Below are 144,179 nucleotides of genomic sequence, written 5' to 3' on the forward strand. Positions count from 1 at the left end.
ATCATGACCCGAGCTGAAGGCAGACGCTTAACCGACTGAGCCACCCAGGCGCCCGATATTTAAAAATATATATGTACTTAACCTATTGTACCATGTTTTACAAGGTTTTGTTTTAAAAAGCTTTCTTTTTCTTTTTTTTTTAAGTAGGCTCCACATCCAGCATGGAGCTCAAAGCAGGGCTTGAACTCAGGACCTTGAGATCAAGAGCCAGACACTTAACTGACTGAGCCACCCAGATACCCCTTATGAGGTTTGGTTTTAGCTATGATTTTGAAATCTTTATTACATATTTCCTCATCTTCCCCATTCCGTGGTAAATTGAGAGTTGCTTGTATTTTTTGTCTAGTTCTTTTATTGGACTATAAAACCTCCTCTTGCATCCAACTATGATTTATTAAATATGTACGACAAACTCTCTTATTCTTCTTTTTGCTCCAATCCTAGCACAGCACTTTCCATAGAGTAAGCAATCAGTGAATATTGGTTGAATTGAACAAAATTGTTTATTGCATACCTGCTATGCATAAGGCTCTGTGCTGGAGTAAATGTGAGACAAAAATAAATATAAGACTTGATTTCTATTTACTTCATTTTTCTGCATGCCAAACATACTCCTACCCCACCCCAATTGACAAACATTATAATATTTGCAGTTCCACAAATGAGACTGCGTTACAGTCTTGGTACTCAGAGGTGGGTCTAGAACTAGTGAGGACCTAAGATGAATCTAAAACTTGACTTTATTACTAAGATAGTAGATTAATGAGGTTTCATTTTTTCTTTTTGCTTGGAATTCAGAAGTATTAGAATGTGGAGAATTACCTGCTTTATCCAACATCAAACTGTGTTTTCTTTTTGATTAGGTCATTTGAGACCACAGTTTACTTTGAATCTTTTATTGGGTAATTCCATTCACTGGAATAACTTTCTTCTCTTTCTCTTTCTTTCTTTTAAAAGATTCTTAATTAGATGCATTTATCAGAGCACTATTTTATTACGGTGAGTAGATGTGCTTTGTGAATTTTCTCCCAGGGTCAAACTGTTTTCTGCATCTTGATATTTATTCTCAACTGCCATTTCCTCTTAATGTCTTTAAATATTTTGGCATTGTATCACATAACTGGTCCTTGGATTTTTCTAGTTGCCTACATTTTTTTTTCTTTTTGTATTACGTTTTTCAAGCTTTCTTCCCTTATCAAGTTTTTTGACATCTATTTTGTTTATAGTTTCATCAACTATTTCTACTTTTACTATATAACTACTACTATTACTTGTACTCCTATATGTATAGTACCACATTTTAGTTGCTGGATTCTAGTAAAAACAAACAGCTTCATTAGTAAGACAAGTTCCAGATCATGGCTGAGTTCTAAGTGGTTCTATTTGCTTATAGGAGGATCTGTCTGCCCATCGGCCAGTCAGTAGTGTACATTCACAACAGAGGTTGGGTTTTTTTGTTTATTTTTTGTTGTTTTGGTAACTGCTTTTGTAGTGATCCAATGTTGGGAGAATTTTCATAGTACAAAGTATTTTTATTAATTGTAAGTCCAGTAGTAAATGGAGATGGTCCAATTTTAATGATTCTGCAGATGAGATGACCCAAAGGGATCCCCCTCAATTGGCTGAAAAAATATACGTTTATATTTTATTATTTACCCATTTGTGTAAATAAGGAAGGAAAATTCACATTTTAAAGAGTCTAAAGAGCTGTGTGACTTTGAGAAAATTATCTAACCTCCCTTGCCTTGTTAGGTTGTAATGAAATTCATTGAGCTAGAACAATATTTGGTACGTAGTAAGCGCTCAAAACTGTTAGCTATTTTTTAAAAAAAGGTGTTAGCTATTATTATTAACTAATGCAGCAAGTGTAAATCTCTGTTTTTGGGGATCTATGTTTGCTGCTGTTGATAGTCACTATAGTACAGGAAAGAGAATGTTCCTCATTCTTGTCAAATAAGTGCAATTATACTGTATTTCTCTGAATATCAGTAACATCTTGAGGGTTTGGAGGAGCACAGTTTATGATAGTTGCTAAAATAATGAAACTTTTTTTTCCTTTTAAATTGAAAACAGAGATTCAGAAAAGCTGAAGAATTTATTAAGACAGGACTTGGAGATTCCTTGGGAACTTTTGGTTGTCAGACATATTAGCAACTTCCTTTTTGCTCAGTTCAAAAGCAAAGAGAACAGCTCCAAGTCAGTGTCTCTCAAAGTGTAGTGTGTGAAACTCTGCCCTCAGACTCTTGGGGTGGATGCTTGTTAAAAAGGAAGCTTTCCAGAACTCTCTTGGGATCTACTGATTCCTTGAAGTGTTAACCGGTATCTCAAGTGCTTCTTATACAACCTTAATTTGGAAACTCCTGGCATATTGAGTAACGCAGGGAGAAAATATCCTCCCTGCACTTGAAATGTGAAAGAATCAAATTGGGCCAAACCCTGGGCACCTTTTAGGGTAGGCTGGTCTGCTATTTGAGTTGTCACATTTGATGCTTTGCCTGGCCATCAAGCATCTCCCAACAACTGGTTCCCTTAAGAGCCAAACCTTCCTCTGCCATTACAGTTGTGACGGGCAATCTTGAGTTCCTTAGCTGTTTTCATCAACAGTAGGAAAAGAAAAGGAATTCTGGCACGCTAGTGATTATGGAAATCAAATATGGGCCTGTTCCACCTTAAAGGGCCTAGGCTTGCCTAAGTGCTTGGGTCTTGCAGAGTTTGGGCACCACCATATTTGGAGCGTGCCTACTTTGGGGCGGGAACCTCCTTGAGAGTGATTAGGTCAGCGCTGGGGGAGGTGACCTTGTTTGGTTTCTGGCACCCGAGAACAGTGGTGCACTGTTTCTGCTGCCCCCGTTTGCCTAATTGGCCCAGGCGCTCCATCAGAGCAAAGCCGCCCAAGAGCTCCTCGCTGGCCGCCCCCGCGGCCCGCAGCTCGGTAGAGGCGGGAAAGCAGCGCGCCTGCGCCGTGGGAACCGGGGCCGGAGGCGAAAAGCGGGGAGCGGAGGGGGGCCGCTGGAGCCGAGTAGCGTACAGAGCGGCGTGTGACGCGGGGACGCCGCGCGCTCCCAACGTCGCCCCGGTTTGACGCACACGGCACCAAACTGTGAGTTTCAGGGGTTATTTGGTCGGATTCTCCGGGACTCGAGAGGGTTTCGGGCCTCTGGGCTGTGGCGGCGGCGGGACTGAGGGTGGCGGAAGAACTTGGGGGACCCGACCTTCGGAGCTCGGGCCCGGGGAGCTACGCCCTAGGCTGGGTCCCAACCATCCAAAAGGACGCGTTTTGCCGCACAGGCTAAGATGGCGGCGGCGGCCGAGGAGGCGGAGTTGGTGCTACACAAGGAGCCCGGGCCCCGGGTTCGGGGAGGCGGCGGCCGCGGCGGCCGCGGGGGGCGGCGGAGCCTGAGGTGAGCGGCGGCCGCCGCCGCGGGGCGGGACTCGGCGGAGAGTGGGGGGCGGGGGGGAACCTTTCCACGGCGGCGTCGGAGGATCCGGTAGCGGACACAAAGGGGCTGAGCTGGGCACTAGACTTGGGGGTTTTGTTTAGTCACATGCAGCGGAGCAGCCAGTGAGCAGTAGGGGGAAGGGGCCGAGATCAGGCGGCTTGGGGAGCCTGGCGGTCGCCATTGCAACGCACTGAGTAACGGGGCGGTCCGAGAGCAGTCACCAACCCCTCTCCGGAGCTGCTCGGTTTTGGCCAGAAGCGCCAGCTCTGGCATTAATTGTACACACCCCTCCCCTAACGGGGGACCAGGACCGCATAGCCGTCCCCTCCCCCTGTTCTGCAAGATCTTATGCCGCTAGGTGCCTGGGAAGTAACGGCAAGAGGTAAATGGCCCAAAGTGTTTGGGTTGCCAGGGGCTTGGTGGGTGTTCAGCTAAAGCTTTTTGCTTCTCCAGGTCTGATTCCCTGGCCTTTGTGTCCCTGGGAGCTTAATCTCTGCCAGAGGAAAGCAGGTGTGCTCCACTTCTCCCGTGAACCTGAAGATGAGTTGTCCCAGACCCTTCTCAGTGATTGGAAACTTAGGTGGTGGAGCTAAAGGTTTCTTGTTACGAGACTTCCACAGACGACTCTCGTGTTGGGATCCATCCATGGTTTAGCAACATTAGTGGAAAACTTTTCTTGAACTGTCTGAGTAATATTGACATAAATTTAGTTGTTATAAAACTTTTATGTTTAGACTTCAGATTTTGTGTGGTCATTAAGAAGTACTCAACAAGGGGATAAACACAATGAGGGCCTAAATGATGATCCTGTTTTGTATACAAGTCAATAATTACAACAGAAATACCAAAACACCATCATCTCTTCTGGCCAGTTCCTACTAATGCCAGTCTTGTTGCATCTAGATGATAGATTAGATTTGCCTTACTAGTATATTGCTTCTCTGCAGTACTTTAGTTACATTTCCTTTGTCCAAGAAGGAAAGCATTTCAAAAAATAGACAACTCAAGTTACGCAAAGGAAACCTGCCTCTTTGCCTTCAGTGTCGTGTGTAAGTATCCAGGGAACTTGATGGCAGTAATCCTGCCTTGGTAGCTTTGGTTAGAAAAAATTAGTTTTTATGAGGAAGTTATAATTTAGACATTTTAATGGGTGAAACATGAAGGCTTGACCACTGTTGGTGCAGTGATAAGTATATTGCTGTTAAAATCATGGCAGTGTAAATTTTAGAACTCTAACATAATGTTATACTGCACTTATGGCTACATCATACTTTGTATATTGTATTAACATTTGAAGTACAGAACTTGGAAACAACTAAGGTTTTGTTTTGGCCAGGTCGTACTAACAGAGTAAATAATGTGATTGAAGGGATAAACACATTTAGATTGTTAACTTTAGATCTCTGTTCAAATTAAAATTTGAGTTTTTTAATGTAACTTAAAACTTTCATTTTCCTTGCTTCTTTCAGATATATATTTTCCCCCTTTCAGCTTTTCTTCTAATAGAGAACAATCTTACTGTATTAATGAATAGAAGATACATTAACATTGGCAAAATGTATTACTGAGTCATGCAGTGTTAGAGTAGAAGGACTCTCAGGGAACAGCTAGTTAAACCCACCTTTTTATGACATACTTAGGGCTAGATATGATTATGTTAGTGCATAATGGAAAATTGTCTTTTCCACTTCTACCCCATTGCTCTTTTCAGTGGTCACATTGCTGGGATCAGAAGGTGACTGTCTGTAACTAATAATGGTTGAAAAATAAAAGGAGAGTATGTTCGAAAGTATCTCTTAGATACTGTTATTTTAATGAGAACTGTGACAATAAGTTAAAAACTGTTATTTAACATGATATGGCGATGTAGTTTTTAAAGTGACTTCCAGTGAAGTAATTCAGATACAAAATACAGACATTTCAAGTAATTTTGGAGCAATGTTTTTGAATTTGGAGTTTTTCAAAAAGCAGTCTTGACCCCCCAAAATTTAAAGAAACAAATAGCTTGATGAACTTCTTGGTAAGTTTGAAATAACTGCCATTACTACTAGTTATTACATAAGAAATGAGATGCCAAAAACAATGATACAGTGCCTTCATTTTGTAATAGTTTTTTTGGGGGGGTAAATGGACATGCCACTTAGATTGGTTCTTGTTAAAAACAACTTGTTAAGATTACTACGACCATTGAATAGTAGATCTGTAAGATCTGTTAGGAAATTCAGCAAGTAGCAAAATCATTTATGGTAGGACCCCACGGTTCTTTAACTTCTTTGGATATCAAATATAACAAAAACTTGTTAAATTGTATTGAGGTTTTAAAGCTTTTATGGGTCATTTAAAGTGCATTTAAATTATTGAATTTTTAAGAAAGTTGATAAACTATTTCTTAATTTTCAACCCTGTGTGAGTGGGTTTACTTACATTTTAGTCTTATGATAATTAGGATTACTCTCAGATGATTTGTAATTACAAAGTGAGTCTGTTACCTGCAAACCTTAAACATTTTGCAGTTTTAATTTGTTATTCAAGTTATAAGGGGGAGAGTTTTTGAAATGTGGTTGAGTTGAGACTGTATTGGGTAGCAGGAGGAGAAAAGAGAGTCAAGGACGGTTACTAGAAGTGGTGGGGATGCCTGCAGTTTAGAGAAATCGATAGAAAAGATAAGGTTTGTCGGAGATACACTGTTAGTGTCAGGGTTACTTATTTCGATTCTTCTCAGGGTGTGATTACAAAGGAAAAGAGTGGATCTTATTCTTATTGTAGGAATACTTTTCTCATGATTGCTTTTCAGACGGTCTTAAGGTAGGAGTTTGCTGTGAATTCAGAAATAGGTATGATGAATTATCCATTCCTAATTTTTAGCAGTCCTTTTAAAAAAGTGTTTTTAACTTTTTAATTGATAGCCTTATACAATAAAACATGAGAATGAAGGATAGCTACTATGATATTTTGGATAGGTATTCAAATGAGCTAACTTTTTACATTTATTATCATCAATCCCTATAGAGACTATTTTGTAGGTGGAATTTGTGAATATTTACAAAGTTATGAGATGTAGCAATGACTAAAGCAGTTCTAGAAGTACTGTCTTTTAATTTGGGTTTATTAGAGGGAAATTGTTGCTTTTAATATTACAAACCATTTACATCTGTGAATTTTCAGAAAATTGACAATAATCAATCTGATTCTAGCACTAGCTCACCCTGCTGGTTGGCTGAAGTATTTCTATTCTTCTCTTAAAAACAAACACAAAGATCACCGGAGACCTAGAAGGTAGAACAGCAAATTCAATTCATAGTTTTTCTTTAGGAAGATGGGGGTCTCTATGAAAAAGCTATTTTCTCATCTCTAGGGTCTTAGTTGCTCTATTGTTAAATTTTTTCTAAGAGCTGCCAAATCTGAATTGTGGAGTTAACTATTCTCTGAATATCCTAGGAACTCTTAACATAATTATGAGGAGTTACTATGTTTTTGTCCTTTTAAGTTCAAGATAGGACATCCTTTGACAATTGAGAGATGTTAGCAAGGAAAACAAAAAGTCCTGTGGATAACTTTCCAGGAGGAGAAAAGCAGAGGATTTCAGGGGGAAGAAAAGAAGCATGCCAGGACAGAAGCAGCAGTGCACACTTCTCCCGAATGGAGGAAAGTGAGGCTGGATTAAGATGAGTGTTTCTAAGATATTTCCTTTATACTCTCCCTCTACTAATCTTTGCTTTACCTCTTCTGTTTGCAAACTATAGCCTTCCCATTTCATTTGGGATTCTTGGAACTGTGATCTTGTAAGTAACTTTGTAAAAAGTATAGATGAATAATTTGTTCCTTGCAATTTAATTCTATTAGTCTAGATTGTGGTACAGTTGAAGTTGGTTAGAGTGATAAATATGATTTTTAGGTATGAAGGCTTTTAGTATGTGTATCATTCAATGAAGTTGAATATATAGCTTTTAAAAGTTTTTAAAAGACTTTTTGTACAAAGTCCAGAAATTTAAATATTTGGAAGCCAAATGGATAATTTAAAATAAAATCCTAATAAAGTGTTAGGATTAAAGTACTTTATAGTTTACAAAGCATAGATATCTGTATTATATCATTTATCTAACTTTTATAAAAGATTAACATTTTTATCCTTTCTTCCATGGTGTTTATCCTTTTACTGGAAAGCTTAATGCAAATCTTTTTCATCAGTTTCTTGAGGAAGATGTTAAATGTATCTATTATTTTCAAAACACCATTTATTGGGAAGGGAGTGGTTGCCAACTGTTGAATGGTTTGTGAAGGTGGGTAAAACCTTGCCAAAGTGGGAATTAATTGCCTGCTGCTTACTGTTGATTTACTGAATAATACACACACACACACACACACACACATAAATGTGTGTACATACACAAACACACACAGGAAATCATAGTTGCATTTGTAATTGTATATGAATAAAGAGGCAGGATGAGTTAAGGTTTAAAAGTGTAAGCCTTGAAGTAAAACTGATGGGGTTAAAATCTAGCTGTATGGGGGTGCCTGGCTGGCTCAGTCGCTGGAGCATGTGACTCTTGAGTCGGGGTTGTGAGTTCAGGCTCCACTCTCTACATTGGGCATGGAGAGTACTTAAAAAAAAATCTAGCTGTGTGAGCACTAAGCAAGAGGATTTAACAGTAATATCATCTTCATAGAAGCTTAAGATTTACATTGTACAATTCATGTAAAGTCCTTAGCTTTCTGGTGCACAATGGGTACACAAATGTTATCTTTTCTAGTAATAGTTATTACTGTTACTATTGTTTAATATTTTTTTATAGTAACTTGGAATTTTCACCTGCAAGTGATTTGGAATTGTATACTTTTGCTGTTGTTCCTTTTTTAGACCCATGTCTACAAAGGTAAGGTTGTTAGGAAGGAAATCAGAGGCAGGCACCAAAGTTTGGCTTCTCCAGTTCTAGCAGCAAAAGCTATTAACCAGGTTCAGTATTTCAGGAACACATTCCCTTTTGTTACTGGTCAGCTGATGAATAAATGCACTTGGGAATGAGTACATTTTAGTGAAGTTATTTCCCAACCAGTGTGTTGGTTTATCTTTGTTAAAACATCCTGAATTTCTTCACTCTCCTTTAAATTTTTGACGATGAGGATGGTGGTGATCATTAGGAGAGAGAAGAGGGTGAGTGGCTGTGTGTATTTGTACAGAATATACATATAAACCCCAGATAGGAAAGAAGAGTAGTTTCAGCAGCAGCTAGATTGAGGAGAGGCATGTTATCTTTTCACTGCTTAGTCTGAGTCAGGGGAATTTCCTCAAACAGCATTTCCTTTTGCTGTTTTCCTCTCTATACTTTGTTTTGTATTTGTCCGTGCTGATACAGTCTTAAACTTACTTCTCTCTTTAATTTTTCTTTTACCAGCTACTTCTCCCACCACCAACACAAACTTTAAGCTTTTTAAAAAAAGTTGTAAAAGGAAGCTAGTAAATACTTTTAAGTTCACATGCAGAGGGGTGTGAGTATGAAAAATGAGAAGTTTCATATATGCTTAAAAATAGTTTCAGCAGTTTGGAAAATGAATGGGGGAAAAGTCACCCATAATTTTATCACCATTATGTAGTCATTAGTATTAAAGGAAAAGGATATGAGACTGACATTAATTAAATATCTACTATGTATTCCTTATAATAATGCTTGATATATATATATTCCCATTTTTTATGCAAGGAAACAAACTCAGACTCTGGTCACCTAGATAGTAAATGGTACAGCAGCCAAGTTTGAACATAGGCATATCTTGATTCTATAGAAAAGTTCTTTCTATTCTGCCTTCCTCTCCTTTCTATCTATATTTTAACCTAATTATTACAATTTGTAAGTTTTATTTCCTACTTATAAAGCAACATTATAAAAGCATTTTTCTGCCTACCCTTATTTCAAGCGGTGTCTTATTGCCCACATTGTTTATTCATACCACCATATAAAGGCTCTTTGTCTTGGCTACTAGATATTGGTACAATGATATTGGTCAAAGTGGAAGCTGCCTTTTTCTTTACTGAGTGACCAAGAAGAAAAATATTGTAGGTTAATCAGAACTAATACTTTCTGGTATTAGAAAAGCTACAGGTTTAATAATACTATCTGATGAGACATTTAACTCAAAATTGGATATACATAAAACGTAGATGACATTTTCAATTTATAGCCATCAGAGAACAACTTTTTAAATAACTTTTTAAATATTTTTATACTTTGAAATGCCGTAAGCTTCCTTGTTAGAAATATTTTTAAATGATATTAAAATTAAATAGGCGCTTAATTCTCTTTAGTTACTATCTGTAATTCTTAATGTAATAATCACTATAAAAGGGAAAAATAATTCTTACACTATCATTGGGTGGATGACATGTATTAAAAAATAATTTGTGGGGCTTTTATAGATTGTATAGGGCAGCACTGCCCAATAGAATTATGTTGAGCCACAAATGTGATTTAAAATTTTCTATAGCTTTGTTAAAAAATAAAAAGAAATAGGTAAAATTAATTTTATTAATGTGTTTAACCCAATATATTCAAAACATTCTTTCAATATGTAAATACAATTGAGCTATTTTACATTCTTTTTTTGTCCCCCATGCCAGGTCTTCAAAATCAAAAGTGTATGTTCCACACTTAAAGCACATCTCAATTCAGATTAGCTAAACCTCAAGTACCTAGTAGTGACATGGCTTTCATATTGGACAGTGCAGCTATAAATAGTAAGTTCTATACAAGTATGGAGAAAGGATAGAGTAGAAATTGAACTGAGCCTTAAAGAATAGCTAAGAAAAGAGTATGCTGGAGAACAAATCTGTAAAGTGATGGGAATTAAAATAGGAGATGTAATTTGAAATCAGATAATAGAGTGGCTTGAATCTAGTTTAGGGAATGTTTTCTATGGGGGATGTGTATGTGAGAAATATATGTTAGAGGGTGCTTAATCCATGTCTTGTACATGAGCATTTGATAAATATTGAATTAATATGAGGCAGAACAAGAAAAATGCTGGAAGAATACTAACAAAGCCTCATAGGTCTCCTAAGGGGAAAGCACTCCTTGTGCTTAGGGTATGTTGGTGTTCTGTGATTAGCAATGTGATGGAGAATGATCAAAACGGATGAGATTTGAGAAAAGGTTTTTAGATTTGACCATTATTGGTAAGTTATATTTTTAAATTATTTATTTATTTATCTTAATAGATCTTATTTATTTATTTGATAGAAACACAGTCAGAGAGGGAACACAAGCAGGGGAGTAGGAGAGGGAGAAGCAGGCTTCCCGCAGAGCAGGGAGCCCGATGCAGGACTCGGTCCCAGGACTCTGGGATCATGACGTGAGCCGAAGGCAGATGCTTAACGACTGAGAGAGCAGGAGGGGAGGAGCAGAGGGAGAGGTTGAGAATCTCAAGCAGACTCCGTGCTGTGTGTGGAGCCCAACATGGGGCTCAATCTCATGACTACAAGATCATGATCTGGGCTGAAATCAAGAGTCAGATGCTTAACCAACTGAGCCACCCAGGTGCCCCTATATATTTTATTTAGATATAACTTAGATATATTGAAGTGCACAAATCTTATGAATACAGCTCAGTGAAATTTTACATATAGGTACACATAACTTCTACTCAGATCAAAATACGGAACGCGGTGCTTTGTGCCCCTTCCCATTAATTCCCCCTCCAGAAGTAACCACTATTTTGATCTCTATCACTATGAATAAGTTCGGCTCATTTTTGAACTTGTTTATGGCATGTTTGTCCTCCTTTCCAAGGGTAGTGAGAATTGATGGCTTGAATCTCTTTTCTATCCTTGCTTGGCATTAAGTGAATTTGGAGGTAATGAGATGGTAAGTAGTTGGTTCCATGGCTCTTTTTCTTTTTCCCTTGTGTGGTTTATGCCAAAATCAGAGAGGTGTTTCTTAGTTTTCACTAATATTGACCCTTTAGAAGTTTTAAGATGAGAAAACTTGTTTAGAATGCAGAGATTTGAATTGCTTCTAGAGATAACATAGTTATCTGGCTTGCTTTCATTACAGTATTTTCTAGGCATATAGCCAAGAAGTAGGTAGAGGAGGTCTTGGATTGCCTCCTTATATAGAGGCCTTTTGGAACCTCTTTAATAGTAGCATTTGAGCATTATGTGAGTTAGTTTTCAGCATTGCAGGTTACTTAATAAGGCGTTTGAGTATTTCTGATTGTGATTGTAGGGATAAGAATAAATTGGTATACTTCTGTTTACAGCTCAGTATCCATTCTCAACCTGAAAGATTTTGACATTTATGTGTAAAGAACTCAAATGTTACCTTGAGGACAGTTACACAAAAATTTGAATGGTTAAAATCCATGAGGTACACTTTACAAAATGAGAACTGAAATGGAGTTATTGATCATGACTTTTACTTCTAGCTCTTGAATCAGTTTTATTTTTTAAATGGAATTAATGGTCACAACATTGTGTTTCATAAATATTGAGCAGCGGAAGCCTTGTTTACTAGTGTAACAGTTGGTGCTTTTGGGAGAAGGATTTTTATTTCTGAAATATGTATTATAATAAAGTTGTAAAAAGTATATAACAATGAAAATATGTATTTTACATCCTAGTATGCCTAGTTTTGAGGAATAGATATGTTTTATAAATTGTGCAGAAGTGGACATTTAGCTCAGATGATTAAGCATCTGCCTTCAGCTCAGGTCATGAGCCCAGGGTCCTGGGATCAAGTTCCACATTGGGCTCCTTGCTCAGTGGGGAGCCTGCTTCTCTTTCTTTCTCTCTCTTTGGCAAATAAATAAAATCTTAAAAAAAAAAAAAGAAAATACCTTTCTCATTAACGTTTGGATTATGAATGTTTTTGAATTTATGAATGAAAATATTTAAAGTTTTGGTTTTTTAAAATGTATAATAACTTTGCTTAATACACTCTTGCTCTAAGAATTTTAATAGTTGTCTTGAAGAAATAAAAGCGCATCTATCAACTTACATAGGTTTTGTATTTGTGAAATATAGAAGGCTAAAGCAAAATTGGTTAGATTAGACCTTGAAAACATAATTATCTACAAAATATTAACTTTATATAATACCTTTTGGGTGAGATTTAGAAAACCACAAACAAAACAGTTCGAATGTTACTAATTAACAGCCTTAAGAGCTGACTTCTGTGGGTAGAAAAAACACATTTAAGGGTATGTTCTATGTTTTTGTGTTGTTTTGGCAAAAATGGCTTATTATATTTGAATTTAGTTTTGGGAGATTGGATTTTTTTGTATGCAGAAAAACTTTATTGTATGGTTGTTTTCTCCAACCTTTGCTTGTTTTCATTGGGTTAGTTATTATATAGAATTCACGTAGTCTCTCACTGGGGGTAAGAATGCTGAAATAATAGAGCGAAGTAGATATGGCTCCTCCTCTAAAGAGCTCATGAGCTAAGACACAACTTGAGGAGTACTTAATAATGAAATATTTGAATTACTGAGTTGACACAAAATAAAATGAGTAGTATCCAGTAAGATTGGACTAATTAATTAAGCTTCTTGGCAAAAATGTTTTTATAATCTAGGTTTTGAAGAAGTATGAATAGATTAGTGGAGAGGGAAGGGAGTATCAACTAGGGAGAAAGTTATGTTAAAAAGCGCAGAGATGAGAATTGTGGAATGCAAGCATTTTCCTTACTCAAAGTAGAATCTATTTTAAATGAATGTAATGAAAAATAAATTTGATAAGATTGTGGCCTGAGCTGGAGGAATCTAAAGAAATTTGGATTAGAAATTAGTCCACTGAACAGAAATAAATGAAGAAAAATAAAAAAGATTAGCAGCCAGATGTAACATGACTGAGAGAAAGATTGAAGTGAGGAAGTTAGAGGTTATTATCTTGGTGGGAGGGAGGGAGTAAGGATGGGTAGTTTTAAAATCAGGCAGGTGAAGTGTGTGGCTCCTAAGTTTGTCATGCAAAGTTAAAATTAGAGTGGAACAGTTTTGTTATCTCTAGCTATTGAAAATAAATTTACTTGGACACACAATTTGCAAATAAGTTATTAACACTAATTGGGATACATCTGCTTTGTTCTATAAAAAAACTGATGAGCTTTTAAGTTTGATTGGAAAACTAAGTAAAACTCAAGAAAGTTATGCCATAGGGGTATTTTCTGAAATGCTAGTACTTTGAACTAAAAAAAAATGCTTGAGATGAATAAGAAGAGCTTGTAATTGTAATGTTGTATTTTGAGTTATAATAGTACATTGTAGCCATGGTTTAAGAGACATTCTAATTGGTATAGGAGCTGGTGGGAAAAGATAATAAAAATTAGTTTGGACTTTTCATTGTTTAAATTTGTTTTAAAATAAATGCTTATTTTAAAATTTAGGATAGTTGAGAACACACTGCTTTTTATTGGGGGAAAAGATTCCTATAGTTCCCTTGGAACAGAAGTATTTTTTTGAAATTTGAGATGTAAGTTGTCTTTAGTGGAGTTTTTAAGAGTTCTTGAATGTGTACCATGTCTTCAAGTGAGTAAGATTATTCTTAAAACTGAATAAGTTTTTTGAAAGAGTTATTTATTAGAGAGAGAGAGAGAGAGCACTCGTTGTGGGGAGGGGCAGAGGAAGAACAGACTGCGATGAGCACAGAGCCTGATGCGGGGCTCGTTCCCACGACCCTGAGATCACGACCTGATCCAAAACCAAGAGTTGGATGCTTAACAGACTGCACCACCCAGGCGCCCCTTAAAACAGAAGAATTAAAAAACTATGAAAAAGTTATACAAGTAATACAATTAAAAATTGTTTTCTGCCCTTTTTAGTTAGTAAATAGAAAAGGATTTGGGAGTCAATAGAGTCTAGGAATTTAAGATAGTATGTTAGTCTTACTTTAACAAGTTTACATTTTAACCATTCTCACAGTTAATATAGGGTTAACTTCAGTTAGTAAAGAAGTTAGGTTTGTGGCAACATGATAAAATAGGGAGGTACATTTGACTGTGTCCAAGTTACCTGTTGAGATGTCAGTTAAAGCAAAAGAAAATAGGCTGTTCCCTACTGTCACTGGAAATAGAGATTTCATCCATCCTCTGAAGTTTGGCATTTTGGTATAAATACTATGGGTGAGAAGGGATGAGAGCGGAACGGTCTACTCTCTGATTATCATGATGAACTATTGGTATGGGAATAGGAAGCTTCCCTGAAAGCCCTCCCCTGGACCTCTTTTCTTCCCTGTTTGCCTATAAACTTCTTGGAAATAGATCCACCCCCACCTCTTTGTGCTCCTTGGGTCTATACAAGCTGAAAAACAACGAAAAATCACCATGTGCATGAGGAGAGGCCGCAGTTTGAGAGGGATGGGGACCAGGAAACAAAATTGACTATTCCATACACATTGCTCCTACCGAAAATTTCATACAGGAAAGAGGTGGAGGAGATGGAGATAATTTCCAGTTGCTGTGATGGAACCACAAATCTTATGCTAGTTCAGTGAATGCCTTAATGATGGCAGTTCCATTTAGAGTGATACAAATGGCATCCTACATAGGTGTCCTTTAGTGTGATATTCCTTCTTCTGGTTCATCTTATTTTCCAAAACTTATTCACCAACTTCCTTTCAAGTTTGGTTACCTTAAACCCTTCCAATAGCTTTTTCTTCATGTAACAGGAATTGGTCCTCCTCACTCCCTGCCTTTACATACTGAATTAAAAATTTTTGGTGTGTGGTTTTGAGTTTTATCTAAGACATAATAACAGAAATCTTAAAAATAAAGGAATGGCAAAAATAAGAAAACTTACAAGTTCATCAGTTCAAGCAAAGGAAAAAAACCTTTCTAGGGTAAAATGGATGAAAAAAGGCATTTTTTAATTAATAAAAAGTTAGAACTATGAAACACTATCAGGCTTGAACTTTTGAGTGATAAACAGCATTGAAATGAGAAGTGTAGAGTAAGTAGCCTTTTTTTAGAGAAATTAGTAATATCAACTTTATCTCTCAGAATTTAATAGATCAAATAAACAAAAATTAAGACTGTAAAGATTTGAGTAGCAGTATGTTTTACTTATTAGATGTATGTCAAACTTGGTACCAAGTAGAGAATAGACATTCTTTTCAAATTCCTGTGAATTTTTAAAAAATTGTGTTGTGGGCTTCAAAGAGAATTTGAAGTTTTAAATTAGAGAAATTGTATAGGCCAATGTTTTTTCACTAAAGTAATAAAACTAGATGTTAAAGCCAAATGATTATAACTACTTGGATGATGAAAACTCTGTGTATTCCTGGGATTTAAGCTTAAATTTAATACTGATTAGCGGTTAACAACGAGTACATGACACAAAAAACAAATGAGATTAATGAATATTAATTAAATGAATTAAATGAATATTTAAACATGATGAGTTAAAAAACTTTGCTATCAAATTCGTAATAGAATTATAATAGTGGTTTTCTTTTTTTTATAATTTTTAAAAATTATTTATTTATTTAATTGACAGAGACAGCGAGAGGGAACACAAGCAGGGGGAGGGTCAGAGGGAGAAGCAGGCTTCCCGCCGAGCAGGGAGCCCAATGCGGGGCTCGATCCCAGGACCCTGAGATCATGACCTGAGCTGAAGGCAGTCGCTTAACCAACTGAGCCACCCAGGCACCCCTATAATAGTGGTTTTCTTAAAAAGGCATTGGGTGTTAAGGACAAAGAAAACTGGAAAGGTGATCACAGAAGTAAAACTTTGGAAGCTTGAAAGCAGCAAGTGGTAACTAATTTTGTAGATCTGAGAAAACTGAATTTTCTGCTTAGTAGGGGAGGCCTAGAATTGGTATTGTAGACTCTGGGATGCTTCAGAAATTGGTGGCTTCATGTACTTTGAAAGAATTGCCCCAAAGTGTATAATAACAAGTAAGCAACACTTGTGGTACTAGGAAAGGGTTTCGTACCTTCAGGTTTCTTCTCTGATACTCAAATGGAGGATTTCTGTATTTGAGAACTCTACACACAGCTTGGGTTAAGGATATCATACTAAAAAACCAGAATTACACAGCAATCTGTATGTTGAACCAGGAATCATCCCCAGCCTCTTTTTCTCTGTTAGTTCTGAGAATACTGGGGGTCAGGCTCATAACCCCAGATGTGAGATTGGAAGATTAATCCTATTACAGCAAACTAATGATCAGGAAAAAAGACCAACAGATAATAACAGATGTGGATCCACCCAGGGAAATGGCCCCAGATTGATCATCTTGTAATGACACCTACCCATTAACACAGGATTTCCAGATAGCTTTTATATGTTTCATTTTAAGATATGACAATAAGGATCATTAAACATTTGAGATAACCCCAGTATGAAAGAGGAGATAGAAACAGCAGTCCCCCCCCCAAAAAAAAAACACAAAAAGTTAGTGAAATATGTTTGGAAGTAAGATAATTGTATCTTTGAAACAAGAAAGGATGCTTGCTATAAAAAGTAAAAAGGCAACCCTCAGAAAAAAGCTCTTAGACCTTTAGAATATGAAATAATAGGAGGATTGGAAATATAGAATATGAGATACTTTAATGGAAGAGTTAGAAATTAAGAATATTAAATTCTTGTAGAAGGTTGGCAAGTTGAGGAAATCTTCCAGAAAGCAGGACAAAAAGATGTAAAGTAGAAGATAAGGAAATTAGAAGATCATACTTGGTGAGTTTAACATATGAAAGGTAAGAATTACAGGATGGGAGAAAATGTGTGGAGGAAATTAATATAGTTGAACAAAAAACTTGGGTTTTCACATTGAAAGGACTTACAGAATGCTCAGCGTAGTGATTGAAAAACAACACATTAAAGTACATCATGATGAAATTTCAGACACCAGAAATAAAAGGAAGATCCCAGCAGCTTTCCCATATGAAACATATAAAAGAGATTAGGAATCAGTAACAATGGAAAGGAATTGTTAGTGGAATAATGCCTTCAAAACTCTTTAAGGTATTTCCATACTACTAATTCTGTACCTTCCCAAGCTATCAAGTGTGGGAATAGGCTAAAATTATGAAATATAAGAGGTTCTTAGAATATTTCCTTCAACTGCACTGTATCTCAGGAAGTCACTAGAAGACATGGACTTTATCAAAATGATGAGTTAAGTAAAAAGCAATTCTGCAGGAAATAGAATTTAGTATAGGAGAGAAGTAAAGAGAACACATACCTAAAATGGTGAGGGAAATCCAAGGAGGGTGGGCTGTGCAGCAGGTCTGAAGAATGATCAGTTCAGATTGGGACAGGAAGAAAAGAGGATCTAGATGGTATGTCTTTAGAAACACTTGTATGCGAGCACACATGAAATAGAGGGGATTTTTGTGATTTTATTCAAAAGGGACATTTATCTATAGTTTTCCTGTGATGTCTTGGTTTTGGTATGAAGGTAAAATAATGACTTCATAAAATGAATTAGGAAATGTTCCTTCCTGTTCTATTTTGGGGAAGGTTTGAGAAGCATTGGTGTCAATTCTTGAAACATTTGGTTTAAAGGTAGATTGCACCAGAGAATCCATCTAATCCTGTTTTATTTTTGGTAAGTTTTTTCATTACTTAATCTCTTTAATTTGGTATAGGTCTATTTAGATTTTCTGCCTCTTCTTTAGTTTCAGTAGTTTTTTCGTAGAAATTCGTCCATTTTGTCTAGTTTAATTTGTTGCTATACAGTTGTTCCTAGTGTTCCCATATAATCCTTTTTATTTCTTATTATAATGCCAGTAGTAAAATGATCCTTTTATTATTCTTGATTGTAATAATTTGTCATTTTTTCTTGGCCAGGCTTCTGAAGGTTTGTAAATTTCATTGATAATTTCAAGGAACCAACTTTTGATTTCATTGATTGTTCTGTATTTTCTGTTCTCAGTTTCATTCATTTAAGCTGTAATCTTTATTAGTTTTCTTCATCTGCCTGTTTTGGGTTTAGTTTTCTCTTTTTTTGTTTTTTTAAGGTCAAAGTTAGGTTTTTGAATTGAGATTTTTTTAATGTAGGAGTATATAGCTATAAATTTCCCTTTAAACATTGCTTTCACTTCATCATTTAAATTTTGGCATGTTGTGCTTTTGTTTTAACGTATTTTATAATTTTCCTGTGTGATTTCTTTGATCTATTGGTTATTTAGTTGTTTAATTTCCACATATTAATTTCCCGTATTTCTTCTGTAAAAAGTGCTTTCTAGTTTGATTCCCTTGTGTTTGGAGAACATATTTTGTATGATTTTATTTCCTTAAAATTTTTGAAACTTGTATTATAGCCTAGTATATGGTCCATATTGGAGAATGTTCCATGTACACTTGAGAAGAAAGTGTTCTGCTGTTTTGAGTGGAGTATTCTGTAGATGAATGTCAAGTCTAGTTAGTTTATAGTGTTAAAGTCTTCTGTTTCCTTGCGGTTTTTTGCCTGGTTCTATCCATTATTGAAAATGAGGTATATAAGTCTCCAACTATTTGTATTTGTTTTTATCTGTTTATTCTTCCTTTCAACTTTACATGTTTCTGTTTCATATATTTTGAGTCTTTATTGTTAGGAGTATATATATATATAGTTGATCTATAATTTTTGATGAATTGATCCTTTTATTATTATAAAATGTCCTTCTTTGTCTCCAGTAACACTTTTTTTCTTTAATATCTATTGTGTCTGATAAGAGTATAGCTACTCCAGCTCGCTTTTGGTTACAGATTGCTTGGGAGATCTTTTTCCATCCTTTTACTTTCAGCTTATTTGAATCTAAAGTGTCTTTGAACCTACATTGTATCTCTTTTAGATAACATCTAATTGGATTGTGTTTTTTTTGCCCATTCTGTCAGTCACTGGGTTTTGATTGGAATGACCAATTAATTTGCATTTAATGTAGTTACCGATAAGGGAGAATTTATGTCTGCTATTTTGTTTCCTGTGTCTTAAGATTTTTTTCTGTTGTTCCTTTATTCCTCAATTACTGCCTTCCTTTGTACTAGATTATTTTCTAGTACCGTTTAAATCCCTTGTTGCTTTTTTTCACTATTTTTTTCACTGTGGTTGTCCTGGGAATTGCAGTTAATAACTTACTTCAGTCTAGTTCAAATTAATATCAATTTCAAAAATATACAATAATTTTGCTATGTAGCTCCATTCCTTCTCCTTCCTTTGTGCTATTGTCATGTAAGTTATCTCTATATGTCTTTTAAATGATAGAAGAAAAAAGTTACAAAATTAAAAATTATACTGTCTTTTATATTTATCTATCTAGTTACCTTTTTTGTGCTCTTTATTCTTCAGGTGAATTCTTACTGTCTAGTGTCCTTTCATTTCAGCCTTTAGTATTTCTTGTATAGCAGGTCTTCTGGCAACCAGTTCTGTCAGTTTTTGGTTATCTGTGAATGTCTTAACTTTCATTTTTGGAAAGTAAAGAATTCTTGGTTGACAGTATTACTTTTCCAGTACTTTGAATATGTCTTCCTATTGCCTTTTGGCTTCCCCGATTTCTGATGAGAAATTAACTTAATTTTATGGAGGACCTTGATAACGTGACAAGTCACTTATCTATTCGCTTCTTTCAGGATTCTCTGTTTTTTGAGTTCCTTGAGCTTTTTGGGTGTTAGAGTAATATTTTTCATTAAATTTAGGGGAATTTTCAGTGATTATTTATTCAGATATTGTTTCTGCCCTTTTCCCTCCTCTCTTTCTGGGACTCCCATTATGTGTATGTTGGCATGTTTAATGGTGTCCCTCAGGTATCTTAGATTCCTCTTTTTTTTTTTTCCTTCATTTGTTTTTCTTTCTGTTTTTGGAGTAGATAATCTCCATCTTCAGATCCACTGATTTCTTCTGTCTGCTCATATCTGCTGCTGAAAACTTCTAGTGAATTTTTATTTTATTTAAATTTTTTTACTTTTCAACTCCATTTCTCTTTTATTCTTTTTCATGATTTCTTTCTCTATTTATGTTTTCTGTTTGTGGGACATCCATCTCATACTTTCCTTTAGTTCGTTTGACAAAGTTCCTTTAGTTCTTTGAACATGTTTAAAGTAAGTGACTTGTGAATATTGCCTAGTAAGTCTAATGTCTGTGTTTCCTTGGACAGTTTCTGTTGACTGCTTTTTGTTTGTTTTCCCATGTGTATGAGCCATTCTTTCTCATATACTTATAAGTTTTATCATTTTTTTTTTGTTGAAAACTACATTTTAAATAATGTGGCAGCTTTGATAATCAGATTCTCCCCTTCCCAGTGCTTGTTGTTACTATTTGTTGTTTATTGAACTAATAAAGAGTTTTTTTTAAACGAATTCTGTAAAATCTGTATTCTTTATCATGGGTGGCCACTGAAGTTTCTATTCAGTTAGCTTAGTGGTCTAATAATTCGACAGAGATGTCCTTAAATGCCTGAAGTCTCCCATTCTCAACATTCAGAAAGGAATTTTATAACTTTGCCTTACACTTCCTGCTTGTGCAGAGCCTCTGGTTAGCCAGAGGTGAGTGCTTAGGGTCTTCTCAGGCCTTTCCTGAGCATATGCACATCCCTGTGCTTACATGTGACCATCTAGATTCTCAGGAATATATTGCAGTTTTTCTTAACACCCAGTTTTTCTTTTTCAGCTCTTTTGGTTAGCCTATTGTTTGTCTTATCCACTGCCTTGGTCAGCTGCAATATAAAACAGTGGCCTCTGATAGTTTTTTGACAAACATCCTTGGGGAAAAGTTTTGCTTTGCTCTCTTTTTGCATTGGGTGAGCTCCGAGGTCAAATTAATATAACTTTGGGAGTGGGGTCTTCCAAGAAACCACCAAACATGTCAAATAATGACAGTCCTCTGGGAATGTAGTAGAGGTGATCTCATCATCTTCTGCCCCCCCCCCCGCCCCAATATAGCTGCTGGGCTATTAGTTTTTACCAGGTTTGTGGACTGTTGAGTTTCAAAGCTACTATAGAGCTGGAGTGGGAGGATGGGAATAGGGCAAAATAAAATGCCACAAAATTTGCTGGTCTTGATCAAGATTTAGCCATCTTTCTTGAATAAGTTCTACCCAGATTGCAGCAAGACTTTGGTTAATTTCTTGTTTGGAAAATGTTGACTTTTTTTTTTTTGCCATTGTTCTTGTTGATTTAATGGAGATGATGTTTTTCAGATGTCCTTATTTTGATATTTTTGCTATGTCTTACTGTTGAGTTTTGAGAGTTCTATTTTAGAGTCTTGTTACGTAGTTTGCAAACATTTTCTCCAACTCTGTCACTTGTTTTTTAATCCTCTTAACAGGATCTTTCACAGAGTAAATAAAAGATTTTTGTTTTGATGAAGTCCAGTTTATCAATTTCTTTATTTTATGGATCATGCTTTTGGTGTTAATTCAAAGAATCTTTTTCTAGGTCTAGATCCTGATGATTTTTTTTTTCTATCTTCTACAGGATTAATAGTTTTACATTTTAACATTTAAATCTGTAGTCTACTTAAAATTAATATTGGTATAACATGTGAGATTTAAGTTGGTATTCTTTTTTTTCTCTCTTTATATTCAGTTGTTCCAGCACCAGTTGTTGAAAAGACCTGTTTTTCTCCATTGAATTGCTTTAACACTTTAGTGAAAAAGTCAGCCATCCTTATGTAGGGCTTTGAGGAGGTTATAGAAAACATAGAACGAATACTAGAGTGTTAATTCATTTTTTTATGTAGGAGGCAATTAGATCCAAAATGAAAAACCAGTATAACCAAATTGTTTAGAAATTGGGTGGGGGAGGGATGGTTAGAGAAGAGATGGTGGGTAGTGCTGGTTTTCATAACAAGCTTTATTTCATTCTTAAAATACGCATTTGTATGATTTTAATTAAAATAACAAATACTATAGGGTGATGCCAGTGCTTAGGGGAAAATTTAAAACCTTAAATGTCTATATATATTTTTTTAATTTTATTTATTTATTCATGAGAGAGAGAGAGAGAGGCAGAGGGAGAAGCAGCCTCCCAAGGAGCAGGGAGCCCGATGCGGGACTCGATCCCAGGACTCTGGGATCATGACCTGAGCCGAAGGCAGACGCTCAACCATCTGAGCCACCCAGGCACCCTATATTTTTAATTTTGAAATGTTTTTAATGTGGAAAAAATAATACATGGTAAAAAAATGTACAACTTCAGAATTCAAAAGTGTGTACCTGCTTAACCAACCCCTAGTCAAGAATTAAAACATTGCCAGTTCCTCCATTCTTTTCCCTTCCAATCAAACCTTTCCCTCTGTCCTTGAGAGACTACCATCTAACCTTTTATGGTTTTTGTTTTGTATTTTTATATTTTTAATTTTTTTTTATATTTTTACCACTTTTTGAACTATGTATTTTTTCCTGTTAATGAAATTTATGTAAATGGATCTTGGCTTTTCCAGCATTGTTTGTGAGATTCATACCTATTTTTGCATCTAACAATAGTTCATTCAGTTTCATGGCTGTGCAGGCATACCTCATTTTATTGCACTTCACTTTGTTGAGCTTTGCAAATGGTGCTTTTTTGTTTTTTTTTACAGATTTAAGGTTTGTGGCAACCTTGTATCTAGCAAGTCTATTGGTGCCATTTTTCCAACAGCATTTGCTCATTTCATGTCTTTTTGTCACATTTTGGTAATTCTTGCAACATTTCAAACTTTTTAATTATATTTCTGATGGTGATCTGTGATCATTGATTGTTGATGCTATTATTATAATTGTTTTGGCAATTATAAGTTGGCAAACTTAATAAATGTTCTGTGTGTTCTGACTGCTCCCCAGACTGGCTGTTCCCCTGTCTCTCTCCTTTGACTCGGGCCTCCCTATTCCCTGAGACACAATATTGAAATTAGGCCAGTTAATAACCTTATAATGGCTTCTAAGTTTTTAAGTGAAAGGAAGAGTTGCATGTCTCTCACTTTAAATCGGAAGCTAGAAATGATTAAGCTTAGTAAGGAAGGCATGTCAAAGGCTGAGATAAGGCCAAAGGCTAGGCCTCTTGGACCAGTTAGTCAAAGTGTGAATGCAAAGGAAAAGTTCTTGAAGGAAATTAAGAGTGCTACACCAGTGAACACATGAATGACAAGAAAGTGAAACAGCCTAATTGCTGATGTGGAGAAAATATTAGTGGCCTGGATAGAAGATCAAACCAGCCACAGCATTCCCTTAAGCCAGAGCTTAATGCAGAGCAATAGGCCCTAAAGGCTAAGAGAGGTGAGAAGGCTGCAGAAGAACTGTTTGAAGCTAGCAGAGTGTGGTTCACCAGGTTTAAGGAAAGAAACCTTTAGAACATAAAAGGGTAAGATGAAGCAGCCAGTGATGATGTAGAAGCTGCAGCAGGTTCTTCAGAAGATATCTAGCTAAAATAATTAACAAAGGTGGCTACACTAAACAACAGTTTTCAATGTAGACAAAGCAGCCTTATATTGGAAGAAGATGCTGTCTAGGACTATCATAGGTAGAGAGGAAAAGCCAGTGCCTAGCTTCAAAGCTTCAAAGAGCAGGTGACGGTTGTTGGGGCTAATGCAGTTGATGACTTTAAGTTGAAGCCAGTGCACATTTACCATTATAAAAATCTTGGGGCCCTTAAGAATCATACTAAATCTACTCTGCCTGTGCTGTATGAATGGAATAACAAAGCCAGGTTGATAGCATATCTTTTTATAACATGTTTCACTGACTATTTTAAGCCTACTGTTCAGATCTACTGCTTGGATAAAAAGATTCCCTTGTAAATATTACTGCTCACTGACAATGCACTTGATCAAGAGCTCTGACAAAGATGTAGAGTGAGGTGAATGTTGTTTTCATGCCTGCTAACCCAACATCCATTCTGCAGCCCGTGGATCAAGGAGTAAATTCAACTTTCAAGTCTTATTTAAGAAGTACATTTTTTAAGACTGTAGCTGCCATAGGTAGTGACTCCTCTTATAGATCTGGACCAAGTAAATTGAAAACCTGGATTTACCATTCTAGATGCCATTAAGAACATTCATAATTCATGGGAAGCGGTCAAAATAAAAACACAAACAGGAATTTGGAATAAGTTGAATTCAACCCTCAGAAATGACTTGGAGAGGTTCAGGACTTCAGTGGAGGCAGTAACTGCAGATGTCATGGAAATAGCAAGAGAACTAGAACTAGAAGTGGAGCTTGAAGATGTGACTGAATGGCTGCAATCTCATGATAAAGCTTGAACGGATGAAGAGTTGCTTCATAGGGAAAAGTGAAGAAAGTGCTTTCTTCAGATGTTATCTATTCCTGGTGATGATGCTGTGAAGACTGTTGAAATGACTACAAAGGGTATACATATTACATACACACTTAGTTGATAAAGCAGCAGCAGGGTTTGAGAGGATTAGGCTCCACTTTTTTCCCAAAGTGTTTTGTATCAGTTTATAATCTCATCAACACTTTTGCACTTCATCTTCACCAATATTTTGTATTGTTAATCTTTAATTTTAGCAATTTTTGTGGATGTGTAGTGGTTTTATTTCCTATTTCCCTGACTGCAAATGTGATTGTACCTTTTTATATATTTATTGGCCATATTTTATAAATATTTTGTGTATTTTTGAAAAGAATTGTGTTCTGCAGGTTTTTGGGTATAGTATTTATATGTGTCAAGTCAGTTTGTTAAGCATGTTGTTTAAAACCTCTACATCCCCCCACAATTTAATTGCAACATGTTGGTTCAATTAGAGATGTGTTAAAATCTTCTACGGTTATTATGGATTTGTCTTTCTCGTGTTGCTGCCCATTTTTGCAAATTTAGAATTGTTTAATGTTTCTGATGAGTTGAACATTTTATCATCATTATTTCTCGTCGTCTTTGGTAATGCTCTTTGCTTTGCAGTCTAAACTAATAACAATATGGCTACACGGGCCTTATAGTTAGTGTTTGGGTGGTTCATTTTTCTCCCCCCAACCTTTATTTTAAGTTTTTCTGTGCCTTTTTGTTTCAGAATTGTTTCATGTATCCACCATATCATTGTTTTTATTTCAATCTGATCTAACACTTCATAATTTAATTGTAAAGTTTATTTAGATTTCATGTAATTATTGATGTCTTGGGGCTCAAATGTACAGTCTAATGTGCTTTTTATTCTGTTACGTTCTTTTTCTCACCTTTCTTGCTGTCTTTTTGGATTAAGTATTTTTATTCTCTCCTTCCCCCATCTTTTTATTCTGTTTTACAGTCTGCTAGACACAAATCTCATTTTTATCTGAAAATATCTTTTTTTGTTCACCTTCATTTTGAAGGATAGTCTCACTGGATATAGAAGGTATTGCTCTAGCACGTTCCATTTTTTCTGATGATGTCAACCATTACTTATATTGTCATTTCCTATATGTAGCCATTTTTCTGTGGCCACCCTCAAGGTTTTCTCTACAGCCTTTAACAGCCTGACTATGATATGTGTGTAGAAATGTTTCTTTATGTTTATCCTACTCGGGTTTATTGAGATTCTTGGATCTGTAAATGAATGTTTTCTATCATCTGAGATGTTTTTGGTTATTTCTTCAACAAACATTATTTTGAACCTTTTTTATTCTCTTCTGTTGCATCTTGTACATTAGGGTTGAATTGGGTGATATTTATGTTGGACTGCCTGATATTGTCCTACTGGTCTCTGAGACTTAATTTTTCTTCATTTTGCTTTCTGTTTTCTGGACAGTTTTATTGCCATATTTCAAGGTCACTAATTCTTTGCCACCTCTAATCACCCCCTTTAGTTGAATTTTTTATTTCAGTTATTTTACCTTTCAGCTTTCTTTTTCATGGTTTCTATCAATTCTTTGAATTTATTTTCTTTTAATATTTGTAATATAGTTAGAATAGCTGCTTTGAATTCTTTATATGCTAACCCTAACATTCAGGGTGCTCAGGATCAATATCTGTTGACTCTCCCTTTTTCCTTGAGTATGGATCACAGTTTACTGTTTCTTTGTGTATGGTATAATTTTGCTTGAAAACTGGACATTATGAATATGTTTTAGTGACTGGTTTCTATTCACGTTTTGGGAATTGTTGGATGAAATTTATATTCTGATTGTGACGTTTGTCCTCTGATTTTCTTGCTCCTAGGGATTCCAGTAATTTCCACGTGTTCTCCTGGGCTTGGGTTCTGTCCTCAGTCACTTCAGCCTTATAAGGCTTCAGCTTCCTATTGCCCAAACTGTGCACACTTGAGAAATGCACTCTGTTGAAAAAGCATCAATAGTACAGTTCTGTTTTTCAAGTGTAAAAATACTGACCTCTGCTAACTTTTTCCCCTTGACCCTTTCAGTTGTTTTCTGTGCATACATAGTTTATCAGTTATCCAGTGATTTGGGCAAAGTTTATACAGAGAATTTTTGTTTGACTGCTTCTCTGGTTCTCTTACTGCCATGTTCTTTCATTTAAATTTCCATTTAAATTTTCAACTGCCTTTCCAGGCTTAAATTCTGAGCCCTATGGTAGTATCTTTTTCCAGAGATGATTTTCATTTGCTTGTGTCACACCTGGGGTCTCCAGCAGTCTGGGATTACTTTAATTAAATTTTAGGGATTGAGGGTTTCTTTATTTGCTCAGCTAAATGTCTTTAGGTAGGACTGCAATACATGCAAGGACTTGTTTACTTCTGACTCACTGGAGTTTAGTGCTTTGGGGTCTCAGCTCAAATAGTGGGCAGCATTTATATGGTTCCCACGATTTCTGAACCTTGCATTCCCCTTTTGGTTCTGTTAACTCTAACAATGTTAGAAATAATGATCAGTTTCTCAGCTGCCTCATCTGGATTGGCAAAAAACCCCAAGGCAAATCATCCTTGGGTGCTGGGTTTTTTTCTGTTTTTCGTTTTTAAGATTTTATTTTTGATTTAAGTTTTTTAAGATTTATTTTTTTTAAGATAGATTTTTGGAGGATCCTGAAAAATTTCACTATATGGTTGAATCTAGTAAAGCTGTCTAGCAACAGAATTTCACAAAAAATACTAGTGACTGGTAACATTACTTATAAAAATGATTTTGCTCAGTTTATATGTCTCTTGAGATTGACAAACTGACAAGATGTTTTGTAGAGTCACTGCTAATAAAACAGTAAAATAGACCTCTATGTCTCTTTTTTCCCTTGCCTTCAAAATTAAGATCTAGACCAGTTGTTAATCTAAAATAACTCTTCTAGGAATAAGAATAATTTAATATGGTGTCTTTAGGGTAGGGTTGTATGAGTTAGCTATTACTGTGTAACAAACTACTCTAAAACTTAGTGGTTTAAAACACATTTATTATTAAAACAAGTCTGTGAGTCAGCTGGGCAGTATTTCTGGTCTTGGCTGGGCTCATTGATGAGTCTGCATTTAGCAGCAGTTCAGGAGGGTGGCTTTGCTTCTCTTGGCTGGGTTCTCTAGGATGGCCTGTCTTGTTTCCTCCAGCAGATTAGACTGGGTTTGTTCTTATGGTGGTGGCCCGATTCTAAGAGCAGAAGCATGCAAGGTCTCTTGAGGTCTAACTCAGAATTGGCAAACTGACAGGCATTGCATTCCATTGGTCTTCCTTATAAGGAAGCCTAGAGTTAAAGGGCAGGGGAAAACACTCTACCTCTTGATGGGTGAAACTACAAAGCCTCATTGCCAAACGCATGGATAATGGAGTAGTATAAAATTGGGGCTATTTTTGCAGACAGATTTTTTTTTTTAATTTTATTTATTTATTTGACAGAGACACAGCGAGAGAGGGAAACACAAGCAGGGAGAGTGGGAGAGGGAGAAGCAGGCTTCCCGCCGAGCAGGGAGCCCAATGTGGGGCTCGATCCCAGGACCCTGGGATCATGACCTGAGCCAAAAGACAGACACTTAACAACTGAGCCACCCAGGCGCCCCATTGCAGACAGATTTTTGATTCATGCTGTAAAATTAATTTCTGTGTTCTAGGTTGAGCACTATTATATTTCAGTAGGAATTGTGTTTGAGTACAGAAGTTCAGGCAAGTATAAATTGAATACATCAATCTGTTTGAAGGTCCAGATGACTCTAGTTATACTTGTTTTGTAGGATATATCCGATGACATTTTGGAAGCATTGCTCATGCAATGAATTACCAGTTGTAGAGTAATTGTAGTACCAGTGGTAGATGTTGAAAGATGATTCATTGTGCGTCTGTTTTTTTTGGTTATAAATGACAGTATTATTTTTGTGCTCATTATTATTACTGACTTCTTTAATTTGAGATTTCATTGTTTTCCCAAGTTTATTAATATTTGCTTATTGTGGTCTTAAGCAGATTTGTTGAAGTATAATTGACATATAATCTTATGTTTTGTGTATATAATTTGAATAGATTTGATATCTGTATATACCCATGAAACCATCACCACGAACAAGATAGTAAACATATCCTTTAACCTCAGAACTTTCCTTGTGTCTCTTTTTAATTCTTTCATACTTATTGCTCCTCCCCTTATGCAGTATATAATCTTTTTGTCTACATTTTTTTCACTCATCATAGTTATTTTCAGGTTCATCCACTTTGCATGTGTAATTAGTTCACTCTTATTCCATTATAAAGTTACCATGTAAGGGTTCACATGTTTGTGGATGTTTTTTCCTTCAGCTTTTGGCTATTACAAATAAAGGTGAACATTTATATATGTTTTTATATCAACATATGCTTTCATTTCTTTGGGTAAATACCTAGGAGGGTGGAATGACTGGATCATACATGTAGTGATGTATATTTGACACTTTAAGAAATGGTGAAATTTTTTACAAAGTAGTTGTGCCATTTATCTTCCTGTATGATTGTATGACAGTTTCAGTTCCTTCACACATTTACTAACATGCGGTATGGTTGGTCTTATTAATTTGAGCCATTCTTATAGTTGTGTAGTGATAACTCATTATGGCTTAAATTTGTACTTTTTTAATGACAAGTGATAGTGTATTTTCATGTACTTAACATTCATATATCTTTGGTGAAAGATTTCACCAAAAGATTTGTTGCTTCAAATCTTCTGCCCATTTTGTGATTGGGTTGTTTTGTTTTAATTGAGGTTTTAAAATGGATTTATTGAGTAATAATTGGCATGTAGTGAAGTACACATATTTAAAGTATACAGTATAAGTTTTGAGGTATGTATACACTTAGGAAGCTATCACCACACAAACAAAATACTGAATACATTTATTGCACTTGAAAGTTTCCTCATGCTACTTTGTGATTCTTCCATTCAGAGCCACATTCCCCTTTTGGGTCTTTCTTTCAAAAGCATTTAGTCTAGGGTTACTCTAGTCAGTGCTACCTGAATTAAGAGGTTTTCCACTCTGTCTGAAGGAAACAGGTTTTATTTTTGGCTTTGTTTGAGACTAGGGCAATAATCCTTGTCATCCTTTTGAGTGGCTCTTTCCTTGGCCTTGGGTTTGTTTTAATAATACTTATGGGTGTTCTCACTCTGTGCAGTTGTCTTCTCTCTAGTACTTTGCCCTGCAGTCCCTAGCTGTCTTAGCTTTGGACTTCCAATTCAGTCTCCTTAACTCAGGGAAACCACCAGATTCTGCCTGGGTATCCCGTCCCCAGGTGAGGGTCTGTAGTAAGTTGGGATTGTTGGAGGGTTTACCTCATCTGTTTCCCTTCTCTTAGGGTTCAGCCTCTGTATTTGCCTGTCTAATATCCAAAAACTGTCATTTCATATATAGTTCTGGTTTTTTAGGCTTTTCAGATGAGGGCAAACTCAATCCCTGTTAATCCATCTTGGCTCTTGTATGTGCTTTTTTTTCTTGGTACTTATTTATTTTTTAAATGTTGTTTAAAAAAACGTTAAATTTACCATCTTAACCATTTTTAGTGTACAGTTCAGTAGTGTTAAGGATATTCACATTGGGGGCGCCTGGGTGGCTCCGTCGTTAAGCGTCTGCCTTCGGCTCAGGTCACCATCCCAGGGTCCTGGGATCGAGCCCCGCATCGGGCTCCCATGCTCAGCGGGAACCCTGCTTCTCCCTCTGCCACTCCCCCTGCTTGTGTTCCCTCTCTTGCTGTCTCTCTCTGTCAAATAAATAAATAAAATCTTAAAAAAAAAAAGATATTTACATTGTTGTGCAGCAGATCTCTAAACTTTTTATTTTGCAAAACTGAAACTCTGTACCCATTAGACTCTAATTTTATCACGCCCTCACTTCCAACCCTTGGGTAACAACCTTTTTACTCTTTTTCTGTGATTTTGACTCCTCTAAATACTTCATGAGTGGAATCATACAGTGTTTGTCTTTTGTGATTGGCTTATTTTACTTAACATAATGTTCTCAAGGTTCATCCTTAATGTGGCTTGTGATCGGATTTCCTTATTTTTAAAGGCTGCACAGTATTCCATTCCAGTGTTCCATGTATATACCACATTTCCTTTATTCCTCTATCGATGAACTTTCAGCTTGCTTCTGCCACTTGGCTATTGTGAATAATGCTGTAAATCTGTCTTTGAGATCCTACTTTGAATTCTTTTGGATATATACCCAGAACTGGGGTTGCAGTATCATAGGGCAATTCTATTTTTAATTTTTTTAAAGATTTATTTATTCATTAGCGAGAGAGCGCATGTGCGCAAGCAGGGGCAGGGGCTGAGGGAGAAGGAGGGGAAGAGGGGAAGCGGACTCCCCGCTGAGTGCAGAGCCTCACATGGGGCTTGATCTCACCACCCTGAAATCGTGACCTAAGCTGAAACCAAGAATCAAGACTTAACCAACTGAGCCACCCAGACACCCCTGTAAGTGAGATTTTCATACTTTTGTTTTCCAGTTTGGTCATTGTTAGGATATAGAAATGCAGCTGATCTTCACATGCTCATATTCTGAAATTTTGCCAAAATCATTTATTAGAATTTTTTTTTTTTAAGAATCTTTAAGATTTTCTACCTAAAAGATCATGTTATCTGCAAACAGATAATTTTACTTCTTCCTTTCCAATTTGGAGATCATTTGTTTCTTTTTCCCTATCCTTTTGCCCTGACTAGTACTTAAGTACCATGTTAAATAGAAGTAGCAAGAGTAGATATTCTTGGGGTGCCTGGCTGGCATAGTTGGTGGAACATATGACTCTTGATCCTCGGGGTTGTGAGTTAGAGCCCCACACTGGGTGTAGAGATTACTTAAAAATAAAATATTTTTTTAAAAAAAAGAGTAGGCATTCTTACTTTCTTAATCTTAGAGGAAAAACTTTCCATCTTTCACTATTGAGTTTGATGCTAGCTGTGAGCCTTTCACATGTGACTTTTATTATGTTGGGGTAGTTTTCTTCTATTTCCAGTTTGTTGAGTGCTTCTATCATGAAAAGATGTTGGGTTTTGACAGATGCTTTTTCTGTACCGATTGAGATGATCATGTGGTTTCTGTCCCTCGTTCTGTTAATATGGTGTATCATATTGATTTTCATTTGTTGAACCATTCTTGCATTCCAGGAATAAATCCACCTTGGTCAATGTGTAAAATTCTTTTAATGTGTTAAGTTTGGTTTTTAATATTTTGTTGAGGATTTTTGCTCAATATTCATCAGGTATATTCTCATTACTCACCTAGACAATATCCTAATTATATTACATTTTTTAGGTATGGATTTAAAAAGTACTTCCTATCAAACTTCATTATAAATTCCCCTTTAAAAAATACAGTGTTTACAGTGACCTGGTTTGACTCTAGGGAACAAACGCAATTACAGGTTTTTTTTTCTCGGACTTTGAAATATAACTGAAAAGAGCAAAATAAAAAAGAACTGAAGTCAAAGTTAGTTACTGTCTTTGTGTGGTGTTTATGGATTGTGGTAAAGTATACATATAATTTAACATTTTAAGCATTTTAAAGTATAGGAAAGTGGCCTTAAGTGCATTCACATTGTTGTGCAAACATGTATATCCTTTGTATTAGTCTGCTAGGGCTGCAATAACAAAATATCACCACTTTGGTGGCCTGAGCAACAGAAATTTATTTTCTCACAGTTCTGGAGGCTAGAAGTCCAAGATTAGGGTGTTAGGTTTTTTTGAGGCTTCCCTCCTCAAGGTGGCTGTTGTCTTTCTGTGTCCTCACATGGCATTTCCTCTGTGTATGCATCCCTGGTCTTTTTCTTCTTATAAGGATGCCAGTCATATTGGATTAGGGCCCCATCCTTATGTCCTTATTTAACCTCAGTTAACCTTTTTGAAGGCTCTTTCTCCAAATGCAGTCACATTGGGAACTAGGGTTTCAACATATGAAGAATCTGTTCATAACACCTTTTATGTAGTGCTTCTGGTTTATGTAGTGCTTCTGGCTTCCTAGAGAACCTGCCATCATCAGTATATTCATTTCTTATTGTTGTTCTAACAAATTATCACAAACTAGGTGGTTTTAAATAACAAACTTACTGTCTGACATTTCTGAAAGCCAGAAGTCTGAAATCGGTATCACTGGACAGAAATCAGGGTGTCAGCAGGGTTATTCTCTCCAGAAATTCTAGGGGAGGATCCATCCCTTGCCTCTCTCAGTTCTGGTGGCTACAGACATTTCTGACTATGGCTGCAATCTTCAAGGTCAGTGTTTTCAAATCTCTCTCTATTCTGTCTTCAGTTCTCTGTGTATAGTCAAATTTCCCCATCTCCCTCTTTATAAGAATACATGTGATTGTACTTAGGGCCCACCCAGATAATCCAGGATAATCTCTCCATCTCAAAATTTTAACTTAATCACATCTGTAAAGACTTTTCTTTTGGGGGGAGGGGTTATAGGAGGTAATATTCACAGGTTCTGGGGATTAGGATATGGATTCTCTTGCAGGGCCATTTTTTTTCATCCCATCACACTCAGTAATTCATAGTAGACTTTTAGTGTTCTCACTTTGATTTATAGTTTAGCTTGTAATAGGTCACAGTATCCAGTCCTGGGTAGGTAAAGATTAGTGGCATTGGGTGGCTGAGAGGATATTTTCATCTCTTCTAGACATTATGCAGAAAACTCCAGGTCTGTGGTTCTTAGTGTGTGGTCCTGGAACTAGCATCACCTTAGGAACTTATTAGAAATGCAAATCATTGGGCTCCAACTTAGAATTACTAAATCAGGAACTCTGAGGGTGGGGGCTGGCAGTCTGTATAACAAGCCCTCCGGGTGATGCTCATGTGTGCTAAAGTTTGAGAAACACTTGGCTAGGTTGTTGACATTACTAGTATTAAGACCATATTCACCTTCTTCTCTAGCTCTTTTTTGCTTAAGTCTAATACTTCAACAAGTCTAGGATTTATAGTCCACAAACTGTTTTCTGTAGGGATGCAAACATTTAGTACCAAAATCTTGGTATTGATGATCAGTGAAATTGATTAATTCACTCAGTAAAAGTTTGCACCGGGCTGATTTTTATTGTTGTCTTTTTACTTAGATGTAGTTATTTCATAAAGTAATGTTACCGGATTCAGAAGTGATGTGAATTTTTTTTCTCTAGTCCTGGAAATGTGAATTAAACTCATTAGCCTGAATTTTACTTATTTATCGTCTGTATCCCTGTGTACATTTTGGGATACAACACAAAATTTCTAATCTTTGATTCAGCCTGCATTGTTGTACTTTTACTATGTGCCACCCAGTGAAAATGCTGAAATGAGATGAATGAATTCTTGTCCTTCATGTCCATACTGTAGTTCAGAAAACACATAAGTAAACAGTTGATAATAGAGCTATCAAACAGGTATGCAATTGAGAAACACCATAGCAGAAGAAGTTGAAGAAGGATCTCTCAGGGTGACTAAGCTAAATATTGCAAAACTAGTAAGAAAGGTGTTAGCCAAGTTAAAGAGAGATAAAAGGTAGGTATAGTTCACCACGTGAAGCATCGTGAAAGCTGAGAGGGCATGGGGGCTGTTCTGGGAGTTGAAGGGGTTTAGTATTAGAAGTCTGGAGTGAATGTGGGAGTAAAGATTGGGGATAATCGATAAGGATGAGATCATTGATGAGTACTGTTGAAGGACTTGAAGCATAGATGTGACATCCCCACTATAGCCATTGCCAAATGATAACTTACATGATTCTGGGAAGAATAAATTTGAGATGATAGTCTGGAAATAGAATAGTTACAGGAATCTAGGTGAGAATGGCAGTAGGTATTGTGCCATTTTTTGTGAATAAGAATTCAAAAGAATAAGCTAGTTTCAGGTTGGGGAAGGGGATGTGTAGGGTACAGGATAAGACATACTGAGTTTTTAGAATTTGTGGAATGCGATAAAATTAGGGGTACGTAATTTTTCAAGTCAATTTTCAGTGGAATGTTGGGGTAGCTGTTATACTAGATTGTGAATTAAATTGAGGAAGCAGGAAAGTATCAATGTGTACTATCCTCTAGAATAATGGTCCCTGGCATTTACTAAGTATTTAATCATTGTTAAGACATTATTATATTTACTGTTAGTATATACTTTCATGCCATCTCATATTGTATTTTTTTTCTTCAGCTTTTTGGTGTACTTTTTGGGGTGTGTGTGTGTGTGTATATATATATATATGTAGTAGTATTAGATAAACATCTAGATAGAGGTATGCATTTTATTAACAAACATACCCACATATATGTAGTAGTATTAGATAAACATCTAGATAGAGGTATGCATTTTATTAACAAATACTGATTTTAATTGCTATACTATTAAAATTAATGAAAAGTTATTGTAAATTTTTTGAAAGAGAACTAGAAAGTTTAAGTTTCATTTGAATAGATGATTGTTCGTAAAAAATGGTACTTAGCAAGTTTCCTAAAAGTTAAAAATGGTCATGTTTTAGTTGAACCACTTTTGGTTACATGTTATGTCAAAATAATTTGATTTGCAGTTTTTAATTTCAAAGAATAAGTGTATCATAGATGTACTTATTCATACTTGACACAAAAACTAAATGATGGTCTTTACATGTATTCTTTCAGGTTTGAGTTAATTTCGAATGAGATTGTTTTTGCAACGAGATGTTAATAAGACAAAATCTAGGTAAGTAGAAGACTACTTTGTTAAATGTTACATATCAAAGTAGGAATAACACAAAAAACTTATGTTTTAAAAATATGCCTTCAAGTTCAGAATTAATGAGTTTTTCAATAAAATTTTGAAATTCGAAGAATTCGCTTTGATGTACTTGCTCCAGTTGATTTGGTAGGAGTAACAAGAGTCATCGAACTGTGGAACTAAATTCTTAGTTTTCCTTCTTTTATGTTGAGTTTAACTTAAGTATGTGGTTTCCCGTGACTATTAAACATGTTAGAAAAATTGAGTTGGTGTTTGGTTTAGCTATTCAGAAACTAGTTCAGTAAGAGATTTGCTGGATGCTTCAGTGTTCTCTTAGTGGATTATAGTGCTTGAGTAGTTTTTGCCTTTGTGAATTTTACTTTCTTATTTCTATGAATGAAGCACTTCTATAAATTGATTAAATTTGCCAAATTATGACTTCTTTATGTTAATATAATATTTGGAATTATAAATGATTGTTTCACTTTTTTTCTTATGAGTATCTCTACTGAATGACTTTTCTAATTTAGCATTCTGGTTTGCTTTAATTTTTTTAAAGACTGTTGAGTTTCAGGAAATTGAATTGTGATCGTGTACTTTTTTGGTCTGATATGTGAAAGAGGGTTTTTTAATAATATTAACTGTTGAGATGTTAAAAAGATAAGACTTACTATCTTTTGGCAAGTGAACATGGTTTCAGGATATAAACAGATTAAAAAGAATACTTAAATTGTAGTTAACTTGGTCTTTCTCTAATCTCACCAGGTGTTTCAGCTGTCAGAAACTTGCTGATCTCAAAGTTAAAAAAAGAAAATAAAAAACCTAGAATGAGAAGTGCTGTAGCTGAGTAATATGTAGTTAAACAGTGTATTCTCAGTAAGTGGTTTAGGCATAATTTGAAGGAAAGTTTCCCTTTTATTGCTATTATATAATAATAATTGTAGTGGTAGTGTGAAGAGCACTTACTGTGCTCTGTATTGTGTTAACTGCTTCTCATGCATTGTTAATCTTTATAGTACTTTCTGGAAGGTAGGTACTGCTGTGTAGAAATTTTTTTTTTTGTTTATAGTGAGCTATTTCTTTTCTTTAGGATGAGTACATTATCTTCACAGCATTTATTATAAGGAACACTTGTCTATATATCTTCTTGTAGGGAAGAAGAAGCTAGACTTTTGTACTTAAGGTCTTATAGGGATTTTGTTTCCTAATTGAATATATATATAGTGTGTTAAAACCTTTATTCTGATTTTTTATAAGTCAGGTATTGCTTAAGGGATGACACTGGTTTAACTTATTCTGACCCTGTTCTATCACAATTATGCATTTTTTCCTTTTTTTAATAAGATATAACTTACATTTTTATATAAATTAAGTTGTAACTTATGTATGGTAAAATTTAAAGTATAGAGCTGAATGAGGCTTTTACATACATGTTCACATATGTAATTACCATACAGATCAAGATGTAGAACATTTTCATTGCCCAGAAAGTTCCTCATACTCTTCCCTTTCCAGTCCAATAGCCTTTTCCCCCTGAGGTAAGCTTCTTTCTGAATTTTATCAGCATTGCTTAGTTCTGCCAGTTCTTGAATTTTATGTATATAGAATTATATAATATGCACTCGTTTATATGTGGGTTTTTTCAACCAACATACATCTTATTGTGTGAGTATCAGTAGTTCATTATTTTTTACTGCTGAGTACTATTCCATTGTATGAACATGCTACAATTTTTTTTATGTATTCTCTCTGTAATTTTATTGGATTCTCCAAGTCTCTGACCTCTCTTTCCAGCATTCTACACTGCTTTCCTTCCTCTAGTTGTCCCCTTTATTGTTACCTGTCACCTGCACAATAAAATGTAAACTCCATAACATACCATACAACGGTTTCACTGCATCTATTCCAGAATGCCTAGAATTACCTGAATAAACTAAGTCTGATGTTTCATATATTTAGTTTTAGTCCTAATTATATGTTGTCACTCTTCCCCAGCCTCTCACCTCCCCAACTGTCATTGTCCTTCCTCCTGCTCATCAGCTTATCTCCTGAAATAGTCCATCTCAAGCATTATCTTATCCTTTGACCCAGACCTAGTCATACTGCAGTAGAGTGTTTTCTTTACTGGACTGTGAGCTCTTTGAACGTAGACACCATCAATGTCTTATCTTAGTAGCACAGTGCCAGAGTACTGTGTGTACTTAGTGAATGTTTGTAAAATATGGAACAATGAACAGAATTCTCTCTCAGTCAACTAGGGATTCAGAATGTTGGCTGGAATGGGATGAGGACATGGGCACTTCAGTTGCTATTGGGCTGTAGGAAGGAGCCAATGAGGACACTACAGCATTATACATATTTTGGAAGGCAATAAAATATTACCCAAGTCTTCTTTGAATCCAATTTTTAAAAAAATGACTAGTAATGTTCTTAGTTGAGACCTTAAGGAAAACTGTTGATTTTGATTACTCTTTTCAAATGAAGGCATTAATCCCTGTTATGGAAATTGGAGTGTTTGCTACTAATGGTATTCTTTCTGTGAGTTTGTAATAGTTATTTCTTTAAAGATTTTAAAGGATGTATTAGATTAGTACAAGTAGAAAATTAGGAAGACTGGTCACATCTATAAAGAAAACTTTTTCTCATTTTCCTGAGGGTAAAAAAATAGTGGAGTATAGAAGGAAATTGAATCATAGTCTGGAATTGTGGTAATATTTTTGATTTTTATAGTTTAGGAAGCTTGCTGTTTGATGAAAATTATTTTTAAAAATTTTGTTTTTATCATTGCAGGTCTGTAATATATAAATAATATGCTTAAGAAACTTGAAATATTGTAAAGTATTTTATACTAGTTTTTTTCTTCCATATTTGAAATTAGGCTGGTTGGGTTGGCCATTGTAGTCACCTGGGGGATTTTTATGCCTTCCAGCAAGTTCAAAGCAAGGAGAGGTTCTTCCCCACCGGGATCAATTTGTTGCTTTTCCTCTTTGCAGCTTCTGCCATAAAGGTTGAATACAGAGTTGGACATTGACCCCATCTCATGCTGTTTCTTCTGATCCCTACAAGGATTTTCTTAGACATAGATTCTTATCAAATGTCAGAACTTCAGTTATTTGTTTTATTTCATCATGGATATGAAGTATGTTTAGTTTTCTTGTTGATAAATTTGAGTATTCAGAGAAATAAAACCTTGAGGTTGTTTGACTTACGTCTATTTGAAAGATTTTAGGTTAGTTTCTCTTCTCAGAGGCTGATAGGTATACCTCAGTTTCAGACTCGTCTTCATTCTGTGCTTCAATATTTTATATGGTCAGCCATTGCTTTTTTCATTTTGCAGAGTTTCCGAATCCAAGGATTTGAAGTTCTTTATGAATACTTACCTTATATTAGCTAATTTCCTTAATTTTCAAATTAAGTTCTCTGTACTTCACTCTTTAGTAGCAATGTAGATGTGTGCTGCCCTTTGTTGTAATGTGAAAAAGAAAAGACTTTTAAATTAATAAAAATATTTGTTCTTCATTCTAGATGAGATTGCACAATGTACATTTGACCTTTTTCAGATATATTGCCAAGTAACATTTAGTATTTTTGAAATTTTATTTTTTTATGGAAGTCACATATTTATTTACGTATGAGCAAATAGTATGGAGATGTTTAGAGTAAGTAAAACTGTCCTCTCTCACGCAGTACTGTACTCCCCATAAATTATTGGAAATAGCTGATAAGTATTCTGCATCTTTCTCTTTCCATTTGCCAGTATATCTTGGACATTTTTCCATATATGGATTATATTTAATATAATTGTTTCCTTGTTGATAGAGATACTTCGGTAAATCTCAGGGTTTTTTGCTTATATATGCAGTGCTGCAATAAATATTCTTCACTACATTATTGGAATTGTGTGAGAATGTAGGATAATTTGTAGCAATGGATTGCTGGGTCAGTGTATATGTGCAGTTTAATTTCTGATATTGCAAAATTGCAATGAGATTATATCACTTAATGTTTTTGTTAGCAGTGTTTGAGAATATCTCTTTCCCCACACCCTGCTAAATATTAACTCCTGTCTTAATCCATGCCCATCAGTGAAAAGTGGATATTTATTGGTGCATTTTTTTTAATTCGAAGGACTTTAAATTTCCAAGTCTTTTGAGAAAGTAAAATTAATGCAATGCAAATCAGAACATCCAATTAATAAATTTAACAAGCCAAAGTAATTTTGTTAACAGAATTAACCCATTTATTATGCGCTAGCAATGTCTGGTGGCAGACTTCACTGTGACGGCAGGAGTGGTGTTGTAGTTGTAGGTCCAGGCACCATTGGCTACCGTTTTCATGTAGGAACCACAATGCCAGATCCTCACAGCTTGTCTTTTCCCTTTGGTTTTGCCACAGAAGGAGAAAATGTATTTGGCATGCTGATTTATTTCACTCTTCTTCGCCATTTTCCTGAGGGGGGGATCATAATGGGTTCTGTATTTACCGATGATTCCGACCTTCTTGGTGCATTTAACTCTACTGTGGCAAACTTGGTCTGAGCCTAGAGAGCTCTCACTGTGTTTTAAATTTACATTTCCCTAATGACTAATGATGCTCAACATCTTTTCAAGTGATTATGTGCATTTTTATCTTCTTTTAGGTGAAATGTCTGTTCATGTCTTTTGCTCATTGTCTAGTTGGATTGTTTATTTTTTTACAGTTGTCTTGAGAGTATGTATTGTAGCTACTGGTCCTTTGTTGGATAGGGTTTTTCTAAGTACTTTCTCCCATTCCAGTCTGTGACTTGTGTTGTCATCTTCTTAACAGGGTCTTTAAAGTTCTAAGTTTTCATGAGGTTCAGTTTATCATATATTTTGGTTTTTTTGGAGATGGTATTGTGAATTTAATTTCAGATTCTATATGTTCATTGTTAGTATATAGAAATACAATTGATTTTTTCTAAGGTAGAATTCACCTAAAATATATTATTAATTTTAAAGTATAAAATTCAGTGGCTTTTTAGATTTGCAATATTGTGCAATTATCGCCTGCAACTAGTTCCATTATATTTCATCACACCCAAGGAAACCCTGTATCCATTAAGCAGTTAGTCCTCATTCCTTCCTCTCCCCCAGTCCCTGGAAACCACTAATCTGCTTTTTATCTCTATGACCTTACCTGTCCTGGATATTTCATATAAAAGGGATTATATAGTATGTAACCTTTTTGTCTAGCTTCTTTCACTTAGCATAACATTGGTTTTTTTGGTGTTTTTTTAAAATATTTATTTATTAGAGAGCACATGAACAAGCACGGGTGGGCTAAGGGGCAGAGGGAGAGGGAGAAGATTATTCCCTGCTGAGTGGAGAGCCTGATGTGGGGTTCGATCCCAGGACCCTGAGATCGTGACCTGAGTGGAAGTTTTAGGTGCTTAACAAACTGAGCTACCCAGGCGCCCCAGTAATAAATTTTTTTTATTTTTATTTTTTCAGTAAGCTCTACTCCAACATAGGGCTTGAAGTCAAGACCCTGAGATCAAGAGCTGTATGCTCTATCTACTGAGCCACCCAGATGCAGCATAACATTTTTGAGGTTCATCCATGTTGTATGTGGGTTCTTTCTTTCTTTTTCCTTCTTTCTTTCTCTTTCTCTCTCTCTCTTTTTTAAGATTTATTTGTTTGAGAGAGAGTACGTTCGTGAGTGGTAGGGGGAGGGGCAGAGGGAGCGAATCTTCAAACACACTCCCTGCTGAGCTGGGAGCCCTACCCAGGGCTCCATCTCAGGACCCATGAGATCATGACCTGAGCCAAAACCAGGAGTCAGACACTTAACCGACTGAGCCACCCAAGCACCTTGGTACTTCATTTCTTTTTATGCCTGAATAATATTTTATTGTATGGCTATGCTGTAGATTCTCTACCTGTTCATCTGTGGAGGGACATTTGGGTTGCTTACACCTTTAGGCTATTTTGAATAGTGCTACTCTGTGCATCTTAATCATTTTTAAGTGTATGGTTCAGTAGTATTAAGTATATTCACATTGTTATAAAACATATCGAGAACTTTTTCATCTTGCAAATCTGAGACTCTGTACCCATTAAACAGCAAATTCCCTTTTTACCCCTCCTCTCAGCCTTTGGTGACCACATTCTACTTTCTGTTTTCATGAATTTGACTATTTTAGATGACTCCTATAGATGGAATCAATCATACAATATTGGTCTTTTTGTGACTGGCTTATTTCACTTAGTGTAATGTCCTTAAGGTTCATCCATTTGGTAGCATGCGACAGGATTTTTTTTTCCTGTTTAAGGCTGTATAATATTCCATTGTGTTCATATACCACATTTCCTTTATTGATTCATCCATCAGTAGATGTTTGGGTTGCTTCCATCTCTTCGCTATTGTGAATAGTGCTGTTATGAATGTGGGTGTGCAAATATTCTTCAAGTCTCTAAATTTTTTTGAATATATACCTCAAAGTGTTATTGCTGGATCATATGATAGTTCTATTTCTAAGTTTTCCAGGAATATCTATACTGTTTTTGCACCACTTTACAATCCTACCAACAATGCACACACCTTCACCAACATTTGTCATTTTCTGTTATTTTGAAAACACCACCATCCTAGTGGATGTGCAGTGATACCTCATGGTTTCGATTTGCATTTCTCTGGTGATGTTGGGCATTTTTTCATGTTTGTTGGCCATTTGTAGATCATATTTAGAGAAACATCTATTCAAGTCCATATTTTAATTGGGTTACTTGGGGGGTTGTTTTGTAAGAATTTTTAATATATTCTAGACATTAATTCCTTATCAGATCAACAGTTTGGTGATATTTTCTCCCATTCTGTAGATCACCTGCCTGTTGACTCTCTTAATTGTGTGCTTTGATACACAGAAGTTTTTAAGTTTGATATACTTCCATTTGTCTATTTTTGTTTTTGTTGTCTTTGCTTTTCATATCCAAGAAATTATTGTCAAGTTTGCTGATGTCACAAAGCTTTTTCCTCTATGTTTTCTCCTAGGAGTTTTATCGTTTTAGGTCTTATGTTTAGGTCTTTGATTCATTTTGAGTTAAGTTTTACTTATGGTGTAAAAGAAGGATCCAGCTTCATCCTTTTGTATGTGTTTATCCTGTTTTCCCAGCACCATTTGAAGAGACTATCCATTTTTCATTGAGTGGTTTTGGCATCCTTGGCAGAGATCATTTGACCATTTTGTGAGTGTATTTCCAGGGTCTGTCTTCTGACCTTTGGTCTGTTTGTCTTTATGCCATTATCAGAGTGTTTTGATTACTGTAGCATTGTAAATTTACTTTTAAATTCAGAAATATGAGACATGCAACTTTGTTCTTTTTCAAAATTGGTTTGACTTGAGATCTCTTGATATTTGAATTTTAGGGTGAATTTATCTACTGCAAAAAAAAATGCCACTGGGAATTTATTAGTGATTATGTTGACTCTGTTAATTGCTTTGTATCATATGGACATCTTAATATTAAGTCTCCCAATACTTGAAGACTGGATATTTTTCCGTTTGTGTTTTCTTTAACTTTTTTCAGCATTGTATTGTGGTCTTCAGTGCGCAAGTCTTTCATCTCCTTGGTTAAATTTATTCCTAAGTTTTTTATTCTTTTTGATGCTTTATTTTTTTTGAGGTTGTTTATTGTCAATATATAGACACAACGGATTTTTGTGTGTTAACTTTATGTCCTACATTGGTTGAATTTGTTTATTATAACAGTTTTTTTGGTGGTATTTTGGGGTTTTCTATATAAGGTCATGTTGTCTATGAAGAAAGATAATTTTATTTTTTTCCTTTCCAATTTGAATGCTTTTATTTTTTTTCTTGCCTGATTGCTCTGGCTAGGACTTCCAGTACTGTGTTTGATAGGAATAGCAAGAGCAGACGACCTTGTCTTATTCTTGGTGTTAGAAGAAAAGCTTTCAGTATTTCACCGAGTGTGATTTTAGCTATGTGTTTTTTTGTAAATGGACTTCGTTATGTTGAGGTAGATTTCTTCTATTCCTAGTTTATTCAGAGTTTTGTTTATCATGAAATGGTGTCGCATTTTCTTAAATGTTTTTTTCTGCATCAATTGAGATGATTTATGTTGTGTTTGTTCATTCTGTTAATGTGTGGTATATTACACTGATGGATTTTCATATGTTCAATCATCTTTGCATTCCAGTAATAAAGCCCTCTTACTATGGTGTAATAATCCTTTCAATGTGCTGTTGAAATCAGTTTGCTTTTAGTTCAGAATTTTTTGGTATCAATATTCATCAAAGATACTGGTCTATAGTTTTCTTGTGTCTTTGTCTAACTTTGGTACCAGGGTAATGCTGGCTTATTTAATGAGTTTGGAAATGTTTCCTCCTCTTCAATTTTTTGGGAAGAGTTTCACGAGAATTGGTGTTAATTCTTTAAATATTTGGTAGAACTCTCCAGCAAAGCCATTTAGTCTTGGACTTTCCTTTTTGGGGGAATGGGGTTTGATTACTGTTTCAGTCTTCTTACTAGTTAAAGGTCTGTTCACATTTTTTTATTGCCTCATGATTCAGTCTTTGTAGGGTGCATGTTCCTAGGAGTTTATCCATTTCTTTTTGGTTATCCAATTTTTTGGTGTACAGTTTTCATAGTATTTTTTTTATAATCCTCTTTATTTCTGTGACATTGTTTATAACATCCCCTTTTATTTCTGATTTAATTGAATCTTCTTTCTTTTTTCTTAATTAATCCCTAACTTGTCAATTTTGTTGATCTTTTCATAAAGCCAACTCTTTGTTTCATTGTTGTTTTGTTTTTCCTATTGTTTTTGTGTTCTCTATGCCATTTATCTCTGCTCTAATCTTTATTATTTGCTTCTTCTAGCTTTGGGTTAATGTTTTCCTTTTCTAATTTCTAGAGTTGTAAAGTTAGGTTGTTGATTTAAGATCTTTTTTCTTTTTCTAATCTAAGTATTTACAATTGTGCAGTTCCCCATTAGCATTGCTTTCATTGTATCCCTCAAGTTTTGGTTATGTTGTGTTTTCATTTTCATTTGTCTCAAGGTATTTTCTAATTTCCCTTTTTTTCTTTGTTTTGACCCTTTGGCTGTTTAAGAATGTTGTTAAATTTTCACAGATTTGTGGATTTCCAGTTTTCTTCGTGCTGTTGATTTCTAGTTTCATTCCATTGTGGTCAGAAAAGGTATTTGTATCATTTCAGTCTTGAATTTTTATGGCATGTTTCGTGGCCTAATATGTGGTCTATCCTAAAAAATGTTCCGTGTGTACTTTGAAAAGAAAGTATATTCTGCTGTTGTTGGGTAGATTATTCTTTATATGTTAGGTCCACTTGGTCTATAGGGTTATTCAGGTTCTCTATTTCCTTTTTCAAAATTTGTGATTGTTCTATCCAGTATTACTTTTTTGGGTGTGTTAATTGAGCTTTGTGTTGTGCATCATTTTGACTTCCTTATTTCCTTTTATGTGTATTTTTTAGTTTTTGTGTTTACCTTGGCAATTACAGTTAACATTTTACGATTATAATAATCTAGTTTGAATTAATACCAGCTTTGTATCAATAGTGTAAAGACTTATCTATACAGCTCCATCCCTCTTCTGTTTTGGTGTTACTGTCCCAAGTTACTTTATACAGTAGTACTGGCTTTTATGTTTACCCATGTAGTTGTCTTTATTGTTCTTTATTTCTTTTCATAGCTTTGAAATTGCCATATGGTGTGTTCTTTCATTGTAGCCTGAAGGACTTCCTTTAACGTTTCTTGTGGGCAGTTCTACTAGTGGTTAACTCTCTTCAGCTTCTGTTTTTCTGACACTATCTTAATTCCCCCTCTTTTTTGAAGGATAATTTTGCTGGGTATAGAATTTTTGGTTAAAAAGTTTTTTCTTTTAAGCGCTTTATTATGTCAATTCTTTGTAGCCTCTATGGTATGTGATGAGAAATAAGCTTTTTATCTTCTTAGGGCTCAATGTATGTGACTAATTGCTTCTCTCCTGCTGCTTTTATTATTCATTCTTTATATTTTGACCATTTTATATTAACGTGACAGTCTGGATCTGTTTGGAGTTTTCCTACTTGGAGTTTGTTGAGTTTGTTGGCTGTTTAGTTTCATGTCTTTTATCAAATTTTGGATATTTATCGTCATTATTTTTTGAAATATTCTTTCTACGTTTTTCTCTCCTTTGTCTCTCATTATAAATAGGTTGGTACACTTGATGGTGTCCACAGATCTCTTAGGCTCTGTGCATTTTCCTTCGTTCTTTTTTCTTTATACTTCTCAAACTGTAATTTCAGTTGACCTACTTTCATGTCTACTGATGATCTATTCTGCTTGCTCAAATCTTTTGAGATTCACTAGTGCATTTTTCATTTTAATTATTGTTCATCTCCAGAATTTGTTTGTTTCTGTTTTATAAATTTTTGTTTGATTCCTTTTTTATTTCTTTATTGATGTTCTTTATATTGAGTCATTATTCTTGTGGTTTTCAAGTGGCTCTTCTAACACAGTCATACCTGCCACAGGTGAGTAGGAACATTTAATCTGCAGGTTGGAAATTACTTTAAATGTAAATGGTATAAATATATCAATCAAAAGAAAGAAAATGACAGAGTGGATAAAAGACACACAACCATAACTATATGTAGCTTACAACAAATATACGTGGGCTGAAAAAGATATAAAAGACTATACCATACAAACATTAACCTAAAAAAGAAGCAAGAATGGTTACATTAAATTCTGGTAAAGTAGACTTCAGAACAAAGAAAATTACTAGGGACCAAGAGGAGACTAAATGATAAAAGCATCAGTCTACCAGGAAGATGTAATGAACCTAAATGTGTAGCAAAACAATAGAGCCATAATCTACACTAAAAAAACCACAAAAAACTGATAAAGCTGAAAAAGGAAAAGATGAATCCACAATTATAATTGAAGACTTTAATACTCTCCTCTTAACAACTGATACAACTATTAGGCATAAAATCAGCAAGAATATAAGAATCTGAACACAGTAAACCAACAGGATCTAAATGACCTAAATAGGGGCGCCTAGGTGGCTCAGATGGTTAAGCATCTCCCTTCAGCTCATGATCCCAGGGTCTTGGGATTGAGCCCCGTGTCGGGCTCCCTGCTCAGTGCAGAGCCTGCTTCTCCCTCTCCCTCTGCCATTCCCTCCACTTGTGCTCTTTGGCTCTGTCTATTTCTCTGTCAAATAAGTAAATAAATAAATCTTTAAAAAAACATAAGTGACCGATACAGAACATTCCCCCTAGCAACATGGAATACATATCTTATTCAAGTGCCCGTGAAATACTCATGAAAATAGATGACATCTTCAACAGTAGAACAAACCTGAACAAATTTAAAAGAATGGTTATTATACAGAGTATATTCTCTGACCATAATGGAATCAAATTAGAGATCAATAACAGGAAAATCTGTCGATTGAAAACTAACACGCTTCTAAATAATCCATGGCTAAAAATTCTCAAAATTAAAAAAAAAAAACTTAATGAAAATGAAAATATATCAAAATATGTGGAATACAGCTAAAGCAGTGCTGAGAAATTTACAGCATTAAATGTTACATTTGAAAAGAGAAAGTGTTCATATAATAGAAAATGAAAAGCAAAATAAACCCAAAGCAAGCAGAAAAAGAAAATAATAAATTTAAGAGTAGATATAAAGGAAATTAAAAAGAAAAAAAAAATCACTGAAACAAAAAGCTATTTATACGAAAAGTCAATAAAATTGATGAACTTCTAGCAGGACTGACAGAAAGTGGATAAAAATTACCAATTTAATAATGTAATGGGGTATCACTATAGACCCTTATGGACATTATAAGGGCAATAAGAGCTTACTGTGAACAACTTACAGACAAAATTTAACAATTTGGGTGAAGTGGCCCAGTATCTTAAAAAACACAACCAACCGCAACTCAGTATGAAATTTATATTTTATAGCCCAGTAACTGTTAAGGGCATTGAATTTAGAATTGTGAAACTCCCCAAAAAAACAAATCTCTAGGCCAAGATGGAAAGTTTCATGGGAAACTTTTCCAGGATTGAAGTTTCATTGGAAAATTTCAAGCTGGAGAATTATTTTAAACAATTTTAAGAAGAATTAACACCAATTCTATCTAATCCTTTCCAGAAAATGGAAGAGGGAACACTTTCCATTTCATTTTATGAAGCTAATACTACACTGATATCAAAACTAGATATAGTACAAAAACAAGAAAACTACAGACTACCGTCTCTAATGAACTTAGATGCAAAATATTCTCAATAAAATATTGGCAAATGGAACCAAACAATGTATAGAAACAATTATACACTATAAACAGGTGGGATTTATTCCAGATATGTGAAGTGGATTCAACATTTGAAAGTAAGAGTCCACTTTCATTCTTTTGCATGTTTATTCGGGTTTCTCAGCATCATTTGTTGAGAAGACGGTCTGTGTCTTTTGAATGTTCTTGGCATCCTTGTCAAGAATCGTTTGACCTTATATATGAGAGTATATTTTTGGGCTATCTATTATAGTCCATTCATCGGTATGTTTGTCTTTATTCACTACCACACTGTTTAATAGCTTTGTGGTAAGTTTTAAAATCAGGAAATGTGAGACCTGTAACTTTGTTTTTCATTTTCAAGATTGTTTTGGCTATTTAGGGTCCTTTGAAATTCCATGTAAGTTTTAGAATGAAATTTCCTATGTCTGCAAAAATGCTACTGGGATATTCATAAGGATTGCATTAAATCTACTTTGAGTACTATTAACATTTTAATGTTATTAAGTCTTCTAATCCATGAACACTGGATGTCTTTTCTTTTTTTTTTTTTAAGATTTCTTATTTATTTGACAGAGAAAGACATAGCGAGAGAGGGAACACAAGCAGGGGGAGTGGGAGAGGGAGAAGCAGGCTTCCCGCCAAGCAGGAGCCCAATGCGGGGCTCGATCCCAGGACCCCGGGATCATGACCCAAGCCGAAGGCAGACGCTTAACGACTAAGCCACCCAGGCGCCCCTCTTTTCATTTATTTTTGTCATCTTTAATTTCTTTTGGCAATGTTTTCAGTATACAAGTCTTTAGCCTCTTTGGTTAGTTTATTCCTAAATATTAACTTCAAAAATATTAATTAATTTTTAAATAGGCTCCCCTGCTTGGAGCCCAATGTGGGGCTCAGACTCATGACCCTGAGATTGAGACCTGAGCTGAAATCAAGAGTTGGACACTTAACTGACTGTGCCACTGAGGAGCCCCAGTATTGTATTCTTTTTGATGCTTTTGTAAATGGTATCATTTTCTTAACATTTTTTTCAGGATAGCCATTGTCTATTTATGGAAATGCCATTGACCTTTGCATGTTGATTTTTTTCCCTCTATTGTTATTTTAAATTTTTTTCCTAGTTTTATTGAGATATAATTTACATACATCACTATCTAAGTTTAAGGTGTACGGTGTAATAGTTTGACTTTCACATCCAATAGACCCTTAAATGATATGGGGGTTAGGGGTGTTGACCCCCTGCAGTAGAAAATCCATGTATAACTTTTGACTCCCCAGCAACTTAACTACTAATAGCCAACTGTTGATCAGAAGACTTACCAATAACATGAAGAGTTGATTAACACATACTTTGTGTGATACGTGTTAGATACTGTTCTTAAAACAAAATAGCTAGAGAAAAAATGTTATTAGGAAATTCATAAGGAAGAGAAAATACATTTACAGTACTGTACTGTGAAATAACTGCTTAAAACTGGACCCACACAGTTCAAACCTGTGTTGTTCAAGGATTGGCTGCATTGTGAAATGATTACTGCCATTAGTTTAGTTAGCATCCATCATCACATAGATTAAAATAGGAAAAGCAAAAACAGAAAAATTTTTTTTCCTTGTAATGAGAACTCTTAGGATTTACACTCTTAACTTTCCTGTATATCCCATAGCAGTGTTAACTGTAGTCATCATGTTGTACAGTACATCTCTAGTACTTAATTGTCTTGTAACTGGAAGTTGTACTTTTTGGCCACCTTTCTCCAGTTTCCCCCTCTCACTACCACCCCAACTCTGGTAATCATAAATCTAATCTCTTTGTGAATTTGTTGTTGTTGTTGTTGTTGTTTTCCTTTTAGATTCCACATGTAGTTGAGGTCATACATTATTTGTCTTTCTCTGACTTATTTCACTTCGCATAATGCCTTTAAGGTCCATCTAGGTTGTTGTAAGTGTCAAGGTTTCCTCATTTTTTATAGGTAAAGAATATTCTATTGTATATATTTACCACAACTTCTTTATTCATCCATTGATGGACACTTAGGTAGTTTCCATATCTTAGCTGTTTGTAAATAATCTGCTATGAACATAGGATGGCAGATATCTTTTCAAGCTAGTGGTTTTGCTTTCTTTGGATAAATACCCAGAAGTGGAATTGCTGGATCATAGGGTAGTTCTGTTTTTTGAGGAACCTCCATACTGTTTTTCATAGTGGCTAAACCAGGTCATTCCCACCAGCAGTACACAAGGGTTCCTTTTCTCTGTGTCTTTATCAGCATTTGTTATTTCATGTCTTTTTGATCATGGCCATTCTAACAGGCATAAGGTGATACCTTATTGTGATTTTGATTTGCATTTCCCTAATCACTAGTGATATTGAGTATCTTTTCATGTACCTGTTGGCCATTTATATATTTTCTTTGAAAAAATGTCTATTCAGATCCAGTGCCCATTTTTAATTGGGTTATTTGGTTTTTAGCCATGGAGTTGTGTGGGTTCTTTATATATTTGAGGTATTAACCCCTTATTAGATATATGGTCTGGAAATATTTTTCCCCATTCTGTAGGCTGTCTTTTCACTTTGTTGATTATTTCTTTTGCCTTGCAGAGTTTTTTTAGTTTGTTACAGTCCCACTTGTTTATTTTTTATTTTGTTGCTTGTTCTTAAGATATCTTATCCAAAAAGTCATTGCCAGGGCTCCTGGGTGGCTCAATTGTTAAGCTTCTGCCTTTGGCTCAGGTCAGGTTCCCAGGGTCCTGGGATTGAGCCCCAAGTCGGGCTCTCTGCTCAGCGGGGAGCCTGCTTCTCCCTCTCCCTCTGCCTGCCTCTCTCTCTCTCTTTCTGTCAAATAAATAAATAAAATCTTAAAAAAAAAAACACCAAAAAACCCAAAAAGTCATTGCCAATACCTATGTTAATAGCATGTTTTACTTCTAGGAGTTTCGTGGTTTCAGGTCTTACAGTTAAGTCTTTAATCCATTTTGAGTTAATTTTTGTAAATGGTGTAAGATAGGGTGTGTGTGGATTTTTGTATGCTGCAATTTTGATGAATTCATTTATTTCTGACTGTTTTTGTGGAATCTTCAGAATTTTCTACCTATAAGATCATGTCATCCACAAAGATAACTTTATCTCTTCCTTTCCAAATTTAATGCCTTTTATTTATGTGTCTTGCCTAGTTGCTCTGTATAGGAATTTCAGTACTATGTTAAATAGAAACAGTAAAAATGGGCATCCTTGTCTTGTTTCTGATCTTTGAGGAAAGGTTCTGTTTTTTGCCCTTGAGTGCAATGTAAACTGTGGGCTTTCCATATATTGCCTTTATTATGTTGAGGTGGTTTACTTCTATTCCTAGTTTGTTGAGTGTTTTTATCATGAAACAATGTTGATGTCAATTTTTTTCTGCATCAACTGAGATGCTCATGTTGTTTTTGTCCTTTCGTCCTTTATTTTGTTAATGTATGTTACATTGATTGATTGTCTTATGTTGAACTATCCTTGCATTTCAGTAATAACCCCCACTATGGTCATAGTGTATATACTTCTTAATGTACTGTTGAATTCTTTTTGCTGTATTTTGTTAATGTTTTTATTCCCTTTTCTACTTAGATAATTGAAGGCTCACAGATACCTTTCATAATGAAGCCATACTGTAGTATATAGTATTCTTTACTCTGTCTTTACTACTAAGGAAAATATGTTCACTGGAGTATGATAATGTATTTTTCAGTAATTATTCGTATACACCAATATTTGGTTGCACATACATCACATTAATCACAACATGTAATAGCCATATGATACCTGGATCCTGCACTATGGTTTTCAATCATGGCTGCACATTTAGCTCCCTAGGAGTTTCTTTTACTGGTGTGTGTGTGTGTGTGTGTGTGTGTGTGTGTGTGTTTGTGTGTGTGTGTGTATTCTTTTAATAATGAATCCTTTTAACTCTTTAAATATATTTAAAATTAACAATGCCAGAGCCACATTCCTAAATTCTTCAGAGGGGGACTGAGCATCAGTATTTTTTAAAAGGTCTCCAGTTGTAGACATGGTTGAGAAACCTGTTTTAGATGATTCTGACTACATATTAGAGTTGTCTGGGGTACTTAAAAAAAACTGTGGAAACTGTAAAACTATAGCATATTTGAATCAGAGACCCTAGGGAAGAAGTTCTGGCAATCTTTGTTTTTTTGAAAAGACTTAATTTTGCATAGTTAGGGTTTTGACCACTAGTTCACAGTTTTCTCAGCCACAGAAAAGAACAGTTAGCAAACTATTTTAATTGAGGTTATTTGCAAGGACCTTGAATGTGAAGTTTTTTATATTATGGGCTCAAAGGAGATCCACATGTTTAATATTTCAGGTATATAATAGCTAAGTTGTTCTCTTCTGACCATTAAGGAAATTGATGTCTAAAGCTATCCCAATAGAGATCCATCTCATTGCTGCATGGAGTGCAGTAATACAAGTAGGCAGGACCAAATTTTTTCTTAGGCAAATATGCTCATATGCCCAAACACATATTCTTTTTTAAGTCCCAACATTTAGCATAAAGCATGCTGGAGATGACTTTAGTTTGGTGTATTCATAGGGCAATAATTACTAGTCATTCACATATATTACAATAGACTAGAACCTTCCTATCAGTATGAGATGAGTGTATTAGGCTACTAGGGCTGCCATAAGAAAATACCATGGAGTGGGTTGGCTTGAACAACAGAAATTTATTTTCCTTACGGTTCTGAAAGCTGGAAGTCCAAGGCAGGTTTGGTTTCTCCTAAGGCCTCTCTCTTTGGCTCTAGATGGCCATTTTCTTGCTTTGTCCTTACATGGCCTTTTCTCTGTGTACGTGCATCCTTGGTGTCTCTTTGTATGTCATAATCCCTCCTTTTAAGAACACCAGTCAGATTGGGTTGGGGCTTACCCTAATGGCCTCAAGTTATTTACCTATTTAAAGACCTTGTCTCTAAATAGAGCCACAATCTTAGTATTGGTGGTTAGGGCTTCATTATATGTTTGGGGGGTGGGTGGGAGCACAATTCAGTCTGTAACACTGAGTTCAGAATGTTCTATATAACTGAATGAATTGAGTTGAATGAAATTATGTGGAATTGTTTTTTTGTAAGAAACATTTAACCATACCCTTAGAGTGCAATAACAAGATGTAATACATCAAGTCCAATATGTAACTTTAGGATTACGGTGGTATGTACTTTTGCCATCAGAAGGTATTTTAAAGTATTTAGAAAAAAATGTCATAGATCTGGGAGGGTATTATAGCCTTACTTTATATCATTTATGGTATGAATTTATTTTAAAAAATCATGACCCATTTTAATTTTTATGATATTGTCATAAAGAAACAGTAAAAGTTTGTTCTATTGCTATTTAAAGCAACCTGAAAGCTAATGATACAATGACAAATGTTGTAAAGATTTATATTACTCTTATATTCCAATTAGTAGAAATATTAAATAAGTTTTCTCTTTTGTGCACACACTGATGGCTAGGGAGAGGCAATTACCCAGAAACAGGCAACGTGTCTGGATAAAACAATTAAAGTTAATAAAAAAGAAAGGTTGATTTGTTGATTCCCATAATTGACTGATTGCAGGCTTTATGATTCACTTAGTTAGCCTGCTTTGTCTGTGTCCCTTCATTTAGGTATCCAGGCACCTTCTAGTTGCTCAAAACACAGTATATACAACAAAAACGTGTTTCCTATTCTGTTCGAACTTGGGTTCATTGGGAGAAATACATTAATCAAAAGTGATATAAATTAAATATTTTCAAGACATTAGAGCTCTGAAAGGAACAGTTCTTCAAAAGCCTATGACAAAGGAACTTGACATGGAGTGTTTGAGGAAGGCTTCCCAGAGTAAGTGACATTTAGAACTGTGATCTGAAGGAAGCTTAGGAGTTAAGGTTAACTAAATTAATGTGACGGAGGGCTGGGGAGAGGAGAGCGGAGGGTTCCAGATCAGAGGAACTACACGTGCAGAGGCCCTGTGATGAGAAGGGACACACTGGGCAACTTGAGAGAGGGCCAGAGTGGTTGAATCCCTGAGAACTGTGAGACCAGATGGAAAGGTAGGCAGGACCCAGCAAAGCCTTTTCAGCTGTGCTAAAGATTTGGGACTATGTCCTGTGAGAGAGAAAAATGTTGGGTTCCATAGAGGAGTGGTGAGCTTGAAAAGGTCACTGCCTCTAGACGTGAAAAACTGATTAGAAAGGAACCAATAGATCAAGTTAGAAAGCAGATGCATGAATTTTTAAAAATTCAGTCTGCTTGTGACACTATACACATATGGTAGTCACAGTAGGTACTGTTTTAGATGTCAGGGGTACATCAGTGAACAAAACAGTCTTTGCCCTCAAGCTTACTTTGTAGTGGGAGAGAGAAAATAGATAATCAAATAACTGTATAATCTGTTGGTTATCAGTAAGTACTGTGAAGAAAAATAAAACCAAAAGACGAATAAAGAGTGACTAAGGGTGCTGTTTTATTTAGGATTGCCTAAGAACTAAGATCATTGGATCTTAGGAACTGATCTCTGCATATACTTGGAGGAAGAACTCCAAGCAGAGAACATTAAATGCAAAGTACGTGGGGCCTGGTCAAGGAACAGCAAGGAGGCCAGCATGGCTGGGTTATAGTGGTAAGTGTTTGGAGATGAAGTCTAGGACTGAGTGCATTATAATTGGGTTGGACATGAACTATATGGCACTTACTACTTTGATATTTTATATATATAGCTTTATACTAAAATTTAGTCATTTATTTTGCTGATAATGTAGTTCATGAAAGTAAAATAGTGTTTTAGGTTCTAGACCAATTCCAGTGTATAGAGGGATAGTTTCCCCAGACCACCAAGCAGTTCTCACCATACCAACCTCCTGTCCTACAGTTCAGCTCAGTTCTGATACTGTTTCACAGATTAATGTTACAGTCCTTCAAGACTCCTCCTATCCTTGACTTCAGATGTTAATTATAAGCTCAGGTTGTCATCTGTGCTTCTGGACCAACTAGCTACCAATTATAGGTTCCCATAGCCCTGTCCTTAGACTTATGATGCCAGTTGCAAGTCCAGGTTGTTACCTTGTTACCTGTATTTCAGACCCACTGGCCATAAATCAGAGGTTCCCATGACTCCCTCCTTGGGTTTGATTAATTTGCTAGAGCAGCTCACAGAACTCAGGAAACCAGTATACTTACTAGATTTCCAGTTTATTATAAAAGGATATAACTCAGGAACAGACAGACAGAAGAGAGTCCTAGGGCAAGATATGTGGGAAGAAGTGTGGAGCTTCCATTGTCTTCTCTAGGCACACCACTCTCTTAGCACATCCCTATGTTTACCAGTCTGGAAACTCTCCAAACCCCATCCTTTTGGGGTTTTATGGCAGCTTCATTATATTTGCAGGATTGATTAAATCATTAGCCGATGTCAGTTGACCCAGGCTCTAGCCCATCTCCCCTCCAGAGGTCAGGTGGGTGGGACACATAGTTAGCATAGCACCCTCTAGCTAGCAGTCCCCAACCTTAGGTGATTTCCAAAAGTCATCTCACTAATATAACAAAAGACATCTTTATAACTCTACTCTTAGGAAATTCCTAAGGGTTTTATGAGCACTGTGCCAGAAACAGGGAGGAAGACCAAATCTGTTTCTTATAAATCACAGTATCACAAGTATTCATCATTTAATAATTTTTAAAAAATATTTATTTATTTTAGAGAGAGAGAGAAAGAGAAAGAAGCCGTGAGGGGTGTTAGGGGTGGAGGGAGAGGGAGAGAGTCTCAAGTGGACTCCATGCTGAGCTTGGAGCCTGATGTGGGGCTTGAGCCCACGACCCTGAGATCACCACCTGAGCTGAAACCCAAGAGTTGGATGTTCAACTGACTGTGTCACCCAGGTGCCCCTCATTTAATAATTTCCAAGAGCTGTTTTTTCTTCTTTTTATTTTTTAATTTTTAAAAGACTTTATTTATTTGAGAGAGCGAGAGGGAGAGAACACAAGTGGGGGCAGGGGTAGAGGGAAAGGCAGACTCCCCAACAGGACAGGGAGCCCGACGCGGGGTTCAATCCCAGGACCTTGAGATCATGACCTGAGCTAAAGGTGGATGCCCAGTGACTGAGCCACTCAGGCACTCCATATTTTTTTTTAAGATTTTATTTATTTATTTGATAGGGAGAGCGCGCACACAAGCAGGGGGAGTGGCAGGCAGAGGGAGAGGGAGAAGCAAGCTCCCCACTGAGCAGAGAGCCCGATAATGTGGGGCTCGATCCCTGGAATCAAGACCTGAGCCAAAGGCAGATGCTTAACTGATGGAGCCAGCCAGGCACCCCCTGAGGCGCCCCATATTTTGTCTTTTTAAATAAGAAAATACAGTCATCAAAAATACAAATGATTAGTGTTACTGCTTGAATTGTTGTGCCACCTCCCCCGACCTGGAATTCACCCCCACTGCCTCAGAGTAGGACCTGAAGTTAGGTACCTCAGAGTACCTTAGAGTAAACCTTATTTGGAGATAGGGTATTTACAGAAGTAATCAAGTTAAAGGTAGGTCATTAAGGAGGATGGGGCAAATCCACTTATAACTAACTGATGTCCTTATGAAAAAAGGGATATTTGGACACAGAGACATGCATATGGAGGGAAGACAGTTTGAAGAGACATAGGAAGATGATCAGTAAGCCAAGGAGAGGCCCGGAACAGATTCCTAACAACTCTTAATGTTTCCCTATACTTAATGAGGGTAATACTGTTATAAAACCTTCAGATTGAGGGGGTGTCTGGGTGGCTCAGTAGGGTAAGCCTTTGAGTCTTGGTTTCAGCTCAGGTCATGGTCTTGGGGTCGTGGGACTGAGTCCCAGGTCAGGGTCTGTGCTCAGTGGAGAGTGCTTGGAATTCTCTCTCCCTCTGCTTCCCCCCCAAAAAAATTAATAAAAATTTAAAAACCCCTTCAGATCTCTTACTGTGTGTATTTTACTAATTTCTAAAGCAATTTAAGTCTTTCAAGAAAATTTGGAATTAAAAGACAATAAAAATTAAACATTGCAGCATTATATTCATAGTTGTTTGCTTTCTAAGAAAAATTTAACTTTGAAACTAGAGGTTCTTCAGGGTAATACAAATGTTTTCCAAAAAGATTGACCTTTTTTTGTTTTGTTTTTAAACTTTTGTACCAAATATTTCACAAACTTATCTACTTAAAATTTATTATCAGATTGATTTTTTTTTAAATTCCATTCCGATATTATATTTCAGTGTAACTTTCTGTTGCTTCAGAGTGGTATGTTAAGAAGAAAATATGCCACCACTTGGTGGCACTACTTGGCTTAAAAATGAATCAGATTGTCTGCTTTTAACTGCTATTTTACATAAATGATTAAATTCAGAGGGGATCAATTTGATATTAAGCAACTTAATATAAATATTTGATTCTTATTTTGTAAACAAAATAATAATTGGTGTTGTAAACTTGAGTTGTATTTAAATGCCATATGGAATATAAAAATATAAACCAAGGCTTAGTTTGGTAGGGAGGGAAGCATTCCAATTTTTGATAGAAATATCTTTTTAGTTCAGGCATCATTTATATTCTGCCTTCATTTTCTTTGTCTCTAAGTGTCAGAAAAAATATTTTTAATATTAGAAACAAACATCTTCAACTTTTCTTTGTTATAATTTTCCAAGATGTGTATTTTATATAAAGCTAAGAAATTGGATTTTTCTCTTTAGGTGATCAAGGCAAATTAAACATATAGGAAAATAGAACATATAAATGTGTTTCATTATGTTTTTCTGCAGCATACTGAAAACTCAGGCAGTCCTTTTTAAGATATTCTATTTGTTTTATTTAAATAGAGAAAGGATCCAGAAATGTAAGATGTAGAAAATTACTATGCCCCAGACATGACTTTTACTCCTAAATAGTTGTTATATAATATCATAATAGCTAAAGCACTTGTAATTATTGTATTCTAGGTTGCATATACAACATATAAAAGATCGTGATCCATGTCTTATAATTCAAGTGTAATACGTACAGGAAAGTGCACAAAGTATAAGTATACAGCTCAGGGAATCACCACAAAGTAAACACCCCATGACCACCACAGATCAAGAAATAGAATACTATCAGCAACCCAGAAACCCCCTATGTTTCCTTTCCCAGTCATTCTCTCTTTCTTACTTCTTGGAGCAAGCACTGGCCTGACTTCAAAGAATATGTTTTTCAAGACCTGCTTTTTGTGCTTTTATATAAATAGAATTACATAGTAGTATTATTTTGTCTCTGCTTATTTTGTTTAACATTATGTTTGGGAGGTTCATGGATGTTTTCTGATGTAGTCATAGCTCACTTGTATTTTATCACTTTCTTTTTACTTGTGGACATTTGGATTGAATAATACAGTCATAACACTCTTGTACATGTTTCTCAGGGCACATGTACAATATTTATGTTGAGTATATACCAGGAGTAAAATAGCTGAGTCATTGGTGTATATGTGTTCAAATTTAGAAGATAATGCAAGAATTGTTTTCAATATGGTTGTGCCTATGCTCTCAATAGAATATGAGGGTTCATGTTACTCTGTATTTTCACCAGCACTTGATATTAATAGCCTCTTTAATTTTAGCCCTTCTGGAAGATGTATTTCCCTGATTCCAAATAAGATTGTACTTTTTCATAAATATTTTGGCTGTTTGTATATCCTGTTTTGTGAAGTTTCTTCTTTCCCCTCACCTTTTATTAATTATTATTACTTAATTTTCTATATTCCTAATTTATAGGAGTTACATACTTCATGGACATGAGCCCCATTTTTCCTATTGGTGTTTATGTCTTTTTGTTTTTAGGAGTTTTTATATGTGCTAGATACAAGACCTTTGTTGAGGTATATTAGTTAGAAAAATATATCCCACTTTGGCTTGATTTTTACACTACTTTACTATTTTTGATGAAAGGAAGGTCATAATTTTAATGTAGTTCAGCTTATTATTTTCCTTTATAGTCAGTGCTTCTTGTGTCCTGTTTAGAAGTCTTTCCCTGCTCCAAGGAGATGAATATATCTCCTATGTTATCTTCTAGAACAATGGTTCTTTTTTTTTTTTTAAGATTCTTTATTTATTTATTTGACAGAAGGAGACACAGCGAGAGAGGGAACACAAGCAGGGGGAGTGGGAGAGGGAGAAGCAGGCTTCCCACGGAGCACGAGCCCAATGGAGGGCTCGATCCCAGGACCCTGAGATCATGACTTGACCTGAGGGCAGATGCTTAATCACTGAGCCACCCAGGTGCCCTTAGAACAATGGTTCTTAACTAGAGGCAGTTCTCCCTTCCCCCACCCCCACACCTTCCACCCCTGTGCAGAAAATTTGGTAATGTTCAGAGACATTTTTAGTTCTCACAACTAGGTGAGTGGAGCACTCCTGGCATCAGGTGGGTTGGCTAGGGATACTTGCTAAACATCCTACAGTGCACAGAATGCTGAACATCCTGTAATGCACAAAACAGTTACCTAACCCACAGTGTCACTCGTGCTGAGGTTATAAGACACTGTCCTAGAGACTTTATTATTCTGCTTTCTACTTTCTGCCTAGAACTGATTATTGTATATTATTTTGCATATTGTTTATTCATTCAGATTTACTTTCTACCTAGAACTGATTGTGTATACACTTGACCTTTGAACAACATAGGGGTTAGTAACGGGCACTGACCCCTGCATAGATGAAAATCAATATATAACTTTTGACTCCCAGTAAACTTAGCTACTAATAGCCTACTGTTGATTGGAAGCCTTACTGATAACATAAACAGTGAATTAACACCTATTTATTCTTACAATAAAGTAAGCTAGAGAAAAAATGTTAAGATCATAAGAAAAATACATTTTTAGTACTGTACTGTTTTACTGAAAAAAATCTATGTATAAGTGGACCTGAGTAGTTCAAACCCATGTTGTTCAGGGGTCAGCTGTATTAATGTAAAGTGTAGAGGTCACTTTTTTTTCCTTAGGGATATGTATTGTATGAAGCACCATTTATTGAAAAGATTGTCTCCCCACTGCTCAACAGGATCACCTTTGCATAAATCAAGTGACCATATGTACATGGGTCTGCTTTTGGGCTCTTTTTTTTCCCCATTGGTTTACTTTATCTACCCTTACACCAAAACCATGCTGTTTTAATTTATATGGCATTATAGCAAGTCTTTATATTCAATAAGGCAAATCTTTCTACCTTGTTCTTCTTGATTCTTTGCACTTCCATATAAATGTTTATAGTCACATTGTCAGTTTTACAAAAATTGAATTTATCCATTAATTTGAGATAGAGTTGACATCTTTATAGTATTGTCTTCCAATCCATGAATGTCATATTATCCTTTCATTTATTTAGGTCAGGAATCTCAAATTCTGTGATCTCAAGACCCATTTAAATTCTTAAAAGGAACTTTGTTTATTTGGTTATATCAATGTTTCTCATCCTTGGCATAGTTGACATTTTGGATCAGATAACTTATTGTTTGTGGGAAGAGTTTCCCATTAAATGTTAATATAGATAACATAATTTTGTGAAGAATATACTTTCTAAAACAAAACTTAGTGGGAAGAGTAGCATTGTTATACATTTTTGCAAATCTCTTTAGTATCTAGCTTAGTAGAAAATAGCTGGATTCTTACACCTGCTTCTGCTTTAATCTGTTGGAATATCGTGACTCATGTAGGCTGTGAATAACTCCATTGTACAGTTTTGAGAGAATGGGAGTGAAAAAGGCAAATCAGGTCATTGTGTTATTATGAAAATAGTTGTGATTTTAAAGATCCCCTAATAGGGTCTCAGGGAACACCCCCCCCCCCCCACCGAGAGGTCTGCAGATGGCACTTTTCGGAACTGCTGCCCTAGAGATTACAACATGCATCTTTGACCTAGAAGAGTCTAATTAAGTTATTTTATATTTTCCAGACGATTAAAACACTTCAATTCCATTAATTCTCTCCCCTTTACCCCATTTATTTTCTGTAATACTCATGTATTTTTAACTCCGTGTGTATTTTGAGCCCCAGAAGACATCATCACTGTTTTATCTGATTCTTTTAGATATACCCACATAGTTACCTTTTTAAACAAAGATTTCTTTATTTTAGAGAGAGAGTATGAGTGTGGGGAGGGGCAGAGGGAGAGGGAGACAAGCAGACTCCCCACTGAGTGGGGAGCCCAACATGGCCCTTGATCCCAGGACCGTGAGATCATGACCTGAGCCAAAATCAAGAGTTGGACGCTTACTTGAGTGAGCCACCCAGGCGCCCCATATAGATACGATTTTTACGACTTTTTATTCTTTTCCTGCCACTTCAGTTCTCCATTTGTGATCACTTACTTTTTTTGAAGAGTACCTGTGCTGAGAAATTGTCCATATTTGTTGTCTCATCATGTTCTGTATTTCACCTTTATTTTTGAATGATAGTTTTTACTGGTTAGAATTCTGGGCAGGCAGTTGTTTTCTTCTATTATGATATTATCCCTTTATGTTCTGGCTTCTGTTATTTCTTTTTTTTTTTAAGGTTTTATTTATTTGAGAGAAAGACCAAGAGCATGAGCATTGGGGAGAGGGAGAAGTAGACTCCCTGCTGAGCAGGGAGCCGGATTTGGCACTTGATCCTGGACCCTGGGATCATGACCTGAGCTGAAGGCAGATGCTTAACAGACTGAGCTACCCAGGTGCCCCTAGCTTCTGTTATTTCTGTTGAGAGATTAGTTATTAGTCTTATCCATGCCTTCCAGCCGAAAAGACCAGCAAGAACACTTAATAGTTTTTTTTATACTTGTTGCAGTGAGGGATTCTGCATGTATTTATAGGGAACCTTTAGGTGTTTTTTTTAAGAGTGTATTAGAAAAAACCTATTACAAGATTTGGACTTTGGTTGAGTAATTTTAGAGACAATGTAAGGAAGTAGAAGTTTGCTGCAAATTGGATGTTGTCAGAACATGGGAACTTTTTAATACTGCCATCTTTTTAATTGAGGTGAAATTCATGTAGCATACAATTAATCATTTTAAATGTACAACTCCTTGTTATTTAGTATATTCATAATATTATGGAACCACCAGCTCCCTTGTTTCAAAACTGTTTTGACACCCTTACAGCTATGTAATTATTTCCTATTTCCTCCTTCCACTGTCACCTGATACCCTTTACTTTCTGTCTCTTTGGATTTGCCTATTCTGGATATTTCATATGAAGGGAATCATGTAATACGTGACCTTCATGTCTGACTTCTTTCATTTAACATAATGTTTTCAAGGTTCATCCAAGTTGTAGCATGTACTTTGTTTCTTTTTTTAGCTATTATGAATAATGATGTTATAAACATTCATGTATCAGTTTCTATGTGTACATAAGTTTTCATTTCTCCTCTATATATATCTAGGAATTGAGTAGCTGGGTCAAATGGTAATTATCTGTTACCTATTTTTAGGGAACACCAAACTGGTTTTCCACGGTGGATGCACCACCTTACATTCTCACCAGCAATGGACGAGGGTCTCTGTTTCTCCATATTCTCATCAACACTTGTTATTTTTCATGTTTTTCTTTTTTTTAATTAAAACTATCCTAATAGGTGTGAAGTGGTATCTCATTGTGGTTTTCATTTTCATTTTCTTTATTTAATTTTTTAGAAAAGGTTTTATTTATTTGTGATAGAAAAGAGTACTCCTTTCTGGCCTACAAAGTTCTTTTATGTAACTGTTTCCTTGATGTAACTGTTTTCGTTTCTCTTGCTGTTTCTTAAATTCTCTCTTTATCACTTTTTGCCGTTTTACTTACTATGTGCCTTAAGGTGAACCTCCTTGGGTTGATTTTATTGAGGGTTCTCTGTGCCTCCTGGATCTGAATTTCTGTTTCCTTCCCCAGATTCAGGGAAGTTTTGTTCTTCAGATACATTTTCTGCCCCCTTTTCTCTTTCTCCCTCTGGGATCCCTATAATGTGACTGTTACTACTTGGTGTTACTGAGTTCCTTTAATCTATTTTCATTTTTTATTATTTTTTCTCTCTCCTTTGCAGTGTGATTACTTTCCATTACTCTGTCCTTCAGATTGCTGATTCATTCTTCTGCTTCTTTTAGTCTACTATTTGTTCCCTATAGTGTGTTTTTAATTTCAGTTATTGAGTTCTTCATCTCTGATTGGTTTTATGTTTTCTATCTCTTTGTTGAGGGTCTCACTGAGGCCCTCCACTCATTTCTCAAGTCCAGCGAGTATCTTTATGACCATTATTTTAAATTCTGTATCACACATATTACTTATCTCCATTTCATTTAGCTCTCTTGCTGTGATTTTATCCTGTCTTTCATTTGGGACATAGCCCTCTTTCTCCTCATTTTGGCTAACTCTCTGTTTCTGTGTGTTAGAAAAATCATCTGTTTCTCGTGCTCTTAAAAGTAGTGGCCTTACGAAGAAGAGGTCCTGTGGTGCCCTGCAGTGCAATATCCCCAGGTCATCAGAACCTGGCATTTCAGGAGTGTCTTGTATGTGTGTTGCTTTCATCCTACTGTTGTGGCTGAACCACATTTGCCTTCTGTCCAGTCATCTGCAGTGGCTCTTTGCCTGTTGTGGGTGGGATTTTGTCCCTGTGGTGTTAGTGGGATAGTCTGGGCCTCCTTGGACTTGAGTTGAGTCAGACCAGGTGTTTGCTAGAGCTGTGGTAGCACTGATCTGCAGGACACTTTCTCTTTGTTGCCCCTGAGAAGCTTTTGTTGGTGGGCAAGAGTGCTCGCTTCGGCAGCACATATACTAAAATTGTTGGTGGGCAAGACCTGCAGTCAGACCAGATGTGTGCCCTGTCCCACTGCCAGGGCCACAGTTGGACTGGTGTGTGTGGTTATCTTTCCCTCTCCCTCAGGCATGAGTCATTTTGGAGTTGTACTTGTCCCTGGCAGGGCTGCTTATACACTGCCACCCTTTGGCACTGCTTTGGATGGACTCTTCTGGGTTTGCAGGAGAGCATGGGGACAGGGTACAGGGTGCCAGCAAGGTCTCTGCCAGTGTACTGCAAGAGGGGACCTGTAGCTGCCCAGGAAAACTTTTGTCCAGTCTGGGTTGGAGGGACTGAGTCTGCAGAAGAGCGTGGAGGGTGGGGAACCATGTTAGAAAGCAAGGTAGAGAGTGTTTATCCTGCATTGGTTCCCACAAGTATCCTTGTATCTAAGCTGGAGGGCACAGGAGGGAAGTGGCACCTGCTAGCTTTTTTGTTGTTGGAGCGGTCTTCCAAAGATTCTGACCCCTCCAGCACATGCTCTGAGATTAGTAAACCAGTCTCCCTCCTGTATATATCCCAGGCATTTTTCAGACTGCTGCTTTTATGTTGTATCTCATCAGGGCTGTTTGTAGTACTGTTTCTTGAAGGGCAGGGACTCAGTTTCCTCTCACCCTGCCTGCTGATTTTTAAAGTTCCAGTCCCTCTGGTTTTCAAAGCCAGATGTTATGGGGATTCATCTTCCCAGTGCATGTCCCCTGTGCCTGAGGTGCCTGGCTTGGGGTCTGTTCATCTCCCTTCTTTGTGCCTGCAGTATCCCTCCCCCTTGCAGACAGTCCCATTGGTCAGTTTGGCCCCCTACCATGTCTCCACCCTTCCTACCTTCTTCTTTACATTTAGCTGTGGACAGTCTGCTCTACCAGTCTTTGGGTCATTTTCTGGGTTATTTACACTGATGTGGGTGTTATCTGGTTGTATCCATGGGACGAGGGGAGCTGTGGGTCCTCCTTTGTCATCTTCCACATTTGTTCTCGGCTGAGCCTTTGTCCATTTTTTAAATTGGGTTGTCTTTTTGTTCATTTGTTAATATATTCTGTATACTAAACCCTTATCAAATACATCTCAGTAATGCTCTTTGATGAAGAAACTTTATTTTGATGAGTCCAAATTATCTATTTTTTCTTTTGTTCATCATGCTTTTGGTGTCAAATCTAAGAATTTATTGCCAAATACGACCTCGTGAAGATTCATCCCTATGCCTTCTTCAAAGAGCTTTACTGTTTCAGCTATTATATATGTATAGTGTTGATCCATTTTGATTTAGTTTCTGTATGTGATATGAGGCAGGGTCCAACTTCATTATTTTGCATGTGATTGTCCATTTTGCCTAGCATCATTTGTTGAAAAGACTATTCTTTCCCCCCATTGAATAGTCTTGGCACCTTTGTTAAAAATCGTTTGGCCACAGGTGTTTGGGTTTATTTCTGGATTCTCACATCTTTTCCAATGGTCTCTAGGTCTACAATTACGCCAGTACCACACCTGATAACTATAGCTTTCTAATAAGTTTTTAAATCAGAGTGAGGATTCCTACTTTATTTCTTTTCAACATGGCTTTTGTTCTTCAGAGCCTTTGCAGTTCCATATGAATTTGAGTATCAGCTTATCCATTTCTGCAGAGGCCCTTAGAATTTTCATAGGAATTACACTAAATCTATAGATTGCTTTGGGAAGTTTTGTCATCTTAACAATATTTCATCTTCAAATCCATGAACATGGGATGTCTTTCCATTTATTTATACCTTCTTTAATTTCTTTCATCAGTGTTTTGTCATTTTAAGTTTATAAGCCTTTTACCTCCTTGGTTACATTTATTCTTAGGTATTTTATTTTGGTTGCTTTTATAGATGGAATTGTTTCCTTAATTTTCTTTTGGATCATTCATTGCTGGCAATATGTATTCTTTTTTCTGTTGCAACTCTTAAGATTTTCTCATTGTTTTGCATTGTCATCACTTTTACTGTGATGTATCTAGGTATATTTTTCTTTTTATATATCCATCTTAGAGTTCCTGATGCTTCCAGAAACCATGGCTTGATGTCTTTGGTCAAGTTTTAGAAAGTTCTCAGCCATTATCTTCTCAAGGATTGAGTCTGTCCTATTTTCTCTCTCCTTTACTTCTGGGATTCCCATTAAATATATGCTAGATCTTTTTTACTGTATCATCTTTTGGCTCTGTTCCTTTCTCTGTTTTCTATCTTTTTGTGTCTCCTTTCTTCATTCTTAGATACTTTATTCTGACCTTTTTCTAGCTCACTAACTTTTTGTTTGTTTTGTTTTAGTAGATATTCTTTTCCCCCAGTTTTATTGAGATGTAATTGACATGTTAATTAACTCTTTAATTGTACTAATTTTTAGTTTTGTTCCTTGGTGGCCAGAGAATATGATCTACATGATTTCTATCTCTTGGAAATTTCTCTGTGGTTATTATAATATATAGTCAGATTTTATAAATGTTCTACTTATGTTTTGAAATAAGAAAACCTATTTATGTTTAAAATAAGAATGTCGGTTTCTGGTTGTACAGTGCTCTATGTTTGATCATGGTTTTTAGACTTTTTTCTTTGTGTATTTCCTATAGAATTTTGAAAAACTGGCATCTTTAAGTTGGCATTTGGATTTAACAAAGTCAGTCTTCCCAGCTAAATCAAAGTAACCCTTTATCAGTAAAAACGTGGCTTTACTTTTTAAATTCAAGTATCATAACTGTCACTGTTGACAACCTTTTCATTTCTGAATTTTAATTCTAAAACTGGGAAATGGAATGAGGGGGTGTATGAAAGAAGGGAAAGTAGGTATGGAGGGATAGAAGGCAAAGTGAAAGAGACAAGACACTGGAATCCTGCCTTGAGTTTTTCAGTGAACTAAGACTATGTAGACTTTCCATATTGCTTGCTTTGCTGCCATGGCAAGGAAATATGTATTTCCCAAACCTCCTTTTATTTGGTACCCAGAGGTTTTTATACATAAGGCATTATCAAAGCAATGCACAATACCAAGGTTCTGAATGGTGGCACTCTTCTAGACCCTAAGGATTCTGTTAACAAATACAAAGATCTTTGCCCTTGAAACATAGTTCTATAGGAGGGATATACAAACAATAACCATAATAAATATTACACAGTATATTAGAAAGTGATTAGCTTTTTGGGGTAAAAAAGGGTAAACCAGTGTAAGTTTATTTGAGAATGCCCACAGAGTAGAGAAGATAAGGGAATTTGGGATATAATTTTAATCAACGTGGTCCAGGTAGGCATTATTCAAAAGGAAATGGTTGATCAAAGGCTTGAATTAGATGAGGGAATTTGTCATGAGTACCTGGGAGTCGAGAGTGTTCTAGCTGGGGAATAATCAATAATACTAAGACCTTAATATGGAAGAGAATGTGTTCAAGGAATAGTAAAGCCAGTGTGACTTGAACTGAGTAAGTGATTTGGGGAGAGGAGAAAGAAGTGGGGCCAAAATGTTGCTGGAAAGGATCTTTGTAGGGCATTACAAGCTATTATAAAGATGTTGGGGTTTTTTCTCTAAAAGGATAAGACCAAGAGGTATTGAAGGATTTTGAGGAACATTATCTGTCTTAGGTTTTAAAACAATTCCTGTGGTTGTGCTGTTGAGAATAGACAGTAGATTGGTAAGGGTAGATGCACTAAGACGAATTTAGGAAGCTATTGAAATAATACAGGGGAGAGATAATAGTGGATCTGGATGTAGCAGTAGTGTGAAGTGATTGGATTCTGGATGTAATTTAAAGATAGTGGCAATAGGATTTCTTGATAGTTTTGATATGAAGTGTGAATAAATGAATAAAGACGATTGTTCCAAGGTTATTGAGCTGAACAGCTAATGGAGACGGGGAAGGTTGCAGATTTGTGTTTGGGAACTTTTTTAATGTAAGAGAAGGGTGATCTTGAAAGAGGAGATAGATAAAGAAAACTAGAATATTGTCCTTGATCTGTTGACTTTTGGGGAGAAATTTTAAAGTCTCCCTCTGTGACTGTCAGTTTCCCTTAACACTCGTAGATGTTTACAATTTATGTATTTTGTAGCCATTTTGTGTGCAAAGGGATTCACAAATACTATATCTTCTTGGTGAATTGTATACTTTATTATATATGATATTCATCTTTAGCAGGTGTAGTGCTTTTTGCCTTAAATTCCATTAGATTGTTCTGATAGTAATTATTAACATTTGCTTAATTTATCTTTGTATCATCTTATTTTAACCTCAACATTTCCTTTTCCTTTATAAACAACATATAGCATCTTTCAAAACAAAACAAGTATGAATGCCTTTTTCTTAATTTATAACCTTTTACTATTTGTTGAGAAGACTGATGCATTTGGACTTCTTTCTTTTTGTTTTCTCTTTGCTGTTTTCTGTTGTTACTTTTTATTTCAATTTAATCAATCAAATTTACTTTTTAATTCTATAGATTTGAAATTTATATATCTTATTTCACTATTTTATTTGGTCACCCTTAACGTTTTAATACATTTTTAAAAAGATTCTCTTTGAATCAGTGTCCACTAGTCTAACCTTCCATGCTGAAATCTTTTGGGCTTCTTAGTTTCCCTATTATTACATACCATATAACTCTCTTTTCATGGTAATCCTTTTGAACAATTATCAATAGTTACTACATTTAGTTTCCTTGTTTTCAGTGGTACTAAGGTATATTGATTTTTGTTTTTAAGATTTTATTTATTTGAGGGACGCCGGGGTGGCTCAGTCGGTTAAGTGCCTGCCTTCGGCCTAGGTCATGATCCCAGGGTCCTGGGATCAAGTCCCACATCGGGCTCCTTGCTCAGCAGGGAGCCTGCTTCTCCCTCTCTCTCCCTCTGCTTGTGTTCTCTTGGTCAAATAAAATCTTTAAAAAAAAAAAACTCTTAAAAAAAAAGATTTTATTTATTTGATAGAGAGCGCACAAGCAGGGGGAACAGCAGACAGAGGGAGAAGCAGGCTCCCTGCAGAGCAGGGAGCTGGGTGCCGGGCTCGATCCCAGGACCCTGGGATCATGACCTGAGCCAGAGGCAGACACTTAACTGACTGAGCCACCCAGGCGCCCGTTTATTTTATGTCTTTCTTTTTATATATTCTTGTCTCTGTGCTGGAGAATTACTCTGTGAGTGAATGATAAACTTTTGGAATCCTTGCTTGTCCAAAATGTCTGTATTTTGTTATGCTTGAGTGGTATACTTTAGTTACAGAATTCTGGGTTGAAAAGTATTTTCACATCTTTCACTATGATGCTGGCAAAAAATTGTAAGACTGTGGGAAAATGGTCATTCTTACACATTGGAGGTAGATATGCATATTGATAGAAATTTGGGGAATGATTTGGAAATGTGTATTAAAAATACACATGCAACTTTGAAAAATCTGTATCATTGAAATAAAAACACTACTATAAGACTATCTATACAAGGTTATTTATTGTAGCATGTATATTGTATAATCCCATTTCTATAAAGATAATTATAAAACATACATACATGTCATATGTTTGTATGAATAAGAAAAAGGAGTTGAAGGATACACCAGACTATTATTACATTGGTGACTGAAGTGGGAGAGAGTGGAAAACGTAGATGAGATAATTTATTCAGACAGATTTGTTTTTAAAATATCATTAAAAGTCTGATGACACAGGTGATGAACAATTGTGTATTATTGTTTTTTAGGTAGTCTAGTTTTTGTTTTTATCTTGTTTTCTGGAAAGGAGTAAAATCTACCTTTTATTCTTAGAATTCTGAAATTTCCCCAGGACTTGTCAAGAGGCATGTTTTTTTCTTCATCCACTGAGCACCGATTGGGCCCTATTAATCTAAAGACTTCTGTATTTTTTGAGCTCTGGGATTTTTTTCTGTTATGTCCTCTTCTTCCCCTGGGTTTTGTTTTGTTTTGTTTTGTTTTCCTCTAATTCCTACTTGCTATAATCTGTGGATCTAAATTTCATGGGTTTTTTTTTTAACTCCCTTTTTAAGAAGTCTTTGTTCTGTAAGAATACCTCATTTCATCAGCCATATTCACTCTGCTTTTCAGCTCACCTACTGAGAGTTGTTCTGTTGTTACTGTTGTTGCTGTGTAGTGATTTTTTATTTCAAAGTTCGTCACCCTCTTGCTCAGAGCATGCTATTCTTCTTTACTTAAAACACAATAGTTTATAGAATTTGAGGATCTTAAGCATGTTTACTTTTTATTCTTCTAGTGATTAACCTTATAATTTTGATAAACATTTAAATTTATATATTTCAATCACTTGTATGAAATAATAAAAATACACTTAACACAATAATTTTAGCCATTTTCAGGACACACCTCTCCCCCACATTCAACCTTTTGGAAAATCTTTTCTGAGATGGTGAACTTAGAGGCTCTGGTGAGTGGTGAACTTAGAGGCCCTGTGCCATTACACTTGAATATTATATAATCTGTCTCTGTATAGGATTCTATACTCAAAAGGATTTTAACGCCAAACTGTTGTTATTGCACCTTCGACTTAACACTTAACTCTTGACAGTGAAAAATCTGTTGCTTTTCTGATTCATATTTTTTGGCATAAAATCTATTTTTAATTTTTTTTTGTTTTATTTGGAATTGCCATCTCCCTTCTTTCCAGCAGTCCTCGTCTATCACTGTTCTAGTTTATGGTTTTGTCCACCTTGGTATATCTCTCTATTCTAGTTCATCTGCTTTCATTTCATTGACATTTTATCAGAGACAAATTAAATTCATGTTCTGATAGACCCTAAGGAACCAGAAACTCTTAAATCCCGAGTGGCCACTTCATGTCCTTTTTCCTTGGAGCACTCGGTCAAGCACTGTAATTCCCCTCTTTATTGCTTATTGAATATTGTTTTACTGAAGCCCTGCTTTATCCCTACAAGAGTGTTATTCTCATAGCCCCAGCAACTCCTAAGACATGTTTCTTCTGATAGTTTAGCTTCTGCCCATTTATCCTTAGGAGTGGTTTTAAGGTGCCAGGTATCTCCTCCCAGAATAAATTTCTGCTTGTAAGGGCCTCCTTCGTCAGTAGGAGCAGGGTACAAATTCAGTGTCATCATTCTGTAAATGAAACAAGTTTATGGCAAGGGTCAGAGGGAATTAACATTTAATGAGTAATTATTAAATGCCAGGCCCTATGCTGCATGTTTTATATTGTCTTATTTAATCCTCACAGGCCTCTTAGTAGGTTTCATACTTACTTTATTGATGAAGCAACTGAAATTTAAGAAAAGTTGGAGTAACTTTGCCCCAAGGTGGAAGTTGTGGAGCCATTCTTCAGACTCAGGCATGTCTGCCACCAAAGAATGATTCTCTGGCTCAGTACACTATAATATTTAGCTAAAACCCTCATTTCTCTGAGGCTTTTCTTATCCGTGGTATTTTATAGAACCTTCTACCTCCTCTGAACCATAGAAAGTGTAATCCATATTACTCACTGGGGACGTAATTTATTGCCTTTTACTGATAGTGGTTTTTTATACATATGTGTCCTATATATAGTTTTCCTTAGTTAGATAGCAATATGGTAAGAAAAAAAAACTGCCAGCAATACCATTTGATTAATCTTAAGAATAATTAAAATTTTCCCTCAAATAATCTCAATTTTAAATATGCTTTAGTCACCTTTTATAAAACAATAATATACTATTCATAACATTTTGGTGTTATGGATGTTGGATAAATTGGAAATCATGGGTTCTGTAAGTTTCTTATGGTTCAAAATTACTATTCTTGACCTTGCCATCTTTCTCTCTTTATATGAGCAAACTAGAAGGAAATTCTTTTAAATCCCACTTGTTTGAACAGAGCTATGTACATTTGATTATTGATAAGTACTTGCATTTCCTAAATATTAGATAGTGTTTTCTTTAACATTTTGGAGAAATTTTGTAATTATTTATATTCACAATAAATAAATGTCTTTGGTTTTATAAATGAAACTCCAGAATCGAACATGTAATAACGACAACTTACTAAATCAGAAAAAAGTCATGGCTGGCTTGTGATTTGCCATCACAAAAATATGTTCTTTTTTTTTTTTTTTTTAAGACATTGATGCAAGAGAAGTGCATCTTCCTGCATATTTTGTTTTGAGGAAAGCAGATTTCTTGTATTTGAATTTTTACCATCCTAAATGAAGATTATTGTAGAATAATGATCACTTTGGAATATTTTTCTTAGAAGATAATTGTATTTGGGGGGCTGATTTTAGAGAAATAAAAAAAGGTAAGTTGAATAAATGGTATCAGTAAGAGAGTTCACATTTAATGAAAATACTTTATAGAAAGCAAAACTTCTGGTTGTGTTTCATTTTTCTAGTTCTCAGTGAGCATGTCAGACTTTCCCATCTATATATAAGTTTTGAATTTACCTACTAGAGTTTAAATGTACATAATACAGGTAAAAGGCTAAGTACTCATTACAGATTATTACAGAATTACAGAATTTTTCTTTTTACTATCTTAGCCCCTGTTAATAAAATTAAATTACAATTCAGTGAAAGAATTTATTCTCTCAACCTCCTGATGTTCAGGTTTACTTCTCAGACCATAAACAGCTTTGTACTTTATAAATATGACTAATATGTGATTACTAAATGAATTAATGGAACTTTTATAATAAGAGTTTTACTTTATAAAATCTACAAAAGATTTTTTAAAAATGTACATACAGTTGAATATGTGAGGTTTCGAATTTGAAAGAGCAAAATTATTGACTATCAGAAGGAAACATTTGTTATGTTTCAGGCAGTCTTTTGAGGCCGGATTATCTCTTCTACTCTTATAAGGAATTTCTTCAAAGCCCAATTGTTTGCATTTGCAGTAATGTCACTAACTTTGATGTGCATAATCTAATGGAACTTGGTCCTGTGGAATCGTATGTGGTTGGGGCAGAAGTTTCATCTGCAACATTTGAACATTATTAGCTTTTGAGTTCCTGAACAAATTCCTAGCCTTTCCTGAAAACCGTTAGGCAAATAGACGTCTAACATTGATGCTAATTTTGTACTTAACTTCTTTTGTCATATTTCCTTATCTCTTGCTGATTACTGTCAGATATATAGGCACAGTAATTTCTTAATGGTGAAATCTCTTTGTTCTTCACAAGTATTTCAGCTTTCAAGCAGTTCGTTCCATATGCATATATAATATTTATATTACCACTTTCGGTGTTTTTATTGTCTCTGTTTTCACTTCTAATATAATTATGTTTGGTCTTCCTAGGACTTTCAACACACTTCTTTTGCATTTATTGGATACGATAGGTTAATGTTTATAAAATGTTTCAAAACTAAGCACAAAGAGCAAACTCATCATAGACTGAAGAACACTAGAAGACCTGAAGTAAAATAACAGTTAATGGCAGTTAATACTCTGTTGGTAGAGGGCAGAGTTGACACACTACCTCTGGAGTGTGAAACTGACACATTTATGATTCATGTTAATTATACAATTGTAGTCACAAGTTTGCTCTGTTTGAAAAATATATAAAGAGGTTATCACTCATTTTATTAAAAAAACCACATGAATCGTTCTTGTCGGAGTCATGTGCGTATATACGTTATTGACGCTATCAAAGCTGTGATGATCACTTACCTTTTTTTCTTTAAGATAAGAAAGAGAGGGAGAGAGCGCATGAGCAGGGGCGAGGGGGAGCACAGAGGGAGAAGCAGACCCTCTGCTGAGTTGGGGAGCCCAACTTGAGGCTCAATCCCAGGACCCTGAGATCCTGACCTGAGCTGAAGGCAGACGCTTAACCGACTGAGCCACCCAGGTGCCCTGATGATCACTTATCTTGTTCTGACTGTATGAAAGCAATAAGCAGGCATTCCATGCTGTATATGATTTAGCATTCTCCTTTGGTTGGAACCACAATTTATTGCCTTGCCTCTTAAAATTACAAAGCTCTTCATTAGGAAATTAGCCTTCGATAAGTGAATATCCATTTGTTTTTCAACTACTCTTGCTTCTCATTATTGTATAATTTTGTCAGGTTGTTAAAATTAGGCCTTTGTAGCTTCCCTACCACCTTTTGTTCTTCTTGTAGTTACCTGCTTCTTGAGATGTGTCAGATTATGTTAGTATTTAGTACACTCAGCATTAAGAATCATTTTGTGTTACTAGGTGTTTATGATCTAGTACCTTACTGTTTGTAACATTTTCCTATTAAATAATGAGGATAATGCATGGCATCAGGAACAAAACTATTTGGCAAGTTCAATGTAGTTTGATGGTAGATGGTAAAATTACATAAAGATCATTAGTTTGTAATGGCAGTGCTGCATGCTGCTGGGAAGAAAGTATTATGTGCCCAGTGTATTCTTGCTTTAGTTTTCTGTTCATTATTTATGTATTTTTCTTTTTATTTGAACTCATTAACCATTTTTTTGTATTACCAATAAAAAAAACCTTTCTGTGTAGTTTTCATGATTGCAGATAGTTCTGTGGCCTCAGTGTGTTAGTTATTTAGTGCCATATCATTGTTAAAGACTCAGCTTATCAACGTATTACAATTTAACTAAAGGATTATTTCAAGTAATTATGAATTTAGAGGATTTTTTAAAGTCCACTAGTATAATTTTAACTTCCATTTTTAGCTCATTATTTCAAATAATATTAAATGTTAATAATGTAATAACCAAAAATTTAACCTGTATAGTACATATCAGAGAGGATGTTAGAAATCATCTTATCCAGTCACCAGTGCCATATTACCTTCTACAGTGTTCCTGACAGTAGTCCAAGCTGCTGAGCCATTCAGTTCACTGTTGTGTAAAACAACCCTTTGCAATGTTGAGTGGTTCCTGTTTTTAGTTTACTTAATCTTGAGATGAAATCCATCTTTACGATTCAGACACATCGATCATATCTTCTTTTATATGCCACACCTTCAAACATTTGAAGATTGTTAATTGTACTGGCTAATGCTAGACTAAGCATACCAAGTTTTCTCTTTATTTCATCATGTGGCATGCTGGATACCCTTATGAATTTCTGTATTTTTTTTAGTATTTTTCTCTCAAAGATATATCCAGAGTAGGATACTGCCTGGATGATATGGTTATATAGTATACTCTGTCTTCACTTGCATTATATACTAGATGAGGCTTGGGTATATATATTTGTACATTGTGTACAGTATATATGGACTTAAATATCACAGTAATTGTAGCTGTAGTATTTCAGTTAATTAAGATTTGTTTTGTAATTGGAATGACAGTTGTGAATGTTTTTCTCTTCTTGACCCAATCTCATATATGACTAACTGAAGTTGTCATGTGTTCTCAAGGATAATTTAAATGAAATGGGGTTTGTGAAAATCTGACAGATCTTAACTGTAACTCAGCTAGTGGGCAACATTATAATTTATTTATAGCTGTGTAATACAGCTATTAATGAGCTAATGTGGAATGAGGGCAAATTATATTTTTGTATGAAATTATACTACACGACAAAGGTTGGTATTATGTAATAAGTGCCCACAAAATATTAACCTACTTGCAATAAATACAATTAATAATGTACATAAAAGAATGAAATTAAGCTAATTTTCTATAAAACATTATTCATGAACAGAAAGTGGACAGCATAGATTTGATGACAGGAAGGTTGTATCTAATCTGAATTACTGAGTGACCTAGGAAGCTTGCTCAGAGGGATTACAGAATAATTATGTTAATATGCAATTATCACCTCATTTCTTCTGTAGTAACCTCAAGATGTAGTGTAGTGAGGGTGTTATAGCAAGTGCTGATAGTTTGCAAAAATACTGATGTTTGAAATTTCTAAGACAATAAGTCTAGCTTGAGGCATAAAAGTGATGATCTGTCATCTTGAAGACAGATCTGACCTTTGTACTATTTTTTTTTAATGCTCACAGTATATAACTACAGGCAGTTACAGCTGTAGAACTCATTATGATTTTCAAGGAACTGAAATATGTTTTATGTAGATTTAAAGTTTCATTTGCAGCTTTTTATAAAGTGTGAGAAGTTTTTTAAAGAACATTTTAAAATTCATTTAAAAAGAAAAATTCTGTGGTTATATGATTACATGGAGGAGGACATAGTAATAGTATCTAAGCATTTTATTAAAATATCCTAATTAGTATAGCAAATTCACTGAAAGTTAAGGAGTCCAAGCAATATAACATTAGTTTGATTATTTTAATTTATTAGTTTCCCTTTTTTGAATTTAATGATTAATGTCAACCTTCAACTATGTCCCCTACTTGGTTATATTAACATAAACTGGTGTTGATGACTCTGTTACATATATTTGACTACATAAAGATAGTTGGAAAAACTATTTGAAACAGTGTGAAATTAGCTTATAGGTTAAATGCTTTCTTGCCTACATGCTACATAACCATCCGTGAATGTAGGGAAATAATTTGTGATGTCAAAGTTCTGGATCCATTATTCACTGCAACAGATTTTGATGGTTCAGTGTTCTGCATTGTATCTCACTGCAACAGCAATGAGTTTTGAATACTGTTAAGAAAAAAATGCATTTTTAACATTTTTTAGTTAAGATATACTCTGAAAATTAAACTAGGAAAAAGTTTTTATTGTTGCTAAGATACCAGCTTACAGAGCCATTTCTTATAGCATACCTTTTAACTGATGGAGTACATTTTTAATATTAATGTGCTAATAAATATTCTGAAAAAGAATAACCTCTATTTTTGAGCAAAGGTAATCATTAATTTGGGCGCAAGTAAGGTACATTTCTTTAGGTGTGAAGGAAAACTTTGTTAAAGACTTCATTTTGTATTTTAACAACATTTAATTTGATCTTTTGTTTTTCCTTCTGCTAGATGTGTTTTATAGATAGAAGATATGTCATATACATATATTCTATGTTTTTGAGCAAAACAGTTTGGTATCTTTAGAATGTGAACCTTTGGAAGGCTCATATAAAGCCATTCTGGTAATGAGAATGCAGTCTCCAAGCAGACATGATATTCTCATAGTTTGTCACCCTGCTGTTCAGGGGGTACCAATGAAGTTGCTTTAAATGGGAAGCGTCTGTTCCATCTCTGAACCTCTAACACCAGAACAGATGGGTGGAACATGGAACATAGAAGGTTTTACCTCTGAGGTGGTAACAGTGAAGCCACTCATTAACACTGAATTTACCACTTCGTTAGCAACATTGCTTCCTGTTGAGAAAAGCTAATATAGGCTTTCAAATTGACTGAGTATATATTTATCTACCTCTGTGATTATAATAAATAGGAACACAAAGTAAGTGTCTCTCAGGCTAGTTTTTTAAAAATTCTGTTGTCCATTTCAGATTTATGAGATTATTCCTTTTTGGATATTTTACTTTTTCTATGTAATTTAATGAGAAATGTCAGGAATGGGTAATAATATAGCATCAAGGTTTGCTTTTCTTTTCATTGACATTTGCACACTCTTCCCTAACACATGTTTATGTGCTGCCCATTTTTAACTTCTGTGTATGTGATGTAGAGACTCCTGCTGGGTGCTGCATTAGCACCATTTTGGGATGATATCATTGAATATGATCTTATTGGACGTCTATTTTTATTACTGTGGAAGTTTGCCAATCTCAAAACAGAATTCTGAGGCATAGAAGGGGCAGAAAAATTGTTGGTATAAATAATAACGCCAAAGACACATATTTATAGTATTTATTTGTAATATTTATTGTATTAAAGAACACATCTTATGGAAAGAGTAAGCTCATATTTATAAGCACTTATTCTAAATTGTGAAATAAGAAAGTAATTAGAAACAATTCTTTTATTCTTTAACTAGACTTAATGTTTTACGGAGCGTGTATTTGGTACCATAAAAGATATTAGAAATAATGAACTGTATTGAAAATGTTTTAATTTCTAAATATCAGATTCAGTTCTTCCTATCATAAAATAGTATTACTTGTTATACAAATTAAAAGTACTGTGAAGGAAAAATGGAAGACTCTGTTCTTCACCAGAGAGCAGGAACCTAGTCTGTCTTGTTTACTGCTGGTATTCCTAATAATAAAGCAGTGCCTGGCACATGGTAAGGGCTCAGTAAATATTTGGAGAGTGAATAAACTGTACTTGCTACCATTTACAAAAGGAAAAGAAATAGGGAATTTTATGCCAGCACTTCGGATAGTTCATACCTAGGGTTGCCAAATAGCAGATTCTTTTTAAATTGTCCTTGAGGATTATTGGATATTTTGAAGGCCTTGCTGTAATTGCTGAGTCGGGAAGTCAGAACCATGATGATATTTGCATTATTTGAATGGGGTGTCTGTGTTTCATAGGAAGAAAACGGTTTTTCCTCTTACATACTTTGGCTTTGATTTTGCAGTAGTGTTTTTATTCATTCAACAAGTTAATACTTTATTCACCAAATACTACCTAAACACCTATGCCATGCACTGTGCAAGGTTCTAGAGATACGAGAGTGACTAGGTACAGGACCTGCCCTCAAAGAGCTTACATTCTTCCAAGGAGACAGGCAATTCCCAGTATAATGTGGCCATTTCTAATGGTGCTGTCCCTAGACGATTTGTAGATATGCAATATGGGATTGTTGCCTAGCACAAAGAAAAAAATTAACCTTTAAGATACTTTTAAAGTCTTTCACATTTTTTAAAGTGCTTCTTCCTTCTTGGAAAATTATTAGGATCTTGATATAAACAGTGGAGTTACACTAATAAAAATGTGTGCTTTGAACTCTCCATACATTCTAATAGAATTTTTTCTTTCATGCAAATCTAAATTTTTTTTCTTCCATTTTCTAGACTAAATGTGTTAAATGGGCTTGCCAACAATATGGATGATTTGAAGATAAACACCGATATTACTGGTGCTAAAGAAGAACTCCTAGATAACAACGGTTTTATCTCAGACAAAGAGAGTGGAGTTCATAAACCAAAAGATTGTCAAACATCATTTCAGAAAAATAATACGCTCACTCTGCCTGAAGAACTATCAAAGGACAAATCTGAAAAAGCCTTAAGTGGAGGCCAGTCTACTCTATTTATACATGCTGGTGCTCCTCCTGTTTCTAGTGAAAACTTTATCATGCCTAAAGGAGCTGCTGTTAATGGACCAGTTTTACACTCCTCCTTAGCTAAGACTTCCAATATGAATAAAGGCAGTGTTTCATTAACCACTGGACAACCTGTGGATCAGCCAACAACAGAATCTTGTTCAACTTTAAAGATGGCACCTGATCTTCAACTATCTACACCGCAGAAAGCAAGTCAACACCAAGTTTTATTTTTGTTATCAGATGTAGCACATGCTAAAAATCCAACCCATTCCATTAAAAAACTACCTACCTCTGCTTCCGTTGGTTGTGACGTTCAGAATTCAGTAGGGAGTAGTATAAAGTCAGATAGCACTTTAATAAATCAAGTAGAGGTGGGTGAGGATAGTGATGATTTATTGGTAAAAGATAATTGTGTCGATACATTGACAGGAATTTCCTCAGGTACAGATGAATTTAGGTCAGAAAATGATACAAACTGGGATCCCCAAAAAGAGTTCATTCAGTTTCTTATGACTAATGAAGACACAGTGGATAAAGCTCCGGTTCACTCTAAAGTAGGTCTAGAGAAAAAGAGAAAGCGAAAAATGGATGTAAGCAAGATTACTCGTTATACTGAGGATTGCTTTAGTGATTCTAATTGTATACCCAATAAGTCAAAAATGCTAGAGGTAGACTTTCTGGAACAGAATGAAGAACTACAAGCAATAGACTCACAGAAATATGCATTATCAAAAGTGAAGCCTGAATCAACTGATGAAGACTTGGAATCTGTAGATGCTTTTCAGCATCTAATTTATAACCCAGATAAGTGTGGAGAAGACAGTTCACCCGTTCATACTAGCACTTTTCTTTCAAATACCTTAAAAAAGAAATGTGAAGAAAGTGATTCCGAGTCACCTGCTACTTTCAGCACCGAAGAGCCATCATTCTACCCCTGTACAAAGTGCAATGTGAATTTTAGGGAGAAAAAGCACCTCCACCGGCATATGATGTATCATTTAGATGGGAATAGCCACTTTCGCCATCTTAATGTCCCAAGGCCATATGCTTGTAGAGAATGTGGACGGACATTTCGAGATCGTAACTCACTTCTAAAGCATATGATCATTCACCAAGAAAGAAGACAGAAGTTGATGGAGGAAATTCGTGAATTGAAAGAACTTCAGGATGAAGGAAGAAGTGCACGACTACAGTGCCCTCAGTGTGTGTTTGGTACCAATTGCCCTAAAACATTTGTGCAACATGCTAAAACCCATGAAAAAGATAAAAGGTACTACTGTTGTGAAGAGTGTAACTTCATGGCAGTGACAGAAAATGAATTAGAATGCCATCGAGGCATTGCCCATGGAGCAGTGGTAAAATGCCCTATCGTCAGTTCTGATGTAGCCCAGAGGAAAACGCAAAAAAAGACTTTCATGAAAGATTCTGTTATAGGATCATCCAAAAAATCAGCCACCTACATATGTAAGATGTGTCCTTTTACTACTTCAGCCAGAAGTATTTTAAAAAAACACATAGAATACTTGCATTCATCATCATGCATTGATTCATTTGGTAGTCCTCTTGGACTTGATAAAAGAAAAAGTGACATTCTCGAAGAACCTATAGATATTGATAGCACTAAACCATTGATTAAACAGCAGTCAACCACATTTCCAAAGAACTCTGCTTTAAAACAAGATGTAAAACGAACATTTGGATCATCCTCACAATCAAGTAATTTTTCCAAATTCCATAAGCGGCCACACAGAATACAAAAAGCTCGGAAAAGCATTGCCCAGTCAGGTGTAAATGTGTGCAATCAAAACAATTCTCACAAGACTGTTATGATTAAAAGCAGCACTGACCAAAAACCTAAGTATTTCCATCAAGCAGCAAAAGAAAAATCTAATGCCAAGGCAAATAGCAACTATTTATATAGACACAAATATGAAAACTACAGGATGATCAAAAAATCAGGTGAATCATATCCTCTACATTTCAAAAAAGAAGAAGCCAGTTCATTAAATTCTTTACATCTGTTCTCGTCATCAAGTAATTCTCACAACAATAGTTTCATTTCAGACCCTCAAAACTCTGACACCAAAAGGCCAGAAAGCTTCAAAGAGCATAGGCGTGTAGCTGTAAAGAGAGTAGTGAAGGAATCTAAGAAGGAAAGTTCTGTTGGAGGAGAAGACTTGGATAGCTATCCAGATTTCTTACATAAAATGACTGTTGTTGTTTTGCAAAAACTTAATTCCGCTGAAAAGAAAGATAGCTATGAAACAGAAGATGAAAGTTCCTGGGATAATGTTGAGCTAGGTGACTACACTACACAGGCTATAGAAGATGAAACCTATAATGATATTAATCAAGAACATGTGAACTTATTCCCGCTGTTTAAAAGCAAGGTGGAAGGTCAAGAGCCCGGAGAAAATGCTACCCTTAGTTATGATCAAAACGATGGCTTTTATTTTGAATATTATGAAGATGCTGGAACTAATAACTTTTTGCATGACATACATGATCCTCAGCATTTAGAAAATGCAGAAACTTCATTGTCAAAGCATAGTTCTGTTTTTCACTGGACTGATTTGTCTCTTGAGAAGAAATCATGTCCTTACTGCCCAGCAACATTTGAAACAGGTGTTGGGTTGTCAAATCATGTCCGAGGACATCTTCACAGAGCTGGATTAAGCTATGAAGCCCGTCATGTTGTATCACCAGAACAAATAGCCACAAGTGACAAAATGCAACATTTCAAAAGAACTGGCACAGGGACACCTGTTAAGCGAGTTAGAAAAGGTAAGTTTCCATGTAGATAATTTGGGTTAATATGTCTGTACTCAAATTCAAAGGATTCAAAGATTATGCTCAAATTTGGTCTTTATTAGGATCACATAATTTTATATTTCAGAGTTAATTGGCTTTAAGATGATCACTTTATAAGAAATTCTGATGTTACTCTTAAAAAATTTTTTTTAGCTATAGAGAAGTCTGAAACCACTTCTGAACACACTTGTCAGCTCTGTGGTGGTTGGTTTGATACTAAAATTGGATTATCGAATCATGTTAGAGGCCATCTGAAAAGACTTGGAAAGACCAAATGGGATGCTCACAAATCTCCGATCTGTGTTTTGAATGAGATGATGCAAAATGAAGAAAAATATGAAAAAATCTTGAAAGCATTGAACAGTCGTCGTATTATTCCCAGACCATTTGTAGCTCAAAAACTTGCATCAAGTGATGACTTTCTATCTCAAAATGTTATACCTCTTGAAGCATACCGTAATGGCCTAAAGACTGAAGCTTTATCAGTGTCTGCATCAGAAGAAGAAGGGCTGAGTTTCTTAAATGAATATGATGAAACGAAACCAGAACTGCCCAGTGGAAAAAAGAATCAGTCTCTTACACTGATAGAACTGCTTAAAAATAAAAGGATGGGAGAAGAAAGGAATTCTGCTATTTCTCCTCAAAAAATTCATAATCAAACTGCAAGAAAGAGATTTGTTCAGAAGTGTGTTCTTCCATTAAGTGAAGACAGTCCATTGATGTATCAACCACAGAGGATGGATTTGACTATGCACTCAGGTAAGAGGATGTTTATGACTGTTGTATAGAGTTTAAACACAATTTAATTATGTTTACTTGTATGGAATATTTGTAGAAAATACTTTATTAGAATCATTTTACTTAAGCTGCTTTTTTTGCAGAGCAGAGATTGGTTATACTGTCATTTCTATATAAATCATCAGTTGATGCTCATCAGCACTGAATTCTCTGTGCCTCATTTCTTGGTCAGAATGTAAGGTGAGAACAAAAACAAACAAAAAGCTGATCTGTAAAAATAAAATTTGCTATGGCTGGGGGATGGTCCTGTGGATGGGAGGGTAATATTGTTCAAAAGCGTAGCATTACTGAAATGGCATACCTGTCCTATATTTGCCAGTGCTCCAAGGTGATAATGTTTTCAAGATATAGCTGTTGGTTTTCCTTCTGCTTAGGTCAAACGAATAAACAAACAAACAAACAAACAAAAAATAGAACTCTTTAAACCAAATGGATTGGTGTCTGTTGTGTGTTGTGATTAACCCAAAGAAATGTCTCCCTCTCCAATTCCTCATTATATTGTGGGGTAGTTTGGTTTTGGAGAACTGTTTTTAAGTATAAAACATTTGTTTGGGGTTTTAGATTTTACAGTGGTGGTCTAAAAGAACGGAACAGATGATCTAGGTTAGTGCTTGTGCACCAGTAGTTTTTCATTTCCAAAAGAATAGTTTGTGTGTGCTGGCAAATGATGTAGCAGATAAAAATAGCCAAACTCTATGTGTTCTTATAAGTCTGGCTTATACTTTTAGACTAGAAAAATTTTAAGTGTCTTTGTAGGTTTCTTTTGGAGGTTAAGAATGTTGAAGATGAACTTAGAGGGTCTCATAATTTAGCCCTGAGTTGAAAGTGTCTAAGGTAAAAGTAACTCGTCAGTGGATTAATAATGAATACAATTATGGTAATGTTGATTTGTTTACTTTGGCAGACATTGGGATAGCTCAGATATTTGTATGCAGTTTTGATTTAAGGAAAGATTACCTTGTGTTGTAAGTGGTCTGTAAAACTGTCTTGTCAAGGGTTTCTGGTTAATAGGGTTCTTTCTTTTGTATGAAGAGAATCTTTCAAAGTCAAATCTTCAACCTTTTTGAGAAGGGGAAAATGTAAGAAAGGTGTGTTAGTTGTGTTGACTAAGGTGTAGTACGCTTGAGAGATGGAAAGCGTATTTGTGGCTGATTATCATAGTTACTGTTGAAGAAACCAACTGAAAGGAGTTGGGGGAGTGAGGATTGTCTTTGAAGTTAGGAGTTTCTTATTGTTTCAACATGTTTTCTTTCCTGTGATGACTAAGATGTTAGCTTGTTGATCATTTATTTAGCACAAAGATTTTAGCAAAAAACTTCAAATCATTAACTTTCATTATTGATTGCGCATTCAGGGTAATGAACATAAAATGCTCTGAATAAAATGTTGTGTCTAACAGCTGCTCAATGGTGTGTTTTACCACCTTTCCTCCCAGCCTTCATCAGAAAGCCTAATTTAGTATTGAGCCTTTTACGGTTTTGTGGGTAAAACACTTTAATTACCACTTTGTCAACTAGACTTTTTAATTCTTTTTATTGGTAATGTTGTAAGCTTTGAAACTTCTCAACTGAACTGTGCTCTTCAAATCACAGGATTGTATTTTAGGTTTAGGAAATGATCTGCGTAACACAGAAATCTGCAAGAAAGTGATAATAGGTGTTAAATCCAGAGGAGCTCAGAGGTTCAAGGCACTCCTCTTCCACATTTCCAAAGAGCATGGGTTGGCTCTAAATACTAACAACAAACTAATAATAGTTAACTTAATTCCCCCTCTTTATTTTAAGTTAAGCTAATTCAATGAACGTTTTTTAAACCATCCTTATTGTGGTACTTTTCTTCACACTTTTAGCTAAGAAAATTTCACTTTTTGAAGTGAGAACTGGATTATAGTTTTCTTTTGAATGATAGGTATGCCTGTGAAGCTTAGAACATGTGTGCATTGCAATACGACGTTTACAAGTGCTGTTAGCCTGTCCAACCACTTACGCGCTTATGCACGAAAGAAGAGTGCTGGACTTTTGACTGGTACAGGTATGTTTGAACAGATAACACAGCAAGTCTGCTTGGTACAGTACACTTTTTTTCTCACCAGACTGGTGCTAGTTCAGATGATATTTATAGCTTTCTTTGGTAAGCACAGCTGAGACTGAATATACATTAAATTTCAGCAACTTGTAAACTGCTAGATATAATTTTAAGCAAGTTATTCTTTTTCATTTGGCTCTTATTGACTTGATTTGGGGGAAAAAAAACCCAATAGAGGTGTGGAACTTTTGAGTCTACATAATTCCCATTGATTTTTAAATTATACTATTTTTGATTTTTAAATTTATTTTTGTTAGTGGATTCCAGTAAGGCACCTCTCTTTGGTAAAAAAGATTGTAGTTCTAGCTTGAGGAAATGCTTTATTAGGAAAGGAAATTATTGTGAAATTTCAAACATGTAGCTTGATTAGAAAACTAAGGAATTTTCATTAGTTTATAGATCATATCTTTAAAGGGACAAGCCTTAATAATGGCCCATGTTGACAACTGAATAGATTTTTCTTTTAATGCTCCTAAACTATGTTTAGGATTAATAAATATAGCCAAGCACATAAATGTTAGCATGCACATTTCTGTGTTATTTTTGGTTGGTTAGCCCAGCCTTGCAGATACCTCTTCATATTGCTAGCCTGTGAAAAATTTTATTAGCTTACTCACATGTAATACTGCTTTTTACCCTACAAAATGCCTTGCTCTTTTCAGTTGTAGCCTTTCAAGCTACCCTGCTTTAGCAAATCCCATTTCTCTCACGTCTTAAAATAATACCTTCTTTTCTAAATATATCCACATAAATCCTTTTGTCTAAAATTCTCCTTCCAATCTTTTTATTTCTCTTGCTCTTTTAGATCACTGCCTTCTGCTTTCTTCTAGTTGTTGTTTTCCCAACTTTGTTTTCTTCCTCGTGTCTTCCTATGGCTTACATCCAGTATGTTCTTGCTACCAAAGAAACACTCGTATTCATACTAATGTCCTTCTTTCTTCTGCTTCTTTGCTTTATCCTTCGACTTGATATACAAATGACCAGAGATGACCGTTGACTGTATTAAAAGGAGAATAGAGTGAATTTTACTTTGGGATTAGTAACCTCTTACTGTGAGGTTTTAGTTTTTATGATATTACTCCTATCTTCATCAGGCTTGGAAGGTGATTGCTGACATTAGAAGCAGGGAGGCAGTGAAAATAAAAGACTATAGAAACACAAATTCATCGTTGTTACCATAATCACTAACTTTTATTGAACTCTTACTATGTGTCAGGCACTGTGCTGTGCAATTTGCATGCATAACATTTAACTTCACAACCACCATATGAGTTGTAGGTACAATAATTCTCTCAATTTTACAGGACACTGGGGCTTGGAGAACTTAAGCAAGTTACCCAAACTTACTTAGTTATTAATAGCAAAGTTGAAAAATCAAGGCTGTCTTATCCTAGACCTGTTTGTAATACTCTTGTCTGCCACATACAGAACACAAGCAATTGGAATTCCTAAAATGAAGTTCACTTTAAGGTAGGGAGCATTCTGGTAAAGACTGAATAAATAAGAGTCTTACAAAGAATGGGGACCCAAGAAACAGGCCTGGATTAGATTTTAGAGGACTTTAAAAAATGCTTCAGTCTGACAATTCAGGCAGATAATTGCAAATACTCAGGCACATCTCTCCAGTACAGATTTTGTAGGCCATTAAAAAATGGTTTTACATCATCTGACAATCTTTCAAAATGTAGGATTAATTATTTGTAAATAACTGATCATAACTCTCCACTGACCAAGGGTGCAATCTAATAAATACTTTATTATCAAAAAAATATCATTATTAAAGAAAAAAGTAATATAGGATGAATGGGGATACATTTCTTAGGGCATCAAGAAAAAAAAAGAGGATATTACTTTTTAAATACCTTCAATACTAACCAAAATGTCAGAAGTGTTAGAAAATATAAATTGTGTTTTTGGCAGTCCTAAGGCAAAGAGAAGGAAAATGAAAAGCTGAAGAAAGTCTAGTGTGGTATTTTCCACAGCCCACACCCACTTTTAAGAAAAATAAAAAATTCATGCACCCTTTTCTTAGAAATTCTGAAACTTTCCTCCTGATATTTGAAAGCTTCTTGACCAGTAGAGCTACACGGAATATGTCTTTACTGCTTACTTATGCCAACTAAAAAGTTTTTTTTAAATCAGCTTTATTAACATTTTTAATTTTCCAAATGGGAACGTTCTGTATTATAAACTCCACATGCCTATTTTCTTCCCCCATATTAGTTTTAGTGATGTCAGTCAGTGCTCCCAATCTGTAGTTTCTGGAGGGTTCCACTGGATTATTATAAGGGATTCATCAATTCATATGAGCAACAAGAATCATTTTTCAAGAATATGTAGATGTTGTTTTGATGAAAGAAATACAAAATCCTTTTTAAAAAACCTTACCTTAATCTAAGTAGATCACAAAGCTGGAACAATGTAAGGAAAAAATAGGTAGGACTAAATCTTCCATAAGAATGGCTGGTACCTAATTCAAGTAGTCTTCATTCATGTGGATTTTATTTATGTGGCCTCCTTTTGAAGAAAAAGCTTAGGTATCCCTAAGAGTAAATGCTAAAGGTCTGCATGGTTACCTAGGATAGAATAAACCCCCAAGCCTTCTTAGAAAACACCAGCGCCTAGCCTCTTCTGTAGGAACTAGCAGTCTTTTGAGGGAGGTAAATATTCTAGCTAGCCTGAAAGATCAAAAAGGATGCTCCTCTGTTTCCCCAAATAGCTGTTTACTTGATGACTCACGCAATTCTAATGTGATGGTGCTGAATCTTTTTTGGGTCATTGACCTCTGAGAATTTTGTGAAAGCTGTGGTCCCCATCCCAGAATCATGCACTTATTCATCCACAGATAAAAAGTTTTCTATATATAGGTTTTGTATCCCTTGAAGGTTATCATCTATAGACCCTTCTTCCTCTGGCGGAAAGCTGAGAAAGAGGAGATGACAAAAATGAAGTAGAAAGAACACAGAACTAGGAGTGTGTGTGTGTGTGTGTGTGTGTGTGTGTGTGGTAAGAGTTAGAAAATGCTTAGAATGCTGGAACTGTGTAACATCAAAACTAATTTATATGGTCACAAATATAAACTAAAATATAATACGCTTCATAATTTTAGTAAAAGGACATAAAGTAGGAAAGCTTGGAATTGAAGACGTGGAAGGGTAGCCATACTTGGGACAGAGTCAAACTGTCAAAAAAGAATAGACTTCATTTTGCCCAGAACTGACCAAATTTATAATCCACTGGGCAAGTTCAAATAATTATTTAATAATTTCCATGTGCTTGTGGATAATCATTTATGAAGCATTTTTTTTACCTTTTTAAAAATGAATTTTTGTCTCAAGAGGCTAGTGCCAAAGGGTTTACTTTATATCATATATTGTAAATTCAAGGCATACTTCTAAATAGAAATTTATTACAGTTAAGATAGACCACACTATTGGTGGACTTCTTTTTCAGGTTTTGTTCTCTTTAGATTAACTGCTCATACAAATTTTTTCCTGGTTAATTCTTTATACAATCTAATAAGAACATTACATAATTTTCATTAAAAATCAGAAATCTTATATAGTTCATATTAAATGCATTTGGACTTTTAATTTTACTATTGACTTTTTTGTGTTTAATATTTAAATGATACCCTTTTTATACTGGCAGTATTAAAAACACAGCATTACTAAGTTATTAGTAGAGTGACTGTACACACTGGGTTAGCCCTGTTGTCCCAAATGAGTAATAGAAGATTGCCTCCTTCATAAGTGTCCTGGATTGAACAATAAATTATATGGTCACTTTGGTTATTAAAGTTTCTAAAATATTTAAAATTATTTAAGGCAGAGTATATTCTATCAACTTAATCTGCAATAAGGAACCAAAAAAAAATATTTTGAGGTCAAAGTAAGAGTGAATTCCAACAGGTAAAGAAAAGGAAATAATTAAAGTCTGAATAGGTTGTTGTGAAAGGAAATATATCAGTAAGATGAATGAATGTTTGCACGATGCTTCCTTATGGTACAGAGCCATGTTATCTCTTAGAAAGGAGAAAGAGTAATAGTGGTGTTCAGCATTTTTATTGGAGCTCCATTTTACATCTTGACTGTGTATACAAACTCACTTTAATACACATACTTGTTCACTCATACTCACCTGGATTGAATGGGATGTACTCTAATATTTCTGTTTTATTCTTTTTCATTAAAAATAATGCTGGTCATGACCCAATAATTTGATTTACTACCTACTAAGAAGTTACTACCCACAGATTGAAAACACTCCCCTTAAGTGACTTTTTCTCTTAGGGAATAGTACTGACCAGAATCAACAATAGTAAGATTTTAGAAATCATAATACTTCTTCTATGGCAGCAAGTAAATTTTCTTTACTCATTGTATTCAAATGTTTATCTGTGGATCGTATTTTATTTATTTTTTATTTGTAGATCATATTTTTTAATAAAATGCTAACCTCCAATATTTAAATTGGAAATTTCTAGTTAAAATTAATGCAAGAAAAACTTTTTTTTTTTTTTTTTAAAGAAAGGGTGAGGCAGAGGGAAAGGGAGAGGGAGAAGCCCAAGCACGCAACCAGTGCACCCAGTACAGAGCCCGACACAGGGATTGATCTCACAGCCCTGAGATCATGACCTGAGCCAAAATTGAGTCGGATGCTTAACTGACTCAGCCACCCGGGTGCCTCTGAAAACATTTTTATATGCAGATATATTTGGGGGAAAGGCTTCATTTCATTACCTTCATGAACACTTCCATGACAACATTTTAGAAGTAAAGCAGGATTATTGCTGTTCTATACCAACAGACTCACCACTATCATAATTAATAAATAACTTCCAATGAGAAAAAGAACTTAAAAATTGGCACTAGAGAGTCTTTCAGTAAGTACCACCAGTGCAATATATCTACATTCTTTTTTTAGTAAAGTCAGTGTTTTATTTTTCATACCATCCACTTTTAAATGGAATAGTAGGTTGTGTGTTACTTAATAGGGTCTTTTGCCTGTTTTCAGCTTTAATGATATAATTGGCCATAGAGGCCTGCAACACCCAAGTGCTAATGAATGTGTAACACAGTGCCAGGTGCTGAGCGTGCAGATAAGCCACCAGAAAAGTAATTCTTGTATTGTGGAAAGTGCTCTAGGAACACTTTTCTCCTGTGGTGGAAAGAAAAAAATAGTATTGTGAAAGCTTCTCAAGATGCATTAAATTATTTGTCTTTTTGTGAGTGTCTCTGCAGTGTCTTTTAAGACATTATTATAAAATTACATCTTGAGGAAATTGCATGCTTTTATAGTGATTCATTCAGCCTGAAAGAGTAGTACAAACAGAACATTTTTATTTTCTTATTATGATTAAACTTTAAAGGAGCAAACTAGCTTTTAGTTAAAGCAGATACCTTGATAATTACTCTAGACTGGGCTATATAGAGGATACACGAGAAGTATGAAACATGTTCCTGTCATCAAAGAACTTAAGAGAGCATTATTGGCAACACATATAAAACTATCAAAATTAGAGAACTATGCAAGATAGTATACAAGTAAATGGAAGTAAAGTATGAGTGCTGTAGGATATAAAGGTGTTTATTTTATTCTAGGCTGGAAATTAAGTTGGGTTCTTTTTTCCTGCTGCTCTCACAATTTGACTCATTATTTAAATAGAACCTCAAAAAGAAGGAAAAAGGAAAAGTAAGAGTGGTTCATGCTGCTTTCTTGTCATTATGTTTAAAATGAGAGAGAAAAATAAAGCTGGTAGTCAAAGAAAATTTTCATTCATTCAACAAAATTTTTAGCTGTTGTATCATGTACCAGGACAGTGCTCTGAGGCCGTAAAGACCCTGCACTTCAGCTGCAAAAACATACACATGATCCTGTGGGATAAGTACTAATCTGGAAAAGTTTGTAAGGTTTCAGCTAGACCCTAAACTTGAAGGATGAGTAGTTTTAGGAAGAAGAGATGAAGTAGAACATTCTAGGTAGAGAGAAGGACATAGTTTAGGCACAAAGGGATGAAATTTTGAATTCAAAAGGTACTGGGAGATTGAATTACAGGTATTTGGGAAGATGGTAATGCCAGAAAGGTGGGGTTGATGCTTTGAATGCTTGCTAAAAAAATTTGGAAATCATGGAAGAATTTTTTAAAATAAGGGAATAATGTGGTCAGACTTGTATTTTTAAAAAGCTATCCCTGATAAAATGAAAGATGTGTTTCTGTATTTTCCTGGCTACAACTTATCTCTGTAGTATCTCCTTTAATGAAGTGAAGAACACTTCATTAAAAGTGCATATCTGTATATATTTATCTGCACAATAATGTGTCATTATTCATCATTAGCACAACAATAAATTGTTCAAGTTGAATAAATTTTCAAGGTAATCGAAGACTAGTGTCACACTTGATTTTATCCTAACCATTTTGATGATAATGTTTCTAAAATGTTCTTATTTCTGCCTTGGGAAACTGTAGACTGACTATAATTTAATCATTTGATAAATAGGAGTCACCCTTACGGATACTAAGTGTTTTATTATGCGAGCAAGAAGTGGGCTATTTGCCTACAATACTAAAAATTGATTGGCTGATTTATTCACTAATTCAACAAGCAATTTTCTTCAGTTCCTGCTTGGTTTATGCATGGTGCTAAGTACTGCAGAGATAAATTGGATCTTATCGTAGAAGCACATAATACATAACTGTAATACAAGACAAACTGTAAGTGCCATTGGAGAGTTACACCTCTCCTCATGAAATACTGTGGAAGTTCAGAGGAAGAGGAAGGTACTTTCAGCTGGACCAGGACCCAACAAGGCTTTTGGAAGTAACATTTGATTTGGATCCTGAGGATAGCTAATTGAAATGGAAATTGGGATCAGGGGTCGGCAAGAAGCATACCTATAGGAGGGAGCAACTTGGGACAGCGGGAAGGTTTATTGAAAATACAAGGAAGTAGGAGGTAAGAGGCAGACAAGTAAAGGATATGGAATGCTAATCTATGGTGATGGGATTAACTTTTTAGTGAGGAACAAGTGAAGTGTTTTTTGTTTGTTTGTTTGTTTGAAGAATTGGAGAAAAGTTAAAGGATTTGCTGGGGAGGTGGAGAAATTGTAGGTGAGGTCATTTTAGTAGTCCTGAACCAGGACAATGACAATATGAATGCAAAGGAAAGATAATAATTAAAAAGGTAATACTATGGAAGGAAAAATAAGCAGAGTTTGGCAGATTAGTTAGAGGTAGAAGAATAAGAGGACAGAGATAGAGATGACTCAGGTTTTAATGTTACCAGGAGGTCGGTTATACCAGTCAGTATAACCATCATATGAATCTGCTACCATGGTGTTTCTAAGTAAAAGATAGGCTTCATTACTTATCCAGCAACACGTGATCATCTAGCTATTCACTGTAACAAAGCAAATAACCACACTGATCGAATCAGTAAATTTGTGTGTAGGAGAGTGGAATTCTGAAGAGTTTTGTACCATTGTAGCACAAAATATTTACATTTTATGATGCCTGCTTTTGATATCATTAGTTATAAAATTTAGGAATTCTATTTGGTTGATAATCTTTTTTGACCAACCACTTGTTTTTCATAAAAATCTTAACTAGTCCCCTACCATTCTTGTTGGTTCTGTTACTAGTTTTCGGAGTTTTGCTTTTTATATCTTGTTTGATCTTTTTAACAATTGTATTAACCTAGATTTTTATATGTTTGGATTTTTTAACATGTCTAATATCTTTATATCCTTTGTTGTAATGTTTTGTGTTTGCTATGATTTCTATTCTAACATGATTTTTTTAATGCTCTTTATAATCTGGATTAAGATATAGTTAGACCTTATAAGTAACAAGGCATGTTCTGGCCAGAGCTAACTTGTAAGTAATCTGCATTAAATGACTTTATGGAAATAATAAAACAATACACAGACTTTCTCTTTTGGAGGTTAGGATGAGAGGATGAATGTGACTTGATGGAGACTCTTGGTCTCTCATGTATCAAGAAGTGGAAAAATAGTATTCACCGTTTCTTTGTTGTGTCTGGAATTTGAGGAATAAGGTTAATTTTTGCTGTGCAGTGTTTAGAACATTAATTGTGGCCTTAGCTGGAAGTTAACTCGACGCAGAAGGTGCCTGGTCAACACCATGTTTGATTATAGTTTGGATTTTGGCTGGAATGTGTAAAACCTTCAAAATTATAAAAAAAAAAAATCAGATCTATTGGGATTTGTGCATTTGTGACCTTCAGATACACCATTATAATTATTGTGCGCCCTGTGTAACTTGAACATGATTATATTAAAAGATAATTTATGGCAATACTAAAGTAAGGTTGTTTCCTTACCTAATTTTATAATCAGAAACATTTATTTAATTACTCCTACTAAATATGAAATGATATTTTGAAAATACTGAGGCTTTTAGGGGTCAGGAAGTGTGATTATATACAAATAATTCTAAACAAAAGTGTTTTATAGCAGATTAGTTAGGTATTTTAATGTTTATTCTAATTTTAGATGTGTCTTAGTTTTGGAAGAGTGGTTGATATTGGTAAGTGCATATTTTGCTTTAGAAAACAGCATGCAAGTCAAACCCATCTTAAGAAATTTTAAATGTTTTTTCCTAACCTGTTACCACAGAGAAATAATACATTTACTATCCTTATTAACTCTTAACTGACCAGTAAACAACTTGTAGCCAGGGTATTGTTAGCTTTTAGCTTTTGACAAGCTGGAAAAACTAGTCTGCTTCCAATTTCTTTGTTTATAAAAATCTGTGGTAAAGTATACTGACGTTTAGCTTTTCCCTTCACTCCTTAGGGGAATATTGCTCAGAATATTCTTTTACAAATATCCCCTCTACTTTGAAGTAGCAGAGACTTCTACAAATTGAATGTACCTATTTTTCTCCCAAGTAGACTTAAGTTTAAATAAAGACTACCTTCATTTGCTTGAACTCATTCTCTGAACCAAGGATAGAAGGCTATTCCTACCCTTAATATAATCCTTAATTTGTAGGGCAAACTCAAACTACCTGCTTCTTCTAGACTAATACTTTAAGCAATAAACCTCATACTTAAAGCAAAGGAAATCTGCTTTTCAGGTATTTTGCATTCCATCCTTTTCTAGGTAAAATGTTAAATCTTGCAGGATCTAATTAACTTTGCCATGATTGCTCTGTGATTCTGGGTTAGTTATTACTTTTAGTCACTGAGAATGGAAACTCTAAAAATTGATGTAAGTAACCTAGGATACTGAAAAAATATCCAATTTTGGAGTGAAAATATCAAGAGAAAATAACGGTGAAAATATACTTCTGAGTTGCTAATTATATATCTATATGCTTAATTCTGATTGGAAGGGGAACATTGCTTTTCATGACAGTAAACCCCTTAAACTGCTTTATAATGACTGGTTTGATTATGGTAGTATACCTAGAAACAAAAAATTGGTATTGGAAGTAGGGAAGTCCTTTCCATTTTCATAGGCTATGGAGAGTGGGATTTAACAATTTTTCTCTTAATAGCTGTTTTTTTGAGTCAAGAGATTAAGAGGTGGAGCTGAGGGCTGGCTTTCTCATTTAGAGTGGTAGGTACTCAGGACCCAGAACTGGCAACATATTTTGCAGGATCCAGTGCAAAATGAAGATGTAACGTCTTGTGTTAAAAAACTTAAGAATTTCAAGATTGCGTATGACAGCAGTGTTTAACCAAGTATGGGATCCTATGTGACTGCACAAGTCATATACCCATGAAGTCTGTCGTGTAGGCACTTTATGCAAAGAGAAGAGTGTACACTGAAGAAATAAGAATTTGGCTTCCTTTATCCCCCATCCCTATTTTATACAAGGTAACATGTTTCTCCTCCCATTCCTCCCGCCACCAAAAGCGATGTTCCCTTTTCAGCTGGGGCTGAGGGAAACAAAATGCTCTTTGCACAGTCTTTTATATGCTTGGGACTTAAGAACTTTGAAGGACTAATGACAGCAACTAGAATTGAGTTTATTTATCATCTCACATATGTGTACCCCTTGGGACATAGGCATTCTCCTCCCACCTTTCCACTGCCACTACTTACCTCCACCACCAGTGTGTTAATGGTGGTGGAATGATGACTTACCTCTTTCCATCTTCTTTATCCCTACTGTCTTCCTGAATGAGTTCATAGCTGTTGTTGCTGCCTACCCATCTTACACAGGCCAGCGAGATGGAGAAGAAATTTTCTTCCCTCTAGTAGAGCTATACTATACCTCTTATTTTGGATGTGTATAACCTGGCCATTGTATTAAGTTTCATTTTACTCCAGAGATGCCGAAAACCAGTTAGGAACAAAAAGATGAGATGGGACTTTGAATTAAATGGGTAGGGGAGGATGATTGCAAATAAAAATATTTTGGAGGTGAATGTTAATTTAGTTATGATGTCCTTTACCACACTGAAGCTTCAGATGTTTCTAAGAAATAAATACTCATTTTTGGAGGTCATTTGTGTAGTGAACTAAAAAGAAAATGAAATTCACTGAAATAGTTGTATGTAATGGGCAGAAAGGTAGAAGTGTCAAAAGGACTTATTAAATGTTGGAGCCCAAAGTAAATTATTTTTCTTCCAGGTATAAAACTAAATAAGGCTCAGAAAACAAACTCGAATTTGTATCTCTTGTGTTACTCATTGATTATTTGCTTTTAACTGATCTGGTTTAGTGCTTTAAACACATTTTGTTGTTGTTGCTGTTGCTGTTGTTGTATTTTGTAGCATAGCAGTGTGGTGTTCTTTTTGAGGGTTCATAAGTCTACTGTATTTCTCTTTCATTCCTATTTGATCAAACAGCTGTTTTACTGAAAGGAAAGGTATATTCTAAAACTTTGTATATAACCTTACAGCATAGTTTATCCTTATAAGTAAAATACTCCCAGTAGCAGATTAAATCCTTTATAAATCAGATAACTGCAAAGATGTTTTTAACAGTCTTCTGCTTAAAATTGATCATTTAAACATTTCTGCCTCCCTGAATAGGTGCGTGCCTTAGGAAGGTTTGAATGGCTGAGTTGGTTCCTTTCTAAAATGCAATTATCCTCAAGGAGAAGAAAATTAAGATTCTAAAACCAATCTAGTATTTTGTGTAAATTTTAAGTATAGAAACAGTGTTAGATTTAAAATACTTTGGAAGAGATAAAAAGTGTGTGTGTTTTTATTTTTTGACACTAACAAATAAGTGCAAATAAATCCTTTTACAAAGAAATGCTTTGTATAAAGATATATTTGGCAGATTATTAATGTAAACAACTTTGTTAAAGCTTTGGCTATTTATCACAAATATTGATATGCCCCATTATATTAAAACTGAACGTGTTAGTGTTCTGCTTTTAATGTTCTAATGACTCCTGGTACACTCCAGAATAAAACTGCTTTTCCCTTTACATATAATAAAAACTGTTGAATGAGAACATTTGTGTAATAGATATGTTTGTACATCATCTTTTTCATTTAGTGGAACATTTTGTGTAAATCATCTTTTTCATGTAAAGAATACCATATGGATGTCCCCTTTGTGTGCATATTAATAATATATTAAATACTCATTTTTTTGCAGATTTTTCTAAAATGTTTGAGCAATAATGCAGGGGTGAAGTTTGGATGTTGGTATTAGAAAAAAACTATTCTTGTAAAATGTATTCATGTTTTACCATCTAAAATAAATACGTGACATTTCAGGGGATAAGAAATTTAAAAGCGATCATGGAGATATTAAGACACCAAGGTACTTAAGTATAATTACCAGAGGTCCCAAGTTTTTAATATCCTTACTTTATGGACAAACTTCCAAGGATGCCCAGTGCATGTGGTTCTCTAAACTTACTTGGAATCCTGGGTAATGGAGAATCTCAGTGATATGCTGGCAGAGTTGTCCTATTTTCCAAAGTCATGATACCTTCAAATATTAATTACTACAAAAACTTATGGCATTGTCATTTAAAATTTAGATCTGATCATTCGTAAAACAGCCTAAACCTCAGTTTCTAGAGTCTGTACAACATCAAAAGTCAGAAAAATTCTTTTTCCTGTATTAAAGTCAAAAACATTTCTATATCTCAAAGTAAACATGTCCAGTTCCATTTTTAAAGAATTATGGCGTCTAAATATAACTGATAAAAACATTCTATTGCATACTTGCCCATCACCCTCTGCCCTTCTCCCTAAATTTGCTTTACACACTTAACATTAGCATTCTGTGAACAAATTTTTGAAGTATTGTTATAATGCATTCTGTTTGTATCCTACAGTAATTTATTTACATTTTAAAAGGAATTTGAATACAGTGTGGCAATTTTGACAACCAGCAAGCTCATCAAAGTAAGATTCTCCCTATAATCTCATGATAAACCAAAAATGCTTACTCTGTTCCACATAACAAAGACAGGGATTGTGTGTGGTTTACCTTTTAGATAGGGAAAGAATAGCTGACATCTATTAGCACATAGCACTTAGCCCTTTGAGTTCCCTAAACTCTTCTAGTGTATGAATTGCTTTATGCTTTAAAATCCACTTAAATTCAGATTGCTCACCAGTGCAACTAGGAAAAAGAAGGTGCTAATTACAAAGCACTTGGTACCTCACTCTTCCTAATGGTTGTGAAGAACTTAGTTTCTACATCTAAGCTAGACTGATCAATGAAGAATTTCAGTGTGACTGTTAGCAACATATTCATTTAAACAAATGACGCACAGGTGTTCTACAGGAATGCTACCTATATTGCATAGTGGTAGAACAAATTTCCATTCATACGCTGCCTAAGTGTCAAAGGTTAAATTATTGGGTTTTCCTTTGTTTTTTCACCAGAAGTATTTGTTGAGTTTCTACTATGTGCCAGGCTCTTGACTGAGATAACTAATAATTTATAAGATTTTTCTATTCCAGATTTTGTTTATTTAGCTTTGAATTAGCCATTCTTAACTTGATTTCCTGCAGTTCTTTATTAGATTCTTCTTCTGAGCATAAGCAAAGGAATACTCTGGACCCAAGCAGGATTTTACTTTTAAAGAGGCAGGTTACACAAGAAGCAGAAACCAGTGGCTTGAATGAGATTTATCTAGGCTTCTCATGGTTTTTAATTTTCTATATGACATTTCTGTTAGCATTGCCAGTTGACTACTGTAAGGAACTGTGTTCACTGGTTTTGTAATAGTGGCATCTATTCTTTTGGAATCTGGACTTTGAACAACTCATTTCACAGAATCCTTGAAAATCAGTTCCTATTCTCTCTTACCTAGAATTTTTCAAGGGATTTCACATGACAGGTTAACAGAAGAAAAGCCATTTGTGTAACTCTTCTGTTACATTTGTTTCCCTCCCCCTTGGATCCCTAGAGATAAACTCTTACCTTCTCTTCCTGCTAACTGACCAGCAGCACCCTGGCATATTGTCATCCCTTTGTCCAAAGGAATGGTGTAGTTGTATTCAAAAACCAATAAAATGTTATGTCCTGTCATTCCTACCTACAAAAAATACCTTTTTTCCCTTTATTAAATTATATTTTTTAGAATAAGTGATTGAAGGAGAAGTCAAGTAATTGAAGTAATTTCAAGAACAGCACTAAAATTTTGACCCACTTATAATATAAAAATCTTTTTCCCTTTTTAATCACAGTTTAAAAATAAGTTATAGGAGAAAATGTAAAATTAAAAAAAATGTGAAGTATAGTTAGCATTACGTTTCTGGTCCATTTGTAAATTTATGTGAGATATTCTGGATTTACATTTATTTCTTAAGTAAAATAAAAATTATTGTACGTGCAATACAGGTTGAGTTAAAAAAATGAGAATTGAGCTTTTTTTGCCCTTCCAAATGTAGGACCAGCATATAATTTTAAGAGCTATTTATTATGTATTTGCTGTAAAATTGATTTCTCATTGACTTTTTATTATGTTGTTGATTCTTTACTAAGTTTTCAAAGCATGTGAGAATAATGGAATAGTCATCAGATGGTAACTTAATTTAACGATCTTAAATAAAAGGTTATAATTTTCCTGGAAATAAGGAAGATTAATTAGATATGAAAATAATGTACTTAATGATTGTAAGAGGAAAGACTACCATTGTAATAATTGGCCAATTTAGTAATTTCAAGTTTAGTTACATTCTCTCAGTTCTAGTTTGGTATATGATAAAGCATTATTTGAAAAGTAGTACAGGAAGAATGTTACTGTTGTTACAGACCCAGCTACAAGTTAGTGCATGCTTCAGGGAATACAAATGAATGTAGACTTTTTCTAACTTGGTTTAGATGGCCTGACCTCTCTAGAAGTATGTATTTATATTTTAGAATATATATAAAATGTTAAGTCTTTCTCTTCCCTTTTTTAGCCTTAGATTGTAAGCAAAAGAAATCAAGGTCAAGATCTGGAAGCAAGAAGAAAATGCTAACATTACCTCATGGTGCTGACGAGGTTTACATTCTCCGATGCAGGTATATGCTTATATTGCCATATCTGCTCAGTTTCTTCAGATTTTGCTTTGAGACATATTAGGGATTTTTAATTTGTGGCAGAAGGTGCATTCTCAGCTATCAAGTTATAAATGAATTTTTGGAGACAGGCTTAAAATCTTTCTTAGCTCATAATACACTGTATTTCATAACTGATGAATAAATTTTTTATATCATCTCAGAACTGCAGTGATACTGTGATTTATGAAAGTAGCTTTTTTTGTTGTTGTGTCTTATTTAGTTGCTTTGTTTGGTTTACTTTGGTTTGAATTTTTTTTTATTTGTCTTGAGTGTCTGCTTCTTGGGACTACATTTCTCTCCACTCATACTTTAAGTATAGCTATGCAAACTTATTCCCACCTCCTTGTATACTCATCCTCATGAGGTTTAAGGAATTCTGAGTTGGGGAAGGGTCTTTTGAAAAGAATGGTACATTTTGGAATTATGTTGTTTTAAGTGTATTGAGATGGATAGGTATTAAGACCTTTTAATTAATTTTAATTTAATAGTATTTCCACCTCTACAAATATTACTACAGGTAATATAGCTGTTAAGCATGTGAATTGGCAGTTTTATATTATATTAAATCATTTTGACTTTATATGTATTTAAAAACTGTTGTCAAGTACTCCAGTATATGATAGTATCTCCAAGATATAGTAAAGTCTACTTCTTATGTTTATGGATTTTATGTGAATTGGTTTTAAATAAAGGGAATTGGTCATGTTAAGAGAACTGTTATCAACTTCTTCTACAGGTTTTGTGGCCTAGTCTTTCGTGGACCATTGTCTGTTCAGGAAGACTGGATTAAGCACTTACAACGACACATTGTAAACGCTAATCTTCCACGGACTGGAGCTGGCATGGTGGAAGTCACGTCACTACTTAAAAAGCCTGCCTCCATTACAGAAACTTCATTTTCTCTACTAATGGCAGAAGCAGCTTCATAGAACAAGGAAACCTTTTAAATAGCAAATTTAAATTGGATGTAAATTTGAAATTCTTTGTCTTTTTTTTTTAAAGCCACGTTAAATTATCCGTTTATAAATACTAAAGCAGGAAAATGGGGAAAAGTGAATTACAGTGACATCAGAGCAAACTGAGTACTTCAAACAGTAAGTAGTCTATATATTTTATATAGGATGGAAGATGTGTTTTTAAGGTTTACTAAGTTTTGTCAGTTAACTGTTCACTCAACGAAAGATGTACACGTAAGCAGTCATTAATAAACTGTTGCACATGGATAACTTAAAGACAGACTTATTGGAAAATTACATTTTCTGCAGTGTTACCGGAATCAAGGTTCTGTTTATTCCCCACAAGACTTGCATTGAAAAATAAGATATTATATTTTGTTTGTATGTATTTAGTGTTTTGTATAATATCAGGAACCGCTAAACTAAATTTACTCAACTTAGGGCATTAAATATCATGTACTTCATAGTTTGAGACTGTTCACTCAAATAGGGCAGAGTACTATTCTATCTAGATGTGTAAGTGTTTTTTTAAAATCACATGGAACGGTTTTTTTTATACTAAAAAGTGGAGGGAGATTTGTTTAAACAAGTATTTCTAAAAGAAATATGTACATAGTCCTGGAAATTATTTGTGGTAAGGAAATATTCTTTACTCCAGTTGCATTTCTCAGACAATAAAGTGGTGCATCCATGCTACCTCCTACTTTGTCAACAAAGATGCTATTTACCCTTTACATTTTTGTATCATAATAGATTTAAAAAATCTAATGTTCTTTATTGCAAGACATCCTTTTGTTAACAGATTTGTTTCTTTTTAATGTTTTACCTAAATTTTGACATGCTTACAGGACAGGTTTGCCTCTTACTTTATTTAACATTGTAGAAATGTAATTAATAAACAATGCTCACTACACAACTTAGAATAGGCTTTCTCATTTATATTCCAAATTTGATCAGTTAGCAAAACTTAATACACCAATTGAAATATTTCTACATATGATGAGAATGTTTACAATTTAAATTTTAGAACTTGTTTTGGATGTGATTATATGTACGAAAATCGTGTAACACTATGCTCATGCTAAGAACCGACATAACGGAATTACTGAAATAAATGTGCTGTGAGGAATGGAAAATATGGTGCAGATGTCTTGGTCATGATAAATTGTGATTCTTTTAAACTCTTTCCAAAAACAAATTATTCCTTTTAACCTGCAATCAGATTCCTTTACAAATAACAGTTTTGTATGCAAGCACCATTTCATTTTATTTCATGTAGTATGGCTAATACTATAATTGAAACAAGGATATGCATTGATAATTTTCTTCGTATGTAAATAAAGTTAAAAACAGTTAAATAAGGAGTATTTTGGTAGAGTATATACATACCTCACTGCCAGTGAAATTGCTTTCCTATGGTATATCTCCTTACCAGAAAAATCTCTAAATAAAAAAAGACTTAAAGAAAATTATAATGTCTATATTGTGAAACATTTCTTATTTTTATCACTGGTGGAAATAGTCCACTTGAGGTTGTGTTTTATTTTATTTAAATTGTGTGTACTTAGCAGGTTACTTTATTCATATACTTTATATATGAAATTAGGAAGTTGGATTAGATGGATCATTCTCAACCAAGGGTCTCCTGATCTCTGGGGTACTAGATAAGGGAAAAGTACTTCTAAGTTATTTTTATTTTTTGAAATGCCTAATAGAAACTGTATTTCTCTATAAAGATGAGACTAACTAAAATTTCACATTTCTTTACTTCCGACTGAAATTATACCAAGTCTGTATATACTAGTTGTCTCTTATTGAGCATGTTTCATTGATAGTTATAAATGAATATACTTTTTAAATTGGAAGAGTTACTTACATAGCAAGTAGAGTTCAGAAATTTAAAAAAGTTACAGTTTTGGGGGGACAAAACTAGCAATCACTACAGCCCCTTTCAGCTCTAATTTTTATAATTCTGTGATTTTATTAAGCAAACTATCAAGGTGTAAGAATACAAGTAGACTAGGTAGTTTGACCACAGATTTTATAAGCAAATCTAGATTAAATTTTTTATGTTAAGCTATTTAAAACAAGAATTTCTTTTTCTACATGTGAGAAGAATTAGAGTAATTCAAATTAAAAACAGTAAACTAAAGGGATTCCTGGAAAGTAAATTAAACAAAAAACATTTTTCATGGTAAAGATATTTGGGTTTCAGAATTTTAAAAATTCTTTTGGAAGCAAAGTTTATCTTTTATTTGACAGCTAGAGAGTTAAGACTTATTCTCATTTGGCTTCCACTAGAAAAGAAATTATATTGTCTCAAGTTACATGGTATCAAAATATGGCATGATTCAGTATTAAGTATTGCCTAATTTTCTTTTAATTCTTTTTTTTATCATTACCTAAAATATTTGAGCTTCTTTAGTATTAGAGCTTTTTTCTTTTTTAAAAAATCTGGTTAAAAGTGTTTATTTAGTAGCATCAAGACAAAAAAGTTAACTTCTCTAAAACTAATATTTTCTACTATGCTTCTTTAGAATATATTAGAACCTTGGTGTAGCTAATATCTCTGTTTTGGAGTTCACATTTAATTATGGGTTAAGGAGATGATAGTTTTTCAGTAGTAATTTAATAGACTTTTTTATAACCTCTCAACTGTGTTGTTAAAACCTATTAGTCTAAAAGATAGCTTTGATTTTTTTTTCCAAAGAAAGCTTAATATATGCTCATTTTAGAAATATTATGATAATGAAAAAGTAAAAAATGGGGTACATTACCTTGGTATAATCACTCAAAGACATTTACTTGTAACCGCTTATTATATTTCTCTTGTCTTACTGTTTCGATGTACTTGTGATTGTATGTATTATAATGTATACTCTTTTCCCAGTTTTAAATTTGAGTGGTGCGTTGTCTAGGCTAACCTTTGAATATTAGATCTGGAGCATTTTCCGATACCAACAACAAATTCTCTGATTCTCCAGGTACCAACTAGGTATCCAAGAATGGGATTCAATTCTGACATTAACTACCTAGAGTTAGCAGCAGACTCATTGGGCTAAAGAGCTCAGTCCCCACACTTCAGATGCCAGTCACAAGTACCAGGTCACTTGTACTTCTGACCAACTGCTATAAGTTGGGGGTTCCCACAACACCCTCTTCAAACTCAATAATTTGTTAGAAGAGCCTGCAGAACTCAGGAAACACTTGACTTTGCTAATTCGTTATAAAGGACATAACTCAGGGGGTGCCTGGATGGCTCAGTCAGTTGAGCGTCCAACTCTTGATTTTGGCTCAGGTCATAATATCAGGGTCGTGTGATCGAGCCCCATGCCAGGCTCTGTGCTAAGTGCAGAGTTTGTTTGTCCCTCTCTCCCTCTGCTCCTCCCTTCCTCCCTGCCCCGCACTCTCTCTCAAATGGATAAATAAATAAAATCTTTAAAATAAATAAAGGACATAACTCAGGAATAGACAAATGGAAAGAGATGCAAGGTATGCAGGGAAGAGGGTGACATGGAGCTTCCCTGCTCTCTCTGAGTACACCATCCTCCCAGCCTCATGATGCTTTTATCAACCTGGAAGCTCTTTGAACCCCATTGCTTAGAAGTTATTATGGAAGTTTTGTTACATAGGCCTGATTGATTAAATCAACTAAATTGATTAAATCATTGGACATTGGTGGTTAACTCAATCTCAAGCTCTCTTCCCTCTCCCCAGGGGTCTTGGCAGGGCCAGGGTATATGGGTAGTGGGGAGGGGTGCTAAAAGTTGCAATCCTCTAATCATGCCTTGGTTTTTCTGGTGACCAGCTCCCATCTTGAAGCTATTTAAGGGCCCCCAGCCACCAGTCATCCTAGTATTCTTGCAAGTTCAGCTGTTACTCATTTTTAAATAAGCTGTTCTATATTTCCTGATTACTTTTAATATATTTACTTAATTTTATCTCTCGTTTTCTAAAGTTTTACTATATGGATGGGAATTTCTTTTTTATTATTGTCAAGTTTGGGATCTCTACTGCGTGTTGGAAATTTCCTTGCTATTGTCTCCCAGCTATTTCTTCTGCCTCATTCTCTCTTTCTTTTGGAACTAAATGTATGTTAAATCCTTCTCACTGTGTCCTCTAGGTTTTTTTTACCATTTCTTCTCAGTTTTTTCCCTGTTGGTGCTACATTTCAGAAAGTTTCTTTTGACCCATCTTCCAGTTTACTCATTTTCTCAGCTACTACTAAACCGCATTTACTGAAGTCTTAATTTTGGTTGTAATATTTTTCAGATCTAGAATTTCTCTTGGTTCTTTTTCAGATATGCTTTTTATTGTTTCTAGTAGCCTGTGTGGCTGTTACTTCCTTAAATATAGTCTGCATAGTTATTTATATATTCTCCTATTGATAATTCCAAATAATTGTGGGTCTGGGCTTATTCATAGCTGCTTTTCCTGCTTTTTGTTCATGGTATCTTGTTTTCTTATGTGCCTAGATGCTTAACAATACATTATTTTTAGACATTATGTTTGGAAACTATTCTAGAACTGTTTTGAAGACTAGGATAATATCTCTTCCCATAGGATTTTCATTTACTTTTTAAAAAAATTTTATTTTATTATGTTAATCACCATACATTACATCATTAGTTTTTGATGTAGTGTTCCATGATTCATTGTTTGTATATAACACCCAGTGCTCCACGCAGAACGTGCCCTCCTTAATACCCATCACCAGGCTAACCCATCCCCCCACCCCCCTCCCCTCTAGAACCCTCAGTTTGTTTCTCAGAGTTCATAGTCTCTCATGGTTCATCTCCCCTTCCGATTTCCCCCCCTTCATTTCATTTACTTCTGCCAGATGAGTAGGGGTTCTACCAGTGTAGAACACCTTAAACCCAAATTCAAGATTTGTATTTTCCTAGTCTACCAGATGACCCAAAGTTAATCTATAAGAGCTAGATCATGGGAAAGTTCATATACCTCTGGTTCACCTTTTACCCTGTGAACACCGTTTGTTCTACTAGCTCCATGCAGCCATCGAAATCGCAACTTAATTTCATACCTATTTCTTCCAGATAGGATATGCCCTCTGGGCAAAAATAAAAGGCTTTATTACTGGGTGGTCCAGAGGGTTTCTTGTCTTCTCTTAGAGTGTGACTTGGATAATTCTTTACTCTCATGTTATTTCTTTGTTGCTTATATGATATTTTTGTTTTTATTAATCCAACCTTTTTAGTTGACCTCAGTGAGAGAAATTATTGAGATTATGTAGTCTACCATTATCAGAATCAGAAGTCCTTATATAAATTTCTGGGAGAGGGGATTTTGTGTTTTTTTTTTTTCAATTCTGTTTTCCTGTAAGAGTTCTAGGGGCACCTGGGTGGTTCAGTGGGTTTAAGTGTCCAAATTGGTTTCAGCTCAGGTCATGCTCTTAGGATTGTGGGATCAAGCCCCACGTTGGGCTCTACGCTCAGCATGGAGTCTTGATTGTCCCTCTCCCTCTGCTCCTCCCCCTGCTCGCGAGCACTCTTTCTCTCTCAAATAAATAAATAAAATTTTTTTAAAAAAGAATTCCAGTATATAGTGTACATCCAGTCAATATTCACTGAATGATTAAATGAAGAAGCTATTATTTTAAAGCACATGTAAATACTTTATGGGATACATTCCCCTTGTTTTTCTTCTTAAAAATAAATTTGGGTTATTTAAGTTTTTATTTAAATTCCAGTTAGTTAACATACAGTGTTATATTAGTTACAGGTGTACAAGATAATGATTAAACACTTTCATACAACATTCGGTACTCTTCACAAGTGCCCTCCTTAATCCCCATCACCTCTGTATTCCATCTGCCCACTCCCCTCCCGCCTGGTAACCGTCAGTTTGTTCTTTATAGTTATGAGTCTGTTTCTTGGTTTACTTTTCTCTTTTTTTTTTCCCTTTCCTCATTTGTTTTGCTTCTTAAATTTGACATATGAGTGAAATCATATAGTATTAAGTGTTTTGCTCTTCCAGATGTATTTTAGAATTAGTTTGTCAAAAAAAGAATTAGTTTGTCAAATTCCACTTGAACTCTGAGATCTTGCTTAGAACTGTACTGAATTTATGAAGTAATTTGTGGAAAAATGGGAAGATGTGGGTCCTTTTTAGGAATTTGGTATTTTTAGGAATATGGTATATTTTTCCATTTATCTTCATGTCTTACAGGAAAGTCTTACAGTTTTCTTTATAAAGAATTGCACATTTAAAATTTGTTTCTGTATATTTTAGTTTTTGTACCAATGTGAATGGATTTTTCTCAAAATTTTTAGTTGAATATTGCTGATATAAAGGGAAAGTACTGATTCTCTGTGTGGCAGTCATGTATATCCCCTCACATTGCTGAACTCTTTTATTCTAGTATTTTTTCATCTTTTTGACATTTCTGTAGCCAGTCGTATCATCTGCAAATTGTGATATTTTCTCTTTCTTTTCAGTATTTATCCTTAGTCTTTTTCTTGTGTTCTTACATTATCAAGGATCTCCAGTACAATATTGAATATTAGTGGTGATAGTTTGCATTCCTGTCTTGCTTCTGCTTGTAATGGAGATACTTTTGTTTCATCATTAAATATAATTTGCTGGGAGTTACTTGTAAACACAGTTTATTGAGTTAAAAAGAGTTTATTTCTTATTGGATAAGAGCTTTTTATTTCTTTTAAATAAAAAATGGACTCTCAATGTTAACACGTTTCTTCAGCCTCTGTTGAGATTTGCATAGGATTTTTCTTGTTTAATCTGTTGATGTTAGTAAAAAAACATTAATAGACTTTTAAACATTGAACCATCCTTAAATGTCTCCTTAGTCTTGATGCTTTGCTTCATACTGTGAACTTAATTTGCTTCTATTTCATTAAAGAATTTTTTGATGTCTATTAGTGATATTGGACTTTAGTTTTCTTCTGTATTTGTCTGGATTTGGTACTCAAGTTATGTTAACCTCATAAAATGAGTTGGGAAGTTTAAATTTGCCTATGCTCTGAAAGAATTTTCTTAACAGAGACAATTTTGCTTTCTTAAAGATTTAATAGTACTCATCCATAAACTCATGAGCCTGTTAGCTTTGAGAGAGATATCTTTTGATTACTTTTACTATTTCTTTTATAATCATAGGTTAGTTTTTTTCCCTCTCTGAGGCAAGTTTAGTTATATTTTCCTAGAAGAATACCTATTCTAGATTTTCTAAAATTTTAGAATAATTTATACATAGTATTCTACAAGTTGTTTAATCTCCATATCTGTCATTGTTTCCTCACATTACTAATGTTTACTTCAAGCTTAGCTTTTTTCCTTAATTAAACTTACTGAAGGTTTTATCTGTTTTTTTAGTCTTTTCAAGAACGTTTACTGGGTATTTTTTTTCATCACCTATTTTTCTACCTTCCGCAACTTAAGGCTTATTTTCATTCAGGCTTTTGGTTTCTAATAACCATATGAAAAGCTGTATGTTTTCACATGCACATCAAATTTGATCATGTCCCATGGATTTAGATATATAGAGCTATCATCGTTATTTATGACTTTATGTTTCAATTTCAATTTCCTTTTAGCCAGTTTCTACGTTTGAGGAATTTGTTGAAATTTTCTGTGTGGCCTAAGATATATAGTTACTTGTTGGCAATATCTTGTGTGAAAAAACAATGTATAAACTGTGAGTTTGGGGTACAGAATTATATAAATATATAGATATATTTGTGATACAAATCATATATTAAAAACATACTATGTACATAAATGTTATGTGTGTCTATATATGTACCCAGGGTGTATATATTTGTATATTCAGGATTTAAATGATGCCGTTTAAGTTATATTGTACTGATATGTACTTCACCTGCTAGATTCTGTGAAAGGTATGTTAGGATTCCAGTATGATTGCTACTATGCCTGTTTCTCTTCATCCTCAGTTTTTGCTTTCTATATTTCCTGTCACTGTTCTTGAATATATAAAGGCTCATGATGACTATTGAATTTACTTGGGTGCAATAGAATCACCCAAAAAAAACCCCTATTTTTAATTTTGGTTAATTACCTTATATGCTTTTTTCCCCTCCTTTCTAATGTCATTTTATTTTAGGTTTGCCTTTTGTCAATGACATATGGCTCGATTTTCTTATTATTTTACCCAGTTTGAGATGAATAGATGAGTATAACCATTCATATTTTTATGCTTATGTATATGTTTATACTTATTCTGCCCGTATTATCTTATACTTTCTATGTATTGTATTTTCTTAATGTTTCTTTTCCTTTCCTATCTTTTATTGAATTTGAGTATTTGTTAATTATATATATATACTACATATGATATTTTATATATATATATTGGTATTGAGGTCATATAGGACAAAGAAAAATATCTCTTTCGTTTAATACAGTTTCTAGATTTTCTTGGAATTTTTTCATTTTTCAAATTAAGCCTTTGCTATGGTCTCTATTTTGCTTCCCCCACCCCCCCACCGCCAAATTCTTACGTTGAAATCCTAACCACCAAAGGTGATGGTATGAGTAGGTGGGGCCTTTGGGGCTGATTAGGTCATTAGTAGAGCCCTCATGAACAAGATTAGTACTTTCATAAAAAGATTTCTAGCCCCTTCCACCACATGAGGTATCTGTGACTTGTAAGAGGGCCCTCACTACAGTCTCACCATGCTGGCATCCTGGTCTTGGACTTCAAGCCTCCAGACCTATGAGCAATAAATGTTTCTTGTTTGTTTATAAGCTACCCAGTCTGTGGTATTTTTTTATAGCAACCGGAATGGACTAAGACTTTAATTTAAACTAAGTCTTTAATCCATTTGAAATTTATTTTTGCTTATAGTGTAGTGTAGGAGTCTGTTTCTTCTTCCAAAATGGATAGATAGCTATACCAACACCAATTTTTTACACTGTTCTTTGTCCAACAGAATTGAACTGCTACTTTTGTCACATATCAAATCTCAGGTAACCTGAGATCTGCATCCGGAATCTCTGTTCTGTTCAACTGGTTTTTATTTTGTTTTGTTTTTGTCTTTTTTCTAAGTCTATACTAAACAAATACCATATTTATTTGATTACAGCAGTTTTTTTAGGCTATATTCTGATAACTGGCAAAGCAAAATTCCCTGTCCCTCTTTAGAATATACTTACCTTCTTTACTCTTCTCTCACAGTGAGATCTTTAGAGTGATTTTACTGCCTTTCTCTTCTGCTTCAGAAGTTTTAATTCCTATTTTCATAACACTGAAAAGTCTGACCTTATCCATTTATGTTTAATTTAACATGGCTAGCCAGTGTTTCCATTACTCTTATTCCATCTTGAGGTCTCTTTTTAGTTTCTTTTTTACTTTTGCTCTGAAAGGTGAATAATAAATATACTGAGTAAAGGCTCCTCAGAGGCAGTCCTCTTCTCTCCCGATGGATAGATGCTATTTGTCTCAGGATGCATAGATGAGCTATTTTGTTGCCAGTCTGAGTTTTTTTTCTGTTAGGTAACTTGCTCTACCTGGATGTTTATAAGATTGTGTTTTATCCTTAGAGTTCTAGAACTTTGCCAAGTATGCCTAAATGTGTGCTTTTCTCATCAGTGCAACCTGGAACTTAGCAGAATCCAAGCTTTCTCTAACTCAGGTAAAATTTTCTACTATTATTTGTTGAATAGTTTTATTTTTTCCATTTGTTTTTTTTCTCCTTCCAGAATTCCTATTATCTGCATTTTGTATTTCCTTGACCTATTTTTCAGATCTTCACCCTCATGATTTCCATTTATGTATGTTTTGTCTTGTACTTTGAAATAATTCTTGCACTTACAGTGAATGACCTCCCCTTAAATTCATTTAAAATTTTGTTTCAAAATAAAGTAAAATTTTGTTTCAAAAATAATGTTACTAAGCTTTTAGACATGTGTGTGCACTACACTTGAATCTCCTTAAATGCTGTGGTTTATTTTCATTTATGTTTTCATCTTCTCTAGTATTTCTCTTTTACTGAGTACATGTTTTGATTACTTCGCTGATTTCCTCTCTGGTTGCTGGACTCCTTAAATGGGTTGTTTTGTTTGTGTTTTTTTTCCTTAGGTCAGTGGGATCAGATCTGTTTGTTGGGATATGGGGATATTCTTTATATTAATAGTCCTCCAAGTAGTGAAAAGTGAAGTGACAATCCCTTGCTGATTGAGGTACCTGAAGGATATCCGTGATGTCTCTCAGTTCTCTGTAAATCTCTCCATCTCCAGAGCAGGGAGGATTCATTCTACCCATTCAGTTCCCTTTGGGCTTGAAAAAGATATAATATGCTTATATAGGGGCCAGATATGTCTGATTATCAAGCTGTTCCTAGGATCCACTGATATAGAAGAAAGTTCTATATCAGTTCCCTTTTCTTTCAGATAGGACCCCAAGCGAGCCTCATGTCTCACATTTACACCAGTTACCTCTAAGTCTCAGCAGTCATCTGGCTTAGAAAAAACTAAAAGTTTAATAGTGTTGAGAGTGGCAGCAAAGGAAATTCTGTTAAAATCACACCTATTCTCATAATTTCCTCACCCTTAAAATTTTTAACAATTATTAATTTTTAATTGACAAGGTGCCTGGGTGGCTCAGTTGGTTAAGCGACTGCCTTCGGCTCAGGTCATGATCCTGGAGTCCCGGGATCGAGTCCCGCATCGGGCTCCCTGCTCAGCGGGGAGTCTGCTTCTCCTTCTGACCCTCCCCCCTCTCATGTGCGCGCTCTCTCTCTCTCTCTCTCTCTCTCTCTCTCTCACTTTCTCTCAAATAAATAAAATCTTTAAAAAAATTTTTAATTGGCAGTTACTAATTTAATTAGCATCTACTAATAATCCATATCTCTGTCTTCCTCCACAGGCACAAGAACCTTAGCATGCTTTACTTCCCTCCTATTCAGCAATCTATATTTTTTCGATCCTCTGAAGTTTGGCTTCCATGTTTATTAAATTTTATTAATTATATTAAATCTCTATCCCTTTTTTTAAAAAAAGATTTTATTTGGAGAGTGTGCAAGCAGTGGGGGAGGGGAAGAGGGAGAGAGAATTTCAAGCAGACTTCATGCTGAGCACAGAGCCCGACGCAGGGCTTGATCGCACAACCTTGAGATCATGACCTGAGCCAAAAACAAGAATCAGATGCTCAACTGACTGAGCCACTCAGGTGCCCCAAATCTCTCTCCTTTAGTACACATCTTTTTATAGTCTGTGTTATAGGAATACATAAAGCACTGTGTATTGAAGTACAGTGGTTGGGTTAAAATTTACTCTTTCAGGCAGATTCCATTTATCATCTGTTTTTTGCAGGGATTACTCATAGTGTCTGATTAATCAAAATACACTCTCTTCTTTCCCAGCACTGTTAAAGACATTTTTTTCTTTGTGTCAGTTTTTTAGGGATCTTGATCCAAACTTCAGAAACTAATCCATAAATTATTGTGAATGTATAACCTTCCTAATTCACCCAAATCACTTCTCCAGTGATTTCTTAGTCACTGGTAAACTTCAGTATGTTGCACAGTCTATCCCTTTTTTGAATAGGAGAAAAGTTCATATAATTGGAGTGGTATATTATTTTCTTAAACCATTATGAAATCATGTTATGGCACATGGTAGTTATGTTCAAAACAGTGTTCTTTTTAGCTGCCTCAAATCTTTTTTTTTCTGCATATAACTTTATAAGTCAGTCCTTTCAGAATATCAGAACAGTGCTTCCTACTCACTGCAGTCACTAGATACATATTTTATAAAGATGCATAGAAAAAGATAAGAAATGAAAGTATTTTATTTTTTTAGAAGTTAGTTTAAAACACAGGGTTTTTTTTTAAGATTTTATTTTATTTTTTTTAAAGATTTTATTTATTTGAGAGAGAGAATGAGATAGAGCACGAAATGGGGGAGGGTCAGAGGGAGAAGCAGACTCCCCGCTGAGCAAGGAGCCCAATGCAGGACTCGATCCTGGGACTCCAGGATCATGACCTGAGCCGAAGGCAGTCGCTTAACCAACTGAGCCACCCAGGCGCCCAAGATTTTATTTTTTTAAGTAACCTCTGTACCCAGCCTGTGGCACAAACCCACAACCCCCCTGAGATCAAAAGTCATATGTTCTACCAACTAAACCAGCCAGGTGCCCCAACAGATGATTAAAATGAATAAATTACGTACCGTGTGATTTAAATATTACATTCTGCTTTTTAATTTTTTGTTTTTAGAAGGTGACATTTATTGTGCTCATTTTTCTTTCCTCAAAGTGACCAAGCTACTAATTTGAAATTTATATTTTGGTGCAGTTTCAGAACGAAAACATTTACCAAAGGTGAAAAATATTACGTGAATGTGGTTTCCCAAGACCCCTGCTATCATTTTACATAGTGTATTTGGACCCTTTGAGGTCCAAATATTATAGATCATAGCTTATGAGACCTCTTCTCACCCAGAAGGCCAATACAGTAAGGACTTAAGGCCATTCACTGAGAAGATGGAAAAACTTACGTTCTTTCATAAATAATTTTAAAGGTCCATTTTCTGTATTAGATATCTGCTACTGCTATATTTCCTGTTTTGACACAGGAGGCAAATGTCCTTAAGTCTAAAGCTAACATGGCTGTTTGAATTGATTGGGAGCGCTAGTAGAGTAGAGTGGTTTTGGACCCATGCAGTTTAAAAGGAAGTTAATTCCTCACATAATTACTGCTAAAATCACAGGGTTCTAAATAGTAATACTGGCACAACAGTAAATTTTATTTTCATGACCCATTTTCTGGATGATCCTCTGAATTGCCTAAAAACATATGCAAGATGTAGTATGTGCAGTTAGCAGTAAATAGATTCAGTTAGGGCTAATTTTATGTAAGATCTACCAGTATCTTTAATAAATTCCATATTTTATTTAACTTTTCAAAGGAAAGAAAAGTCTGATCCTATTTGTTCTTCATTGCTTCTTCTAGACTCCTCCCTCTGTCCTCCCTAAAATCCTCAGCTTTGAAGCTTGTACTATCAGACCGCTCACCCTCATGCTCATTGCAGCCATCTAACAGTTCCCCGGATGCCACAGCCTTGAAGATTTTTATCTCCTGGTCTGTGTCTGCAACACTACACATGTTCTAAATCTTGAAGATTTCAGTGTCCCTGAGAAAGTGACATTAGAGAAAATTGCCAAAGAAGGTGAGGGAGCTAGTTATGTAATTATCTTGGGGAAGAGTATAATGGGCTGAGGGAAAAAGTGCAAATACTGAAGCAGAGCATGCTTGGTGTGCTGAAGGAACAGCATGACGGCCATTATGGCTGGAGAAAAGCCAGGGACAAAGGAGGAGATAAAGTCAGAGAAGGAATGGAGCTGGGTCATATAGGGCCTCTATGCCATTGTAAGGCGTACAAGATAAGATTTTTCTGGCAAATTTATCCTTCACTCTATTTCAGTTCTCAGATACTCATGTCCTAAACCTTGTGTGTATCCATAATTACAGCCCCATCTTTTTTCTCAGTTCTAGTATTCCTACTCTGTGTTACCATTTCTGGTATTCCAATTTTACTAACTCTTTTATACCCTGATTTCAGTAATTCTTCAACCCCACCAGGGCCTACAATCCAGTGACCTTATATCATTTTTTATTGACTCAGCCTCCCCAAGCCTCCTTGTTCTCCCTTGCTCCCTTATGGAAATTATATCCATCAGTCCTTCGTCAAGATCACACTGTTGTAATCACTCATCCCTCTTCCCTGTCTCACTTTGTGTACTCTCTTGACAAAATCTCAACCCCAGCTAAACCAGCTCTCCACGCTTATGCTTTTTTTCTGCCATATTAAAAAAGTTGTTTTTAGTAAAAACTTCTGGCCTCCACTATCCTCTCCACCCATTGCTATTTTTCCTTTTTAAAGCAAAACTCCTGTCAAAGCTATATATAATGATCATGATAACAGTAAATAACATTTATTAAGCACTTGCTGTGTGCTAGGCACTGTTCCAAATATTTTACATATATTAATCTTATTTTGTTCTCATAGCAATCCAACGAAGTAAAAAATACCAATGTTTACATTGAGAAAAAGGCATGAAGAACTTATTTTCCCAACTACTCACTGGCAAATAGTGAAGCTGGAATTAAAATCCAGTCAGTCTGTCATCAGAGCCTGTACTAGCCCAAAGCAAAATGTTCTAAATCTCAGGTCTCAGACACAATAGCAGCACACTCCCAGTTTCCAAGAGTGAGTATACCCTTATGCCAAGCCTCATTCCTCATAAGCAGTAGTGTAATTGTTTGTTTGCAAAGCCATGGTATTGTTAGGAGGAGTTTTTCACGTAACCAGAAGTTTAAAAGTGATTTCTTCTGGAGCACCCAGGTGGCTCAGTTGGTTAAGTGTCTGTCTTCGGCTCAGGTCATGATCTCAGGACCCTTGGGATTGAGCCCCCACATCGGACTCTCTGCTCAGCAGGGAGTTTGCTTCTCCCTCTCCCTCTGTCTGCCGCTCTGCCTAACTGTGGTCTCTCTCTCTCTGTGTCAAACAAATAAATAAAAATCTTTAAAAGTGATTTCTTCTAAGTGAAGGACTCTTTCTCTCATGTAACCTTTTGACTTTAGTCCTTTTGGTTTCCTTGTGCTTCGCATTTCCCTTTTACTTTTGCTGTGAATTCATTGGTAAGGGGCTCAAGGCTGCCTCTCTCTTTGGTAGAAGCTCATGTTCATAGTGTGCCAAACAGGAACCAGATTGGGGTCCAGGGAAAAGGAGTCATAGGAAAGACTTTTCTGATCCTGATCTCTAGTTAAGAAAAAAAAAAATCCCTGAGCTGAATCAGATTAGTAATAAACACAGTTTCTTTGTCTGAATTGCCCCTTCTGCAGTTGCTACTTCGGAATCTGTGGTGTCAATAGATGGCAAATTTAAAAAAATTAAAAAAAATAAAATCAGGTAATCTTTGCACTATTTATCAAAGAGGAGAAAAAAACCTAATGACATGATTTTAAACTCATCAATTGGAGTTGTTTTCTTTTTAAGCCCTAATCTAACATTCCTAGAGAACTTCTTACTCAAAGAATTAATCCATTATTAATTTGTCACTTCTTTCTTATATCATCTTTAAGAAGAGAGGAATTCACTTAAACATTTAGTATATTTTTAAAGTAACTACTGATTTAGAAAATTTCAAATAGTGAATCCTCAAAATCAGTTTTTAAGTTTTAAGAACACGGAAGCATCAGCTGACTAACTGCCTAAAGTCATTCTAGCTGACTAACCTCATTCTCATTGGCAGGGGTCATGTGCCCTTTCCTAAACAATTGCTGGCAAAGAGAAGAGATTTCTATGATTGGCTTTTCTGTCTTCTGGTTGAAAGAGGTTGTAGAGTCAACCACCATCCCGAAGGGGAGTGATGTTTCTTATTTGATTTTTCTTTGGTTGGATTTTTTGGTTCCTTTTTGGAAGTTATCCTCTTGTCAGAAATAGTTTAAGTCTCTCAGTGTAAAGAACAGGCAGGCTTTTTCCAGCTATGTTGTTGCCCTCATACCAACCCCCTTTACCCCATTGTAGTGTATATAATATATAGTTCTGCCTTCCTGTAGCCACATGTTTTGGTTATATTCAGCTTGCAAAAATGTTAAAATTTTATTCACACTGAATGGTCTAATATGTTCAAAGGAACTGATACTAATATGAAATCACTAAAAAAGAACAAAAAAGAATTGACCTATAAACAACCATGGCAAAATGAAGTTCTAAACATTTCCCACGTGATTATTTTTCACTGTGGAAGTTTTATTTCTCAGAAAATATAAAGCTGAATGATTTTGCCAAACTGGCCTAAACTTGATGAACAAACTCCATTGGCCCCTTAAGACTAATATCTGAACCAGTTATCTCTTCAGTTCTAAAAAAATGTATATAACTTGTTAGAGATTTGGCTTAAGAGTCTTAAATCCCATATGCTTTTGGGTGAGTTGATCCCTTTTACTAGACATCTCTCTGCCTCAGGGGTTTAGTCTAATTACTTTTAGTAAATAAACTATCTTCATATAAATGGTTTAAAGAAAAGCAATATTATCAAGGATTGTGAAGATAAGGAATATAATTTAACAATCTAAAAACCCAAGGTTTTACTGTGATGTATCCAATTGTACCTGTGTTGGATGTTGCCACATCCTACTGCTGGAAAAGGCCTTTTATGTGTGTTCACTGTAAACACTAATCCTTATAGCAAGTCCTTTCAGGTTAATGCCAATAGTGTACATGAGGACAAAATCATATTTATAATATGTAATACTCCAGAAGGATTATGTACTGAGTAGGAGCTGTAGAGGACATGAGAGGTTTGACAAGGCTGAGCAGGTTAAAGAGTCTAATTTCTGAAAGTAGAGATCAGAGAGTTGAACTAGCACTAGAGAGTATTAGGAAGCAGATTTCAGTTTAGAGCAGTTTCAGACTCAACGCAGTGGGGATGCTTAAAGAGCCAAACAGGAGAAGAACAAAAAACGAAAATCTTTGCTTCTTTATATGGACTTAAGGAGGTGTTCCAGGAAAAAAATGTGTTAAAACTCATACAGGAAGGAAGAAGACTTCTGATCCTATGTTTTCTCTGTCTTTGCCACCGATTTTCACACAACTACTTTCTCTGGTACTGTCAGAAATACCCAAATGACAAATACAACTTCAGTTGACTTTTTTTTTATTGAATAAATACAACTTTCTCCCCTGACTAAAAGAAGAAAATTCTGCAGATAGAAGACCTTTTCCCATGGTTTTCGAAAAAAGAAAATGGGTAGTATTTCTCACTATGGTCAGTTAATGATGATGAAATGAGGAGGAGGAGGAGGTGGACAAAGACAGGGACGATGATGATAAAAGAATTTTGAAGTTTAGTGGCTATTAGGGGAAGGAAGTTGGGAGTAGTGGAAAGAATACTAAAGCAAATATTGTAATTTGATTTTTAGGTCTGGGTGGTTCCCTACTTTAGCCAAACATAAGCCTGAATTCATATTAGTTTTCTTATCAGTAGGAAGTGGACTATATGATCGCTTGTCCTGCCTCTAAAATTCTGTAATTACAACAGCAAGTGTCTGTGCTAATGCTAATAAAATAGACTGAACAGTATCAAGAATATGAAAAACATTATATAGAATAAGGTATCCTTTTATAATTAAGTTAATGTTTAATTAGAGTAGGTTTATGTAACAAAATTTTTTTTCCAGAACCTCTGTACCTCAGAGAGGGTTGCACAGTTCATTTTGGCGAAGAAAAGGCAGAACTGATAGCACATCATATTGCCACATGGAGGCTAACAATTAGACATAAAGCCAGACAAAATCACAAGGAGAGCCATAAATAAAAGAGAGTCTTAATGTGATTTAAATACCGTGACTGAGTTGCATTCAGTGTCAGCCTGGTCACCAAGTCCAATGCGACATCATCCTCCATAGAGATGTATTCTAGCAAAAGACTTCTGCATCCGCCATCTGGCCCCTGACTCAGGGAGTACATCTCATTGAATGACACATAACCCAGTGGGATGCACCAAATTTGCTTAAACATGAGCACATCCTCTTCTCATAACAAAGGCTGAATATGACTCTAATTTTATATTCTGTAGACTATTGTGGAAATTATTAAAACAGCAGTCTTCTGGGGAGGCCTATAAACATTCAATGGTCTTGTTTTCATTGTCACAGCCATAATTTCAAGAAATATTGTAAATTTCAGCTTAAATTGAGAAGCAAATTAGATGTGCTTTAAATTTAAAAATTCATTATATGGTAAAAAGATCCACATAAATAGGTAGAAAAGAACTAAACTGTTTGTGACTAGACAGTCTGACCTTCCAAACAGAAGAGTTTGAGCAGAGTTCCTAGAGTTTCTCTTCTCTGTCACAGCCTTCAGGGAAGTGTGCCAGATGAGCTATACTCAAGAGAAATTTCTCTGAGGTTCTGGTTTTTTTAGTTTATACCTTGAACTGTGATTTCAGACGTGTTCCAGAGTAAAAGCAATCATATCCAGTATTTCCTGTCTCTAAGATAGAGTGTGCTGGGCTTCTTTTACTCTGTATTACTTTAGAATTATTTTACACTTTAGAAGGAACATTATGATTTGCCTAAATGGAAAGCATTTTTCCTTTTAGTGCATCTTTGGCATTCCTCAGAATGTTAAATATTTTATTAGCTTTTGGGAAGGAAGGATACTATTTTATAGCCTCTTCTCTATTATTTGAAAAGCACCCCAAATCTACAGATCCCAAGTTAATCCTGAAGACTTTTTCATGGTCTGGGGTACCCTGGCCGATAAATATAAATGCTAAAGAGGGGGCAGTTTGTGGAAATAGGGATAAAATTTGAAATACCCATTTTTCTTCAAGTTATATAAAACTATAATCCTTTGTTGGAAAACCTTATGCAAGAACTGAGCCACAATTAATAAAAGTAAAAGGAAACACAAATACCAGTCTTTAGACACAGCAAACTCAAAGAGGAAGGAAAAACAGTCTCTTTAAAGGTGAGAAGAAAAAGTATAGAAGTGTTGAATCCCTATATTGTACACCTGAAACTAATATTACACTATAGAAATTAACTAGAATTTATTGTTTTTGAAGATTTTATTTATTTGAGAGATAGCAAGAGAGAGCAGGAACAGGGGGAAGGGCAGAGGGAGAAGCAGGCTCCCCGCTGAGCAGGGACCCCCCCCCCTTATGTGGGGGCTCAATCCCAGGACCCTGGGATCATGACCCAAGCCAAAGGCAGACGCTTAACCAACTGAACCGCCCAGTCACCCCAATTAACTGGAATTTAAATAAAAACTTTTTTAAAAGTTTAAAATGATATGAGATGGAAGAAATATTCATTAAGTGCTAATGCTAAATTTCATGTAAACTGTTAATTAGAAAGTAGAGTAAAGGGTGCCTGGGTGGTAGTCAGTTTTCAGCTCAGGTCGTGATCTCAGGGTCATGGGTTCAAGCCCACCTCGAGCTCCAGGCTCAGCGTGTAGTCTGCTTAGGATTCCCTCTTCCTCTCTCCCTGCCCCCCTAAAATAAATAAATATTTAAAAAAAGAAAGCAGAGTAAAAATGGAGCATGTCACTAACTAATAAGGTAAATAATATGAAATTCTGGGGAAAGCTAGTTAACCTGGACTTCTTTAGGGCTACAGGATTGATAACATTTTCTCAAGTTTAAAGAATTGGCCTGAGTTATTATGGAGCCAAATGATAGTGGAGTCACTATCATGAAGGGTAGTGAAGTGAATGAAGACAAGAGAGCATCATAATGCTGAGATTGTCAGATGTCCAGTAAGTGGACAACCTGTAAAACTGTTGAAATTAGTATAGGGGGAAGAAATCTTAATTTATAAATGTATTCAAAAATAAAAGCTGGACCACCTGGGTGGCTCAGTCAATTAAGCATCTGCCTTCAGCTCAGGTCATGATCATGGAGTCCTGGGATCAAGCCTCATGTCGGGCTCCCTGCTCAGCTGGGAGCCTGCCTCTCCTTCTCCCTTTGCCCCTTCTCCTGCTCCTTCTCTCTCTCTCGCGCTTACTCCCTCTCTCTCTCAAATAAATAAATAAAATCTTAAAAAAAATAAAAATAAAACAGTAGGCTAGATAATAGCAGTTTTAACGTTTTTTGAGAATAGAGCCTATTCAGCCAGTCTAATACCAGGCCCTAAGCTTCTGTCTTGAATGTGTGCTCCACCTGAATATTAAGGGCCATTATATGGAAGATGTGGACCAGCTGTTCTCTTTCTCCCCTGAGTTCCAAAAAATAAGAAATGGGCATACTCTTTAGTGTAAAGGATTTGGGTAAAGAATGAGAAAGAATATTGTGAATTGAAGTGCATTGCTGAGTGAATTTTATTCTATGGAAGTCTTTTAAAAAGTTTTACTATCTCTCAAAACACTTTGGTCTCTCTGTGACATACATAGATAGGTAGTCCTGCAATAAGAGATGTAAATGATTACACAGAATTAGAAAGTCTTTGGGGCGCCTGGGTGGCTCAGTTGTCAAGCATCTGCCTTCAGCTCAGGTCATCCCGGGGTTCTGGGATCGAGCCACGCATTGGGCTCCCTGCTCCACGGGAAGCCAGCTTCTCCCTCTCCCACTCCCCCTGCTTGTGTTCCCTCTCTCGTTGTGTGTGTCTCTCTCTCTGTCAAATAAATAAATAATCTTAAAAAAAAAAAAAGAATTAGAAAATCTTTGAGTTGGGGAGTAATTAGCCCAAACACCCAATAACACAAGAGAGAAGCATGGAAATACATAACCACAAAAAAGAGAGAGGGTGATGCCTGGGTGGCTCAGTTGATTAAGCAGCTGCCTTCAGCTCAGGTGATGATCCCGGGTCCTGGGATCAAGTCCCACGTCAGGCTCTCTGCTCGGCAGGAAGCCTGCTTCTCCCTCTCTCTGCTGCTCCCCCTGCTTGTGAGCACGCTCTCTCTGCCAAATAAAGAAAATCTTTTTAAATTTTTTTTTAAAAATTAAAAAAAATGAGAGAGATATGTACAGATCAACATAATGACAACATTTAGCTAATTAAACTCCCTGGAAATGTTCTGCTTTTGGAAAGCAAAGAAGTCTTCGTTTTTAGCATTGTCAGTTGACAGTTTTGAATTGAGTCTGATTCTCATTGGCATCTATGATCTGTGTATACAGTTTCTGGAACAGCCGTTTCCTGGAGAAAATTTTCAAACAAACATTTGGCATCAATGGAATATTTTTTATCACACTGTCAGTGTTTTTCATAGTATAGTGTTTGACTTCCAGAAGATTCAGGCTGTCTTAGAGACTCTGAGAACCCTAGGGTATTAGGTGAATGCCACATCTATTACACTGAGGGCTTGGATCCTGGGGAACTAGAGTTCTGAGCACTGGGATAACTGACCGAGAATGAACTGTTTATGCTGGTATAGATACAGGAAGATACCGCTAGCATTTTAGCATTCAATTTTTCAACTTCATCCAAACGGCCTGTTAAAAGCCACATTCTCTTGTATCTGTAAAATCATAGATTTCAGTGTAAGAATAATATGTTCAAGAAGATTTAGTTCTATGCAGTGGTGTGCTGGTTCATGTTTTAATACCTGGTCTTCCAGGCAAGGAATGTGTGTTGTTGAGGGTGGAGGAGTGGAAGTGGGGGTGGTAAGCAGGTGTCTGATTTGTAGCATTTGCCAATTGCTGTGATGTAAATACCCCCACCATGGCCAGTTGCAAGCTACCAAAATGACATCCCTGAAGCAGGGTTGGGAAGAGGTGCACAGTTGCCTCTTGCACGTGAGGGGTCCTATGTCAGGTATACAATAAAACACCAAAGTTCAGAAACCTCACTCTGTGTTATTCAATGACAGCCACCATTCTCATTATGAAGTGGAACTTCTTACTCTCACCTTGTGGCAAATGGTCTAAAAGCATGCCTAACAAACACGTGGCTTCTTTGAGAGCTGTGATTTTTAAATCCTACTGAAGACTTTATTATATAACAGAAGATTCCCCCATGATACTGGTCTTTGTAGTAGTATCACCCAGTACTATAAACAGCAAATGAAATGCTTATAGGTCAACTGAACTGGTTCTTAGAAGCAGTAAGCACAACCTTCAGAATGGGAAAATCGTTTGGAGGCATGTTTATGGTATTTTTGGTGGATTTTAGTATTTTTGGTGTTAAAAAGACTGTTAACGCACTGAGAAATAGGGTTTACCATTCAGTTAAAGCCTGGCTGGAAACACGTTTTATAGCAGTTCAGAATTTCTTTATTTGCTTATTTTTGGAAACAGTAGAACTATTACATTAACATATCAGTTTATGGCCACTACCTCCGTTCTTCATTCCCAGACCTGCACATATTTTTGTAACCCCAGGATACATTTTATCTCATATCTTCAGTCTCTCTGTAAAAGACTTTTTGTAAAATAAAATGACATTAACTTCCCCACTGCCAGAATTCCCAAATGCCTCGGGCTCCTGACCATAAAACAAATCTTGGGTAGGGACTGGAAAATCTAGTTGCTTTAACATTTACTTAAGAATTCCTGCTCTTTGTATGTATGTATGTATGTATTTATTTATTTATTTAAAGATTTTATTTATTTATTTGAGAGAAAGAGAGCACATGAGAGGGGGGAGGGTCAGAGGGAGAAGCAGGCTCCCCGCCGAGCAGGGAGCCCAATGCGGGACTCGATCCCAGGACTCCAGGATCATGACCCGAGCCGAAGGCAGTCGCTCTTTGTGTTTAAAAGACAAAACCATTTGGCAAAAACCCTCCTAAACCTTCAGAGAGAAAGTAAATGGATTCTTAGAACACAGTCATTCCAATCATGGTATGGTTAATATTCATTCTAAACTGATAATGTTCAGGAAAACACTTATATTGCTATTTACAGTGAACTTTCACATGGATGTCCTCCCCACTACACAACAGTGAGTAACATTGGTAACATGAAGTGTCACTGTCCAGTTTCAGAGCCCCTGCCAATAATTAATATGTATTTATTCAACAAGTAGGTGATAGGTGCTTTCTGTGGTGAGCCATTGTGGAGTCTGTCAAAATGAATTAAGACCAGTCCATTAGTATTTGACTTAAGCTGGGCAGGGTGTAGAAATGCTCACACATATTTAAACTAATGAAATTTTTATTTTCTCATCACTGGGAAAGAATTTAAATTCAAATGGGTCATCACCATGGTCCTAATAAAATTTTTGTTAGATTGTTTTGTTTCTTTTTTTGGCTAATTATTTAATGTAAATAATAATCATAGTGGATGAATACATCAGTAAGTCAGTGAATTTTATATACCACACATCTAAGGTCATTCTCAAGATTTACTTCTTCACTGAATTTTTTTCCTGACAGTAACGGTTAATGACAGTGTGACCCCAATCTTAATTACTGTGAGTTAGCACAGCTCTTCTGCATTGCTGTTGGCTAAGGCATCAGATTCATTGGCTGGTTCTTCCAGGGCGGACATAACACGTCACTGACAGTGACAGAGTAGAAGACAGGACGAAGGACGCAGAGGAAAGCAAACTTCAGTCAATACACTAAGACACACTAACACAACGTCACAATTTGTGCCCAAGGAAGAAATGGAAAAACATACAGAGGTCTTCCTGATCATGAGGGAGATCTTAATAAATTAAATACTAAGTTGGGGTGGGCCAGGGGAAAGCATCAGAAGGTAAGTAGAAATACAGAAGTAAATTGGGTGTTTCCACCATGTACCAATCCATTTATTTAATTCTTATTCACAGTATAATTCGGTGGAACCATGTGAAATTGCTGATATTCAGCCATTTTTGACCTACAAAAGTGGTCGTGGGTGTAGTTCAACTTAATAAAACTACAAATTATCGGAAACAAGGTAAATTTGTAAAATACATAGAAAAGCACACTAAATTATCCCATTGCTTCTAGTAGTAGGGAACTAGAAAAACAATAATCCAGAAAAAGTTTTTTTTTTTTTTAAATGCTGTAGTCAACTCCTTAACTTCAAATACTTACGGACTTTTAATCCAAAATACTCTACATATACTTGGGGAAGATTTGAGAAAACTACACGTTTGCAAGGTTGTTTTGGAAAGAAAGTAAGCTAGTTAAGCAGACGTTTTCTATCAGCTTCAAAGGAATGTAACACCAAGCAGTGTTTTTCAATTTTTAAGAATCTGGGGGGAGAATGGCAACTTTAGAAACGATCAACAACAGTCACCTGCTGGTGAGTATTAGCCAGTCTTTCTGCAGTGACCATGCAAAACTTCCTCAGCTTTGGAGTCTCCCACCCATAATGTAACTTTGACCTGTGTTGCTATTCACAGGTCCTCCACCACCCTATAGCAGGAGAGTCAATGGGGGTCTTCAAGCAAGCATTTGGGCCTGGTTGTGCCAGCCTTGCCCTGACCCACCCCCTGGGCACAAGTGGGATATGGACTCTGAAGAGAACCACTGGGTGTGTTGTTCCTGTCACTTCTCATCCATTGTTTCTGGGTCATTTGAGACCAGCTTTTTGTGTTTGCTAACAGATCTTAATATATATATATATGTTAATATATACATTTTTATATGTATATAAAGTACTTTATATATATATGTATATATAATGGAATATCATCTAACCTTAAAAAGGAGATCCTGCCATTCGCCCCTAGACAGATGAACCTGGAGGGCATTATGCCAAGCGAAATAAGCCAGACACAGAAAGAAAAATACTGCATGATCTTATTACATGCGGAGCCTAAAAAAGGTTGAATACATAGAAGTAGAAAGTAGATTGGTGGTTACCAAGTGGGGAAAATGGGGAGATGTTGGTTAAAGGGTGCAAAATTGCAGCACTATAGGATCAGTAAGTCTGGAAAGCTAATGTACAACGTGATGACTATAGCTAGTAATATAATACTGTACTGAATACTGGAAATTTGCTCAGAAAATAGATTTCAGCTGCTCTGACCACAAAAAAAAAAGGTAACTATATATAGACATGGATATGTTAATTCGCTTGACTAGTATCATGTCACTATGTATATGTATGTCAAAACACCAAGTTGTACACCTTAAATACATACAATTTTTATTAAATGATAAAACAGTAACCTTGTTTTTAGCCTTGAAACTACAATTTGAGCAGGGCTCAGTAGGGGAATACTCAGCCCTCTACTACTTACTGTTAACTGGGGCTGCTCAATAGCAAATCTGCTGAAAACTCATTCACTCATATGTCTGATGGTTAATACTAGCTGTCAGCTTGGACTTTAGCTGGGCTGTTGTCTTGAACATCATCATGTGGCCCCTCCATATGTTCGGGCATTCTTCCAAAATGGTGATCATCACCATTTATCACTCATTCCAAAAATAAGTGTCTCAAAAAAAGCTGGATGGAAACAGCATCTCCTTTTCTTACTCTGCAGCTTAGCAGTAGCCTGAAAATAACAGCCCACATTCTAGGTACCTTTGGGAGCAGAGTGGACTCTATTCACAAAGAATTGTCATTATTTGAACTGTCTGGTGGCTTTGTGTAAAAACAAGCTTTACCTATATTATCTGGCTCAAAACTCATCCAGTGCTACAGCTGCTATACAGATGGTATTTGTTGAGGTATATACAGGGAGACATTTTAGTTGCTGCTGCAAAGGGTAATAAGTTGGGGCGAACAATATCTTCATGAAAAAGCTTGGGAGAAAAGACTAGGGAATGCAGTGTCCATAAGGGCTTAGAAAAGCTCTTGACATGGAGATCTAGAAGGCCACACACATGCACAGCGTTGTGTGCATGCTCAAGAAGACCCAAGAAGCTCCCTAAGCTATCACTTCTGGCTGACCTTGAGGCTCTGCACAAGCAGAAAGAAAGCTAACACAGAGTTGTAAACTGCCTGATTGTGTGCTGTAAGTATGCCTCAACACACATTCAAAGCCCCTTGGCAAAAGCCAATATTCTATGGGTTCCAGGCATTTAAGGAAGTCTCTATACAATTATTAGCTGACCACTAAGCCAACCACGAAGAAACTGCAGTGGCCACACATAGGAAAGGATATAGTTTTATGGGGTTAGTTCAGAAAAGTCACTAAACAAGAGACCCTAAGGGGAGAGAGAAACTAATTTCCAGACTTGCCACATTGTGATAGTCAATATATCCAGTTTTCTAAAAACAATGAGGCGTACTATGAAACAAAGTATGACTCCTCAAAAAAAAAATTTTTTTAACTAATAGAAAGTGTCTAGAAAAAGCCCAGGTATTAGACTTTGTAGACAAAAGCCTCAAATCAACTACTTTAAATATGTTTAAAGGAGGGGCGCTGGGTGACTCAAAGTTAAGTGTCTGCCTTCAGCTCAGGTCATGATCACAGGGTCCTGGGATCAAGTCTTGCATTGGGCTTCCTGCTCAGTGGAGAGTCTGCTTCTCGTCTCCCTCTGCTGCTCTCTCTCTCAAATAAAATCTTTTTAAAAAATAATAAAATAAATGTGTTCAAAGAAAATCCCATTTAGATAACTAAAGAAAATATCAGAATGATCTCACAAATAGAGACTATTAATACATAGAAATGATAAGTAAACAAATGGAAATTTTGAAGTTGGAGAGTATAATAACTGAAATTAAAAATGCACTTGGATGGCTCAACAGATTTGAGCTAGAATGAATCAAAGATTCAATAGAAATCAGTAATAGAAGGAAAATTGGGAAATTCACAAATGCAGAAATAAACACATTTCTAAATAACCAATGGGTCAAACAAAATTGTAAGGGAAATAAAATAATTTGAGATAAACAAATGAAATCACATTATAAAAAATTTAAAGGATGCAACAAAAGCAGTAAGTAGTAAGAGGTTAGTATATAGGGGCACCTAGCTGGCTCAGTCAGAACACGTGACTTGATTGCGGGGTCATGAGTTCAAGCCTCATGTTGGGTGTAAAGTTTATGTGTATATATGGGGGGAGGGGTAAACATAAAGGTGTCCATGCTTACAGCTTACATTATAAAAGAAGAAAGGTCTCCAATCAATAACCTAACCTATCTTAAACTAGAAAGAGAGGCCCCTAGGTGGTTCCATCAGTTAAACATCTGCCTTTCGCTCAGGTCATGATCTCAGTGTCCTGGAATCGAGCCCCACATCAAGCTCCCTCCTCAGTGGGGAGTCTGCTTCTGCCTCTGCTGCTCCCCCTGCTTTTGCACTTTCTCTGTGTGTCAAATAAATAAAATTTTAAAAATTAAACTAGAAAAAGGAAACTAAACCCAAAACAGGCATAAGGAAGGAAATAATGATAAAAATACAATAGAAAAAATCAACATAACTAAAAGATCCTAGATAAAAGCAAACTTGACAAAACTCTACATCAAGAAAAAAGGCTCAAATTACTAAAATCAGAAATGAAAGGACATTACTACTGACCTTACAAAAGTAAAGAATTATAGAGGGGATACTAGCAATTATATGCCAACCAATTAGATAACTAGATGAAATGGATAAATTCCTAGAAACACAAACAACCAAAACTGATTCAAAAGAAATAGAACACTTGAATAGAACTAGACAAGAAAGATTGAGTTAGTAATTAAAAAAAAAAATTTAAACTTCCAATACAGAAAAGCCCAGGACTAGATAGCTTCACTGGTGAATTCTTCCAAACATTTAAAGAGCAACTAGCATCAATCCTTAAAACTTTTCCAAAAAATAGAATAGGAGAGAATGTGTCATAATTCAATCTAATAGCCCAGTGTTACCCTGAAGCCAAGACCAAAGACAGCATAAGAAAGGAAAACTATAGACCAAATCTCTTATGAATAGAGATGCAAAAATCAACAAAATGCTTGCAAAACTAATCCAGCAGCACACAAAAGTATTATACTCCCATGACCAACTGGAATTTATCCCAGAAATGGAAAGTTGTTTCAAAATTTGAAAATCTATGTATTACACCATATTAATAGAATAAAGGGGGGGAAACCCATCATTTCAATAGGTGCAGAAAAGGGCATTTGGCAAAATCCAACATCCTTCTATATAATATAAATATATGTAAATTGTGACAATAAGAATATATAGTGGGGGGAGGGGAGGTAAAAGTTTTTATATGCAAGTGAAGTGATAAGCTTAAAATAGATTATTATAAATATATTTTATGTAAATCCCATGGTAACTATGAAGAAGATACCTATAGAAGTTACACAAAAAAAGTATCAATTCAAAAAACCACAAAGACAACAGAGAAAAAAAGGATAAAAACTACAAGACAGAATGGTTAACAAAATGGCAAAAGTCCTTCTCTATCAATAATTACTTTAAATGTAAATGGACTAAACCAAAAGAGAGTGACTGGATAGAAAACCTGGATCCACTATATGTTGTTTACAAGAAACTCACTTTAGGACACACATAAGCTTAAATTGAAGGGATGAAAAAAGACTAACCCTTAGCTAGAGTAAGAAAAAAAGAAGACTCAAAATCAGAAATGAAAGAAGACATCACAGTGGATGTCTCAGAAGTAAAATGAGACTATTATGAACATATGTCCGTAAGTTGGATATCCTAGAAACAATGGATAAATTCTTAGAAATATACAACCTATCAAGCCTGGGTCAAGAAAAAATAGCCTGAACGGCAAATAACAAATACGGAGATTGAACCGGTAATCAAAAACCTACTATAGAAGAAAATCCCAGGAGATTTATAGGTGAATTCTAACAAACATTCAGAGAATTAATACCAATTTTTTTAAACTCTTACAAAAAATAAAAGAACCGTTCCAAACTCATTTTATGAAGCCATCATCACAGTGATATCAAAGCCAGACAAAAACACCACAAGAAAAGAAAATTATGGGTCAATACCTCTAATGAATATAGATGCAAAAATAACAAAATCTAGCAAACTGAATTCAGTAGCACATTAAAAGGATCACACACCATGATCAAGGGGGATTTATCCCTGGGATATGAGGATGGTTCAACTTAACAAACCAATAAATGTGATACAGCACATAAACAGAATGAAAGATGAAACCCAAATCATCTCAGTAGATGCAGAAAAAGCAAGAAGAACAAAGTTGGAGGTATCATACCCCCCGGATTTCATAATATATTACAAAGCTACAGTAATCAGAACAGTTTGGTATTGGCATAAAAACAGACATACAGGCCACGGGAAGAGAATAGAGAGCCCAGAAATAAGTCCACACATTTATGGTCAACGAGTCTTCAACAAGGGTGCCAAGTATGCACAATGGGGAAAGGAAGGTCTCCTCAGTAAACGGTGTTGAAAAAAAAAAATCCACATGCAGAAGAATGGAATTGGACATCTCATACCATATACAAAAATCAACTCAGTGGATTAAAGTCTTTAAGGCCTGGAACTATAAAACTATTGAAAGATAACAGGTAAAATGCTTCTCGCCATTGATCTTGGCTATAAAACACCAAAAACACTGGCAACAAAAGCAAAAATAGGTAAGTGGGATTGCATCTAACTAAAATGCTGCAGGGCAAAGGAAACAACAGTGAAAAAGCAGCCTGTAGAGTAGGGGAAAGTATTTGCAAACCATGTATCTGATAAGGGTTTAATAAGGGTTCAGTGAGGAACTTACATAACTTCGTGGAAAACAAAAACAAAAAAATATTTTTTAAATGGGCAAAGGACCTGAATGGATATGTCTCAAAAGACATACGAACATATAAATGGCCCAAAGGTACATGAAAAGATGCTCAACATCCCTAATCAGCAGGAAGTGCAAATCAAAACCACACTGAGATTAGAATGGCTGCTACCAAAAAGATAAGAGATAACAGATGTTGGTGAAGATGTGGTGAAGAGGGAATCCTTGTATACTGTTGGTGGGAATATAAATTGGTATACCCATTATGGAAAACGACATGGATGTTCCTTTAAAAATTAAAAAAATAGGGGCACCTGGGTGGCTCAGTCATTAAATGTCTGCCTTCAGCTCAGGTCATGATCCCAGAGTCCTGGGATCGAGCCCCACATCAGGCTCCCTGCTCAGTGGGGAGCCTGCTTCTCCCTCTCCCTCTGCTTGTGTTCCCTCTCTGTGTCTCTCTCTCTGTCAAATAAATAAATAAAATCTTTTTTAAAAAATTAAAAAATAGATCTAGCATATGATTCAGCAACTCATCTTCTGGGTATATATCCAAAGGAAATGAAATCAGTATCACAAAGATATCAGCAATTCCATGTTCATTGCAGCATTATTCACAATTGCCATGATATGGAAACATAAGTGTCTCTCACTTATGTTTCACTCACTAAATGGCTAAAGAAAATGTCACACACACACACTAGAATATTATTCAGCCTTAAAATAAAAACAGGAAATCCTGCCATTTGCAACAACATAGATGAACCTGGAGGACAGACATTGTGTCAAGTGAAATATGCCAGACACAGACAAATACAGCATGATCTCTTATATGTGAAATCTAAAACTCATAGAAGCAGAGAATAGAACCGTGGTCGCCTGAGGGCAGCATAGTGGGGAAGTGGGGGAAATGGGGAAATGGTACAGTTTCAGTTATGTAAGATGAACGAGTTCTAAAGTTCTAATGTATAGCATGGTGACTACAGTCAATAATACTGTATTGTATACTTGAAATTTGCTAATATAGTAAATCTTAGATGTTCTCACCACACACACACACACAAATGGCAACTAGATAGGGGGAAGAATATGCTAATTAGTTTGATTGTGGTGATCATTTAACAGTGTGTACCTACATCAAAACATCAAATTATACACTTTGAATATATACAGTTTTTGTGTGATGATTATACCTCAGTAAAGCTAAAAAAAATACATCCTTTTATGATAAAAAACATTCAACAAACAAGGAATATAAGAAAACTTCCTCAATCTGATAAAAGACATCTATGAAAAATCCACAGCTATCATCATACACAATATATGCAGAAAAGACTGAAAATTTTGCCCTTAAGATCAGAAATAAGACAAGGATGTTTACTTGCTCTCAAAACTATTCAACATTGTACTGGAGGTTTTAGCTGGAGTAATTAGTGAAGAAAAATAAAGATACTCATATTGGAGGGGAAGGAAGCAAAATGATCTCTCTTTGCAGATGGCATGATCTTATACATTTGGAAAACCTTAAGCCCTTGATATGCATGCCAAGACCATCCAATGGGGGAAAGAATAGTCTTTTCAACAAATGGTAGTGGGACAATTAGGTATCTTCATGCAAAAGGATGAATTTAGACCACTGCCTCACACCATATACAAAAATTAACTCAAAATGGATCAACAACCTAAATGTTTTCAGAGCTAAAACAAAAAAACCTTAGAAAAAACACAGGTATAAATCTTGGTGACATTGGATTAGGCAACAGTTTCTTAGACCTAACAAAACATAAGCAACAAGGGCGCCTGGGTGGCTCAGTTGGTTAAGCGACTGCCTTCGGCTCAGGTCATGATCCTGGAGTCCCAGGATCGAGTCCCACATTGGGCTTCCTGCTCAGCAGGGAGTCTGCTTCTCCCTCTGACCCTCTTCCCTCTCGTGCCTTCTATTTCTCATTCTCTCTCTCTCTCAAATAAATAAATAAAATCTAAAAAAATAATAAAATATTTAAAAAAACATAAGCAACAAAAGAAAAAACATATATTGGACTTCAATGAATTAAAAGCTTTTGAATCAAAGGACACTATCAAGAAAGTGAAAAGATAACCTATAGAGTGGAAAATATTTGCAAATCATATATCTCATAAGGATCTAGTATCCAAAATATATAAAGTTCCCTTACACTTCAATAATAACCCAATTTAGAAACAGGCAAAAATTTTGAGTAGATATTTCTCCAAAGAAGATTTTTAAATGGCCAATAAGCACATTAAAAGATGCTCAACAGGGAGGTACCACTTTACACCCACTAAGATGGCTGTAATAAAAGACCATAAAATGTGTTGGTGAGGATGTGGAGAAGTTGGAATCTTTATATATCACTGGTAGGATTGTAAAATGGTATGGCCACTTTGGAAAACAATTTGGCAGTTCCTCAAAAATGAAGAATTGAAAACATGTTCACACAAAAATTTGCACATTAATTTTTATAGTAGCACTATTCATAATAGCCAAAAAGTAGAAGCAACCCAAATATCCACCAATTGATGAATGGATAAACAAAATGTGGTATATCTGTACAACAAAATAATACCCATAAGAACAAAGGAAATACTAACACATGCTTAAATGTGGATGTATCTTGACAACATGATGCTAATGAAAGAAGCCAGACATAAAAGGCCAAATATTGCATGATTCCCTGTATGAAATCTGCAGAATAGGCAAATCCATAGAGATAGAAAGTAGATTGGTGGCTGCCAGGGAATTGAAGGGAGGGGCTGTGCAGAAGGAAGAAGGGGAAATGGGAGGGACTGCTAATAGATATGGAAGTTCTTTTAGATGTGATAGAAATGTTCTCGAATTACTGTGAATATACTAATATCCACTGAATTGTAAACTTTAAAATGGTGAATTTTATGTATGTGAACTATATTTCAATAAATAAATTACAAAATAAGAGATGAAAATGAAAAGGGGGTCACTAAATCCAGCCCCATTCAAGGAGATGGGAATAAGACTCCACCTTTTGATGGGAGGGAGTGTCAAAGAATTTGTTCAGCAAATGTTTCCAAACCACACATACTAAACATTCATCAGAATGGCTAAAATTAAAGACTGGCAATAAATGTTGGCCAAGAGCAACCAAAACTCTCACTGTTGGTGAGAATGTAAAATGATACAAACACTTTGGAAAACATTCTGGTAGTTTCTTATAAAATTAAATATATGCTGGGCACCTGGGTGGCTCAGTTGGTTAAGCAACTGCCTTTGGCTCAGGTCATGATCCTGGAGTCCCAGGATCGAGTCCCGCATTGGGCTCCCTGCTCAGCAGGGAGTCTGCTTCTCCCTCTGACCCTACCCCTTCTAATGCTCTCTCTCTCATTCTCTCCCTCTCAAATAAATAAATAAAATCTTTAAAAAAAATTAAATTAAGTATATCCTTACTATGACCCATGACATACTTAACATGACAATCACATCCCTGGGTATTTATTCAAGAGAAATAAAAACCTATATCCACACAAAGGCTTGTACATAAGTATGTATAGCAGCTTTATGCATTATAAACCGAAGCTGGAAATAACAGTATTGAATAAACTGGGGTTTATCCAAACAATGGAATACTACTCAGCAATAAAAAAAGAGTGAACTACTAAGACATGCATAAACAGAAGTAAACTTCAAAAACAAACAGTGAAAGAAGCCAGACACAAAAAAGAAAACAAGGTATTGTTCCAGTTTATATGAAACTATAGAAAATACAAATCTAATGTATAGTGACTGAAGGCAAGTTGGTGGTTGCTTGGGTTGGAGGTGGGACACTTTGACTTCAAAGGGACACAAGGAAACTTTTTTTGGGTGATGAAATTCCTGTATCTTGACTGTGGTAGTGGTTACACAAATTGGTCAAAATATATAGAAATGCACACCTAAATGGATATATTTCATTCTATATAAATTACCTCTTAAAAAAGTTAGGCAAAAAATTCATCCAGAATCTAACCCTCTCTTAATTGTTTCTGTCCTGATCAAAATCACCATCATTTTTCACCTGGTTTATCACAACAGGCTTCTAACTTTACTCTTGACCTCTTTCAGCCTATTCTCAACATAGCATTCAGATGATGCTTATTAAAACACAAGTCAAATGACACCATTTTTCTATTTAAAATCCTCCAATGACTTCCAATCTTACTTTAAGCAAATGTCAAGGGAAACTAATATACAGTAACTCTTTATGTGATCTGCCTCTATCCTCCATCCCCAACATCTCTCTGCCTCCTTTTCCACTCCAGCATTCTGGCCACTTTGTGGCTTTTTGAACACCCCAGGCACGTTCCTATCTCACACCTGTACATTGCTATTCCTTTTGCTTTGGATGCTTTCCCCCAGCATTCCTACATGGCTCTCTTTCTCACTTCCTTCAAGTCTTTACTCAATGTTACCTTTTCTGCAAGGCCTTCTTTGACCACCTTATTTAAAATTCCAAGCCCTTCTCTGGGTTTAAAAACATTTTGGCAATTTGGTGATTTGCGGAGATACTTTACAAAGTAAGTAGTAAATAATGTGAAAATAATTGATTTTTTTTTTTCCTTCGTGAAGGAAATGTTTGTTAGGTCTGCTCAGCATCTGTATGGCGCTCAAATTTGTGCTAACTCAATTTGTTGACCTGTAAATGCAGGGATGCCTCTAACACACTCTTATGAACCTCAAACGATTTTACCAGCTTGAAAAGCTCCAAGGTAAGAACAGGTATTTAACAGTGAAGTGGGAATCTTGTTGGAAGTTGCCATAGCTATGAACAGCATGGCCTAATTGTGAGAGACCAAGGACTCCTGTGCCACATAAGTTGGGCTGTTACTTCCAAACAGAAAGGGCATAAATTGACTAGGGCCTGCTTTTTGTAAACAGGTTTCCAACATATGCATAACTAAAAAGAACTGTTTGGGACAGACTCTTCTGCTTCCTGTCCCTCTGCCCCTCACCCCCCTAAGTTTTGGTCATCAGCCCAGGCTTTTTTATTTTTAATTTATTTAAAAAATTTTTTTATTATAAAGGTGTTTTTTTTTTATTTTTAAGTAATCTCTACACACAACATGGGGCTTGAACCCACAATCCCGAGATCAAGAGTCGCATGCTCCCTGAGCCAGCCAGGTGCCGCATTAGCCCATGCTTTTAAAAAACAAAACAAAAAACAAACCTTCAGGGACTGAGTGGGTCTCAGAAAAACCTGTATATTGGAAATTTTGGAGAAATCCTTTGCCTTTTATTATGACAAATAGAGAAAGTGTGAAGGCCAGACTTTCCATGGAGACTGAGAATAAGGTTAGGCTTAAGGCCAGCTGAGAAACAATTTATGCTGTTAAGGGCATATTTAATATGAGTGATTTCTGAAGTGTTTGTCATTTCTGTTTTCTCCCCCTGAATTGTATAAAGTGCTGACTGGTGTTCTCAAGGATAGAATTTATTCTCAGAAGACCGTATCTCCTCCTTAGGGGAAGAAGGGCCCAGCATTGCTATGGCAGGAGTTCTTGATTCGGAGTGAGGTATTGAGTGGAGGTGGTTGGGCCTTCACATAAAGTGACCTGAAAAGGGGAGAGAGGGGGGCACAAGGAGAAGAAGAAGGGGAGGGCAAGGATTCTCGGGCCAGGGAAGAAAATGACTTGCTCAGCGTTATGTGTGTATGTGCCAGGATAAATATATAAATGTATGCATATTAAATTCAAAGTGTTTTCTCTCCTTACCAACTTGATTTTGCTTGTTACTACTGGACCTTCCACCACTGCTGGGCCTGGAGGTGTGAAATGATAGGAACTAAAGGAGGCTGGATCACTCCACCTGGGAAAAAACACAGAGCCCCCAAACAGGCCCTAGAGGTAAGGCAAGTGAGAGAGCCACAGCCCAGAGCTCTAGGAGTCTGAGGGGAGGGGAAAGAAAGGAGGTCTGAGTGTAGTAGACAAAGAGGAGTTGAAAGAGTTTTCCTATGTGTTCTGAGGTGTAAGTGCCCTCTGCCTCTCAAACAAAAGCTTTCCATAATGATGCACATTCTCCTCAAAGCATCTGGAATTGGATTGGGCTGCATCACTGTGGCCTTAAGATAACATTTAATGGCAAAACTGAGATTAGAAGTCAGTCTTCCTGTCTCCTTTGTTAGCTACTAAAGAATTACCGCCTTGGATAATGTAAAGATGTTGGTCCAGCCCCTGCTTCCTGAGAGCTGCGGAGTTTAGGAGATGAGCAGAAGGTTTATCTTGGTTCCTCACAACACTTCACAACTCATGCTGGGCGCCCTGTGGAGAAAGACTTACCCCTCACCCAGGGCTCTCTTCCCAAGAGGCTCTGTGAAACTTGGGGAAAAGAGCAGAAGTGCTTTACTGCCCCAGGAGGCAGAGTGGGACACAGCCAGGAGGACAATAATCACCTGTCCCATGGAACACATTGAAACTGTAGCCCACTATGAGCCCCTTTTACTATTCTTGCCCCTGCTCTGAAATCAACTTTTCCTCCAAGGAGCTAAATTATTGAAAAGACTATTTTTATCAATTGAATTACCTTGTGACCTTCTTTGAAAATCCAATGACCCTATATATGACTATTTTTAAGACTCCCTTCAGTTTAATTGTCTATGCTTATGACAATACCATACCGTCCTTTATTAATATAGCTTTATATGTAGTAAGTTACAAAGTCAGATAATTTAAGTCTTCCAATATTGCTCTTTTTCAAGATTGTTTTGGACACTGTAGGTCCTTTGCATATTCATATAACTTTTAGAATCAAGGAATCAATTTCTATTTTAAAAATCTGGCATTATGATTGGGATTATATTGAATCTATAGATCAATTTTGGGAGAATTGACACCTTAAGAGCATTGAGTCTACCAGTTCATAAATGTGAAATGCCTCCTATTTATCCAGGCCTTATTTAATTTGTTTTAGCAGTGTTTAGTAGTTTTCAATGTAGACAGAGTGCTCACATACATTTTGTTAAATTTATTACTCAGTTACTAAATTTTATGTTATTTGATGCTATTATAAATGGAATTTTTTAATATTCCATTTTCTAATTGTTTTCTGCTAGTATATAGAAACAAAGGAAATATAGTTGACCCTTGAACAATGCAAGGATTAGGGTCAATGACTCCCCAAAAATTTAACTACTAATAGCCTACTGTTGACTAGAAGCTGTGCCAATAACATAAACCGTCAATTAACATGTATTTTGTATATTATATGCATTATATACTGTATTTTTACAATAAAGGAAGAGAAAATAAAATGTTATTAAGAAAATCATAAGGAAGAGAAAATACATTTATAGTACTGCATATAAGTGGACCCACACAGTTCAAACCCATGTTATCTAAGGGTCAACTGTACAATTGATTTTTATATTTTGAACTTGTGTCTTTCTATTTAGTTGTAATAGTGTTCTCCAGAGAAACAGAATCAATCAGGTGTACGTATATATAGAGAAATTCATTTTAAGAAATTGGCTCACATTATTATGGAGGCTGGCAAATCCAAAATCTGCAAGTTGGGCCACCAGGATAGAGACCCAGGGAAGAGCTAATGTTGCACGTCAGGTCTGAAGACCATCTTCTGGCAGAATTCCTTCTTGTTTGGGGAAGATCAGTCTTTTGGTCTATTCAGGTCTTCAACTGATTGGATGAGGCCCACCCACATTATGGAGGGCAATCTCAACATACACCAATTTACTTATTTATTACTTTTTAAAGTAGGCTCTATACCCAATGTGGGACTTGAACTCAGGACCCTGAGATCAAGAGTCGCATGCTCTACCAACTGAGCCAGCCAGCTGTCCCTCAACATCCACTGATTCAAATGTTAATTTTACCCAAAAATACCCTTACAGAAATATCCAGAATAATGTTGGACTAAATATCTGAATACCATTTCCCAGCCAAGTTGACACATAAAACTAACCATTGTACTTGCTAAGTTAGTAATTAAATTCATCTACAAATAGAGATGACAAAGGTATTTATATTCCTTTCTTCCAAATCTTTATGCTTTTCTCCCCCTTGTTGTATTGCCCTCTTAGGAACTCCAGAGCTATGTTATAAGAAGAGTGGGCATTGTGGCCTTATTCCCAATCTTCCAAAGAAAGTATTCAACATATTACCATTTTGTATGATGTTAGCTATTTATTTATTTTTCGTAGACACTCTACCGGAAAAATACTTCTGTGTTCTGTTTATCCACAGAATACTCTCATTACTTCACTTCTGACAATTCTAATTACCAAATATGTGTATGGGTTTTTCCTTACACTTAGCAGTGCTCTGATTTTTCAGATACCAGCTAGGTGTCCTATAACTTAACTCAATTCTGACACTATTTACTATCTGCCCCTACTTCAGATGTCAGTTGTTAAGTACAAGGTTATCATCTGTGCATCTGACTGACCAGCTATAAATTGGAGCTTCCATCAACCCTCTCCTCAGGTTTGATAATTCACTGAAATGGCCCACAGAACTCAGGAAACTTACTAGATTACCTGTTTATTATAAAAGGATACAGCTCAGGATTAGTCAGATGGAAAAAAATGCATAAGGAAAGGTATGGGGGAAGAGGTGTAGAGCTTCCATGCTCTCTCTGGGTACACGCCCTCTCAGTACCTCCATGTGTTCACCAACCTGGTGAATTTTGTAGAGGTCTCCAATCCCCCTCCACACACACATACTCCCAATCCCCCATGCTTTGGAATTTTTATGGAGGCTTCATTATGTAGGCATGATTGATTGAATGCATTGGCCATTGGTGAATGATTTAACCTCCAGACCCTCTTCCCTCCCTGGAGGTGGGGGGTGGGGATAGGTGTGGGAGAATGAAAGTTCCAACCCTCTAAACACATGGTTGGTTCCCTGGCAACCAGCCCTCATCCAGTGGTTATCTAAGGACTTTCCAAAAATTGCCTCATTAACATAAACTCAGATGTGGTCAAAAGTATTTTGAATAACAAAATACACTCCTTTATGCTCTGGAGCTATTTGAGGAACTGGGAACAAAAATTAAATATGTAACAAAAGATGCCCTTATGCTCTTATCACTTAAGAAATTACAAGTGTTGCAAAGATTCTGTGCCAAGAAAATATATATTTCTTATATCACAATATCATAGTTGCTATCGTTAGTTTGCTGAAAATTTTTAGTATGAATGTGGGTTAAATTTTATCAAATGCTTTTTCTGTATATATTGAGTCGTTTAAATGTTTTTTTTTTCTCATTTATTTTGTTAACGTGCTGAATTACATTGATTTTCAAGTGACAGGCTAACTTTGAATTCCTGGGATAAATTTTGCTTGGTGATAATATGCATCCTTTCTATCTATTTCTGGATTTAATTTGTTAATATTTTGTTAATGAGTTTTGCATCTGTGTTCATAAGGGGTATCTAGTTTGTAACTTTATTTCTAATGTCTTTTAAGGTTTTGGCATTAGTTATGTTGGTCTTATAAAAGGAATTTGGAAACGATTTCTCCTCTATTTTAAGATTGATATTATTAGGGGCACCTGGGTGGCTCAGTTGTTAACTGTCTGCCTTCGGCTCAGGTCATGGTCCCGGGGTTCTGGGATCGAGCCCCCCATCGGGCCCTCTGCTCAGTGGGAAGCCTGCTTCTCCCTCTCCAACTCCTCCTGCTTGTGTTCTCTCTCTCACTGTTTCTGTCTCTCTGTCAAAACAAATAAATAAAATCTTAAAAAAAAAGATTGATATCATTATTTTTAAGATGTGATGGAATTCATCAGTGACACCATTTTTGTAATAATTCAACTTCTTGGATAGATATAGGATTATTCAAATTTTCTATTTTATTGCACATCAGTTTTGATAAGCTTTTTAGAGAAATTTTTCCATTTCATTTATGTTGTTAAATATAAAGTCTAAATGGTTGTTCATAGTACTTCCTTACTATCCTTTTGATATTTATGGGATCTGCAGTGATATTCCCTCTTTCATTCCTGATATCTTAAATTTGTGTTTTCTCTTTTTTTTAGTCAGCTTAGCTAGAGTTTTATCAATGAATTTTTTTCAAAGAGCCAAATGTTGGCTTTGTTAATTTTCTCTATTTTATTTTTCTGTTATTGATTTCTGTTACTGATATCATTTTCTTTAGCATTTCCTGAATAAAACTACTTACCCTAGATTTAATTTGCTCATCTTTTTCCAGTTTCTTAAAGGAGAAACTTAGATAATTGATTTTAAACCCTTATTTCCATTATCATCCAGTTCAAAATATTTTCTAATTTTCCTTTTGATTTCTTCTTTGACCATGGGTTAGTAGAAGTGTGTTATTTAATTTCCAAACATTTGGGGGCTTTTTGAAATATCTTCCATTGTCATTGATTTCTAATTTCTTTTTTTTTTTTTAAGATTTTATTTATTTATTTGACAGAGAGAGACACAGCAAGAGAGGGAACACAAGCAGGGGGAGTGGGAGAGGGAGAAGCAGGCTTCCCGCAGAGCAGAGAGCCCGATGTGAAGCTCGATCCCAGGACTCTGGGATCACAACCCGAGCCGAAGGCAAACGCTTAACGACTGAGCCACCCAGGTGCCCCTCTAATTTCATCTTTTATGGTCAGAAAACATACTTTGTATGATTTCAGTCTATTCAAATTTATTGAGACATATTTTATTGCCTGGCATATTGGTCTATCTTGGTGAACATTTTATGTATCCTTGAAAATAATGTGTATTCTGCAGTTGTTTGGCATAGCATTCTATAAATGTCAATTATGTCAAGGTGGTTGATTGTGTTGTTCAGTTCTTCTATATTCTTAGTGATCTGGGGGGGTCTAGTTGTTGGGGGGCATTATAATCTTTAATTATAATTCTGAATTTTCTATTTCCTTATTTCTGTCAGCTTTTACTTAATGTATTTTGAAGCTGATTTAGATACATATACTCTTATTAATTGTAATGTCTTTCTGATTAATTGGCTGTTTTATTATTATAAATTATTACTCATTATCTCTGGTAAGACTCCTTGTCTTGAAGTCTATTTTGGTCTGATATTAATGTAGTAATCCCAGTTTTCATATGCTACTGTTTTCATGGTATATTCATTTTCATCTTTTAATTACAACCTATTAGCACCTTTATATTTGAATTGTGTCATCTTATGGGATGTTCTAGTTATCTATTGCTACTCCAAATCTTAGAGGCTTAAAATAACAACCATTTTATCTCAAGATTCTTTGGGTCAGGAGTTTGGGCAGGGATTGGTTGAGCAGTTCTGCTCCTTTGTCTTAGATTATTGACTTGGCGGCATCCACTTGAACAGACCCGGAAGGTCCAAGAAGGTCTCATTCACTTGCTTGTCTGGTGCATTCTTTAAGCTCAGGCTTCCTTTAGTATGGTGTCCTCAGAGTATTTGAACTTCTTACATGATGGCTAGATTCTAAGATGGAATGTCATCAAAATAGTTTTTCTTAGTTTATGTATCCTGTTCTCTTCCTTGTTAAGAGAAACTTACTTTTTTTCCAGGTAATTTATTTTCAGGCTTGGTATCCTTTAGGGGAAGCTGTGTCCTTCTCTATTCCCAGAGGATGGATAAAGACTAGTTAATAATCCAGTCATGATAAGTCTATTCCTCCTGCCCCACTAGGCCTGTGACACTACTCTGGAAGAGGCTTGAGGTAAAGTCAGACTTCTGGGAAGGTGTTCATCAGGTCTTAAAAAGGATACAATAGAGGAATGTCCCCTTTTTCTGATGCTGAACATTATCTATGGCCATATTGCCATCATGAAGGAAAGACATAAAAGGAGAAGCCAACATGCTGACATGGCTGAAGAGAAATGTAGAAAAAAAATCTGGGTCCTTGATGATATTACTGAGATACTAAATCAGTCAACCCAGGAACCACAAGATTCCCCTCCCCTGCCATTTTATTGAGATATAACTGACATATAACACTGTATTAGTTTAAGATACACAATATAATGATTTGTTATTTTGTTATATTGCAAAATTATTGCCACAATATGTTAGGTTAACATCTATCACATGGTTTCAAAACGTTTCTTTCTTGTGATGAGAACTTTTTTTTAAATTTATTCTCTGAGCAACACTCAAATATACTATTAAGTATTGTTAACTAGATATTACATCCCCAGAGTTTATACCTTTTGACTACCTTCACCTATTTTTCCCACTTCTGACCCCCCCACCTCTGGCAACCACCAATCTGTTCTCTGTTTCTATGAGTTTGATTTTTTAGTTTCATATACAAGTGAGATCATATAATGTTTGTCTTTCTCTGTCTGACTTATTTTACGTAGTATAATGCCCTCAAGTTTCATCCATGTTGTCACAAATGGAGGGACCATGAGACTTTTGCCCTTCTGTTTTGTGAAATGACTTTTATTTGCAACCTAAAGCATTCTGAAAGATAAGAGGCAGAGGTTAAAATAGAGGTGATAGTGGACCCAGAGTTATTAATCCTTTATTATTCTTAATGTTATGATTGATTATTGGAGGGAAGATGCTTAATACATTTAAATCTACAGTACAAGTTATAAAGCACAGCAAAACATGTAGTATGGATTTAAATGTGTACTTTATAAATCAAATTAAAAAACAAAGAAACAAAATTATTTTTTCCTCCAAATGGCATCATTTCTGTGGAGCTGCTGCTGGCAACAGACCTGACATTGCATAGAGCTGGAGGTAAGAATCATGTTGTCAGAAAAGATTATCTCGAAGTTAAAATTATGATGACTAAGATCATATTTTTTGGCATTTCAATCAAATCACAGATTTGGGTTTAAAAATCCATAACTTGTTTGTAAAGATAGAAAATAGAAGAGAAACCTAACAGAAGCCCCAAATGACTTGATCTTAGTCCAGTGTCGTTCACTTATATCACAATTAGTGCTGTGTGTCTTTTTTTTTTTAAGATTTTATTTATTTGAGAGAGAGAGAGCATGAGCGGTGGGGGGAGGGGTGCCAGAGGAAGAGGGAGAAGCAGACTCCCTGCTGAGCAGGGAGCCCGATGGGATGGGGGGCTGTCCCAGGACCCTGGGATCATGACCTGAGCTGAAGGCAGACACTCAACCGACTAAGCCACCCAGGTGCCCCAGTGTTATGTGTCTTAGTCACAAGCACTTCTATTTATTGACAGTCATATTACTGTAATTGTTTTAATTTTAATAAGGCATATGAATAAGTTATTTAGATTCACGTATCCCTTTGGCTTTCACAGAAGTGTAATTTTTAAGCTACTGGGACCAATGAATGATTTTGCCCACTTTTATTTTGCCTTGTCAAGTGAGGATATGAATTAAAAGCATCTTTCACCTACAATCATAATTATTTGTGAAAAGAAACAATGTTCAACACCGCATAAAGATACAATTTTAGAATTTCTAAGAGATTTAGTTTTGATATATAAAATCACATTTATTTGGTTTTGTTCATATATTTACCAGAGACACGTGAAACTTCTTCACAGACTGGCACGAACCTGCAGACAGGCACATGGACAGGCACCACTGATTTCTCCTAAATCTATTATAGACTGGAAAATGCTGACCTTCATCCTTCTATACTAAAAAGTAGATTTTTGCCTCTTTATTCAGTGACTGTTGTGTCTGTGACATGTAAGACCTTATGACAGCCACTCTGCAGAACCCCAAAACATGTAAGACCTAGCCTCTGACCTTTAGGGGCTGATACCTTGGCTGGGCCATAAGAACATGTCACAGAATTAGGCAAATCCTGTGTTCTCTGCACCAAGTGTTTTATATTTAGTAAAGTCCAAATGCCAGTGGATTTTTTTTTTTTTTTTGGTCTAGCTTAATTTCTTTCAGGTCTTAACCTCATGTATCTTTACTAATGGGCAGCCAAACAGTTAGCAATGTTGATTTTGATAGCTCTAGGAAACCAGAAAAGTAGTGTTATAAGGGGTGAAGCTAATCAAAGGCCATAAAGGGACCATTACAGGAGAGTGTGAAGATTGCAGCATCCTGTGAATAGGAGCCCAGCAGCACATGGACTTGTCACCTCTGGGGTCTGTTCTTTCCAGCTCCTCACTGAAGCTTCTCTCTCTCTCTCTCTCTCTCTCTCATTCTCTCTCTCTCTCTCGCCTCTTTGAGTAAACAGCTGAGGAAGCACCCCAGTTATTTCTGTGCTCTATGATTTCATCTAGCCCTCAGAACTGTCGTCTTAGAATGTCTGAATTTGATCAGGACCATAAGATGATTATGTTCTCACCACAAGTGAATTGTGAACTAAATGTATCGAGTTGGCAGCCAAGATCAATAACCTTCCTTCTTCTTCTTCTTTCTTCTTTCTTCTTTCTTTTCTTTCTTCTTCTTCTTCTTCCTTTTCTTCTTCTTCTTCTTTTTTTTTTTTTTAAGAAAGTTCCCTTCTGCAGAGGCCATTACCAGACATTCTATCCATAACTCAGCACAGAGTCCTCTGGACTGTCTAGTGGGCAAAGTTAGCTTTAACCCATTGCTAATTTAGCTTGGAAAGAAACAGCTCTTGTTTCTGAAGAATACACTGAGCGATGTTTGAGAATTTTGAAATGATCAACTAAGGAGAAAAGGGTTTTAAAAACAAACTAAATAGTGAGTTCTCCCAACACACAACCAAGGCACATCTGCATTACTTTCAAGCCTTTCTTTCTACCAAACAAATCAACTCAGGGAAGCAGAAGCAGTCTAAGAGTTGTATCCTAATTTCATCTATTAAGATCTTTGAAAGCCAATATATTTTGATTTAATCCCAACCTTTTTTTTTTCTTTTCTGTGAGCTTGTTTTATAATAAACATTTTAAAACATTTCCTTTCCAAAGTGCCTCTCCTCAAATATCTTGTCTAGATGGTCTATCAGGTTCCAGTTTGGCTAATTTGGTAATGCTAACTCCCACCTTATTTAACATGCAAGGCTAGGTATCGAAGCCCTATCTAATTGGGGTCATTTAAGGAAAACACCCAAGAAATGGGGTTCTTCTTACATATTCCTGGTGAGATTTTGAAACACTGTTGTCAGGAAGTACAAGCAATCCCTGAAACTTTTTCCCTTGGGTTATCAGAGTCCGAGACAATTGATGACATTACATCGGTCGTTCATTTTAGATTCGTGGAGCCTACAAAAATCAATAGTTTTCCATTATCAGGTCCAGCTGGGTCACTAGCCTGTCAATGAGCTGTTACAATTGCTGTACAGGGGTGAGCCTGACCAGTCAATTGCTGCTGACAAGAGGAAAACATGCTGACAGCCACAGGAACAAGTCAGAACACAGATTTGCACTTCAGTGTGCCATCCAAAGAGACTCAGAGCAACGCCATTTTCAAGACATGGGGCATACTCTGCGGGAAGCCTTGGGGAGGGGCTACCCCCTGGTTTTATGCACAAATGCCAAAGGGCCTGTCCTACCTCCAGCCAACCGTCTCCTGTAAAGACTATCCTGTGGTCACTGTCTTTGTTAGTAAGAGGGCCTATACCAGCCAGAGTTGTC

The 144,179-nt window shown here is 35.6% G+C and overlaps 1 protein-coding gene across 6 annotated transcripts; it reads left to right on the forward strand.

The window, feature by feature from the left end:
- The first annotated feature begins 2,883 nt into the window (after positions 1–2,883).
- Positions 2,884–100,794, forward strand: ZNF644 (zinc finger protein 644). Of its 6 annotated transcripts, XM_028087621.2 has the most exons (8): positions 2,884–3,100; positions 3,894–4,489; positions 35,285–35,345; positions 78,253–81,290; positions 81,471–82,076; positions 84,024–84,146; positions 98,561–98,663; positions 99,439–100,794. In XM_028087621.2, the coding sequence occupies exons 3-8, from the start codon at positions 35,302–35,304 to the stop codon at positions 99,629–99,631; spliced, it is 4,107 nt and encodes a 1,368-aa protein (XP_027943422.1). In that variant the 5' UTR covers positions 2,884–3,100; positions 3,894–4,489; positions 35,285–35,301; the 3' UTR covers positions 99,632–100,794. The 6 variants fall into 6 exon arrangements, with proteins under 6 accessions (XP_027943422.1, XP_027943421.1, XP_087878484.1 ...); XM_028087620.2 differs by lacking the exon at positions 3,894–4,489; XM_088022358.1 differs by lacking the exons at positions 3,894–4,489; positions 35,285–35,345.
- The last annotated feature ends 43,385 nt before the right edge of the window (positions 100,795–144,179 follow it).

Source organism: Eumetopias jubatus, unplaced genomic scaffold, assembly GCF_037043125.1.
Source record: "Eumetopias jubatus isolate StellerSeaLion01/CBP00866 unplaced genomic scaffold, mEumJub1_p1.0 scaffold_4, whole genome shotgun sequence".
Taxonomy (NCBI): Eukaryota; Metazoa; Chordata; class Mammalia; order Carnivora; family Otariidae; genus Eumetopias; species Eumetopias jubatus.

What these genes read in the sequence shown, in the direction of transcription:
- ZNF644 (XM_028087621.2), top strand. Translation starts at nt 35,302, where the DNA reads ATGAGATTGTTTTTGCAACGAGATGTTAATAAGACAAAATCTAG. An exon ending in TGGACTTTTGACTGGTACAG is followed by an intron (nt 84,147 to 98,560) that starts GTATGTTTGAAC and finishes TCCCTTTTTTAG; the next exon opens with CCTTAGATTGTAAGCAAAAG. An exon ending in GTTTACATTCTCCGATGCAG is followed by an intron (nt 98,664 to 99,438) that starts GTATATGCTTAT and finishes CTTCTTCTACAG; the next exon opens with GTTTTGTGGCCTAGTCTTTC.